We start from the raw sequence: 121,896 nt of genomic DNA, 5'->3' as shown, positions 1-121,896 counted from the left end.
TAAGGGAAATCTCAAATATAAGCACGCTTGGAGACACTATATATGAAATAACGTAACAGGACAAACTGAAGAGTCATACAACCTAGAAGATCAGAGATAGACGATTCCATCTCAGTCCAGTAGAACCTAAAAATAATAAAACCACCACCACCAACACTATCCACTGCCACCTTTTCCTGTGCACTTATTACGTACCAGGTACTATCTTAAGTACTTTACATGCATTATCTCATTTATGCCTCAGTGCAAACACAGGTTGTCTTTCAAGTTTGTTCGAAAGGGTCAGGTAAAATAATATATAAACAATTATTGAGCTCTCACTATGTGCTAGGCACTAAGTATTGTATATCTACTATCTCAACTCAGCACTAGAAAATGGGCTCAGCCTTCCCAGTTCATCCTTCAAGGATCAATTCAGGCATCACCACTTGGTCAATCAACAAATATTTATGGAGCATCTACCATGTCCAAGCACTGTGCTAAGAAAATCTGTGGCTGGGAACCCAACCCTGGCTGTCTATGAGAATCACCTGGGGACCTTTTAAAATTATAGATCCCTGGTCCCCACGCCGGAACTACTGAATCTGAATCCTTACAATTGGGATCTGTTGTGGGTGATATTATGTTCCTCCTCAAAATCCCTATGTTGAAATCCTAATCCCCCCTATACCTCAGATTGTGACTATATTTGGAGACGGGATCTTTAAAGAGGTAATTAAGTTAAAACAAGGTCATTATGGTGAGCCTTAATTCAATATGACTGGTATCCTTATAAAAGGAGGATGTTTGGGGCTTCCCTGGTGGCACAGTTGTGGAGAGTCCGCCTGCCGATGCGGGGGACACGGGTTCATGCCCCGGTCCGGGAGGATCCCATGTGCTGCGGAGCGGGTGGGCCCGTGAGCCATGGCCGCTGAGCCTGCGCGTCTGGAGCCTGTGCTCCACAACGGGAGGGGCCGCAGCGGTGAGAGGCCCGCGTACCGCCAAAAAAAAAAAAAAAAAAGGAGGATGTTTGGATATAGACATGTACAGAGGGATGACCACGTGAAGACCAGGGGAGAAGATAGCCATCTACAAGGCAAAGAGAGAGGCCTCGGAAGAAAACAACCCCGCCAACACCTTGATTTCAGACTTCTAGTTTCCAGAACTGTGAGAAAGTAAATTTCTGTCGTTCTCTTCCACTTGCCAGCTGTGTAACCTTGGAAAATTAATTCCATCTCTCGGAGAGCTGTAAAACAAGGCTACCTCATAGGCTTGCTAGGAAGAATAAATGGAAAATGGTTGTAAAGCCCTTAGCACCGTGCCTTGCATATAGTAAAGGCTCATTCATGTTAGCTGTTGTTATTAATATTATAAGGTGGTTGGTCTAGAACAGGAACTCTTAAAAAATCAGGGGATAAATGAACTTCAAGGGAAAAATATTACATCTGTATTTTCACCAACCTCTAACTGAAATTTAGATTTCCTTCCATTATAAATGCAGAGAACAGATCACAGTAGTATTAGCAGTACCTGTGACTTTGTCATCAGTAGAAATCACAGTTTTATGTCACATTACTGTTATTACCGATGTCTTTAAATATTTTTACACTCATCATTACTTTGAAGTTACCATGGTTATCAGAGCTGCATCCATATCTTGCTACTTACATTAATAACAAGCACTTATATAACTGTATGACAATTTTCCATTTTTAGTATTTTGATAAGTACATTTCAATATAATTTACTTCCTTTGTAATCCTACGTATTGTATTCTGTGTATCTAAAAACATTGTTCTGAGAAGACATCCATGGGCTTTATTATATATTGTCAAAGGGATCCTTGGCGCAAAAAAAGGTTAAGAAGCCCTGATCTACAATGGAACAAGATAGAAAGCCCAGAGATAAACCCACGCACCTATGGTCAGCTAATCTATGACAAAGGAGGCAAAGATATACAGTGGAGAAAAGACAGTCTCTTCAATAAGTGGTGCTGGGAAAACTGGACAGCTACATGTAAAAGAATGAAATTAGAACACTCCCTAACACCACACACAAAAATAAACTCAAAATGGATTAATGACCTAAATGTAAGACCGGACACTCTAAAACTCTTAGAGGAAAACATAAGAAGAACACTCTTTGACATAAATCACATCAAAATCTTTTTTGATCCACCTCCTAGAGTAATGGAAATAAAAACAAAAATAAACAAATGGGACCTAATGAAACTTCAAAGCTTCTGCACAGCAAAGGAAACCATAAACAAGATGAAAAGACAACCCTCAGAATGGGAGAAAGTATTTGCAAATGAATCAACGGACAAAGGATTAATCTCCAAAATATATAAAGAGCTCATGCAGCTCAATATTAAAGAAACAAACAACCCAATCCAAAAATGGGCAGAAGACCTAAATAGACACTTCTCCAAAGAAGACATACAGATGGCCAAGAAGCACATGAAAAGCTGCTCAACATCAACTAATTATTAGAGAAATGCAAATCAAAACGACAATGAGGTATCACCTCACACCAGTTAGAATGGGCATCATCAAAACATCTACAAACAACAAATGCTGGAGAGGGTGTGGAGAAAAGGGAACCCTCTTGCACTGTTGGTGGGAATGTAAATTGATACAGCCACTATGGAGAACAGTATGGAGGTTCCTTAAAAAACTAAAAATAGAATTACCATATGACCCAGCAATCCCACTACTGGACATATACCCAAAGAAAAGCATAATTCAAAAAGACACATGCACCCCAATGTTCATTGCAGCACTATTTACAATAGCCAAGTCATGGAAGCAACCTAAATGCCCATCGACAGATGAATGGATAAAGAAGATGTGGTACATATATACAATGGAATATTACTCAGCCATAAAAAGGAATGGAATTGAGTCATTTGTTGAGACGTGGATGAACCTAGAGACTGTCGTACAGAGTGAAGTAAGTCAGAAAGAGAAAAACAAACATCACATATTAACGCATGTATGTGGAACCTAGAAAAATGGTACAGATGAACCAGTTTGCAGGGCAGAGGTAGAGACACAGATGTAGAGAACAAACGTATGGACACCAAGGGGGGAAAACTGCGGTGGGGTGGGGATGGTGGTGTGCTGAATTGGGCGATTGGGATTGACATGTATACACTGATGTGTATAAAATTGATGATTAATAAGAACCTGCAGTATAAAAAAACAAACAAAAAAACAACTAAACTTTCTTTGGGTTATTTGTATGGAAATATGTTAATATAAATGTTTCAGACATTACATGAAATTTCTAAAAATCTTATATGTTCTGGTATAATGTTATAAGTCATAATTCTAGTTATTATTTTAAAATATATATCTCAGAAATAACTACATTTCCTTGTCAATTGCATTATTATGAATTTTCATCAAATCTTTAACCGTGGTCATTTTTAAGTCTTTTGTCATTTACAGACAGTTCTGGGTGTACTCTGATGCCTTTGCAAAAATGTTCCTATAAAAGCGTTTCATCTTCAAGGAATTCATGGAAAAGACTCTGACAAGTACAGGTTTCTGGAAACTGACTATACTGCTGAACTGAATGAATAAGCATTTTCAGAACTCTAATGGAAAACTGATGAATTCATAAATGTGCTAACAAAGATCAAGATAAAAAAAATGAATTACATGGGACTGAGTGAACTGATGAGGATGATTATAATTTTTGTGACTTTCTGTTTGAATAAAAAAAATACTACAAGGACTCAGAGGCAAAAAATATACAAATCAATTTTCACTGCAAAGTAAAGGAGCTCTTACAGTGGAGGATTACTGGACTGAATGTCAATATTATGACATAGTATGAGTGTGTTTCGTGTTTGGTAATTGCAATCATTGTTGCTTTTGTTGTGGTCATGCATTTACAATGCTTGGTGTCAGTTTATTTATCTCTTGTAAAAATAAAATACAATGTGTGTGTGTGAAAAAAAGAATTTAAAAAAAGAGTTGTGTAAATGATGCTGGCAGGTAGAAAATAATAAAGCTAATATGAACATGCAAAAAAAAGAATATATTATATAGCCATTTAAAATTATAATTATGAACTGTATAAAACTATATAAAAATGTTTATATTAAGTGAAAAACTGTGTACCAAATTAGATCTTTGTTTTAACCATAATTATGCAAAAAATGTGTATAAATGCATAGAGACAAATAGGAAAAAAAATCAACACAATTTTCTAGAAGGTGAAATAATTGCTAATTTATTTCCTCTTATTTTATGTATATTATACTTACATATTATATACGTATATTGTATATTATGTTTATATTTATTCTTTGTACTTCCAAAGAAATTTTAAATGAAAAGAAAGAAAAAACATTACATTAAAAAATAGTAAGTCCAAAAAAAAATCTTTACAGAAACATATTTTGAATGTGTACTGCTTACCGTTTCATAATATGTTTTTTAAAAAAAAAAAAACTGATTCAGAGATTGCATGCATGATACTGAGATTATTTGGTTTTTTGTCTGTATAATTGGTTCTTCCCAATGTAAATTGATTTAATCCTTCACGGGACAATTCTTAAATGGTTTAACTATAGGTCCAGATCAACTAAATAAAGATATAACCTTATCTTTTAATCATCAAAAAAAAAATAGAAGCCCTGATCTAGAAGGTTTTAAACCCTTACCAAATATAGCAGTCTACAAATCTGTGAACAATTGTGAAAGTTTCAGGAAAGATAATCTGCTTTGTCCCACTAAGAAAGTTTAACAAAATTAAATATTGATGGTAGGGAAATGGACTTATCTAAAAACTACTGTATGCCTTGACTTGAACTTAATTAGACTGTAAGTGCTTAGACGGCAGCTTCCTATTCTCTAGATATGCTATATAACCTCTCAGTGCCTTGGTTTCTTCATCTTTTAAGTGGAGATGATGATAGTATCTCACAGGGTTGTTGTGATAATTACATTGGATAATGCCATGTAAAGCACTTGGCACAGTGCCTGGCACATGGTAGTAATAAAAAATTCAGCTATTATAATATTTTTAAAATATTTATTTATTTATTTTTGGCTGCACTGGGTCTTCATTGCTGTGCACGGGCTTTCTCTAGTTTTGTTGCAGTGTGCGGGCCTGTTATTGCGATGGCTTCTCCTGTTGTGGAGCACCGGCTCTAGGCATGTGGACTTCAGTAGTTGTGGCACATGGGCTCATTAGCTGTGGCTCGCGGGCTCAAGAGCGCGGGCTCAAGACCGCAGGCTCAGTAGCTGTGGCGCACGGGCCCAGGTGCTCTGCGGCATGTGGGATCTTCCCGGACCAGGGATCAAACCCGTGTCCCTTGCACTGGCAGGCGCATTCTTAACCACTGCGCCACCAGGGAAGTCCATCAGCTATTATAATATTAATTATTATACCAGACTTATCAATTTCCTTCCTGGCTCTCCACAGTACAAATAAAAGTCTTTAAATATATTGGTCAGGGCAGAAGACCCATATAGACATTTTTCCAAAGAGGAAATGGAAATGGCCAACAGGTACATGAAAAGATGTTAAACATCACTAATCATCAGGGAAATGCAAATCAAAACTATGATGAGAGATCACCTCACACCTGTCAGAATGGCTAGCATCAAAAAGAACACAAATAACCAATGTTGCCGAGGATGTGGAGAAAAGGAAACCCTTGTACACTGTTCATGGGAATGTAAATTGGTGCAGTCGCTGTGGAGAACAGTATGGAGGTTTCTCAACAAACTAAAAATAGATACCGTATGATTCAGCAATTTCACTCCCCGGTATACATCTGAGAAAAACAAAAACACTAATTCGAAAGGATACATGCACCCCAATGTTCATAGCAGTATTATTTACAATTGCCAAGATATGGAAGCAAACTAAATCTCCTTCAACAGATGAATGCATAAAGAAGATGTGGTATATATACATATATACACACATATGTATGTGTGTATATATGTGTATACATACACACACACAATGGACTACTACTCAGCCGTTAAAAAGAACGAAATTTTGCTATTTGCAGCAACGTGGTTGGACTTGGAGGGCATTGCGCTAAGTGAAATAAGTCAGACAGAGAAAGACAAACACTGGTTGATATCACTTATTTGTGGAATCTAAAAAATACGACAGACTAGTGAATATAACAGAAAAGAAGCAGACTCACAGGTATAGAGAACAAACTAGTGGTTACCAGTGAGGGGAAGGGGCAATATAGGGGTGGGGAGTGTGAGGTACAAACTACTAGGTGTAAGATAGGCTCAAGGATGTATTGTACAACACAGGGAATATAGCCAATATTTTGTAATAACTGTAAATGGAAAGTAACTTTTTAAATTGTATAAAATTTTTGAAAAATTAAAAAAAGAAGATTGTGGTCATATATATATATATATTTGTTAATAAATCATTGATTGCACTTTTTTTGCAGTATGCAATCTTCTTAAAACAGATGTTATACTTTGTAAATGTATAATAAACCATCACTAAAAAGTCACCTAATGGTTAAAGGCATAAGCTTTGAAGTCGGAAAGGGGTAGGTTCAAATTCAAATGCCACTACTTACTACTTATGTGACATGAGAGCTTCTTTAACTTTCCCAAGCCCAGCTCATCACTGGAATCATAGTACCTACTTCATAGGATTGTTGTGGGGATTAAATGAGATGATATATGTAAAGTGCCCAGCACATAGCATGACCTCAATAAGTAATATCTATTCCTTTTCTTAATAATTGCTAAATGTGTGGCAAACTTGTGAAGCGGGAGGATTTCCTTAATGCTTCACACAAGGTCCCCTGAGACCTGGTCCTGAAATCCCTTTCTAGCCTTGACTCTCATTGTTCCATCTCTCACATCTTACTCTCCAGTAACACCAACTTTCTTTGTAATCCACAGGCAGCCCCCAACATACACCCTGCTCTCACCTCCAGGCCTCTGTTCTCTCCTCTTTCCATGTAGATTGCCCTTCCCTCCTTCCAGAGCTGACCCCTCCTTCACACTCCCACAGCAGTGCTCCCCACACACACACCAGGCCTCCATCATCACTTCCCGTTTGTGCTGTTTTTGTCTGTTTACGTATCTGTTTTGCCAACTAGACCATGAGTTCTTTGGGGGCTTGGGCTGTGTCTTCTCTACCTCTGAATCCCCACTAACCCCATACTTGGCACAGGGCAAGTGGAGGGTATGTGACTGTTGATGACTCCATCTGGGAAGGAGGTGTCCCTTTTCTCCCCTTTCTACTCCACCCAGAAAGCCACCAGCTCTGTCTGCAAGTGGGGTCCCCTTCTGCTTGCTGGGTTTATGTAAGAACGTTTTGCTACTTGGAGTCTCTCCATCCAACACAATATATGTGAGCAAAGCAAGGCTTCACAGAGAGGAGTCAAGGAGGCCCTGCCCAGTCAGCCTTCCCGCGGAGGTATGCTATATGTCAATACAAGCTGGACTTGTATGCAAACACACAACAGCTTTCTGAACTCTATATCTGAACTATCTAGATTTTCCTCTTTCTAAGTTATATTTGCTCTTGATCAGCCTGGATATAGTATGCGAAGCTGTACTGAATTATTAACAATACTGCTTGCGAGCAAAGACTACAACAAGAGAAATGTCAAGGGGACAAAATCTGGAGTTTAATGGTGCCAAATGCCAAGAAGGAAATACTTCCACCAGGGCCTCGTCCCAAGGTTATGCACAAAGATAAGAGGACTCAGGCAAGTGTAGAAGCAAAAGGCCCCAGCAGGTCTCAAAACACAACTTAAATAAACATTTACGGAGCTAATATATTTTTTTATAATGTTTAACATAAAATAATCATAAACAAGAGGGAAAATCATAAACACTGTAATTAAAAAACAATTTAGTAGGCTGTAAGTCTACACAATGCATATGAAATTTCATATTCTACTACCTCTTCTGGCTTTTACCCAAGAACATTAAAAAAAAAAAAAGCGAAGAAGAAGAAAAGGGGAAATTAACGCATCTAAAGGATTGGGTTTTGAGAGAACAAACAATCTTCAGTAGTCTGTGAGAACACAGCATACACTCAGCTTTGCTGGACTGGTCAGTGACCTCCCAATGCCTCTTTCATGTCTTATCTTGGGATCCTGTCAGGAAGCAGGGGTACAGCTTGAGTTTGGTTTTCTGGGTCCTACAGCAGAGAGAGTATGGCCCTCCTTCCATTTCCGGAAATTGCTGGGCCCCATATAAGACCCAAGAGCCTTGGAAACAGGAGTTTATTGGCTGTCCTTTGCTCCTAATCATGGGGGTGATCCTCGTGGCATACAGAGGGAATGTCAAATCTATGAAAGCCCAAGCTACAGGGACTCAGGCAAGTGGAGCGCCACTAGAAGAGGGTGGCTCTGCCCCGACTGGTGTCAGTCTGGCCATGAAGCCCTTTTAGTGTACAGGAACCACCTCCTCTTTCCTCTGGCTCTCAGGACCAGTGCAGTGTGAATTCCACTAGCAGGCAAATGGAATTCCACTAGTGGAATTCAGTGTCTCTGCAAGACCTGAATCAGGCAGGAAATGTTTGAAGTCTTGAACACAAGATGGCAGTATATACTGCTCCATTGCAAGGGCCATGGGCTTGTGAAAGAAGGGGGGTGGGGAGTGCTGACTGAAACTGAAATCCATTTGAGTTTTGAGTGAAAACTGAACATCATGAATATTTTAAATATTTTTCAGGAACCAATGATTATTGAATCCTATGCATTCAAAGTATTCCAAGTCTCCAAGTTCGGAGACACCCCAGAACCCTACCACTTACCCACCCAGCGCATCCCTACATCTCACAAAGCTGGGGTTTGACCCAGGGCATCAGCCTGCCATGCTCAAGTCTGCCCTTTCACCTCAGCTCAGCTCTAGAGGCACCTTCTCCTCAGGGTCAAGAACCCCTCAGGTCAAAGTTTCATGAGATGCCCCCCTCCCCCACGCCCAGTGCCCATGAACATCCAATCACTGCACCTCTTTTTTATTTTTAGTTATTCATTTACATTGTTATAATAAAGCTGCACCAGTTGTTAAAATGTTGAGATATATCCATAATGGTTGGTGAATAGCGGCTGCCTGGAGCCACCTGCCTCCTCCCCTACCCACCCCCCCACCAACCTCTGCAAAGCTCCCAGCTACCGTGGCCATCCTGGCTTCTACCCCTGCCCTCCACCTTCCCTCTTAAGAGACCTCCTTGCAACTGAAGCATTAATTGACTGTTAGCTGCCACAGGGGCCACCAGGACATTGCTGGAGCATTATGGCCTGTTCTTATTCTAATTGGTGATATTTTGAAAAGAGGAAGTTCAAGGGAAAACTGCCCATGGTCAGCTAGCCAAAGCTGGAGGTGGGATCTACCCAAGACAGGCTAACCGCTATGCTATTCTTCCTCTACTTTCTAGAATTTTTTGATCTTTTCTCTGTAGTCTTATACAACTTAATTTTAGTAAAAGTCCTCTGAGTAACTGAAAAGAAAGTATATTCTCTCTGTTATCAAAATTTAGAGTTTGATACAGGGCTATTAGATTGATGTTTTTCAATTACATTATTCAAACATTATTAAAATTAACTTTAAAAATATGGCTATACAAAAATTAAAATTTATGTATGTGATTCTCATATTTCTATTGGACACAATTGCCCTATACTCTTTTTTAAATTTTTTATACAGCAGGTTCTTATTAGTTATCCATTTTATACATATTAGTGTATATATGTCAATCCCAATCTACCAATTCATCCTCCCCCCACCAACACCTCCCTGCTACTTTCCCCCCTTGGTGTCCATACGTTTGTTCTCTGCATCTGTGTCTCTATATCGGCCCTGAAAACCGGTTCATCTGTACCATTTTTCTAGGTTCCACCTATATGCGTTAATATACGATATTTTCTTTTCTCTCTCTGACTTACTTCACTCTGTATGACAGTCTCTAGATTCATCCACATCTCTACAAATGACGCAATTGTGTTTTTTATGGCTGAGTAATATTCCATTGTATATATGTGCCACATCTTGTTTATCTATTCAGCTGTCGATGGACATTTAGGTTGCTTACATGTCCTGGCTATTGTAAATACAGCTGCAATGAACATTGTGGTACATGACTCTTTTTGAATTATGGTTTTCTCAGGGTATATGCCCAGTAGTGGGATTGCTGGGTCATAAGGTAGTTCTATTTTTAGTTTCTTAAGGAACCTCCAAACCATAGTGGTATGTACCAATTTATTGGTATGTATCAATTTCTCCATAGTGGCGGTATCAATTTACATGCACACCTTGAAAGGGTAAGGACAGAGATCACCTAAGGTGGCAGGTGGGGATCGGAAAAAGGAGGGGAGACGAAGTTTGGAAAAATCGGGGAAATTAAGTGAAGAGAGGAGGATGGGACAAAACTAGGGAGAAGGAGGAGGTGCAGAGATGAGGGAAGCAAGGGGGAAATAAAATGAGGGAAAGGAAGGGGAAGAAAGAAACCAAGGCGAGAGAAAGAGGAATCGGGGAGGAAAGGGGTGAAATGAGGAAATAAAGAAAATGAATCCAGAAAAGGAATAAAAAAAGGGGGCGGGCTTCCCTGGTGGCGCAGTGGTTGAGAGTCCGCCTGCCGATGCAGGGGACATGGGTTCGTGTCCCGGTCCGGGAAGAACCCACATGCCGCGGAGCGGCTGGGACCGTTAGCCATGGCCCCTGAGCCTGCGCGTCCGGAGCCTGTGCTCCGCAACGGGAGAGGCCACAACAGTGAGAGGCCCGCGTACCGCAAAAAAAAAAAAAAAAAAAAGCGGCGAGAAAGAAAGGAAAGAGCAGAAAGGAGTAAATAAAGAGGAAAACTGAGAGAAAGAATGGGAGAAGGGCCAAGAGAAGGCAGGCTGGGGGATGGGGGATTGAGAGAGCGAGGGAACAGGGGCGGCGGGAAGCCCGCTGAGGGGCTGGCACTCCCTGAAGCGAGCTCAGAGACCGCCTCCGCTGGGGCTCAGGGGAGACAGGAGAGAGCAAGTGGGAGGAAAGGGGAAGATGAGTGAAGGGATAAGAAAGGGACCGAGACCAAGGAGCAGTTGAGTGTGCTTCTGTGAGTTTTGTTCCAGGCCCGTCTTGGGTCCTCCCGAGGCGTGCCCGGCGCCCTCAGGCTCTCCTCAGGGGCCACCGCTCTCTCTGCACCCCACCCCCACCACCGCCACCCCGCTTCTCGAAGGCGGCGCCTCTCCTGTAGGGGCACCCGTCCGCGGTGGGACCAGGCACATTGGCCGGCCCGCCGAGCTCGAGACCGGGGTGGCGAGGCCGCCCCGCGCGGCGGCTCTCGGAGATTTCTGGCCGAAGATGCGCCAGAAGCGGCGAGGGAGCCCGAGCTTGGGCGCCACGGAGCGCGCTCAGGGAGGGAGAGCTGGGCCGGGATCCCGGCGGCTCGGGCGAGGGTGCGGGCAGCCGTGCGGGTGCGGGGGGTGGGGCGGGGCTGGGGGCGGGGGCAGGACCGCGCCGGCTCCTGGGAGCACGCGGGGGGCAGCGGCGGCCCCTCGTGGGCCGCCGGCGTCTCACGGGTCATTTGCGTGCAGTCACGGCCCCGCGCCGACTCCCGGACGCGCGGCTCGCTCGCTGGCTCACACGCGCTGGACTCCTGATGCCGCTCCGCCGGCGCAGCCCCGGGGAGCCCGAGATCTGGCGAGTCCGCGAGCCGGGGAGGGAGGGAGGGAACCCAGGAGGGAGGGAGCGAGGGCGCGCCCCGGCTCTCCCTCTACCCCGCCGCCCGCCCTTCCTGCTACCACAGGTCCGCCCCGGGCCCCCGCTTACACTTGGGAAACTTGGGACGGCTCTGGGGCCGCGTGTGGCACCTCAGGGGGGCGGCCCTGGCCCGGAGAGGAGGACGGGGTGGGAGAGGAGGAGGACGGGGTGGGAGAGGAGGAGGAAGAGGAGGAAGTGAGCCCGAAGGATCCGCTCAGAGCTGTTTGTCCAGCTGTTTCTATTCGCACCCCGAGCGGCGCAGCCAGAAGGGGGCCGAGCCGAGGGTGGCCGGCTCTCGGCGCTCATTTCCAACTCTTCTCCTCACAGCTTGTCTTTCCCAGACACCCTGGAGTCCCCTCAGGCCGGCCCGGCGGGCGCGCACCTGCCGGCCGCCCCTGACCTCGCGGGCCAGGCGTCCCCCGAGGCGGAGAATATGGCCCAGCCCAAGCCCGACTGCCGCTCACCTGTCGGCCTCGACTGCTGCAACTGCTGCCTGGCCCTGGCCCACCGGAGCAGGCTCCAGCGCGACAGCAGCGGGGACAACAACAACCCGGGCAGCCCCACCGTGAGCAACTTTCGGAAGCTGCAGGAGAAGCTGATCTTTGAGAACCTCAACACCGACAAGCTCAACAGCATAATGCGGCAGGATTCGCTAGAGCCCGTGCTGCGGGACCCCTGCTACCTGATCAACGAGGGCATCTGCAACCGCAACATCGACCAAACCATGCTCTCCATCCTGCTCTTCTTCCACAGGTGGGTGGCAGGGCACGCGGGTGGGCACACGGGCCCGGCTCGCAGCCGCCTCGGCTGGACCCGCCCCTCTGACAGAAAGGGGCAACCGAGAAGGCCAAGAGGGGCACTGGGGGGGCTGTTGGGCTCCGGGGCTGCCACAACTAGACCCTGAGACTACCTGGATTCCTGTACGGCTGAGGGGAAGCCTGGCTGGTGGGAGCCCTGTTTTGAAAGGTGCCTGCAGAGTCTTTCCTAGGGAGATGCTGGAGCCCAGAAGGTGGACAGAGTCCTAGATGGTTTGGGTGTAGCTGGAGGCACTTTCTCCCCAAATGCCCACCTTTCTACAGCCACTTTGGAGAATGTGCCATGGGATGCTCTTGGGATCTGTGTCCCACCCTTATCAAAAAGCCCATTTCCAAATATGCAAACTCAGATGGAAACTGCAAGGGCTTTTAAATTACTGAGTGGCCCTGACTGAGGATGAGGGCAAGCAAAATGTCGAGACAAATTAAGCTGCTGCTGGTGTGGGGGAGAGCGGGGGATAGGCAAAATTAGAGACTTACGAGAATTTCTTGAAACTCCGGATGGGGCGGGACCCCGCACTTCTCCATGGATCACAGCCTTCAATTTCCAATGACGGCTAAAAGCAGCCCCAAAGAGCATCCTAAGGACAGGAGGGTGGATGATCCATGTCATAGCAGGCGTGTGTTGGAGTGCGGGTCAGGCTTTCTAGAAATCTTGCTGAAGGGCAAGGAAGAGAGAGGGAAGGAGAGAAACACAATGGGAAGACCAAAGGTGACTGCAGTCCTCCAGTCTGAGACACTCTGGTAAGAGCCGGTCTTGGGGGGACAACTGAGGCAATTTTGAGGCAGGGGAGGCAACTTCAGGAACCCCCATGGTGGATTTGGTGTTCTTAGAGCCATAGGAACAGGGCACTGGTGTGTGTGGGGGGGGTGGGGGGTGGGGGGGTGTGCGCGCGCGCACGTGTGCATGTGTGCGTGCACGCGTGCGAGCGGGCGGATTTTTTCTTTCTCAACATCACAGGTTATGTAAGAGAAAGAGAAACCCCACTGTGGGAGACCTGGGTTGCAGTACAAATTATGGCTCTACTTCCCTGTGTGAACCTGAGCAAGTCGCCTGACCTCTCTGGTCTCTAAGGTTCCTTCTAGTTCTGAGATGCCAGGTTGTGGGCAGGTAATGTGCTCAGACAAGGTAATAAGAAATTTTGAGCTCCCACAGAATACTTGAATAATTGAATGGCTTTTCAGTGAGGCACAAATAAGAAAGTTTAAAAGCCATGGAGCTAGGCAAGAACTACCCTCACTTAGTGCTCAGCCCAGGTTTGTGTCCTCAGATCCAGAAGTTCCAGGAGGGGACAAGCAACTTAATTAGCATTATTATAACAGGTTATATTTTCAGGCATTTCCCACGCCATCGAAGCCCTTTCTCATCTATTATTTTACTTTACGCATCAATTTATCTCATTGTCTCCAAGAAACCACACTATGTATGGAAAAGGTTTCGAGGGAATCTTCATTTCTGGTGAAAGATTACTACAAGCGTATTCAGACCACAGCAGCTGCAACCCTGCTGAGCGAAAGCCCTAACAGGCTCCTAACAATCTGCTGGGACCTGGGCTCCTAGGCAGCGGGGGAGGGGTGGCAAGACACCTGGAAAGCGCGCCTGTAGCACTTACACTCTTTCAGCTGGGAGAGAAACGGCTCCAAGGTGGCTTGATGACACATAAGAGGGGACGCTTCCTCGGCTCTGGTTCCTAAGTTGGAGGCCTGGGAGGGTCAGACCTAAGCGAGTGAGGGGTGAGACTGAAAGCCTGAAATCCAAGTGTTCACTTGTGCCACACCTTGGGAGGCTTTCTGGTGGCCTGGGTTTCTTGAGTGGCAAGACCTCCTTGTCACCTACTCCACTGACACTTGCTTGTTGACGTTTGGTCCTTGGCAAAGCCTGGAAATGCCACCAGGTTGGGTGGGGGGCTGAGAGCATTGGTGGAGGGAGCATCTCAAGCCCTCAGGTTTCCATGAGGCTGGGGAGTGACAGGGTCCTGTGGTAACGGGCCTTAACGGTTCTAGCGGGACAATAGCAGGACAAAGCATTCTCTCATTTGCCGGGACAACTGGGACCTTAGAGATTGGAGATTCTCAGTTTGGTTGAGGTTTTGCCTAGAATGACATGCTCATTAGCAAAGTAGGAGGCCATTATTACTGGTCACGGGGTTTCTCCAAAATCTGAGCTGGGCAGTCTTCTCCCGAGTGAAAATTTCCTCTTCTCACTTCATTTATTCCCTGGTTTTCTATCTTCATACCACAGCCACCATTCTTCCTTCAGTACCATTTAATGATTTGATATTTCAGATTCTTGCCTGGGTGTCTTTTTCTTCTAATTTGTCTACCTCCAAGGCCGTCTCTTCTGGAGAAGCGACTCCTCCTGCCCCTCCTCCCACAGCCCACCCCCCTGCGGCAAGGGCTCCTATATTCTTGGGAGAAAGGGTGGGGCAAGTTCTTGATTTCTATCTGGTGTGTCTGCTTTGACCTGTCCCGGGCTCCTAGCTTAGCTCTTGGTTTCCTTGGAACACAAGAGTGTAAGCAATTTGAGGGTAGGGCATGTTTTCCACTTACTTGGCTTTCCCTTGGCTTTTAGTTATACATGCAGTACTCAATAAAGGTTTTTTTTTTGGCTAGATGACTGCTTAATTGTTGGTGTGGTCCTCTGTAAAGATTTTACAACTTTAGTCTTGGGAAATTCTTATTAAGGTTTAAATGTGATTTTTTTTTTCGGTATGAACCTCATGCAGGAATTCTAATAGCCTGGTAGAAGTCCTGATGAACAGTGCTGTGTATATACATGTGAATCAGTGGTAATGGCCATGTAGCTCGTTGGTATGTAAATGGTGCCTCTAAACTCCTGGGGTGGGGGGGAGATGATGTGGTTTACACACCATCCCTTCAATCTTGTGTTAGGTAACTAATAACTATAATAGATTAATAGATAACATCTATTGAGTGTTTACAGTATGTACTAAGCACTATAGCTGCATAACGTCATTTAATATTTACACCAACCCAATGAAATGGGTACTGTTATCACCATTCTTCATTTTTTAATGAAGGAAACTGAGGCTCGGGAAAATCAAATAACTTGCCCGATGCCTTACAATGAAGAGCAGAGCCAAGACTCCACCTAAGGTCAGTAAGACACTAAAGAATTGTCTATGAAGAAAGAATTGTTAAGCAGAGGTAAATATTAGCCCAGAAACTAACCAAATGGTTAAAATGTCCTTCTTAGGTCGGGTGACCAACCATCCCAGGACTTTCAACCAACACAGGAGCTTCAATGGTCAAACTGGGACAGTCCCAGGGAAACTGGGATGGTTGGTCACCCTATTATTAGGGGACTATACCGTATCATTTGAAAATGCTTCTAAAACTGGAAAGCTTAAGAGGCAGATGTAATATGCTGGACAAAGAGCTAAAATTTCCAATTGAAATACAGCCTATTAAAAAACTTGCAAAGTTGAAATTTGAGGGGCCTTAATTCTCCGATCAGTAAGGTGTAGCAAGCTGGAATGGGAGCTTTTGCCATACTCTGTTGTTGTCATTGTTGTTGTAACCTCAAATTTATTTCTGAGATTTTATCCAAAACTACTTAATCAGCTCTATTCTGCCTTAGGCCCCCAAGCACATCAGCCAATGTGATCTGAGCTGCTCTGAATCTGAGTTCCCTTCCAGCTCGGAGAGCCCCCAGGAGTCTACCTTTAAGCTTCTGAGCTGGCAACAACTGGTCCCCACACTTAGATGCTCAGAAAATAATAATAGCAAAGATTTCTAATTGTTTTATGTGTGCTAATTCATTTAACCTTCCCTATTGATGTAATATATAACAGTAAAGGGAAAGATGTAGATTCAGAGATCAGGCTTCCGACAAAAAATTACATAAAAATTATGTGCGCTTCTCTGAATCTTCAGATTAATGATTTCATAAATGTATATTCCTGGACCTGATTTCTGAGGACGTAGCCACTTACATGATGTGATTTGAGGGACAAAACTCTCCTGCCTGCCTGCTGTAGTGCCTAAATTCATAGTCTAAGATCAGTTTTCTGTCCTTGTACCATCTAAAACTCCTATCCCATAGCACAGTGGTATTTGGACCACACCATAAGAAATCCTGAATTAGAGACTGCAACCCTTTGTCAACTAATTTGCCATTTGATTTTGAGGATGGCGTACTTTGCCGTAGAGAGGTTTTGGGTTTCTGTGTGGTTAAGTCTGTCATTCTTGGCCTTCGTGATTTTTGCCTTTGGTATCAAGCTTTGAAAGTCCTTCCCTAGCCCGAGTTAATTTAAAATAACTATTTCCTGAGGGCCTAGTGGTCTGACAAATAGGCACTCTTGGATTAAGGCATATTCTCTGTTTAAAACACAAATGCATTTGCAAAGTTAACATTCATGGTTTGTATACCTCATTTGAGAACCTCAATATGTAAGAAATCGCCTTTTTGCTGAGGCACAGATGTGAATTCCATGTGCTAAGAGGCTTTGGGTAGTGACCGAACCTACTGCTCTACCGGCAGCTACTCTATATATTACACAGGTGTGTGTTTTATATATGTATATAAAGTGTATATATATATATATATATATATATATATATTAGTATGTACATATATACCAGTAAAATATAACATAAAATTTGTCATTTTAACCATTTTAAGCGTACAATTCAGTAGCATTAGGTATATTCACAATGGTGCAGTCATCACCATTATCCATTTCCAGAACTTTGTCATCGTCCCGAACAGAAACTCTGTACCTATTAAATAACTCCCTATTCTCCCCTGCCCCCCCAGTCCCTTGTAACCTCTATTCTACTTTCTGTCTCTACGAATTTGCCTATTCTAGGTATTTCGTATAAGTGGAATCATACAATATGTGGCCTTTTGTGTCTGGCTTCGTTCACTTAGTGTAATGTTTTCAAGGTCCATCCATGTATCAGTACTTCATTGCTTTTTATGACTGAATCATATTCCATTGTGTGGACACACCACATTTTGTTTAATCCATTCATCTGTCCGCGGACACTTGGCTTCTTTCCACCTGTTGGTTCTGCTGAAGAACGCTGCTTTGGACATTGGTATACACGTATCTTTTTGAGTCCCTTCTTTCAGTTCTTTTGGGTCTCTACCTAGGAGTGGAGTTGCCCAGCACCTACTTTTCAACTCAGTTGTTTGGTCCTCTACTCTTAGTCAATCCATTCAAGTGTAGTAATGCCCATGAAGTGAGTGAATGTCTACTTCTTTGGGGAGAACACCCCCTCCCTGAGTCAACTGCTAGTGCTAGCGATCACAATGAAAAGAAAGCTAAGAAGTTTAACAAAACAACAGAAATAGTAGAAGTCATATGAGGGAAATGATGTGATTTCAGGATGCTCATGAATTAGGAACTGGCAAAAGTTTTGAGCGTGTCTCTCTAATGAATGGCCAGGGTCTACGGGGGTTTACTACCCGAAGGTGTCCTTTTTAAAAGAGTAACATGTAACAGCTTTGCTTGTCATTAACTACTATGTGTGGATTTGTTTATCAGAATTTTCCCTGGTGTGACAGCTCACTGGGAGTAGGGTTCTATGGGCATGGAACATGGGAAAGCCAAGTTTGAAGAAGAGAAGCAGAGAGACGGGACCAGAGTCCTTGAAAGGCCTGCATCAGTGTGGAGCTCTGGGCAGCATGGAGCTCGAGAGGTCCGGATGGAATGCTCGTGCTCTTCAAGAAAGGTGGCAAGAACAGAACACAGATTTCACCTCCTGCACCTCTGGCTTGTCAGGAATGGACCCATGTGAGCCCACACCTCAGAAAATAACTCTTTCCAGGGTGACCTTATTTTCCCTCCCAGCCTGAAGAGAAGGTTAACAATCCTGCTTATATTTGCACTTCCAGATAAACTAACAAGCTTTCAATTCCAGGTAGAGCTTTGGCTCCTTTCCATAACAGGTCCTGAAGGCCAGGAAGTCTGGGAAAATGGAGATGGATGTGTTTGGCCACAGCTGCAGGGTCTCCAGGTCCCCTGGGTGATGGAGCCCAGCAGAGCATTGCCCACACCTTGTGGGCTGGTCAAGAGGAATAAGGTCGGCCATGTCTGCACCTGGTGGTGGCCATTGCATGGTGTTTGCTCATCGCGATTCTGCTCCTACCTGAACTTTCTCCTCTTATGTAAGGCACCCCTCAAGATAACTACAAAGACATAATCTGCCATGGCTGGCTGGGTTTACATAACAAATTGGTTGGTGTCATGCAATAGTCTCTCTACCCCTGGAGAAGCCAACGTGCTGAGTGGGCCTGAAGCTTGGACCCATTTGGTGGGGCATCTGTGTGCTCAGTGCACTCAAGGGAGAGCATTCCTTGACCACAGGGGTCAAAAAAGATGAAATTTCCCTTTTAGACGAAGAAGGCAATAATGGCCCAGGACATGTGCTGTCCCAATGCTTGCAGTAATGGGACAAGGGTTAGGGCTTCGTGGTCGGGCCGCAGCTTTGGCAGAGCAGGACACTGTGGGCTAATGGGATCTCTGTGAACGCCTGAAGGATAGATCCCAGCCTCAAAGCAGGTTTGATGAGGAGTCAAGGCAAGGAAATGGCTTATGGAAGCTACCATGTACCATACTGAAATCCAGCTTAGCGAAGGAGTCAGAGCGGTGATAAGAAGGGATCTTGGAGAACAGAAAACAAGCTTTTTCAAATGCTAATCCAGGCAGGAGGGAATCTTCCCTACAGACAAGTCTAATTCACTTGTACCTTCTAGCTGGAAATCCCTGCCCCAAAGTAGCTACTGCTCTTTTGGAAATAGTTTAAGAGGTGTGAGATCCCAGCCAGCATGGAGACTGACTGGGAAGCTTCCCAATGTGCAGACACTAGCCCAGGGGGAAACAAGAGCTAGAAGCATGCTTGGTCAGTGATGCCCCAGGCACGCTATCAGCCTTCCTCCCCTGGGAGTCACTTTCCTCAAATAGACCCAGCCTGAAATCAGGCCCCTGCCTGTGGACAAAGTCCCACAGGGACCTTCCCCATCCTTCCTCGAAGGAAGAATTTACTCACGAAACAGCCTTGGGTATTCAACCTACTTCCTCTTGTCTTCTCTTCAGGGGAGATGGAGAGCAGCTGCTCACAGCTTAGGGTCTGGCCAGGATTCCCTCTCCGAGCTCTCTAGGCCAGTGATTGGCTACAGCTATCCCTGAGGAAGAAGGGGGTGAGAAGTGAGAGGAAGGGAAGTGGTTCCAGCGGCTCCTTCCTGGCTTACACCACACACACACACACACACACACACACCCTTTTACACACACACCCTTTTACACACACACACACACACACACACACACACACACACACACACACACACACACACACACACACACACACACACACACACACACACACACACACACACACACCCTTTTACCCTCACTCCCAGACTAGGCTGGGCCTGGGCCAGCCTGAGGTCCCTGACTCATATCTCGCGTAGTGCCTTATGTAACAGAGCCAGGTTACTGAGGCATCAAGCTTCTGCTTGCTCAGTGGCAGGCTTCCCTGGGGCCAGGCATTCAGAAGCCTGATGGGGGTCTAAGTAGAGCTCACTACACTTCCAAAGGAACAGCCTGCTCTCCCTAGTGTCAGGCCAGCATCTGCTCAGAGCCAAGTGCCAGGCTGTGAAGGTGATTCCCTCTTGAGCCCCCATACTCAGCAGCAAATGTAACCAGGCAGGCGAGCTGCTGTGGGCTTAGTGTGGTTTGGGGTGTTTTTTGGGGGGCGGGTGGCATCTCCTGCTATCACCTGATGGTACGGTGCTAAAGAGTCAGCCTGGTGCATCTGGAGGGGCCCCAAAACAGGTATCAGAAGTTCTTCTTCCTTTTGTACCTGCTTGTTGGTTCAAGTACTGTTCTGGAGACTTTAGGGAGAAGGGTTTAGTGGAAGCTGGAGGAACTTTTTAAAGGAAGGCCTAAGCCAATTCCCAATCCATTCTCCACAAAGTCTAAAAGTCCCCAGGCTGGCCTGAATTCACAGTGATACTTAGCTCTCTTCCTAGCCTATTCAGAAAATTGCATTACCGGTTTGGTGCAACTGAGCCCCCAGTGAACTGGGGCTTGCTGAATTCTATGACGTATTTCTCTAATAAGCTTACTCGAATATCTACATTACAGAATAGCCCTATCAATCTAATAGTGCATTGGCTCAAAGTTTGTGACTAAACCAATAAGTCCTCTTCTTCTCTTTCCTCGTCTTTGCCCAGCCTGTCACACTGTGTTGCCAGGGGGTAAATGGCTCACAGGTTGAGGGTAGCTGGGGACACTGCTGTCCTGTCTGAGAAAAAGAGGAAGAAACAGGGAGATAGTCAAAAAGGTGGCATTGGGAATTACTAGCAGGTATGATTTGTATCCAAATCTCAGAGTCATGAATCCTCAGACAAGCTGAAGACTACCATCTCAGGGCTCAGGAGAGCTAGGGACCCCAGGTTCCCTGAATCCAGTGAAAACTGGGGGCAGGGGTTGAGGTGGAGGTGCAGAATCTCCCTTCCTTGGGGCCCCTCCCAGGCCTCCAGCCCTTCACTTCTCCCTGTCTCCTCACCCTTTCAGTTCATAGTCAGTTGCAGTAAAATAAAGAAACAAAGAAAAAAGAATAAGAAAAACCCTGCCCAGTTTTAAGGCAATATACTCTGCCTTCCCAAGGTACACAGGGAAATGAACGAACTCAGGCCCTGCACTGAGTGACCAAGCACTTCAGTTAATCAATCCATCATTTATCGACCAGGGGCCTGCTATTTATCTAGCGCCTACTGCGGATTTATTGAATGTCTACCCCGCTAAGCACTGTAGAGGACACAGAAGAGAGGCAGCAGAGGCACGGGCTGGGCTGCGGGGAGCTGAGAGTGACAGAGCTGCATCCCAAGGCCTGCGGGGAACAAAGCAGTTCCACCGGAGCCACCGCAGGCCACACTGGGGCTTCTGCTCCTTGAGGGAAAGGCCTTGAGCTTGCTGTTCCCTGGATCCGCAAGTCCGGAGCTTAGGCAATGCCAAAGCAGACTAGGAAAGGAGAGTCTCTTTCTGGCTGTGGCTTCCAGCAGGGCCTTAAAGAATGGATTGGTTGTGGCCCGGTGGGAAGAGTTGTAGGGCTCTCTAGTTGGGAGTGGGAAAGGGAACCTTGCCAGTCCCGCGGGGCTCAGGGGTCAGAACGAGCTGGCTGCGGTGGGGACAGTGAGGAACACTTTCCATTCTTCCTGGGCTGAAGCCCAGAGTCACCCGGCTTCAGGAAGGAGAGGCCTACTCTGGCGCTCCTCTCATGGCCGCTCTCTGACTCGGGGCAAGCTGGCCCCTAGTAGCCTCCCCTCAGAGACCTAACTAGGCTTGGATAGGTGGAGGCCTTCAGGGCCCAGGAGCAGGAAGGCACCTCTCGTGGATGCTTGTGGAAAGCTCATCAGAACCAGCAGCGTTGAGCTTGGGAGTGCAGTTGAGGGTGGGCACCCGAGGAGCCTGGGGGTATGGCTTCACATTTGAGCACCTCTGGCCTCAGTCTCCACCAGGCCCCTTCTAAGGGGGGTGACAGAAGCAGGGGCGTGCCAAGGTGCTGCCCTGATAATATGTATGCCTTTTGCCCAAATCTCTCTGCAAGAAAGCCGCTGGATGCCCCACAGGGTGTCATTTTAGCCTCGCTTCTACTTCGGTCAAACGCTTCTTTCCCAGGTGCCCTATAAATGAAGGTCCTGGGGTTGGGCTGAGGAAGGAGAGAAGCCTCGAGCTGACGGGAAAGGAGAGGGAGCTGGAGTAGCAAAAAGGAACCAGCCCCAGATCATCTGGGGAAGGAGGATGCTGCTTGTGGTCAGCACCTTACTTTCTGGGGCCCTGTCCCCGAGCTAGTGTCCTGGGCATCCACGCCCACACCCTTTCCCATCAGTGCTCTGGAGAATTCACATTTAAGTTCATGAACAGATTCAGTCAACAACAAATTCTTGTGTGCCTTCCATGTAACAGGCTCACCGTTAGGCACTGGGAATAGAGTGGGAAACTCACAAAAGGCATGGTCACAGCCATCATGGGATACTCCATAGAGTGGGGGAGATGAACACTAACCAGAAGAGCCACTCTAGTAAAAGTATAATTACAAATATGTGCCAAGGGGGAAAGGGAATAAGCTTCTCTCAAGAGAGTATAACAAAGGATCAGACAAGGCTTCCTGAGGAAGTGATATTGAGCTAAAGAAATTAATCTCTATTGCTGAAATTCTAATCATCAGACCCAAGCCAAAGGAGACGTGTTTAGACAGAGGCTTTCTCAGGAACCCCTGAAGTTATATAACATTAGGTAGCTGCTCACACTCTTGGAAATATTTCTAGGCCATGAGTGGCCAGCAGGTCCAAAAGAGGAGGACTGACAGCATTCTGACAAGAGGAAGAGATGAGTTTGAAGCCCACAGGGCAGCTAGTACTTAACGTCATCCTTCGCTAAAAATAGTCCATGACAGTATGGAAATGCGTAAAGGCTGGCCCTGGGGACCAGTGATAAAGTGGGTATAGCATATGGGGAGGAAAATTTGTTTTTGTAAATTATTTACTGTAAAGAAAAAGAATGGGGAGGGTCGTCCGGATTTTCTTTTCCCTTTGCGGGCCTCCTTGTGAGTTATGAATGCTTCTCATTGTACAGAGGCAGTGGGGCACAGAGCTTCAGGCTGCACTCCTTTTTGGGGCCTGGGGTGTAAATTTTCTGGGCTGCAAATGTCAGATAATTTGTCCAGGCTGAAAAACAGCCTGAATGCAGAAGGGAAGAGAGGCTTGTTTAGCCAACAGGCTAAAGCTTGGGGCTTCAGGGAGCTGTGTGTCCAGGCTAAAGGAACTAAGATGATTGATCAGAGAGGAACGTTAAGGGTGGGCCTGAGGGTTGTGGAGAGAGAGAAGAGGGGTTGATCTTCAAATATAAGAAAAGTTACAACTCAGAGATGGTGACTAGCTGTTTCCAAACCACACTAGGAGCAGAACAAGAGGAAATAGGCCTCTACTGTAGCATGAAGAATTGCGATTAGATATCAGAAAGAACTTCCTGCCTACCAACATTCAGAGAAGCTAGACAAAATTACCAAGGGATGTTATATTACAAATATGGGGAAGGTGGTAACAATAGCAATAAAGAACTGGATAAAAGTGTGAGAGGGCTGGTTATAAGGACCATGGACAGAAGGGGATACACAGGTGGGGAAAGCGAAGGAGTCAGAAGTAGGTGCTTATAAGGAAAAGGAAAGTGCCTGTGTGAGAGATGAAAATGTTTTTAGGAAGATACTTTCATAATAGAAATGTGTATGAAATTTCCATTGGAGAACAGTCATGAAAGCTAGCATATACTCTCCTCGGACTGGAATCATGTTGGGGAATAGACTCGGGAGCTGTTAGGTCCCCTCCGCATCCTTCAGCCTTATCTCCTGGCCAAATTAGCTTCAATGGGACACCCATCCTCCACAGTCTAACAATTTGGGGGAGCATCTCAGTGTGGGGGGCATTGGGATAAGACTGCCCACCCCAGGTGCATGGGGAAGAGGAGGATTTCTCCTTCCACACACAAATGAAAATCAGACACAGGGGAGAAAGTGGCAGCCAACAAGCCAGGCAGGATCCCCGCGGCAGGAAATTTACAATCTAGTGGTGGAGACGGACATCAAATAATAATTACACAAATAACCATATCATTACAATTGATCATAATGAAGAAAAGGTGCAGGAAGTCGTGAGAACACAGGCTAAGGGGGCTTCCCCCAGGATTAGAAAATCCGCAAAAAGAAAAGTCACCTTGTTAAAACCTTGGGCACTGTTTGTGTCCCTCTGTGAGGGATTCTTGCCCCAAATCAGTAGCAAGGAAAGTTAAAATGAACCCAGTCACTGCTAATACCCTAAGATGTGGATTTTGAAGTTCCTCTGGCTCACTGGGGCCCTCAGATAGGAGCAAACCCCTGAGGTAATTTTCTCATTGCCAAGATCAAGCAGCCATGATTTAGGCAGAGTGATTCTCTAAGGGCCGTAATAGCCTATCAGCTGAAACTCGGGATCAGAAAGGCTTTGAAGAGCTCATCACCTGCCAGATGAACAGGATGAAGGTCAGTGAAGAGAAAAAAGAACGAATGTGCTGAAAGTTACACTCGAAACTGGCCCCCCGAAATGACCATGTCTCCAAAGCGCTGTATCTTCAGTCTCCTATTCAAACGTGGGAGGCTTTGCTGGTATATTCTAGTATTGGCTGCAGGGTGTGCCCAGGGCTTTAGAGACCGGGGGAGCAAGGATTGTAGAGAGGCAGGGCCCCCGCTCTGCTTTCCCCGGTTCCTCTCCCAGGGAGGTGGGAGGTGCTGGCCCTTGTGGGGAGCTGGGTTGGGCTTCTTCACCCTTGAAAGTTCCTGGAGGAGCCGCTGAGGAGTAGACAAGGACATCAGCCACTGTGTGCTCCTGAAGAGTCTGATAAGACTACCATTGACAGACTCTGTGGCTTTGGCAAGTGACTTCTCTGGACCTCAGTTTCCTCGTGTAGAAAAGGGTGGAAGTGTGGTTGGGAAGGTTAAGTGAGAGGACGCTCCCAGGAAGCACTCAGTAAAGGGAAGCCTTCGTTATCATTAGGCAAGTCATATGTGGAACCAGAAGAAAACCTCTTCAGACTTGCCTCATCTCCCTCTCTCACCAGTCCCCTCACCGACCCCTCCCCTTGCTCCGTCAATCACACACCCCATCCTGCCCAAAGCCAGCTAACACCTGCAACCCAGTCTGTCAAGCGTTCTCCCTGTCAAGGTTTGCTCTCTGAACCGTCTTCATTCACAGTCAGGTGGAAATGACTGAGAAGGCTTCCAGTCTTCCTCCTGTTGGGGGGACGAGCTGCTGGGAGCTTTGAAATTTTTAACAGATCAAAACCTACAGAAGCACCAGGGCACCCTACTGGCACTGCTGGCAAATAGAGAAGGATTTCAGAGGGCAGTGGAGCTGGGGACTGCCTCTTCGAGACCTTGAGCTTCCCCCTCCTGAGGGTTGGTGGCTGCCACATGCGTCTTAGCCGGAGACACAAAAGCTCAGAACTGGTAGGGCTTCCGTAGCCATTCAGTCTGACGCCCACCCCTTACAGATGAGGAAACTGAGGCCCAGGGATGGGTGGGTACCTGCCACAAAGCAAACAGCCAATTAGTGACCAGCTGAAAAAAGAAACCATGTCTCCTGATTCTCTTGATCCAATGGCTTCATGACTTCTTGTCTCTAGACGGCTGTGGACATCCCATCCCAGTAGGTACACAACACCTCCATGCCAGGAGACCAGCTTTGGGTCTACCTGATGCCAAAAACGGTGTTTTTTAATTTGATTTCATTTAACGGGATTGACCAGTGGCTTGGGTGTTAACGGAGTCCCAGCCCTGGAATCTTGCTTCTGCTCAGGCTGGGGCTGCATGCCACAGCCACAGTCATGCAAGGGGGACAGAAAGGCCTGCTGTTCGGGTTGGAAAAGAAATCAGTTACTGAAACATTGGTCTTTTTGAAAGTTCCAACCACAGGGGCTGGCTGGCAGAGCCGACGTCTGGGCTCCCCCGGAGGATCCGGCCCTCCCCTTCAGTCTGGGAGTTAGTTTAGGAAGCTGGCCCGGCCTCGGCAGAAGATCTGGAGGGCAGCGCTTGCCCCAGGAGCTCCAGCCTTCCCTCAGAGCCTGGGAGCCCCCGAAGGCACTCGGGGCCGGGGCTGGGGCCGGGAACTTCCTCCCACCTCCACAGCTGAGCCAGCCCAGGCTGGCCCCAAGGCTCCTGAGCACTTTTTCTTCTGAGCCTGGGAAAGAGTTTCCAGTTGCTCCCGCCTAGCCAGGCAGCTACAGAGGGAGAGCTAGAGAGCGAGAGGGAGGCACAGAGAGAGAGAGAGAGACAGGAGCCAACCCCAGCCAGGCAATCAAGGTTTCCCTGGGCAACAGTGAGATGAAGGGGGAAAGGCTGGAGGAGCCCCAGCTCGTGGAAGACCCCCAGCTTGTAGAGGACCCTGAACTCGTGGAGGAGGCACAATTCCTGGAGGAGCTACAGCTCGAAGTGGTGGAAAGTGGGTCAGATTTGGATCCAGAAGATCTGGGTTCGAATCCTGATTTTGCCACCAATCTGATGCTTGAGCTTGAGTAAGTAACTCCCTGCCCTTCTGTGGGCTGCTTTCCCTACTTAAAAAATGGGGGAGGGGGGAGACAAGGTGGTCTGTAGGGTCTCTTCCAATTCAGATATTCTGGAAGGCTGCACCTCTAAAATCTTGATGTGTGTAGATGGGATGCATGGACAGTTGAATATGTCATTGAACCCCTGAATGTTAGAATGGTGGGAGTGACAAAGAGGGGGTTCATATGAGCAAAAAAAGGAAGGAGAAGATGGTAAATGTGTAGAGCCGTGACTCCAAGAGAGGGTCTAGGCTGAATAGAACATTAGGGTCCATTTTCAAAACCCAAGGATGATGGGCTCGGAATGAGTTAGTAACGAGAACCAGGGTGTTTGGGGGTGTGGTCAGTGTGTAGTTGCCAATGAGCCCCCCACCAAATGTCTCCCAGTGGCGCCTTCACCCCCACAGCTCAGATCCTCAATCCAGAATGCGTTTCTTGAGTTCTTCATGTGTGTCTTTGTGGAAATTCTCATTCGAATTAGGGGGATTTTCAGGTCTTGGATGTTCACATCCAGACCTAAAAGACTGCCTAAGAAGAAAGACTAGAATTTGACGGCTGCTATGTATAGCTACTCTTCCCCCCAAATAATGCACGGATGAGCTACCAGAAACCAGTCTGCTTGGTGAATGTTGGTGTTTGGTACATTTCACTGCATTCAGATTCCTTCATAGTGGGTCATCTCTCCCTGGGTTATATGGTGAGGGTCCAGAGCCACAGTAGGTGCCATTTCACCTTGAGAAATGGCTTGAGAGCTCAGGGTTCCCTACATGGTAGATCATCTCCAGTGTCTTCTGCCAGCCGTGTACCCACCAGCCTCTCCACTGCTGGGGAGACTGTGGTGGGGAGGGTGAGTAGAAGAGGAACCGCCCCCACCTGTCCTGACACCTGCCCACTGCCCTAGCGCCCTCACCCTCAACACCACACACTCTGCTTCCTTGCCGCTAGCCCTCCTTCTTCTTGGCTCAGTTTGTTCAACAATCATTTCTTGTGCCTCAGTTAATCAGTCATAGATTCCTATGGTTGCAAGGGATCTTACAATTCCCACAGGGAATGGTGCTGCACTATATAGAGCCCTATGATCCTCCTTAGTGCCTTAGGGACTGCTGAAAGGAAAGAAGAAGGGAGAAAGGGAGGAGAGCGTTGGGGGCAGGGGAGGAGAGGCCAGGGAGAAGGTGAATTTGAGGGAGGAAAGGAGAAGAGGAGAGAGTTTAGAGGGGGACAGAAAGAAAGACGGGAGGTTGATTGTGCCACCGCCCTCACCAAATAGAGGTTACGCTTCCAAATAAACAAGGTCACAAAGAAGAATCTGCATATGTCTTTTAAAGTTGGAGGGGTTTGGGTCCTCACCTGGCTTAATTTTCCTCACCAGAGGATTTTCGAGCTGGGCTGCCCTGAACTACAAGGCATTTCCTGGTGGGTGGTGGAAGTTAGGGGGCTCTGGGCCGAGTGGGCGGAACTCCCTGCCTCAGCCCCGCCTCCCTCAGAGCAGTTCTGCTCGTCTGAAGACTTTGTATCCAGGGGCCCTGAGAGCGTCCAGGTCAGATTTGGGGAGATGGGGATGGGGAATGACTATCTGTTTAACAACAACAACAAAAAAGGCCGTAAGCCACTGAAGGGCCTTAACTCTCCAGGCCAAACAAGAATGTCTTGTAAAGCATCCCCAGGGGGTGGACACACTGCTTCAGCTTGAAGGCATCTACCCACAAGCCGGTTCCCTTGTTGGTCAGTCCTGATTGTTATACGGTCCTTGTGTTTAGCCAACACTGGCACAGTCTTTCTGGCCTGCAGGATGCTTTAGCCCCACTGCTCATGTTCTTGCTGCGGGCCTCCTTTGTCTCCTGACCACCCGGGGAGCAGGCTCAGAGGGGGGTTGCTGGCTTCCCAGGGAAGACGGTGTTCCCAGCTAAGGGCACCACGTGCTCCGAGCTTCCCAGCCGGAGGTTGCTGGGGCCCATGTGAGCGCTGGGCTGGACAGGCAGGCGACTGATGTGGGCTTAGGGCACTCCAGCCAAAGCAGCCCCTGGGGCCAAGGCTGAGGAAGTCCACTCCACAGAGGGCACTGTCCGAGTTAAGTGAGGTCTAGTGAGGAATTCTCAGCAGGGGAAATGGCTCGAGGGAAGGAGCACTTGACCGAGAATAAGGGCCCTGTGTTCTGCTGCAAACTCCAGCCTTGGCTGGGGCTGGCACCTGAAAGGAGGAAAATAATAAAAGCCAGGGCTCTAGCCCTGAGAGGAAGGCGTGAGGGAGGCATCCCGGCCATTCGGCCCTCTAAAGCCCTGCTGGCTTTACATCGCAGGAGGAAATAAAGCCGTGCTTGTTGGCGGTGGGGACCATCTGCGTGCACTATACAGAGGGCACTGTTCCCCCAAGTGCGGTAAACATACGCTGGTGGTGTGCAAGATGATTTTAGGTGGTACGTAGACTAACTTTGTTCTTCTATTTTTATAGCTATTTATTTATTTAACATGTATGAGGGGAAAGTGTGTACACTGTATGATTTCAAAAATATTTCTGAGGTGGAGGCATTTTTGAAAAGTTAATCTGCTTTAAGTCACTTTAGAGAAAGTAGTAAATAAATAACAATACTGGTGGTCCTCAAATATGGTCCAGCTCTTGAGAGTGGTAGGCAAATTATTGGATTTGGGGCCATCCTACCACACTGTGTTAGCAGAGCGGGCAATAGGAGCCATGCAGTATGATTTGACATCGTCTTGTCCATGTACACCTAGCTTGAAGGCCCCCTCTGACAGCCCGATTCCAAGTGTAAGAACACCCTGCTATTTTTATATCTCTGGTGTCCTGCTCTGCCCCGTGACACTCAACACTCCAGATCAGCAGCAGTCCTTTCCCTGGCTCCAGGGCATGGTCTCTACCATGCTCAGGCACACACGGGGACACAGCACTGAGAAGCTGTCCTCACCAGCTTCCACTGACTACTTCTCAGCATTGTTCATGGACATATTCAGCTCCAACCTAAGGAGTATATCCAGGAAGCAAGTCAAAGAGGTTCCAATCTTTCTCTGAACGCACAAAGCCACAGTAGAAGGACAGGAAATATGTCACTGTGGCAATTTCGCATGAACCGGTGCCGATTTCCGGACAGGTTTGGGCAAGATTCGGTGGGAAATTTATATAAAATCAAACTGTACAAGAGGGTTCCCACTTCTGCCAGGAATTTGTGATGGGCTCTGTGTAAATAAGCTTGGGCCACTTCCTCCTTCCATTGCCCTGAGATAGGGAACATGATTTGTAGTCCTGCTTCCTCCCAGGGCTCACCTTGCGGATTGCGAGGTGAGCCCTGGAAGGAAGTGGAAAGGTGATAAAGGTTTTGGGTCAGGTCTCCTGCTTTCCACCTGGATTGTACCTCAGGAGCCTTGAATGTCTTTCCTGTGATGTCCCTGGAACTGTCTTTAGCCAAAGGCTCAAGGAGAGACAGCTGATCTTCCAACACCTCTAAGAAAGGAAATACCACAATGTCCTTTGGTCATACACTCCAGTGTTCAACAACCTCTGCTCTCTGAAACTGTTCCTCCTAAATTCTGTCCTCCTGCTTTCAGATATACCCCCTTAATATGATTAAATGGTAGTTATTATGTCCTTTGTCAGCTCTCTTTTCCAAATTAGCAAAATCGATTAAAAAATACTTCGGGGCTTCCCTGGTGGCGCAGTGGTTGAGAATCTGCCTGCCAATGCAGGGGATACGGGTTCGTGCCCCGGTCCGGGAAGATCCCACATGCCGCGGAGCGGCTAGGCCCGTGAGCCATGGCCGCTGAGCCTGCGCGTCCAGAGACTGTGCTCCGCAACGGGAGAGGCCACAACAGTGAGAGGCCCGCGAACCGCAAAAAAAAAAAAATAAAATAAAATATAATAAAAAATACTTCGAACCAGCTTGTATTTCTCCATCCCTTAGACAGTCTCCAAATTCTCCACCAGAAACTTCATTCTGTCCTCCGTAACAGCTGAGAGTATAGCAGGCACGCCTCTGCCCTTAGCCAATCGCCCCAATCTCTCCTTTGACCAGTGACACACATTTGCAAGAATGCAGGTTAGGAAAGGAGCAAAATTAACTGGACCTCGGAGGACCCAATCACCTGCCCTAACCCCCGGAGCTGGCTGTCCCACGGGAGACTGGAACAGTGTAGGGTTTCATTAGTGGCCAGTGGCCATAGAATAGAGAAGGAAGATGACCTCAGAGTTCCTACATGCTTCTTCCTTATTTAGAGCATCCAGGATCATGCTTTTTCCTTAATGATACTAAATTGTGTGCTTATAATTCATTGCAACCTCTGTCTTTTGCTGCCCTACCCACATAGCCCCATTCTCGTATCTGGGTAGAGTCATATTTTGATTATTCTTGTATTCATTATCCACATCGGGGATTATCCATAGAAGTCACTGAATCTCAGGTTGCCAGCACACCCCACCCCTTGAGCTGCTCTCTGGGTGTTCAGGCATGCAGGGTCACTTTGACACCAGTCCAAGTCAAGCATAAATAAAGAAGATTCTTGCAAAAATAAATTATCTGCTCACACACAGATTCCAAATACAATCATAGTTGAATTTTATGTGGCTGAGGTAACATTGGACCTGTGGCACAGATAATCAAAAGTAAAAGTTACACAAAAAAATCATGTATAGCTAGCTTTCGAACTGCACTGTGGGTCTAGTTTTTTTTTTTTTTTCAGTAGTTCTGCCTTCCTAATTATTTGGACCCATATGAAAGTGAGCTTGCATCCCTGGAGTATACAGAAACTAGGAGGAGAACCTGGGTGTAGGGAGAAGCTAAGCTGAGACCAGGCGTTGCCACAGACATTGCACAAAGTGGAAAAGCCACCAGAAATACTTGGGAGTTGGCTTTCAGAAATCTTCTCTGTGTGTCTTTGGAATGTGTCATATAGTTGTTTAAGCCATGGATTTGTCCAGGAAGGTCTCAGGGGTCTGCCTACCAGTACCTAGTTTGACTTGGGGAGGCACAGGGCCAGGGAGTTGACCGGAAATCATCGTTCCCTTCTCCCTCTTCTCCATAGCCTGATGGCTGTTGCACTGTGCCTAGTCTGGTCACCTGACCTGTGCAAGTCTGAAGGAGGTGGTGCAATTCATCTGAGGAAAATCACGTCTGAGACAGGAAGGGGCATGGCAGCCTCTTCAGCCAAGGATTTATGTATCTGTCACAGGAGGGAAGTGTGAGCTGAGAAATGACTCCCAGAAGTGCTAGAATTGGAAGAGGCAGCACTGCTACCTTTCACAGTCAGTAGTGTATTCATGCGGAATCCGGGCTACCTCAGGAGGCCAGCATCCTGGCCCTTCCTCCCTTCCTCAAGTCCATCCTCCCTCCTCGCCCCCTTCCTCCCTCCCTCGCTCCTCTCTGGCTCCTCACACACTTAAGAAAACAGCAGAGCTGGCCAGGTGCATCCCGCCAGGGGCCAAGCTGTAGGTGAAGGAAGGAGGCTTGTTGCTGCTTTTTGCCTGGCAGTTAGAGGCCAAGGGGACGGACCCCAGACCCTTGAGCCAGTCACAGCAGCTTGCAGTGGATGCCATGTTGCCATGACGGGCATTGTGGCAACCTGGTGGATGGGGTTCCTCAGGTCCCTGCAGCCCACAGAGGCCAGGGGGCTCTATCTAGACTTAATTCTTTGCAGTCTTTGTTAATTGATGTTTGCATTTTTGCCTGCCAGGCGCATTTTGGCTATGGGCCCTCTGCTGAGCCTGGGACTGCATCTTTGCTCCACGTCCCTTCCCCTGAAGCGTGGCTGCCAGAATTGCTCCCTTGGCAATGTCATTAGGCTTCCGTGGTGTCTCTGGGGAATATAAGCTGGGCAGCAGGGCTCCATCTTTCGGTCTCTAGTTGTCCAGATGACTTCTAGCCTCTCCAATGCCAAGGGACCCCAGCTGCAAAGTCCAACCCAGTGTCTTTAGGAGCACCCACTCCACTCAGGTCTGTTCCCAGCACCAATGGAAACAGACTCCTGGCCTCCAGGTGCAGCTCTTTCTGTGTTCCTTTCCTATTCTTTGTCTCCAGGGCAGGGGCTTGGCCAAGGGAGCAGATTCCCCGCCATGACAAAGAACTAGTGACTCAAATACCATATATTAATGCATATATGTGGAATCTGAAAAAATTGGTATAGATGATCTTATTTACAAAGCAGAAATAGAGACACAGATGTAGAGAGAACAAATGTACGGATACCAAGGGGGAAGGGGGGTGTGTGGGATGAATTGGGAGATTGGGATTGACATATATACACTATTCATACTATGTATAGGATAGATAATTAATGAGAACATACACAGGGAACTCTACTCAGTGCCCTGTGGTGACCTAAATGGGAAGGAAATCCAAAAAAGAGGGGATATATGTATACGTGTAGCTGATTCACTTTGCTGTACAGTAGAAACTAACACAACATTGTAAAGCAACTATACTCCAATAAAAATTTTAAAAATAAAGAACTAAATAAGCAAAAACAAGAAAGAAAGAAAAAAAAAAAACTAGTGACTGTTGTCATGCTCCTCTTCTCAGGAAGCAAGGGGTGGGCCATGCCAGGCCTTGAAGCCCAGTAGGGGGGGTGGTGAATGACACTCCTGGCTCCAGATCTCATCCCTCCTCACCAGCACATGGTCCCTACGTTATGTGGGAGGCAATGAGTCTGAATTCTGGGGAAATGCGTCTGTCTGGAGAGGTGATTTTATCTCTCTTGCTGTAAACCTAATTGCCAAATCTGAAACATTCTCAGCCTGGATAGAGGAAGCAGGCACATTCTACAGAAAATGGCAAACTGGGTAGAAGTTGGGTTTGACCCTCTCTTTTCTCCCACATTCTCCTTTCTAGCACAGGTTCCCTCAAACTACCCCCAGCTGCTTAGGGCTCTCAGCTACAGGGTGGTAGATAGCTCGTGTTCCAGAACTTTCCTGATTACCCTGCCTCTTAACCATGCCCCTGGGGGAGGCTTACTTTCTGCTACTGCTAATATGGTACAGTGAATCCAGCCAAGGTGTAAACAGCTGGTAGTAACTGAATGTGCTTCCCCTGCCCAAGTCACAATTCTGTTTAGACCTAGACCTTTGATGGAAGTGAAGTGAAAACTGCAGGCTCAGCTGGGGGCTAGCAGAGCTGACCTTTTTGGGCAAGGTTCCTCTGACCTTTAGCCCCTTAAATCATACCAAGCAGGCAGCTACCCTCTCCATCTATGTGCAAAGCCATCCCAGGGGATGCGGTTGACTTTAGCAGAGGCGACTGGGAGAGTCCTGGCTGTGCCCTGCCCCCATCCCCATAGAAGCCCATACACAGGGGTAAGGCTCCAGCTGAGCCTAAATTCAGCCTTGGCCTCTGCCCTCCCCCCACCAGCCAGGCAGGCACTTTTCGATGATGCTGGGAAGAAACTGGAAATCCTCGCTCGTGTGTGTGTGTGTGTGTGTGTGTGTGTGTGTGTGTGTGTGTGTACCTAACTCAGTTGACTTTTTCAATATCTGAGAAAGCAAGAGTGAGGCAATTACTTGTAATAGCAAAACCATTCTCGTTTGAAGGGAGGAGCTCTAACCACTTACAGAGCAAGGGTTACAGTCCTTCCGAGGGGTCTGTTGCTAAGCTATTTTTGGCTCACTTGCTCTTCTTTCCTCCTTGAGTTCTGTTCCTCCCCAGGCCCCTCAGGAGCCCCCCCTCTCTACCTCCTTCCTGGTGTCTGTGCTCACACAGGCTTATGCAGGGGAAGTAACCTCTAGCCAAGTGATTCTCTCATCCAACACATTTTTCGAGATGGTCCCACTGCTCCTTTCCAGGAGAGCAGGGACAAAGACTGTCTGGGCCCGTGTAACGACCTCTTCCCCTCCGCCCAAGCACACCGGAATTCCAAATGCTCTCGTTTCCCTCGAGCGCAAATGGCTTTTGCCGCTGATCCTCTGCTCTGGGTTACCCATTTCCTGCTCAGCCCTGGCACAGCAAACGTGTCTCTGTAGCAGCTACCTCAGGGTAATTTGAGAAGGAGCTCTAGGCCACCACATGTGCAAAAGGAATCAGGGGAAGACACATGTGGAATAAGAATCTCTACAGAGAGAAGGATGCTGGGCTTTTGCAAACGGCCTGAATAATATAGAAATACCAGCGCCGGATGTTTCTCGGATGCCAGCATCATTTAGTCTAAGGTGACTTTTTTTATTATTATTATATCCTCCCAGTCACAGCGACTCAAACAAAATCCCTGACACTGTTCCATCTGCCTTAGGGAGTCAGCAACAACCCATGTCCTGGCTGTGTGAAAGTCTTGGACACACATACCCCTATCTGGCCTGGAACCCTCAGCCTGTACCTGCAGTATCTGATCGGTTTCTGCCTAGTCAGTCAGCTGTGCCCTGTCACTGAGCCTGTTTGGGTGGGGAGGGTGGGAAAATGGAGCAAGCGCTCCAGGAGGGAGCGTACTCTTTCCCCACCCCCCAACTCCCCAGCTCTCTCTCCTTGTTCTATGTCTCAGGCTTCTGGATTCCAATCCTGACCAGGCCCAACACCCCCTGCCCCTCAAAGCAAAATAAGAAAGCAGGAGCCCTGCTCACGTTCATTTGGTCCCATCCTTTGTTTTACCATTTCTAGGCCCATGCTTTTCGGTAGGCCTTCCGGCACTGATTCACAAAACTGCAGCCCCATTCTAGGGTAACCCGAGAATGTTGGCCTGGGACCCTAGACAAAGCTGCTGAGTAAACAAAAGGTGTTGCCCCCAACTCTGTCTGCCTTTCTATAGCATTCTCTCACCCCCCTTCTCTATGTCGTGTACCCCCATCACTCCAGTGCCCAGGCTGTGGCTGCCCCCTGGATGTCTGGAGCACTGGGTGCCAGGCAAGAGCTCCTGCTCTACACTGATGGTTTTCCAATGTGCTCCTTTTGGAGCCCTGGGGAGCCACCAGAGCGATCTCGAGGGCAAGCAGAGAGCCCAGCCAGTGGGACTCCATGGGCGTCATCTCAACTTCAACTAGTGTAGCTCTGCTTTCATCTGTTTTATAAACTGGGTTTTCCATGTGAGACTCTGTTTGAAAGAAAGGATTCGCTTTTTTAAGAAAACAATATCACTACCCTAGGCCTTACTCTCTCTATTTCCAGATCAACCTACTCCTTCCTTGTCCTCTTTCCTCTGGTTCTGAACTCTACTAGGGGACAATGGGGGGTAACGCTAATCAAAGAACCACCCCTACTGATGTGTTAGTCGGCTACAGGCTGGCTGACAACACCAGTGCCTTCACCCAGCGAAGATGGTGAGGAGAGCAGGCAAGTTGACACTCCGCTCCCCCTTACATCACGTGGCTGCCTTCCCACCCGTCATTACTAATAATCCCTCGCATTTGCATAGCACTTGACAATTTCCAAAGCACTTTCACAAACTTTATCTTATTTGATCCTCTGGAAAGCCTGTGAAGGCCGCCAGGGCAGGGACTGTTATTTACATTTTACAGACTCAGGAGACTCTCAAGACCATTTAATCATCCGTCTCTCTGAAGAGCTTGCTAAAGGGAACTAGTCAGGATGAGCTGAAAGGCTGGTTAAAAGGAACGAGAGTTGGAAAAAGGGTTAAAAAAGATGATGGGGGAGGGAGATGAGGCTGAAGGGAGCAACAGAGCCCACAGTGCCACCAGACCCCCCAGCCTGGTTTGTGAAACTTTTCAGAAGTAGAATGGAACTTTGGGAGGGACCAACCTAAGGAGATATCCCCTTCTCCATGATGGTGACTGCTTGAGCCGACCACTGCCCCCATCTTGTCTCATCCCCATTTTACAAACCTGACCTGGTCACACAGCTCTCTTAGGGCTCAGGAAGTAGAATGTCAAGTGCTAGAACCGGAAAGGCCCACAGAGATCATCTAGTCCCACCCCTCACGTTATAGGACAGGAAACAGAAGCCCAGAGACAGAAAAAGTCTTGTCCAAGATCACACAGAGAAGCAGAGGCAGAGCTGGGTTGATACCAAGATCTTCTGACTTGCAGTCCAGAGTGCTTTCCGCTATAACCCACTGCTGCCGCAGTGTGTGTGTGTGTGTGTGTGTGTGTGTGTGTGTGTGTGTGTAGAGGTGTGAAGGAGGTTCGTGTGCAGTGCCGGAATGCCTGTCTGGTGAACCACCGTGGCCTGAACTTTGTACCCATGTGCAGTGGCTGGGGGTTAAAGCCATTTGTAGGGCCTGGCGTATGATAGGATGTGAGAAAGACGGAGTTCAGGGTTTCTCTCCCAAGGGGATTCACCCATATAAACTGCTCCAGGTAATTAAGATCCCAGAAGAATTGGCAGCTGCTTGCTGAACAAATTAGACTCTGCCTTTATGGGCATGTTCTGTGCTGGAGATCAGAGGGCCCTCCCTGATGTTTGGTTCATTAGTCATTGTTCCCTGTCAGAGCAAGCACTCAGAAAATTGGATGTCTGGCAACAGCCTGTATTCAGAAATTAAATAGCAGAAGCAGCAATGGCAAGAGCGAGTGTCTGGGACAGTGCTCCATGCACAGTAGGTGCTTGGAAAATGCTTGTTAGCTAACTAATGAACTAAGTAAAGAAAGCCTTTAGTCCTCCGTGCTATTCAGAATGAAACAGTGTCAATAACAGATCTGATTGCTTTTCAGCCTAGCCACATTTCAACTTTTTAATGGGCAGGCTGGTGGGACTTGGATAGAAACTAACTGGACCGTAGACTTCCTATGCAGATGGCACTGCATAGATCACAGTGCCCACCACCTGGCTCTTAGATCTAATAGACTAACGGCACACTCTCAGCTTGCCCATGACTTCCTTTTGGTCGAATCCAAAAGCCTTTTCCCAGTTCTAGTCTTCTTTGGCCAGAACAGAGGCAGCCTGGTGGGGGACAATGAGATTCCAGAGCATGTATGGGGAGGGGGATGGGGACAGTCTCCAAGAGGACATCCAGGGCTGATGGGCTTTAAAATCAACTTTTCCTTCTTTGCCATCTTGCCACAGGCCAAGCCTGCCAGGTGAGTTTGCACAGACACCTTAGTATTGTTCTTAAATGTCAGGGAAAGATTTTTATTTTTGTTTTGTTTTGTTTTGTTTCTTATACTAAATGTTCTTGGTTCAAAATACCCAGGATTCCTTGCAAAGGTCAGCTAGCATAGCAGGACTAAGAGAGTCTTAGATGCTTTTGGCAGCTGCTAAAGGTTACCACTGGTGTCTTGTCTATAGGCCAAGGGAGTGAACTCTGTGAGGGATTTCAAATGTCCTTGATGGACTTTTCCACCATGCTAAGAACCATGCTAGGAAAAGTACTTCTCTAGTTCACCTAGCTATCCAGCCACTCCTTCAAATCCCACCCACCAAGGAAGAAAGCACTAGAATTTATTGGGCACAGACTTTTTTGGCCTTTGATGGGAAGGAAGATGTGTATGAGTGTGCATATGTGTGTAGCTGTGTACATATGTGAGGACTTGGTTGTGTGGAGGGAGTTTGGGTAGTAATGTGGAATGTACATAAAAATATGTTCAAATCGTATGCAAAAAAAGGTATGGAAAATGTATGGTAAATATATTTATGTGTAGATGGGGAGGGACACTTGTGTTCGTGAAGGGACAGCTGGAAAGATGGCATCTGGGAGGGTTGGTGTTCTTGTGTGTATGACATATGTGTGTAACTCCATCTGAGCCTATTCCTGTATTTGGGACTTGAGAGTTAGGGTGAGGAAGGTATACGTAAAAGAGGCATGTGTGCCTCTCTGTATGTGTATGTGTGTGTGTGGTGAGGGTTTGTGAGGGTGTATATGTCTGGACTATCCTCAAGTCCTAGGCTTGCCTGGGAGAACCATCTTGGCCCCTATTCCCTTTTCTCCACTCACAGACCTCTTTAAGCTCTCTGCCTCTGCATTCCCCCCCTTTCTCTGTTTCATGATCTCTATCATCCCTCCCCACTGCCCCCCCTCTCCAAGGCCACCTGCAGTCTCTATCAACAAAGTGGGGGTGACTCCACCATTGAGAAGGGCAGTGCTGAATGATCGGGAAACAATCTCCGAGCCAATAAAATGTCTGCCTAGAGATTGTTCTTGGATCAATGGGAATCCTGTGGGTCACCCTTGGACAGATTAACATCATTAAGAAATGTAATATAGATATTCAATCCGAGAATTTTGGTGACTTAATTAAAGCCTTGTTTTTAGTTCTATTGAGAAGGAAAATCATTTATTATCTTAAGTCTGACCCTGTGCCTTCAAGAGAACTCTTATTCTGTGAAAATAAGGGCTGAGGTAGGCAATTCACACATACTTGTGAAATCTAAGCAGATTATCTCACCAGTGGCTATAACTGTAATAAACTGAAGTGACCTCGGTTTAAACAAACAGATGTTTGGGGCTGACAATTGAAGTGCAAACATGACCTTAATTAATGACTGGGTTAATAGTAAGTAGCTCACTCGTTAGAGATATTAGCTAAATTCTCAATCTCAGCTATAACATAGGTCTCCAGGCTACCTCTGTATTCTTCCTGTTAGAAATGAAAGATTTCTAGCTACTCAGTTTGTGAGGCCACTTATGAAACAGGAGAGAAGGAAAACCTAGAGACAGTTCTGATTGGAATGAGTGTTTTAGGAAAAGTATTCCTAAATACTCAAGGTTCCCATCCATAAATGTATATCCACCATCAAAGCCAGTCCTCTTTTATCTTCACCTAGGTAAACCCATAAACAAGGTATACATTAATAACCATTAATGAACAAACATGATCTCTAGTTCCAAATAATTTCCTATCAATAACTCACTCTGGGTCCACTGTCGTCCCACAGCTAGATGCAGGGAGACTGTCACTTGTGGAAACAAGCCTAGAAAGAAGCCTAACACCCTGATGCCAAAGAGATGGATGAAACAGAATAAAGGATGTTGGGAAACGGAATGTCCAGCTCCTCGGCCTAATGGCCGCTTGGTGTGAGGCACCCCACCCTTGTCCCAACTGCCTAGTTGTTGTTTCATCAAGATGGGACAGGGAGCGGGTAGTTAAGTCAACTGACATGCTGGCTTTGGGTGACCCTCCCTTCAAGAATAGCTCTTTCTTTACGGCAGCGGATACATCCAGCTGCAGATTTCCGTCATCACTGGATGCGCTTGCCGATGAATTCAGAAATTATGCTGGCCTCCCCAATTGTTGTTACTGAGTTGAACAAGCACTATTGAGACCATCCTCTCGGCCACACCACTGTCCTGAGTGCTACAGGGAGAGGGAGGAGGGGAGAAAAAGCCACCAAAGGCCCGCTTCCCACCCATCAGGAGCTTTGGGTCAAGCTGGGGAGATAGACTACACACAGAGAAATCACTCCAGAACAATTATAGAGCTAGTCCACAGATGTAAAATAACACATAGCAAAATGTCTTATAAAATGATGGTCTCTATAAAATGATGGGTGGAATTAAGTGGTAAATGCAACTGTCTGGAATCTCGGTGCAGAACTTGATGAGTGGGATCAAGAAGGACCTTGTTCTGTCACTTGAATACCACAGCCCTCAGCAAGAACAAGGGGGAATGGAAGTGGTTGAAGTAGGTTCTAAAGCATGTGTTTAAGTATTGAAAGTTTTGGGCATGATTGTCTTCTATGCTGAACTCTTTATGTTAATGGAGCTTCTTGCAGATATCCAGGTCACCGTGTCTCAGAAAACAGCACGTGCTGTTTCCACACTGGCCATAGTGAAGGGTTAGTGGTTTCTAGTAGCGGAGGGTTGGCTATGTCAGAGGGGGTGGGGTCAACTCAGCTTCAGCCCCAGCGCATGGCTTGAAGACAGACCCAGTCGATATAATTTCAGCCTGAGCATGCCAGGCTCAGCCTTGCGGGCCTTGCCATCTGCTTACAATCTGGCCCCAGAGCTTGCTCAAAGTTAAGAAAGCTATCTAGGGCTTATTACCTTCTTGAAGCTGATAGGCACTCCTGCCTACCCACTTCTTCTTCCCTGTTCACAACTGGAGGATTATACCTGGGCTGTGAAGGAACAAGGTGGGCTCTGAATCCCAAAGAGGTGGCAAAAGCCACATACCTAGGCTTGCCCCATACTGCCCTCCCCAACCGGTGGAGAAACTATGGCTGAGTTTCTTCCCCCTCCAGAGCTTGAGCCCTGGTAGGAAGAATACTCTAGAAAAGGTGAAGGCAAGAAAGAGCGGGTGTCCCCAACCCAACTCTGACTTGACATCGAGCCCCAGGTGTGATAGCCACCTGGCGCCATAACATCAACTGGCATATCCCTTGACAGGTGAAAGGGATCTAAAGTGCTCACAGACCCACACCAGCCTCATGGCCACATTCAGCTCACCGGGCTACCCTGCCCATGTCAACTCAGAGCTTCTGGATCCCAGAATTCTTGCTTGGGCCTTGGGTTGATATATCGTCTTCCAACCATGGCCAGGACCCAGAACTCGTTGGGCTAGTGCCCTGACTTCTAGAGCCAGCTCTTCTGCTAACGAGCAGAAGTCTCCACCTCACTCTGTGCCTCAGTTTCCCCATACGTAAGATGAAATGGTTGGACGACATGATCCCCCGAGGTGCTCTGGCTCTGCCATCCCGCAGTCTAGGTGCTTAGGTTTTCTCATGAGGCAAGTGCTTTTCTTGCGAGGGGGCGGCCAAGGTATATTTGAGGACTTTCAGTTTGGAAGCTGGTCCAAAGTTCCCAGGTTGTGTTTGTTTCCGTGTTTGCTTCTTCCCAACTGGCTTCTCCCATCGCTAAGGGCCGGCGGCCCCTCGGTTTGGGCCGTGAACGCGGTGGGGCGGCGGGTCGGTGGTTCAGGGCCGCCCCGGGCCTCCCCCTCTGGCTGCGGAGGAAGTTGCGTGTCTCCTCCGGGCCAATCCTCCTCCCCTGGGAGGCAGCCTTGCGAAGAGAGCCAAGCGGCCCCCTGGGAGACCCGGCCCCCGGGTGCCTGGGGCGGACTGAGTGTGGGAGTGGGTGCTGGCTCGGGGCCCTCGGGGAGTGGGGTCTTCTGGGGACCCCGCGAGGAGCCCATGCCACTCCGGGGTGGGCAGGCTGGCGATGAGCTTCCCCTCAGGGATCTGGGACACTGGGGCCTGGGGGCGGCTTGTCATTAGGCTGTCGATGAGCCTGGGGGAGACGAGGGGGCAGGGGCTCTGCTACAGCGCCTGCTCTGCTTCCTCCAAGGGACCTGGGAGGCCTTCAAGCCCGGCCCCTCATTTCACGTGGGCTGGAGGAGACTGGCTTCCACAAAGCCACAGGACCAGGGGTTTGAGGGAGGGTGTGTTGTTCTGTGTGATCACGTGACGCTGGGACTCCTATTTCCCAGTGCTTTCTGGGGAAACATTAGTGGCCTGGAAGGATGCTAGGTGGGGAGAACAGTGATGGTGTGCCACACAGAAGGCAGTGTCAGCCACAACAAACAAGCAGAGCCTCTCAGACAAACAGACTCTCTCTCTCTCTCTCTCTCTCACTCTCTCTCGCTCTCTCGCTCTCTCACACATACACACACACACAAACACACACACACACACACACGCCTAGGCCTCACTGCACACCCCTGTGCCTCTGTGGTACTGACTTTCTATGACAACCAGCTGGCAGCCCAACCCACATCACCTGTTGGTGCAACTTCACTTTGTCTAGGTGTGGGGGAGGGATGAGGTTCCTTGAAAGGGGAGGGGCATCTTCTAAAGCTTAAAAAAATGAAAGAAAGAAAGAAAGAAAGAAAGAAAACAAAGCAAGGCTGAAGTCCTCCCACAGGCAGGCTTGTGCTCCGGGTGTGCTTTCGCAGGCCAGAAACTACAGAACTGGGAGTACTGCCAAGTGCTTTATCAAAGGAAACAGCCCGCCCAACAGCTGGAGATGGGCTCCTGCCAGCTGTGTGTGCCTCTTGGTTGCTCCTTCTGCTTTTCTCTCCCCTTCTCCTATCTCCATCCATCCATCTCCTGCAGCCTTGCACTTTGCATTGGGAGAGTCCGCAGGCGGACTTCCTTGGACCACAGAGAGTACCCCTGACACTGAATAACCGAGCAGATCGCAGCCCCAGCTGGAGTGGGGTGGTGGTGGCTGTCATTGCCAGGGGATGTGCCGTCCAGAGGCAGGTCTCCTGGCATCGGGCGAGGGGGTGCTGGGTGGCGGGTGCTTCTGATGCAGCTGGAGCCTTGGGGAGATACAGTCGAGTAGTCACTCGGAGCCTCCTTCTCACCCATGCTGGGATGCGGGTGCCTGGCTGGGCTGTGTGTGTTGGCGGCAACAGGGTGTTTTCCAGCAACCTCAGCAACTTTCCCATCCATATTCATTAATTAGTTAATTACTTGGACTCATTTCTCTAAGCCTTGGGCTTCCCAGGAAGGGAGGAGACGATGGGCTGGTGGGGGAGAACTCTGAAGAAGAGTGTTCTCCCCTTGCTGGAGGTGGGAGGCCCACTGGCAGAAGCTAAGGAACGAAAGGGCGAAGGTATCCTCCTGTGGCTTCACCACTTCTCCCAGCCCTCACCCATTTCAGGCTCCCTGTGTGTCAGCTAAAGTGTCCCAGCACAGCCCTGAAAGGCTGCTCCGAGCTACGTTTGTAGAAGCAACCCAGTGGAGAATGGTGCCAGCTGGGCTGCCTAGCTCTGTGAGTGGAGCTAAAGGCAGCAGCCCCGTCTCTGGGGAGACCCAGGGGCTTCGTTCTGTTCCCTGACTGTGCACAGCCCGCACCGTTAGCCCCAGTTAACCCCTGGGGGTGGCTCAAGGCCAATCTAACATCTCCTCTGCCAGCCTGCCACATCTCAAGGGCAGGGTGCCTGTTGGGTTTGTCTCTATCCCCCCAGTGCCTGCCACGTGCTGGGGGCTTAAGTAATGTCTGGTGACCTGGCCTCTGAGGAAACCACTTTTAAGCTTGGGTCTTACCAAGAGGGAGGCAGCAACTTGGTCTGTGTGTATTCCCCACGGTTGCTCCTTAGCAGTTTTACTGAGTGAGTACTGGTGTGAGGGCAAGCACCATGATGGGGGACCTTGGGGGTTCCCAAGGGTGTGAGGTTGCAAACTTAGATAATCTTAGCTTCTGGCATCTGGTGGGCATTCTGCTGCCCATCCTCCCTCTTTCACACCATGGCCCACCATCTCCTCCACCACTGTGGTTCTTCCCCAAGGCCCAGCTCTCCAATCTTCCCTTTTACCCCTCTCTTCCTTCCTTCCCTGAGGCTTTTTGTATAAATGGGCACATTCATATGCTTAGTCACAAGGGCCCTGTAGTTTAATGAGCACAGGCTTTGCAGTCAGCCAGACCTCTATTGAATCCCTATTCAGCCACTCTACCTGGTGGGACTTTGAGTAAGTTATTTCGTCTCTCTGGACCTCCGATTCCCCTTCTGTAAACTGGGGAGGGTTAATTGAGATAAAATACGTACTGTATATGAAGTGCTTTGAACTATGTTTGGTGCAAAGTAGGCACTCAATGAATGTTAACTGCTGGTGTTCATTACTGCTACCGTGTGTGTGTGTGTGTGTGTGTGTGTGTGTGTGTGTCTGTGTGTGTATTGAAGGCATCTATCATGCACAGCTGAGCTGATAAGACTATGTGCTAAACCATAGACAAACTGGAGGCCCTGACTAAGGCACTCAGAAGGCACTCTGGCAGTTCCATTTGTCCAGCCCTGGCAGCCACAGTCTTGGGTGGAACAAGGTATGGAGGTCAAGAGCCTGAGGCAGAGTTCAACCGCTTATCCCTGATTCTGTCCCTCCCAAGTACGACTTCTCCTCAGGCCATAGGCTGGACTAGACTCCCGGGCGTGGATAGGGTCAAATGTCTTCTGGGAAACTCTACCTTTCCTACAACTTCTCTGGACTCTGGCTTCTCAGCTTCCCTCATTTGGGGTCTCCTATGTCTCATCTGTCAACCCACCCTATGCTCTAATACACATGCCCTTGCTGCATGTTCCCCAGCGTGTTGTCAACCCTGAGTGTAACTTAAAAAACCAGGCTAAGACTCGAAATGACCATTTCTGTCATGGCCTGTTGATAACCATCTCGCTGAAGATGATGTGTGTGCGTGTGCGCATGTGTGTTTCTGTGTGTGTGTGTGTGTGTCAAGAACCTGCAGCCTTGGGGTACCAGTTCTTCTGCGTGTTTAAACTTTGTGACATCAAGATTTCTCATTCCTAGTATTTTCTGACTGCTCAACCTTCCCTCAGCAGCAGCCTCTGAGAGCTGGGCAGTCGGAAGGATGCTGATGTGGGCATGTACACGATTTGCAATGTAGGTCTTCACGAATGGAGGTTTGTGGGGATTGCCCCCTCCGGTACCCTCACAGGGGCACTTCCGATGGTTGGCACCAGCACCATGTCAGCTGCAGGGAGCAAATGGTGTGAGGAAAGAGATTCCAGGTCTTCTTTGGCTACGGCTGTCTCCTTATTTCCTCTCCTTTCCCAGTTTGGGAGCATTTGTTGCTGTCTGAAGGGCCGGGCAGTGCCAAGACCACAATAAACAGCTTGTCCAGTACACACAAGCTCTTTGGACCCTGAAATGTCAGCTGGCCAACTGGCTCACAGCTAGACCCTGCTGCATGCCGTTTGCATCCGGCCCCGGCAGTGCCACTCAGCACTTGTAGAACCCTGTATCGTAGCAACAGCCCTGGGAGTGGGGACCCACGGTGACCTAGCCCTAGCCCTGGGATGCCAAGCTTAGGGGCCCCACTTAGGGCCCCTGGAAAAAAATGACTGCATTAGGGCTGCAGCTCTGCGGATACCAGACCAGCAGAGGGACCCGCCCTCCCCCTCCCCCACCTGGGCCTGGGCCTGGCCCTGCGGGCAGCAGACAGCCAGACTCCCCATGCCCCATATGGTTGAACTGCTGACTGGTGTCGGACAGAAATATCTCATGCAGTGAAAGCTAGTGGGGTGCAGGGCACGTGCCTCCAGGCAGTGCAGACAGAGCACAAAGGGCAAGAGAAGAGAGGGAGAGGCAGTGGGATCTGGTGGCAAGAGTGCCAGGCCAGGATCCAGGAAACCTGGGCTCTGCTCCCAGCCCCTGCCACCAACTCCCTTGGCATCCTTGAGCAAGATCACCCAGAGGGCAGGGTTGGGGGACCAGGCACGGGACCAAGACCTTGCCTAGGAGAAGATGAGCTGCAAAGTAGAGTTCATGCACTTGGGAGGTGGAGGTGGGTGTTTAACCAGGAACACTGTCCCCTGAAGAAATACCTAGTTGATGCCTTGGATACCTCTTGACCAGCAAGGGAACCAAACTCAGGGGCCCGGGGGACATATCAGAAAAGAGAGCACCGCTCCTTCCAGAATGTCCTGTCCTTTGCCTTGCTTGCGAGGTCAACAGGCAAGGACTGAGGATGGAGTGCACAGCTGTCCCTTAGCCGTGGAAGGCCCTGTGATTGTCCTCACCTCTGCCTCTTGCGGCTACCCAGGACAACTTCTCTGGTGTGTGAGGTTTGTCCCTGGTCCTAGGAGTCTGTGTAGAAGTGGCATCTCCTAGCTCACCACCCTAGGCACCCATGCCTCAGTATCCCCGATGTGCAGAGACCCACACTATGGTACACGCTTACTCTCAGGACCTGCCTTCACAGCTTACCCCCGAGCTTCCTCTGCCTGGTAGCAACAAATCTGCTCCTTCATCTGACCCTACATGCTCGTTAGGAACTCGTGAGGTACGGCAGTCTTCAACTGCACAAACACAGTTGATAGAAGCTACCAGTGTCTGATACAGAGTAGGCGCTCAGTAAATATTTGTGAAATGAATCCAGGTTGGAATAAATTCACAGTACTTTCATATAAAGGGCAGCATTTAATAGAAGAAATGTCAGGCTCAGGCTCTGTGGTCTGGTTTCAGGACCAGTTTCGGGGCAGGAGGAAGAAGCCTGTTTGTGACCATGCAAATAACAGCATGAGGGCAGCCACTCTCTGTGTGCATGGAGGGAAGGTAGTATACAGCCACTGGGGCTGGGGGAAGGATGTCTGGGAAAAGGGCCAACATCCACTCCAGTCTGAGGGCCTCAGACACTTCCCAGTGCAGGAAGGCCCCATGGTGTTGTCTAATTGGCTTTCTAGTTATTCTCTTCCTTAGTGAAGGCCCAGTGTGGCAAAGCTGGGGCAGGGCCGAGCTTCCAGAATCACTACTGGAGCTCAGGACAGCTTCTGATTATTCCCAACCAGGTGCCAGTTACCAAGGAGGGCCTAGGATCTGATTAGCATTGCCCGAGGGTTAGCCAGGAGGGCCTTGGCCAGGGTCTTCACAAGTCACTCATACCTTGACGTGCACCCACCCCTCCCCATTCGGTTCAGGGGCTCTGGGAGCTATGGTCTGGCCTTTGCAGCTTCGCTTGCCAGATTCCTGTGTTGTCTGTGCCTTCACAGCAGGGTGGGTGAGAAAGAGCGGCTCAGAAGGAAAAAATAAACAGGAAAGGTCTCCGGGTCTGTTGACGTTATAAGTGCTATTGATTTTACAAGATTTTTCCATTGGGAGGACAGTGAACTGACCTCATTTTGCAGCCGGCTCGGGCTTTGACGCCACCGTCTAGGCCATGAACTGAGAATCCGAGAGGCTATTGCTTTATCTCAACACATACTTGGTAGTCACCACTCTCGGCAAGGCCAGGCTGGGGCCTCCCAGGGTGGGAGGTGGGAGGATATGGGCAGTTCCAGGCCTCTGCTCCTTCTACCTTTCCCCAGTGATGCTCTATGACCCTGGGCCCAAGCACTCTCAGATCTTGCGGGACCTGGAGGGCAGAGGAGGGGGGATTTCCAAACAAGAAGGACTCTTGGCAAAGAGTGCAGACAGGAAGAGGGTGGTTGAAAGAGCACTGAACTAAGAGTTGGTGACTTGGACTTGGCTCCCAGCTGGGCTACTAATTAGCTCTCTGATTTCGAGCAGATGACTTCCCCTCTCCTGGTCTCAGTTTCCTCATCTGTGCAGTGATAGGTGAAACTAATGATCCCCGAGGTCCCTTCCAGCTCTAAAATCCAGCAGGTTTGTGAAAAATGCAGAAGTTAAGAAGGAGGATAAGAATATAAAGAAGAAGCAAGAATGAAACACCCCAGTACAGTACAGAACGGGAAAAATGGGATAAAAAGAGAGGTGCACCACATCGTGGTATAGTGGGAAGAGGCCCCAAGTGGAGACTCAGAGACCTAGATCCGGTTCCCAGTTCTACCACTGAAGAGCTGCATGACCTTAGGCAGCTCAGTTCCCCTTTTTGTGCCTCATTCAAGTGGGAGGAATGAGTTAGCTCCCGCCCCCGTAGACTACTTTCTCGTTGGGAAACCTAGATACACACATGGGAAACAATTAGGGAATAGAATCAGTGCTCAGCGGTGTGACATGGGCAATAGGTGCATTTGGAGAAAGAGAGGGGAATGGCAGCTGGTGGGCTAAGGCCTTACCTGAAGGGTAAGGGAGCAGAGTAAAGGAGCAGAAGCCCCAGAATCAGGTAGACCTGGATGGAGTTTTGGCTTTGCCCCTGCCTGGCTGTGTGACCCTGGGCAAGTCATTTGCTGTATTCAAATTTGTTTCCTCGCCTATAAAAGGAGGGGTTGGACCTAGTTGATCCTCAAGTTTCCTTCCATCTCTCTGAATATGTGGGAAAGCAAAACACAACAAAAAGAGGTCTGATAATGCCAAGTAGGCCAAAGGGGAGAATTGCCCGTTTAAGGAGGAAGCCAGCCAGTGTGGATCAGACATATTTGCCAGGAGAAAAGAAGGATGGTGTTCCCAGAGCAATAGTGAGCTGGGGGGAAAGGAGGGCAAGGAGAATTGGGAGGAAGAGGCAGGGCGAGGTCATCTCAAAGGAGTGATTGGAAGGGACATGGATGCATGTTCAGTGAGAGGGGCCTTGGTTGGAGGGCATGCCAGTTAAGGAGCCACCGCCTGGCACAGAGGTCTTGAGTGGGTCCTGGACCAGATGTTAAGGGTGGTGACTGCTACAGTGGACTCACCAAAGGGTAAGCTCCAAGTGGAGTGTGGGGAATGGAAACACTTTCAAATTGGCAGGGCTTCCTCCACAGAGGACAGAGGCTTCAGGGGCCCATCACTAAGCATTTGACACCCTTGGATTTTATACATCGCTGATCCCTGCCCAGGACCAGAGATAGGGTCTGGACAGGTGGGGAAACTGAGGGCCTGAGAGGGAATTCAACCAGCTTGCGGCCACAGAACAATGTTACGGCAGGGCCAGGAGCAAACGTTGGTCTCTGTCCTGATTCAGAGCCCAGTACTCTTGTGTGACCCTTGCCCCATTCATTGGATGCTCTTAAACAAATCCCTGATTGGAATTGTTAGCCTCTTAGGGGAAAAACTGGAGTGAAGAAAAACCAATTCCAGGTGACTGAGGCTCTCACTACAAGACCAGATTCCCCAGGTGGCCTCTCCAGAGAGTTCCACCTCCCCTCCACCTGCCTGCCAACATGCGGCCCCAGCAGCAGGCGGAGGGAGGGAGACAGGTGGCAGGGGCCAACAAAATAAGGCCATGTGTTGCCGCCCTGTCACCAGTTTTCTGCCAAGGCCTAGCAAGGTCACCTTTTGCTTCTAATTTCCTCCTTTGGGGAGAGGAGGGTTGAAACGAAGCCCTGAAGGATAAAAGTAAAGGCTTTGCCCCCGCCATTTAGAAGAAACCCTCTCTAGTATTTGCTAGACCAAGAGACATTCCAGCCAAGGGGACTGCTGTCAACCTAGTATAGGAGCAGAGCTATTAGATCCATGCTGAACTGTGGTAAACATCGTTCTCCAACCCCTAGGAAAAGCCCAGGAGCCCCTAATTCTGCAGAGGGAATCCCAGGTTTCCTCAGGTCAGAAGATTCCTGGGTGCGGCCTTCAGAGAGAGCTGATTGCTTATGCTGGGAAATTCAGAGGGTGCCCCAAACTGCTCTCAGTCTCTTGTCCCTGGGGGAAAGGTGGGGTCACCAGAGAAACTCAGTGGCGCTAGGCCAGGGAGGCCCAAAATCGTATTCTAGCATGCAGGTTCTGGAGATAAGAGCCCAGCACATTCTCTGGGTTGAGAGGTGAAGGGGAAGATGGGTGGGAAGACCAGGCGGGCAGGGCCTGGCGGATCTAGAGGTGGAGCAGTTGCCTATCTGGCGCGATGTCAGGAGCCCCAAAGCAGGTTCCACCCCCAGGTCTCCCCCAGCACACACAACCAAACAATGATGTGTTTCTGGAGCGCATGCTGGGTGTCCCACATTGTGCTCAGCCTCTGCAGCAAATCATCAAGTTCAGTCATTACCCCTGCCCCAGAGTCCTTCCTCTTCAAAGCTTTGATGGGGATGGGCTGAGGTCCGGGCTGGGAGAGCAGGGTCACTCGGCGCACACGGATGGCCCTGGGCCCTGGGCTGCGAGAGAGGGAGAGAGTGTGGCAAGAGGCCCTTGGGTGGTGAAGGAAGGCCTGAGGGCGACAGGATGGGTGGTGAGGGGGTGGGGGAGGGGGAGGGGCGGGAGATGTTCTCAAAGCTGGGCAGACTTACACAGGAGATCAGATTTGTCTAAGGCCCAAGCCCTTGAGGAGAAACAGAGGAAGGGGGCAGGCCAAAGGCACACTGGCATTTTTGTAAAAAGGGCTGTACCAAGTAACCTGAATGAGTAATCCCTGATATTTGTCCCAGGCCTTGAAGTTAGTGGTCTCCCTCCCTCTCTCTCTCTCTCTCCCTCTCTCTGTCTCTCTCTGTCTCCCTCTCTCTGTCTCTCTCTCTCTCTCTCTCTCTCACACACACACACACACAAACAACACACACACACAACACACACACATCTCCTTTAATTTTCAAAACACCCCTGTTGAGGTGGGTAAGGCAAGGGTAATTACTCCCATTTGAGACTCAGAGACTCAGTGAGATTACATGACTTACCCAAGGTCACACAGACAGTTTTAATGGCAGAGATGGGACCAGAACTTTGATCTCCCAAATCCCAGGGCAGCAAAAGACAGAATTGGTCTAACGAGCATCCAGAGTATGGAGGTAACCACCTCCACAGCGTTATATCAGGAATTCTGGGAAAGACCCCTGCCCTGTAAATCTCTCTCTCTCCACTCACTAATACCTGAAATTGCACTCTTAAAGATTCATTCTCCTGGATTGAAACTGTGGCTCCTGTTGAAACGTGAAAGGGTGCTAGAGGAAAGAGCGGGGACACGCGAGAATATCTCAGCGCCTTAGAATTTTGTCTGGGAGTATTCCTAGGAGAGTGCCCTGGCCACGGAGTGGGGCGGGGGTGGGGAGGGCAGGGGGGCAGGCCAGGAGGGGAGGGGAGGAGAGGGGAGGGAGGCAGCCTTTTGCGTAAGAAGGTGAGGAGTTGCGTCAGAGTCTGAATGCGGGCGATGCTGAGAAGGGGGCGGGCGAGTCTGCTTCCAGAGGTCTAATGGGTGACTGCACGGGAGTCTAGGAGGGAGGTTGGGGGAGGACTTCACATCTCAGTGGGGGAGGGGGAGGGGACAGCCAAGGCATCAGCTGGACAGGGAAGCAGGTTGGCGTAAGCAGCTGGAATTGTGGACGGCTGAGTGGGGGAGGGGAGCTATTCAGGGAGCTGGCCTGGAGCCAGGGGCCAGTCCCAAGGGGGTGAGCAGAGGCTTGAGAGCTCTGGGCCCCATTCCAGCTCCTGACCTTGAGTCACCATGCAACTCGGCACTTTTCCTACCTCAGCCCAGACACCCATCAAGTCTCTCTTATCTCAGCTTCCCGTTTTACAGAAAACTGTGTAAAAGTTACTCTCGTAGCTCCTCCTGACCGACCCTTCCCTTCCTACATTCCTTACCACCCCCCACCCCATCCAGCATCCTGCAAGCCTCCTGGGCCTCCCAGAAGCTCTCGCCTACTGGCTTCGGTCCCAGAGCCTGCCCCTCTGCAGTGCAGGCTGCCCCTGTACCTTCTGGTCCTGAGGGCAAGGGCCTGAAGGCCTCACCCAGCCTTTGGCCTGGGCCTCTCCACTCAGAGGCACAGCTGTAAAGAGCTGCATCTGAGGACATCAAGGCTGTGACTGTTGGAACTGGCAGCAACCTTAGAAGTCACTTTTGCCATTCCTTCCTTCCTTCCTTCATTCAATTATTCCATTCGTTGAGCACTTACTATGTGCCATACACTGTTATAGGCCCTTGGTATATGGCTTCATGGAGCTCCCAGTCTAAATGGGGGTATCATTCATCAAATAAGCACCCAAATAACTATAAATTCGCAGCCTTGATCCTCTCATTTTACATTTAGGGGAAACTGGGACTCACAGTGGTTATGAGACTTTTCCAAGGTTGTTCCGGTAGCCAGAGGCAAAACCAGGCCAGACTCCTGTCTCCTATTATCCCAGTGCCCTGTCCACCATGCTCTGGAAACAATACAGCATGAGTGTAAGGGTGGAGCGTTTATCCCTCCATGCAGACCCAGACTTGACCTATAGTCAGAGGAGCACATGGCCTACTTGGCAAGATTTGAAGGTCACTGACGAGCAGTCTCCCCCCACCCCCACTGTTGCCCCCACCCAGCTTGTTCTCTGCCCACCTCCACACCCCCCGCTCATGCTTAAAATTGTACCACTGACTGAAATCTAAGGGTTAGAGCCCCATGATCTGGGGAAAACCTGTTAAGCTACTACCTACCACTTACACAAACATATCTCCCCAATTTGTCCTTTAGGATGGGCTGGGTACTTATGATTTGGGGGAGGGAGACTAAGAGTCCCCCTTAAAGGGGGCATTGCTAGGGAAGACAGGCAGCTGCAAACAGTAGTGAGGGGCCCCATGGAACCCTAGGCAGCAGGAGGGCACAGGTCACCTGCAGGGACAGTCAGGAGGAAGGTACCTGAAAAGGAAGCAGGAAGGTCCTGAAGACACACTCCTACTTCACAGTTTAGCCTGGGGGCCAGCCCTGCACCAACATTGTGATCGGTGACATTTTTTTTTTCAAAATACGTGTTTACATTTGGTCTTTCCTTATACTGGATTATACTGAGTCTTTTGTCCCTACCCCAGCCTGGTGTTGAGTAGTTTGTACTTATTTGCAATTAGGAGGGGCCTTCCCTGTGTCTGGTCAAGCAGTTGCCCTTAAACAGTCTGCCAGGCCTGAAATGAAATGCAGATCCATCCCATCCTGGCATGCTAGGGGGGGCCCCCCTTATGGGAATCCTTTAGTCAGTGGAAAGAACCAGCCCCCACCTGGGGGGCTTCCCCACCCTAACCCTGATAAAGGCCTGTTAATCATTCCCCTGCAAACTGTGATGAAGGGGGTTCAGCACGAATGGACATTCATGCCAAGAATGCAGCCCTGCCTAGAAATCTCAAGACAAAGCTAAATGCCCAGATCGAGACAGCCTGGAGCTTTAGAATCACACCCCAGAGGTTCACATCTCTCCTCTGCCACTACAAGCTAGGTAACTCTAGGCAAGTCACTTAACCTGTCTGAGCCTCAGTTTCCTCATCCACAAAATGGGCATGATGATAATACAATACCCAATTCCTACTGTCAGTTATCCATAACTCTTGACAACGTTCAAAAGGCTAATGGATATGCTCTTAGCACAGTGCCTGCTAAGTAATCAGTACATGGGAGCTACTGAAGTTATTATTTGGACCAGATGTGGCTTTGAGATCTCTCAGTGATAGGTCAAGACCTAACAGCGGTGCATCCCTGCCTTCTTGTTGAATTAAGGTTTTCATATGTCAGGTTTGCTTAAAGCAAGGTCTACCTGCAGGGCATTCCCTGAGCTGGTGATTCATGGGTGGGATGCATTCCACCCACCTATTTTAAGCCGTTCTACATTTTCTTCCCCTTGACATGGACGTGTTTACACAGAGGAGGACAGTCCCAGTCAAAACAAGATGAAAATACACTGCTGGCTGGGAGCCCCAGGCTAACTGGTTTCAGGTCCTCTCTCAGCTGTCAGCACCTCACAACAGAGCCACGGGGGTGGGGGAACCTGCCCAGCCCTACTCCCCTGCCTCCCTCCATCGGCCCAGCTCTGCCTGGTATGAAGCAGTTGGCCATCACCTGGTCAAGCTAGAGTGGGGTTCTGGGGCTGAGGTTTTGCCAGTTTTACAAGGGCAAGAAGGAGGGGTGCTGAGGGGCAGGGGCTGCCCTGGCCAGCTCTGGTGAGAGTATTGTGTCTGCCGCCAGGGTCGCCTGCTACACAGGCAGAGAAGGCAACTGCCAACAGAGAGTGGTGGAAAATGGCCAAAGAATGCTCCCCCCAGCAACCTGACCTCCTGCCTGGCATTTCCCCCATTGGACTCATTCCTTTGGGTCAGCAGGAGGCTCTTGGTAAAAAGAAATTACCATGGGGAAGGAGAACCCATCAACCCCTTATCAGTCACAGAGCCTTCAATTTCTCACCTATGCCAACTTAGCAGTGAATCAGTAGGACTTGAGGAGGAGATTTCCAGGGAGGATGCTTTGATGAGCATGCAAACAAGATCCTTGGGACGGGAAAGCACTGAAGATAGATACCCCCAGTCGGGCTTGGACATCTATAGATTACTGCTCCTTGCGGCCTCTTCAGAACAGTTTGCTTGTGTTTACCAAGAAGAGCAGGAGAAAACAATCTCCTCTGTCATAAACTCTGCTACTCAAAGCTGCCCACTCAGGGAGTTTGGTTTCTTTACACTGAGTCCAGGAATATTTGGGCACATTTTCCTGTCCCTGAAAGCCTAAGGCCACCAGTTAGCCAGGACCCATTGTATGGCCCACCCCAGGCAGTATCCCCCTAGTCTATATACTTAGTCAGCCTGGGTCACTCCTCACAGAAGCCCCCGAACTATTCGGACCACAGTGAGCAGGTCATCATGTTCCTTCCCAGAGAAAAACTGAATAGTTCCCCTTCTGAGAAGGACCTCTCATTTTAACAGGGATCCTCAAGAATTCAAACCCAAGGATGACATTAATGGTGAGAATTTCCTTTATGTTGGCAGTCATCAGGGTATTTTTAGTCAGGATGGATTTTTTATCTGCAACCGCTCCCCCCTCCACCGCATCGTTCCAGTTATATGGCTGTCACTTGCTCAGAATCAGGCTTGCTAGCCTGAAATCCCTCTTTGATGTTACTGCCAGCTGAGACTTGGCTGCCCTCCTCCTGGGCTTCATCACCCTCTACTGCTCCCTGTGGGTGCCCTGTTCCCAACTGACCCAGCCCCTCCAGCTAAAGGTGGAAACTGACCGAAGTCCCAGCATTAGTGCAGAACCAGGAGCACACACACGGGTGAATTATCCCTTTTATTGAAGAGGTCGGGCCTTGGTTCCAGGTCATTAGTGGCCACTTACTCAATTAAATTGTGTTTGGGTTGGGTTTTCCAAGTATGTTTGATTTTCACCAGTCTTCCGTGATTTTAACTGCAGAGTTGCTCTCGTACAATGATTGTCCCCAAATTAACATGTTAACAGGAGGCAAACTCATGAATTTGCCTATAGTTCTTCCCTGTGGAGGCCATTAGCCAAGTTCTAATACTTATCTAAACCTTCTCTTTAATTATTAAGCACCTGTTTATGGCATTGAGACTGTGGGCCAGGCACTAGTCCAGACTCTGGGTGTACCGTGATGAATAAGATAAGCCCCTGCCCTCGAAGAGCTTGTATTCTAGTCTAGAAAGCCAGTCACTGCTCACTTGAGACCATTTGCACTGTCCACTTCCAGTGGTCATGATCTTATCTCGCTGTGCCTTCAGTCCTGCTTGAAAGACTGGGGGTCCTGCTGATTACTGACTGTGCCATTGGAGAAGCTCTCAAGGCCAAAACTTTATGCAAGTTACAAGTCCTCTGTGAGGAAAGGATTGCTAAGACCTTCAAGACGCAAAATTTATTTTTTTAATAACATCACTTTTTTAAATTGAAGTTAAGGACAAAAGCTGGTCACATTCAGAGATTAACAGGCCTCATCCAGATGGTTAAAACCATCTTCTCTTTCTTGGTTAACCATCTCCTAATTTCAGGTGATTTCCACAAGTTCTCTGGAACCATCTGAAATTGTTCTTTGAGGAGATCTGCCACACCACCGCGTGGCAAAGCTTGAGCAAATGCACCGCGGGACACACCTCACTGGATATCATCATCATCAAAGAGATTTTCAAAATCATTTAAAAAGTCTGCATGAGGGGGCTTCCCTGGTGGCGCAGTGGTTGAGAGTCTGCCTGCTAATGCAGGGGACACGGGTTCGAGCCCTGGTCTGGGAGGATCCCACGTGCCGCGGAGCAACTGGGCCCATGAGCCACAACTACTGAGCCTGCGCGTCTGGAGCCTGTGCTCCACAACAAGAGAGGCCGCAATAGTGGGAGGCCTGCGCACCGCGATGAAGAGTGGCCCCCTCTCGCCGCAACTAGAGAAAGCCCTTGCACAGAAACCAAGACCCAACACAGCAAAAATAAATTAATTAATTAATAATTTAAAAAAAAAAAGTCTGCATGAACTGCCTTTTCATTGACTGCCAAGTCCATCAGGAGCCCTGTGCTGCCTCCTGCCTCATCCAGATCCACGTAGGGCCCGGCACCCTCGGGAAACATCTCGTCCACCGCCTGCTTCACCTCCGCCTGTCAAGACACTAAATTTTGAATGTTGATTCCATCTGAACATCAGTCTCTCAAACTATGCCCCTCCCCATAGGCAGTATCCATAAGTTGTGAAATCATGGAAACAACAAACTGGAACTGGACAGGAAGTTAGAAATGCTGGACTTTGAAACAGCATTGATAGGACTGCTCATTTGGTGAGCCATTTTGCCAACAGCATTTGAGGACCAAGGCCCTTACTCATCATGGCACATATCGCATTCACGTGGCCCTTTTTACTACCTGAAGAACTCAGCTATGCCGCCTACAGGATATCCACCATGTCTGGAAACATAGGCACATATATATATATACATTGTTGTCAAGGACATCATCAGTGTGCAAAAACGATGCAATATTATCTCCATTTCCAGACTTTGGGGAGTCCATAAACATATACACCTTGTGTGTTGTTTATGTGGGGCAGGGGGGCATCATTCCCATTTCATGAACAAGGAGCTAGCAGCATAGGGGGTTTAGAAGCCTTCTAAGCAGTTCTGGGGGCCTGGTGGTAACGTAGAAAAGGAACTCTGGCCTTCTGACGTATTTTCTTCCCACTTGACCTAGTTCATTTAGAATGGGTGCCAGAGCTGCGTTTCTCAGGGAGCACCTACCCTGGCATACGCACTAGGAGAGTCCCTCTCAATTCTTCTTGTCATTACTCTCTGTCTGAGGACTCAGCTCCATGGGCCAAGGCCATTATTGCAGCAGCCTATTGTTAGAGAGAAGTCACCTGGTGACAAGACAGATGCCTCTGGATTGTCTCCCAACTGTGTTCAGGCCCCACTGCCCCCAGATGTCCAAGGAGTGTCTGTGAAACTCCCTTTTTCTCAACTGCTGAGCTAGTAACTGACTATACTTGGCCTTTCCTCAGTTTCCATGTTTACTTTAGCTCTTCTGCAACTCTGTCAACAAACGCCACAGTATTATTAGTTTTAGCAAATAACAGGATGTCAGAACTGTTGACCAGGATTTGTTACTTTGCTGTTAGAGCTCTATCTTAGGACACAGGGGCCAGTGTTCCTCTTATTTTTTAAGGTGTATGAGCTTTGGCAGGAAGCCTTTCCCAGGCAGGCCCACCGAGCTCTGCTCAGTCTATAGGCCCTTAAGGCTGCTCGCTGCCAAGGCTCCACCCACCAAGACCTGGGCCCTTCTGTCTTTGCTCGGTGGTACAAAGACATCTGTAAGTAGATTTTTCAAATAATCAATGCGAATACTTTGAATTTTCCGTTTTTGTGCCTTAACCCTTACAGTCTTGCAGTGGCCTTTGAAGGAAGTCTGTACTTGCTAAGGCAGCTTCGGGGCTTAACATTCATGTGGAGAAGAACGAGGGGGTGGTATTTTAGGCTGGCACTAAGAATTTCCAGGCTTTTGACCCAAAGTATCTTTCTCTTCCAATCCCACCCCCAACACTGCCTGTCTCAAGGGGCAAGAAAAGAGGTTAAAAGGGTCACTCTGTTGCTGACAGGCAACCAGGAAGTCCAGGCCTTGGGGGAAACATAGCCTTTGTTTATTTAAGCCCCAAACCTAGCAGGCAGTGTAAATTAAACATAAAAGTAAATTAAAATACCGAAACACAGGCCGGATTCGTACCACAGAGAGAAGTGAATTCCCTTGGGAGAGTGGAGTCAGTGAGCCGGGGAGGCGCCCTCCTTGCCCCGGAGGCGCTTGCAAGCCATGGGATGGGACGCGGACGGTAGGGGCAGGGGAGCGCAAGGCTTGGCCCAGGGTCGGGATGGGCACGTTTGCAGAGATCCTGGCAAGTCTTTGTAGTCAGCCCCGGCAAGCTCCTGAGGGGGGAGTGAGTCACAGCCCTCTAGCCAACCTCGGAATGGATCCACGTTTGACCAGGCAGGGACAGCCACAGGGCGGGTAGGGCAGGTTAACTGACCAGACTGTGCTGTTGGAGAAAAATCAGCCCCTCCCTCTCTCCGGGGTTCTTCTCCCTTCCCGCCCTGTGATGCCTGCCCCCCACGCCTCCAACCTCCCAGGCCAAGAGTTCCCACGGACAGCTGTGAAGTGTCTTAGAAGCAATCTGTTCCTCATAACAGAGAAGCCAAATTTGCCAAAGGTTGATTTATAAATCAGAGCAAGTTTGGGTTATCTTTCTAATAGCAGCTCTCATTCACGTTCTGATCAAGTTTTCAGGAGTGAAGAGGGAAAGAGGTAGCCAAACATGACAGGGAAGGAGATGACTGAACAGATGTTAGGCTCAGAAGACGCTGAGCCCCATCATCGTGTGTCATACAGAGTGGGTCATGGTGGCCGTGGCGCTTTGGGAAGTCTTCGGGTAGATCCTGTCTTGGCTCTCACCTGTAGGCCAGTGGTTCCCAAAAGCAGTTCCATGGACTGGGGCCAGAAGAGCTGCATCCACGTCTCTTGAAAGTACCCTTCTCAAGCCACCGATGTATTCCACTAGATTTTCTAGGGCTGGAGCACAGGACATCCATACTCTCGTCACCTGGACCCATGTCTTTCCCTCCGCAGCCCACCAGCAAGGTGTACCTGCTGTGTGTTTAGTCATCTTCTCATGCTGATCCGCCACTTACTACTGTGTTGAAAGTCATACAGAAATTTAGTTTATCCCTATTTAAGTATTTGTAGCTGATAGTGGCAGAATGGGGTACTTTCCCAGGGCTTTTGCACTGGAAGAAAAAACTTTCCTAATTCCTCAAAGTGTAAAGAATTCCATTATAACTCAAAGGTATGACTCCGAGGGTGACGTTTGTAGGCACTGCAGTAGTCCGGTCAGGCAAACAGCTTGGACTGAGAGGAATTTTTCTCAGTGCCGTTCAAATCACACTTCTCAGGTCGTCAGCCACGTGTGACATCTATGCCAGGACTGGCTCTCTTTAGAACTGTCCTCGTGAGGAGCCTATGGGAATCATTTCCTAGGCATTCACATGATTGACTGTACACAAATGGTGCTTGTTTTTATTTCTCGTTCATTTGAATGTGTGATTGACATCTTTGAAAACTGTGGACCTGGCAGCACCAGCACTTCCTGTGCCCGGTGTACAGTGTGAAGCTTCACGCTAGTTCCCCCATGCCCACCTGACTTCCACTCCAAGCTTCCCCCAAGAGCCTGTCACCTATGACCCTTGCACAGCACGCAGCCAGCTCTGGATGTCAGAGAGAGCAGAGGCCACGGCTTCTGACACTCTGACTGGATCTACAGTGTCCTGCCTTGCCACTTTGCCATGTCCTATTGCTTTGCTACCCCTTTGGGGGTCATGAAGCTGGCATCAGGTGAGAGAGAGAGACAGAGATGGAATGATGCCCTCTGCGTGCCTAGCTCTGTGAATTAGACTTTGTCAAAGGCTGAACGGGTGTTTGCATAAACGTGTGTGTGTGTGTGTGTGTGTGTGTGTGCTTGTGTGCTGCCCTTTCTTCCTGATAAGGTGTGTGTATTCCTTGTCAGCAATTCTCAAACCAGGCAGGAGGCCTTCCTTAACCCCTCCCCGCATGCCTTTGAGCTGCCTGGCTCTGTTCCCATGGCTGGGGCTGGGTGGGGGGCCCCCAGGGAGAAGCTTGCCTTGTTTCTCTCCTTTCTTTCTCTTCTCGGACTAGTGTGTCCCCTGCCCCTTCCTGCCACCGCCCCCCACCTCAGCTGGGCTGCCTTCTTTCCATCCAGGAAACCCAAGGGAGGGGGGAGGCGGCTGGAGAGCCAGAGGCCCTTTGCAATTACACAGCCTTCCCTCACAAGTCACAGAGTCCAACAACAGAGGATCAAGGAGCTACCTCAAGTGAGCCCACGGTGAATAGCTGCGCTGTGAGTTAAACAAGGGCCTCGGGCGTACAATGTGAGAGCCTTGGGAGGCTCATAATGCTTACCCATCCTGGCCCAGGAGCCCCCGCGCCTGAAGAGGCCGGCGTTATTACCGTCGTTTTGTTCCCCAGGGAACCTGGACCACTTCAGAGGTCACCCATTCTATAGCGGGGCCCACAGGGGAGTCAGGTGCTGCACTTCAGAGCCCCTGGCCTCTTCACAGGCCCCTTGTCTGCTGGCTCAGCGTCCCCAGCAAGATCCTCCTGGTTCTCGTCTTCCAAGCATTGCCAATAGTCCCAAGTCCTTCACATACCACTCAGAGTAACCCCGGCAACTGCCAGAAAAAAAAAAAAAAAAAAAAAAAAAGGCTTGGAATTTCGGCTCTTGGGACTGCTCCATAAAGCAAAAGGACTGGGAGAGGCCCTGCCAGTGTCTCCCTGGCCCGGAGAAGCTGGTGGAGGGCTGGTGCAGACAAACAAACACGGAGAGTGGCCATGTTCTTGCTGCTTCCTTTCCCAGCCCCTGAGAAGGCTGTCGAGGGCCAGGATTCCCAGAAGGTAGGTCGTGATGAGGGAGTTTATTTGCCCACGTGAAGATGCTCGCTGGTCTGGGAGGGCACTATAGAACAAGGATAAGACCACGAGGAGGTTGACAGATAGAGGTGACCCCCTCCGCATGCTAAACATAGACCCCCTTCTCAGAAGGAAGGGACTGGCAACTCAGAGACCCTTAAGGACCTGTGTTTTGTTCCCCTGGTTTACAAAGGAAGGGAATCAGAGTGAGGGACCCTGACACTGTTGGCCACCATGTCAGAGGAGCCTTGGGTCCCACAGAAATTCCAAGTTTTGTGGCTGCTATGTTAATCCCCATCTAGATGGGCACGGACCAAACGACAGGGTGGAGAGAAAAAAGGCGGGCCCGATTCTGAGGACTGAAGTGATGCCCAGGGTGATGGCGGTGGTGTGGCCCTCCCAAACCCCAGGCTACCCTCCTGAGCACCCCCAAGCCCTAGGCTTTTTCCTGAAGTAAACATTTCACTGAGATCGACCTTCTCTTTTTTCAGGAATATCTGTTTCATACTTGTAGATGGGTAATGGGGACGGTGGAAAATGAGAAGAGAGCTTAGAAAAATGACGGAGGTAAATTTTCCCAGCTGCAAGGCAAAAAAGAGAAGGGAGACAAGCATAAATATTGATACAAGGTTCATGAAATTTAAGATCCACTGAGCTAAATTGCATTCATTCCTGGATAACGTTGCCAGTACTTCCAGTCTTGCGGAGATGCCAGGAGAGACTGCCTACCCTTTGTTAGCCACCAAAGTTAGGGTAACAAAGGTGATTTGACAAGAGCCCCTTTTGACTTTTTTGAACGAGGTTGAGTGGAGTGGAGTGCCTTGTCCAAATGGGGTTTGGTTCTGCCTGTCAGCCCTCGTGTCACTGGGAGATTGTTTGTGAAGCTCACATTGGATCCTGTCTGGGGAGGGAGCTGAAAGGCACAATTCATTGCTCCTGCCATCATTCAGTGTCAGGGTTTGGCCCAAATCAGTTGCTAGAGCCACTTTTCCAAGACAGTGCCCCTCTCCAGCACGATTCCTCTTGGGCTCCCTGCCACCCGCCACTGCCTTCTGCATCTGCGTGCGCATCCTCCTCCCTGTTTTCCTGCCCCCCAAAGTCGACGTTCTGGGCCCTGGCCATGCAGGGCAGTTCACGTGACCCACAGAGGACAAGGCACTTTGTCTGTCTCCGTCTTTCCTTCTTGCTTCCCTCCTTCTGGACTTTGGGGATTTTCCATGTGGCCAAAGTAAAGATTAAGTGGCAGCATCCTTCCTGTCTATAGTCTCCCACACTGGAGTGGAACCGAGGGGAAGAGAGAAGAGTGAAGCCAGCACAAATTAAATGATGGCATTTCAGCCTCCCTATTCCCCCAGCCTCTTCAGAAAAAGGGACAAGTCAGTAATTAGAAGTAGACAGAGCTTCAGGCAGAAGGGGGCCGCCGTGGAGGGGTAAATGGGGAGGGTTGTTTTGCAGCTGCCCTGTCAACTGTGCTAACACTCCGGTGCTCAGTATCCTTTTTGATTTCCTTGTCCAGCTCCTAACGCAGAGTTTGCTTGGTGGCTTGTCCCGCACCTCTCCCATCATGTCTTTTTCCGCTTCTCCTGCCACAACACCCTGTGTTTCGCCGGCAACATTGCGGAGCCTTGGGGGTGGAACATTCCCTGTAGAAAATAAGGAAGACTTGCCTATAAAGAGTTTCCTTTGGGCTGTGTGGTACACAATGCTTCAAGTGTGACAAAAAGGGAAGTGAGATGTTCCCCCTCCTCGCCGCCCCCTACCTACCGCACCCACCCTGAGTCTGCCTCCCACCCCTCGGCAGCGTGCTGAGATCCTGCCCACAGGTTCCGAGGCCCAGACTGCCCAGTGTCCGCCTTCCTGCACCGTGGGAACCCGAAATAGGAAGGGCTGTTGTCCTAGAGAGTCTGGCTTTTGAAGTGGAACAGAACGGTGACAATGTTGAGACACTTCTTCCACTTCAAAGGGAACAAGTTGGCTTCCAGGGCCCCCTGAAATGGTGGGAGTTGACCCCATCCTCCTCATGCCACCCTCCACCTAGAAGGTCACCCTGAGAGAGGGAGGGTCAGCTGTGTCTGTTTAATCACAGAATCCCATAGCTGTAGGCCTAGAACCGAGAGCCAGCAAAGGACCTGGCTCATCAGCTGGGCGCTGTGACTGCGGTGGCTCTGGGTCCAGCCTACCATGTAACTCACAGGATGGAAGAAGGGAAATTTGGAAACACACATGTTGGAGTTGCTATGCTGTTGAATCCTTAGGCCACTGTTTCCTGCCTGGGGCCCACCTCCAGAGACACAAGGACGCTGAGAGCCTCATGGATCAGCACTTTAGGCAGAAAAGTTAGATCAGATCACAGATACCCTATACAGCACAAGCTTCCACTCACTGCAACATTTGGCTCAGCTATTCTGGGCAGAGGAATTTTCCGGTGTGCCGAGGGTTACACAGAAAGCCTTTTGGGTTCCTGCAACTTCTCCCTCTTCCCCTCCTATCTGCCCCTGTCTCCCCTACCCCTGCTGTTTGAAAATCTTTCTGCAGGGACATTTAGGTTGGTGGTCTTCCTTTAGCAAAGCCTGTGATCCAGGGATCCAGCCATTATTTGCGAACTGAGAATCATAAGGCCTCAGGGTGAGCTCTTCTCACTATTGGTGAACTAGAGGTGCAGAGGGGATGAGAGAATGGCTGAGTGTGGGCTGAACCTGGGACATCCTTTCAAAGTTGTTTTTCTGAAACGAAATCCCTGTTATGAGCTTGTTTGCTTGTTGGCTTCATTCTCCTAAAAGCTGAGCACAGCAGGAATGGGGGGGGAGAAAAAGTTAATTAAGGGTGCGCCAGTTACAAACTGGAGATTGACTGGACTGTGATTATTATTACGAGACTCCATACCTAATTTGGGACGCCGTGTAGTCCATTCTGGGAGCCACCTGGCTGGATTCATAGTTCCTATTTCCTAGGCAGAGAGGGCTTTCTTTGAGGACTGCATGGCTGCCTTCTGAAATAATGCAGATGAGCAAAGTCCTGTTATGAAGCTCATTTGGACACTTTGGATATTCTTCCGGTCCCCCATGCTGCTGGAGTCCTAGGAGTACTTCCCCTGCCCCCCCACCTTTTCTTCCTCTGCACCACTTTCCTGGCACCTCCAACCCATCCCCCAACTGCCTTGACTCACTCATTCAACAAACCTACTCCCTGCCCCCACTAGTAAGTGTAGTAAGAGCAAACTTGGTCTCTACGTCAGGAAGACCTGAGCTGGAGTCCCAGTTCTATAATTTAGCAGCTGTGTCACCACCTTGGGCAAGGTAGCCTCTCAGACCCTCGGTTTCTTCATCTGTTAAATGATGGTGACAGCGCCTACACCACAGGGTTTGTGACTCAGCCAACACAGCGCCTGGCCCATAGCCGTTGCTCAGTTAATGGTAGCTGTTATTGTCAGTGGGTCTCAAACCGAGCTTATTCCTAATTGAAGTATAATTAATGTACAATTCAAACACAGCCTTACTAGCAAACTTCACCTGTTTTTTTTTTTCCCTCCCCAAACTACCTGGATTTCTATGCCTCTGTCTCCATATAAGGGAGTCCCCATTGAAGGAGCTGGTTTTTCTTCTGTCCTATGCCCTGTTTTCCTGGTGGTGTTTCTTCCCTGCCGACCCGGCTTATTTATCTCTCTTTTTTTCTTTTCATCATCTCCCTTGGAATCTTGGGGTAGGTAGCAATAGTGAGTTGAGGAAAGATTTACAAGCCAATGAAAGGTCAACTCAGACTCTTCCTGGACCAAGAAAGCTCTATGTGACACAGAGGGCAGATTAATGTATCAGGGAATTCCAGTATCAGTTAAGCTCCGGATCTAAGAAGGTTTGTTTTTTTTTTATTTTTGCTCAGATAATGTTCTTGATGACCTAGAAATGTGATCTGCACTTTGTTCTGTCTACCACACGCAGCTTAGCGTGAACACCTTGTTCAGGGAGTTTGTGACCTGAAGATAACATGATATCCTGAGATTGGGATTGTCTCCCAGCTAAACTGGGGTGAAGGAAATCGCCATCCTGGGCTAGTGCAGTAGGTTTGCTTGGGTAGATCTCTTTGTCGGTCCTTTGCAAATAGAATGGCCCTTGTGCACGTATTACCACCAGTGGGATCCAATGGGAGCTCCACATCATAGTGAAAAATGTTGGCTGTTCGGTGGCATGACTGCACGGGCAGCCTGAAGAAAACTAAGGCCTTCAGACTGGGCTTAACCGGGGCCTTGGCCAGGGTGTCTGTGCCAGGTACCTGGTTAGGTGAAATATCCTGAAGCAAATAATAATTACCTTTTTTGCTGATAAGAGGCCCCAGTACTTTTCCAATAGCTTGATTGCACTAGGGTATTTCTTTGGACCATAGCCTGAATTACCGACTGATTCATGGGTACTGGCCCTAACTTCATCCAAACTATCGTATGTGTGGTGAAACCCAATGTTCTCCTAATGGCCCTGAGTTGGTGTAAATAACACTCCCAGTTGCATCACCTGTCCCTTGTTTGGTCTAGGTTGCTCCATCTGGCTGCAATTCTGCTTCTGACCACCAGGTGGCCTCACTTAGGAAAGAGCAGGATAAAAGGACCTCAAGCCTCTGATGGCTTTTTTTTTTTTTAAGCTTGACGCTTAAAAGAATGAAAATATATTTTGATGGAAACATGTGTAACTCTTAGTAGGCAACAATCACCTCATTTTCCCTGTGACTTGGAATCTGTTTGTTTGTGAAGTACCCTGTAACCCCGTGTGTGGCTGGACCCATCACAGGGCGGGTGTTCTCCTGGGATGGTTTATATTTAGCCTTGGTTTGTAGTTTTGCTGTCATTTGCTGTTCATAGGACAGTAACAATATCTTGTTTTTAAAAATAGGAACATGAGATCCTGGATGATGTTGAATAGGGTGTTGAGACGAAAGAGAAAAGGGCTGGCATCTTGCGGTCACTGCAGTGCCCACTCCCCTACTGTCTCCTCCCCACCTCCTCTGTCACCCACCTGGCCCCCAGCTGCCCCCTTGTACATGTTCCCCCACTCATCTGAGTTCCTGGACACTCACGCTCTCCTCCGTACATGCACACTGGCATGTACAGATTAGCTAGTCCGTACATGCCACAGATCTGTGCATGTGTCAGTACGTGGACAGGTACATCTGTAGGAGGAGGTGAGTGGATAGATGCTGGGGATGGGGGCAAGCCAGTGGGCAAGCTGGCTGGGTGAGGGGACATGCAACTGACAAAGTCTGTGTGCAGGAGAGAGGCCGAGAAGGCAGGCGCCAGGAAGGAATGAGGGTCCTGATGGTGAGGGCCGGTGTCCAGGGAGGGCGGCCTGCGATAGCACTGCAAAGACACGGGAGGTATGCTGGCTGACATGCGAAGAAGAGCTTTTAAAACCAGCGCTGCCCTCTACTGAACGCTTCCTACCTCCTGTAATGGCATTTGTACTTCTCATTTCTCTAAGAAATCAGCTCCATTTGGTTTTTACCAATCTCCAGAGCCCTCTTTAGAGATGCCAGTTGGCACAAGAAAGTGCTGAACTGTTTACAGTCCCAGACTAAGGTTCAGGGAGGGGATGTGGTTTAACTGAGCCACAAAGCCCGGTACAGGGCTCATTTGCATGCCGCTGACGCCATGTGACGCAGCCGGCTCCTCCTATATAAAGAAGAAGGAGCCGAAATATCTCCGAGTCTGGGTTGGACTGGCGGCCGTGGGGTTTGTGGCACACCAGGTGACACCCCTCGAGTCACTTCCCTTCAACTCTGGAACGCCCGCCCGGCTTTGGGTTCGCTCGGCAGCCTTCGCCCCCCTCCTAGCCCCAGGGCCCAACGCGCAGAGCCCAGCCCCGTCCAGCGCGCCAGCAGCCGGCGGCCGCCCAGCCCGCCCAGCTCAGCCCAGCCCGCAGCCCGGCCAGAGCTCCCCGGCAGCCCGAGCCATGAATACCGAAATGTATCAGACCCCCATGGAGGTGGCGGTCTACCAGCTGCACAATTTCAACATTTCCTTCTTCTCTTCCCTGCTTGGAGGGGATGTGGTTTCCGTTAAGCTGGATAACAGGTAACCCCTGGCCACAGCTCCCGAGCCCGGGCGCCGGCGGGGGCTGGGCTGAGAGCGGGATCTCCGAGCGAGCCGTGCGCCGCTGGTCCCCGTTCCCAGCGGTGCAGCATCCTGGGAAGGGGCGGGGGTAGGGGACGCAGGGAAGGGGGGTGGGTCACCGCCGCGCTTGGATCCGCCGTCGGAGCGTCCCTGTGGCCGCTGCGCCATAAGAACGAGCTGCTGCAGCCGGGGGCGGAGGCAGAGGGGGCAGTGGGCCTGGGCTGGGCTGGGCTGGGCTGGGCAGGGGGGCTGGCCGCGCGCCGTGCGCCGCTGGGGAGTAGGCCGGAAGCTGCCGAGCCGAGGAGGAATTCCTAGCTAGCTTCGGAGCTCGGTAGGTTTGCCCGGGACCTTCTGGGCTGGCGCCGGAATGGGCTGGCGGCAGGGGACTCCCTGGGCCGCGCGCCCCCATTGTTTGCATGTCGCCGAGCAGGCCTCGCTGGCCCGTGCGCCCCCGGACCCGCGCGCTGCTCCACGCGGAGCTCTGGGCGGCGGCAGCGCGGAGCTGGTCTGGGTGGGGAGGTGCAGCTTCCTGCAGGGGCCAGAGAGGGACCTAGGGGCAAAGTGCCCGGAACTTCGGGCCAGCGAGGCGATAGAGAGGAAGAGCTGGGGCAGATGGAGGACTTTGTGGCCACCGCTGCCAGGTACTCAGACTGGAACCAAGTGGGTAACGCGGTCGCTTTCCTTTTTGTCTTGGCAGTGCCTCCGGAGCCAGCGTGGTGGCCCTAGACAACAAGATCGAGCAGGCCATGGTGAGTGGCATCACTGCGTCATCCCCAGACCTGGCTACTGCTTATGTAACTCAGGGTGGCAGTGAGCGGGTGGGTGCAAAAGCCAAGAGCCTGAAGAAGCTGACAGCCTGCCTCCTATCCCCTTGGAGGCCTTAAGTAGAGTCCCATCAGAGTGGCACCTTTTCGGGCATTTCCAGTCCACCCTTGCTGGACCCCCTCCTTTCCTCCTCCTTCTCCCATCCCAGGGCTTTGCAGCAGCCTCTGGCTCCCTCCTGGGCCCGTGGCAGGGCAGGGAGCTCAGACCCTTGGATTTGTCTGCATCCCACAGTTGGCAGGGGCCAGAGCTCGTTGGATGCCACCGCACTGCAGTGCCGCTGCAGAGCCTGGGCTGGGGTCAGGAGTTGGGAGGAAACAGGAAGCAAAGCACCCCACCCCTTCTCCCTCCTTCACCAGGTAGAGGTCGTACTCCACCAAGCAGCCAAAATGGCTGCAGGGGATTGGGGCCTCCAGCAGTTTTAGCAAACACTTTATTGTGCCCCGGAGCCTAATGACACAGCTCCCCGCCCCCAGTGCAGTCATCTGAATTCAGAGAGGATGAAGCCATCCGGGTACCTTCCCCCAGGGCCAGTGTCCTTTCGGGCCAGGCTGCAGGACAGCTGCAGCTCAGTATGCTGGGTCTTGTGGACAGGAGGAGACTCCAGAAGAGCCCATTATATTCTCCTGGTGGAGATGGGTAAAGCAGACCAACAGTACGGGGTGCATTGCAGGTGTTCCCTGGGATCTGGGCCAGCCGCGGGACCTTATATGAAAATGGGGATATAGCATACCACCGCCAACCAGCAGAAGTCTCACCCAAAAGTCTCTCAGGAGGCCAGCTTTGAACGTCATCAGAAACTTACAGAGGGGAATTCCTATGTAGTTCAAAGCTGGGCTCCCAACTCAGGTGTGGCCCCGATCACGCAGCTCTCCTGAGTGAGGGTTTAGATGCTTCGGAGAAAGGGGCAGGAGGACCAGCGCTGCGGGGCCAGCGTGCTGAGGGCCTACTGAGGGAAGGCTGGAGGTTGGCAGCATGAGGGACAGCGCAGGCGCCCCAACGGCCAGGAGAAGGTGCCGCAGAGGGGCCGCCGCGGCTAACGGATAGCTTTGTCGTGATCTCCTCCGGGACAGGATCTGGTGAAGAATCATCTGATGTATGCTGTGAGAGAGGAGGTGGAGATCCTGAAGGAGCAGATCCGGCAGCTGGTGGAGAAGAACTCCCAGCTGGAGCATGAGAACACTCTCTTGAAGACCTTGGCGAGCCCAGAGCAGCTGGAGAAGTTCCAGTCCCGTCTGAGCCCCGAGGAGCCAGCTCCCGAAACCCCAGAAGCACCCGAGGCCCCCGGTGGTTCTGCGGTGTAAGTGGCTCTGTCCTCAGGGTGGGCAGAGCCACTAAACTTGTTCTACCTAGTTCTTTCCAGTTTGTTTTTGGCTCCCCAAGCGTCATCTCACGTGGAGAACTTTACACCTAGCATAGCTGGTGCCAAGAGATGTCCCAAGGACATGGCCACCTGGGTCCACTCCAGTGACAGACCCCTGACAAAGAGCAGGTCTCTGAAAGCTGAGTTGCATGGGGCCTCGTCACCCCAAGCCAGCAAGCTTCTAAAGCCACCGTGCCCTGGGGGCTCCCAGGGCCTGGGCAACTTAGCTGCAACTGGCAGAGGAGAAAGGTAGTTTGAGACAGGCCGCCAGTTTGCTCTGGAAAGTCTAAGGGGTCTGTTTTTTCATTTCCGTGGACATCTTCAACAGCTTCACCTGACAACGACTGTCCTATGAAGAAGCCAGTTGTGGTTTAAGCAGAGGCAGCCTCTCTCTCCTCCCCTGCCTCACCAAGGCAGGGCCACAGTTGGGAGAGATTGAGCCAAGTCAGCCTTCTGTTGGTTAATATGGTGTAATGCATGGCTTTGTGCACAGCCCAGTGTGGGATTACGGCTTTGGGATGACCGCTTACAAAGTTCTGTTTGGTTAGTATTGGCATAGTTTTTCTATATAGCCATACGTGCGTATATATACCCATAGGGCTAGATCTGTATCTTAGTGTAGCGATGTATACATATACACATACACCTACGTGTTGAAGGGCCTAACCAGCTTTGGGAGTATTGACTGGTCCCTTATCTCTTAAGGCTAATTCTTTGACTGTGTTCATTTACCAGGTTGATCCAGTTTGTCCTTTAGGTTAAGGACAAAGAGTAGGTTAAAACTAAAGAGTAAAGGCGGGGAGGGGGGCCACCCTCTGAATGCCTTGCTGCTGCAACCTTTGCCCCATCTGTCCCCTGAATACATGTGAGGTCCTCTTTTGAATGCCAAACCCACCATTCACTGGTGCTGACTACATAGAATGGGGTTGAGAGAAGATCAGCTGGAACTCCACATTGTCATTCGAAAACTTTTTTTTGTGTGTGTGTGGAAAACTTGCAAGTGAACAGGATGATTAGCTTGCCCGTGTCTTCTTGTGGACAAGGGATAGACAAGGGAATGGCTTTGACCCGACGGTGCCTGGGTGATGTGCTCAGGGAGCTTGTCTCTAGGGAGTTCTGTGGCAGTGAACACTTTCCACTTTCTGACACCGTATCCTGATGTTATGTCTCCAGGATTTGGAGTTTGATGTTTCAAATGTAGCTTGAAATTTCAATAAACGTTGCTCTTGTTTTTGTTTTCTAAAAATAAACCTGGTGTCTTACTGAGTTTAAAATGGAGTGGGCGGTAGGGGCCCCACAGGTGGTCAGGGGCACTGGTTTTCTGACTCGCTGTCCATTCACGGGCACCCCATGAGTATCAGGCCTGTGCTACAGCCATGATCTTGTGTAACTGTCACAACACCCCCATTGTACAGGTGAGGAGGCTGAGGCTCAGCCCGTTTAAGTGACTTGCACAAAGTCCAGCTATTATAGCGAGTCGGGACCCAATCTTCCATCCATCCCTCTGTCCTGCTCCTGCTTTCATATAACAGCTTCGGAGTGAGTGGCGAGGTGACTACTAACACAACTTCAGCTCGAGGGAGTGATTTGGGAGGAAGGGTACCCCAAGAAGGTCCAAAAGGAAAGGACAGGGGGTCCATGTGAGGGAGCATGAAGTGAGGAACTGAATAAACATGAGTGGGCCCCTTCCCTCCTTTGAAACATCATCCGGATTACTTGGTGCATTCTCTTTAATACCAATCCACAGGAGACCCCTGACATGGGCAAAGGAGCTAAGAGGGCCTTAGTGAGGAAAGGACACAATGTATGTGGTGGCCCAAACCCCATCCCTCTCCCCCAAGGAAAGATGCTCTCAAGCCCTGCTGCCCCACGTGTCACTGCTGAAAGTTCACTCACAAAACCCACCAGCCTCGTGGGCACGGCCAAGTCTAAGGATCCCGACTCCACTTCCCTCCTCTGCCTCTCTTGGAAGGTCATCCTCACCCATCACCCTTTCCCTGGCCCCATGTCTCTGGCATCTGGAGTCCTGCCCTTTCTGATTCTGGGCATTCATTGTCTCTTCCACCACGCCCTAACCTGGAGCCACTGTGGGCCCTGAGCTGTGTTCCAAGCCCCCTGGTTTCCCAGGGGAGGCTATCACACCAAATGTGAGTGACTCCGTTCAATCTCAGCTTCCTATAACATATGCACCTCCAGCTTTGTCACTTGAAATTTAAAAGAACTCCTTGATTTTCCTGAGCCATAAACCTCAAGGACCAAGAGGTCTTGGCTCCCTTTCTTGCACCGTCGCTGCCTAAATACTTCCCAAACGTCAGGCTTCCTTCACCATACAGGTCGTATATGTTGGCCTGTTCATTCCGGATCACTAAACCTCTTCTTAGAACGTTACAAACGCCTGCTTGCTGGCCTCTCAAATCCCAACTTCCCTCCCTGCTTCTCACCTCCCTATTCATGATGCCAAGTTCATTGTCTGCACCTGCCCATTTGATTGATTTTGGGGCTGTGCAGATTTCACAGTTGCTGGGATGGACACAAACTGAATCAGGCAGCTACTCCCCTGGCTTCCCCCACCCCTTGCCCCAACCGGGCCCTCCCCAGTTCCCACTTACTCCCATCCCCTCCCCCTCTCAAGAAGAACTAAGAGACTTCTCGACTCTTGGGCTCATCTGCAGACTTCCCACGCCCTGATTTCCAGCCAAACAAGAACCAACAGAGAAAAAAGGAATCTCCAAAGATGCCCCAGCAAGCGTACAGCCCTCTCTGGTCATCTAGCCCTTCCCTACGAGAAAGGGGAAAAAACATACCCACAGTCACACAGTGGGAAAGAGAGAACAACTTCACTTCCTAGGCAACCGTGACTAAACAAAGACAAACACTGCAACTTCTAAGGCCACAGCGGTTGCTAGAGTAGATAAGAGGAACTTTGTGGCTGTTTGTTAGTCACATAGGGGAGCAGCTCTTGTTGTTCCACAGAAAACCAAGCAGGGGTGCGGAGAGGCAAAAGAACACATTGCTCCTGGAAAGACCTTCACAGGCTTTAGGGTTCTGGGCTCAGCTGGTCCAGCTGGACCCAGAACAAGGAAAAGAACCAGAAGAGCAGCAGCCGTAATGGTCCCCTGCCTGGACATGCCCCCTCTCCCAGGACCCTCCTATCTATCATCTCATCTAATCCTCATGCAGCCGGCCCTTAGAAAAAGAGGCACTTAAGATTCACCTCCATTTCACAGATAAGAAAACTGAGAGCCAGAGAGCTCCATGCTACTCCCACAGCTCCCCCTGATACCATGGGGCAGTGGTTCCCACAGCCTTGTCAACAAGGGCGCCTTTTAAATGTCGAAAGATCTCAGATCTCCCCCAACCTGAGGGTGGTTGAACTCTTAGTATAGCCATACCTCACTTTATTGTGCTTCGCGGCTACTGCATTTTGTTGTTTTCTTTTTTACGAATTAAAGGTTTCTGGCCACTGTGCGTCGAACAAATCTATCAGTGCCATTTTTCGAACAGCATTTGCTCACTTTCTGTCCCCGTGTCACATTTTGGTAATTCTCGCCATATTTTAAACTTTTTCACTATTCTTATATTTGTTATGGTGATCTGTGATCAGTGATCTTTGATGTTACTGTGACTCACTGAAGGATCAGTTGATGGTTAGCATTTTTCAGCAATAAAGTATTTTTTAATTAAGGTAGGCACATTGTTTTTTAAGCCACAATGCTGTCGCACACTTAATAGACTACAGTATAGTGTAAACATAACTTTGATATGCACTGAGAAACTAAAAACTTCATGTGACTCACTTAATTATGATATTTGCTTTATGGCCATGGTCTGGGACTGAACCCGCAGTATCTCCAAGGTATGACTGTATTCTCTGAGAAAGAGAGAGAACACGTAATGACAAGCAGTGACTGTGAATTCCATGCGGCTTTTAAAGGAACTTAACTGTATTCGCTACAAAAGCATAGAGGTGGATTTGAAAAGTAGAACAGAAATGTGGGTGGTAGATTATTTACAGACAAAGACCTCAGGGGTGCAAGGTGCAGGGCTCCCAGGCTGGAAACCACCACAGAAGAGGATGTTTCTGGTTAGGCTCCAAGAAGGAACCCAGGGAGTGAGCAGATGAGGAATCGGGGCCACTGGGACATGGCGTGTAGGGAGAAGGATTCTAGAAAGACCATAGTAAATAACGTGCACAACCCAATATCTCTTAGGGTATTTTGAAGTGTCCTAACGTAATCCTACTTATCCTGGAAAAATCTTGATTTCAAATCTCACCTCCTCTCCTCCTAGTTGGTTAGAAATTGATGGACATAATTATTGCTTTGTAGACAGCCTAGTTCCTCAGGTTGTCTCATGCAGAGCTGCTCACTGGAACCCAAATACTTAACAATTAACTACCTCCGCTAGATCAGGCAAAGTTTGACAGAGAACGCCACCAGTTAGCTATTCCAAGCAGAAGTGGTTTCCAGGGAAGAGCTTGCTGGAAGGGGCCATAATAACAATGATTAAGTAATAATAGCTGACACTTACATGGCACTTACTTTGTGTCAGACAATGTTCTAGGCCCTTTTACTTCTATTGCCTCTTTTAATCTTCTCCGCAAACCTATGAGGATGTACCATTAAGATCTCCATTTTACAGATGAGAGAATGAAAAGACGAAGGCACAGAGAGGTGAAACAACTTGCCCGAAGTCCTATAGCAAGTGAATGGCCAGGCCACGACGGAGGGGACGGGAGATGGATGCACTGAGAAACTGGCTGGAAAATCTCAACAGTTTTCATACTTACCCCTAAGTCACCAGAGGTGTTCTGGGGGTGGGGCGGGGGGAGGTAGAAAGGAGACCACCCCCAACTAGCAGAGGGACTAACATGAGATTAAAAATGACCAATGAAGCTGGCTGGATGGAGTGAATAGAAAAGGAGGAAAGATTAAGAATGGGAGGCCAACTTGGCTGGCTCCCAGCCAGTTGAATCGAGCTAGGACCTAACGGGTCTGAGGGAGCCATGGTAAGCTTCTGAGCAGGGAAGTGATGTGATGCCAAAGATATTTGCAGAAGATGGGTCCTGGCAGCTGGGGAGGCTGGAGCAGAGAAAGGCTAGCCGAAGGCAAGCCAGCTGCTGCGGTAATCCAGGTGTGAGGTGATGAAGGCCAGCCGGGGCAGGGAGGGGGTCATGGAAAAGAGACAAAGGGACAAAGCCAAGAGGCAATGTAGGGCAGTGTTTCTCCAAGTGTGGTCTGCAGTCCACTCACCTCAGGTTTGTTGGGAAGTTGGTTTAAAATGCAGATTCCAGGCCCTACCCCCAGACTAAAGAGGGGAGCGGGAGGGGCTTGGGATTGATAACGCTATCAAGCTCCCCTGGTCATGCTGGAGGATGTGAAAGTTTGAGGAACCACCACTAAGTGAAAAAATTATCAGCATGACCTGTTAACAAAGTGAGTTGGGATGAGAAAGCAAAGTAGCCACAGGTCAAGGATGACTTGAAAGTTTTGTGTTTTCTCTTCTTTTTAACTGTGATAATATATATATAGCATAAAACGTACCATTGCAACCATTTTTTTTAAGATGTTGGGGGTAGGAGTTTATTAATTAATTTATTTATTTTTGCTGTGTTGGGTCTTCGTTTCTGTGTGAGGACTTTCTCAAGTTGTGGCAAGTGGGGGACACTATTCATCGCGGTGCATGGGCCTCTCACTATCGCGGCCTCTTGTTGCGGAGCACAGGCTCCAGACGCGCAGGCTCAGTAGTTGTGGCTCACGGGCCTAGTTGCTCCGCGACATGTGGGATCCTCCCAGACCAGGGCTAGAACCCGTGTCCCCTGCATTAGCAGGCAGATTCTCAACGACTGCGCCACCAGGGAAGCCCTGCAACCATTTTTAAGTGTGTAGTCCAGTGGCATTAAGTACATTCACATTGTTGTGCAACCATCGTCACCATCCATCTCCAGAACTTTCTCCTCCTCCCAAACTGAAACTCTGGACCCATTAAACACCAACTCCCCTTTTCCCCCTCCTTGCAGCCTCAGGTGACCTGAAAGTTTGGAGTCCGGAGGATTGGGAGACAATGGAAGCACCGAAGAGGCAGGGGTGTAGGAAAAGGCTGCAGAGTTGCCAAGGGAAGATGAATTCCAATTTTGATCTCTGGCTGAGCTAAGCATATTTCCATATGGAAATATCCCAGAACCAGCCATGGAAAGAAATGTGAGGTCCGAGGCTGGAGCACCAGATGCGGGTGTGTCTTGCGTGTCACAGGGCCTGGAGTGATGCGAGTGGACGTGCGCCCCAGGAAGTGGGTGCAGAGGAGGCCAAGCAGAAAGCCCAGAGCCACGCTTCAGAGGCCACCCACAGTGAGGAGGAAGGGCCGGCTGGGAGGTGTCAGAGAAAGACAAGAAAAGCCCCAAGGGAACACTGAGGTTTTCTGATCTCCTCCCCATCTTTATCTTTTGGTCTATTCTTTTTGACATTTCCTCTCCAGAGTCCTTAGCCCAAACCCCACCAGCATATTAAATTAAACTAATCCTTAAAGGTCATTTTGGGGTAGAATGAGGCAGCTGAGATAGTCTAGGAAGAGGAGTCAGGAGTCCTGGGCTGTTGTCCTGGTCTTTGGCTAACAAGCTATAGGACCTTGGGCACGTCATTGGTGTCCTCGCCAGCCGTGAGCTTCCCAATCTGCAAAACAAAGAAGTTACCCAGGATCGATTCTCAGCCACGTGCCTAGGAAGGACCCGGGCCAGGAAGAGCCCTCTAGGCATGAGATTTGTACAGCTACCTCCTGGCTCTAGGCCTCAGTTTTCCTTCCAGTCCCCAGATTCTATTCATCCTCATATCGAGTTCTTATCAAGTTGCTGAAGGAAAAGCCACTTTTAAAGACAGATACATCGCTCAGCACCCCGACACTCCACGTGATTTTGTAGAGGAAGGAATCACCTACAGCCTTACTTCCCAGCCTTTCTCATTGCATGAGTCACTTCTGGTTGCCTCTATTGTGACAACACACTTACGAGCTCTGGGTCAACGAACTCACATGGGAGGGAGGTGGGCGGGTGGCAGGTCATCTTGGGTAGGCAGAGGGAATCGGTTCGCCTAGGAAACACTTGTGACTGATGCAGATAAAGAGAGAGGGCAGGAAAGGAATGAAAAAGAGGTGACTTCGGAGAGAGTGTGCAGGATAGGACAGGAACTAGAAGAGGAGGAATGTGGGCCCCAGGGGCAGCCCCAGCCCCTTAGACCTTCCTCAGCATGGCTCCTCTGCCATGAACTTCCTGCTACCACTGCCTAAGAACAAACAGGACAAATTCTCCACCAAAGATTGACTCTGTGCGTCCCGAACTGTCCCAAACATCTCTTCTTTGCCATCCTTTGCCATCCAGAACCCAGACATCTCAAGGACAAAGCTAGCCCAACCGTCGTGCAGAAGCATCTCAAGGAACAGGCAATGTCCCAGCGAGTTAAGTCACACCTGGGATCAGAGGACAGAGTAATACGCCATCAGTGCTGGGCGGGGCCCTTGAGATCAACTGTCCCAACCTCCTCATTTCCCAGAGGAGGACATGGACACCCGGACAGAGAAACAGGCTTGTCCCAGCCACTCATGCAGTAGGCAGCAGGGCCAGGACGAGCCCACGAGTTACAGTTGACCCTCTTGCTCTAGGCCTCAGGGTCCCCATCAGTAAAGGGAGGAACTGGGCCAGAGAAATGGTTATTAACTTCGGCTGCACATTGGAATGACCTGGCAAGAGTTGAATGGAATGCTGGTGTCTTGAACTCCATCCCCAGAAATGTTGATAAAATCGATATGGGATTGTAACCTGGGCACCGGCACTGGTCAGCTCCCCAGGTGATTCCTGGATGATCTGTGAGGATGGTTTCAATCTTGACATCCATTTGTGCCACACACATCGGCACCTGCTTGGTGCCCGGCCCTCTGATAGGCACGGGCCAGGGCAAACCCGGGCCCTGTGATCCTGGTGCTGGTTTCCCGTCTCCATGTGGAGAGGGCAGATGAGACAGGCTGCTCATATTAGCAGGCCTGTTCACAGGCGGTTCTACTCTTTCTCCAGGCAGCTTTATCATTAATAAAGGAGATATTCTTAGCTCCTGTCTGACTCATATGTATGTCTCTCTTGATCAATTCTGATTTCAGGCAGAAGAAAAAAGATGCTATTTATCAGCCTCCTCAAACTCTAAAACATTCTGCTGGGGATGACGAGCAGTATACAAATAACCCTATGGCCCCTTGTCAGCCTCGTTTGCAGGCTTCTCCTCCTCTAAATGTTGGAGCGCCTCTGGGCTCGGCTCTACCCTACTTTCTCGCTCTGGTTGGTTCCATCTATTCCCAGGGTCCTAAGTAGCATCCCCTCATTAATGACTCCCAAATTTATATTGCCAGTCCTAAGCATTCCCCTGAACTCCAGGCTCAAATATTCGACTGTCTCCTTGACAGCCCCATATGTATGTTTCACAAGTACATCAATATCTACCTGATCAAAGTCAAAGTCTTGACTCCCAACTCCCCCAGTGTATGCAACCAGTGTAAGGCACCACCATCTACACAGCTGCTCATAGCGGACGCTTGATTCCTCCCTCCCCCTCAGCTCCCACATGTAATCCATCGCCCGGCGTGAGCCACTCCGCCTCCAAAAACACACCCCGAATCCCTCTACTTCTTACCAGCCCCATCACGGCTCCCTGGTCTAAGCCACCCTCATCTCTCACATGGAGGCAAAAGCCTCACACATTGGTCTCCCTGCTTGCACACTGGCCCTTGTCCACTTCCACACAGCAGCCAGAGTGACTTTCTTAATGCAAAACTAGATCCTAGTATTCCTTTACTTTAAGCTTATCAGAGGCTTATCATTGCGCTTACAATAAAGTCCAAACTCCTTCGCATGGCCTACAAGTGCTTATGTGATCTGGCCTCTGCTGACCTCTCCAGCCTTTAAGTGTTCTTCCCTCGTTCTTACCAAGCTCCAACACCCCTGAGTGTCTTTTATTCCTGAAACACACCTCAGAGCCTTTGTGCACGTGGTTCCCTCAGTCCAGATGCTCCCACCAGCTCTGCCACCCGACTCTCTGCATGGCTGTTTGTTCCTGTCCTTTGGCTGTCTCCCTTCCTCTGACAGGTCTCACCCCTAACCCTATCTACAGAAGTTTCCCACATTATTGTTTCTTTCCTTGCACTTATCCCAAATGGGAATGACTAGTTCACGTATTTTTGTTTGTTGTTTCTCCCTCACTGCACAGGAAGCTCCCTGAGGGCAGGACCCATACCTGTTTTGCTCACCACTACATCCTCGGAGCTGAATCCAGGACCTGACACAGGCTGATCAGCAAAAAAAAAAAAAAAAAAAAATTATGTGAGGTTCAGACGTTGTAGCAGGTGATGGTAGGTTAGGGAAGAAATTTTGGATGGGGACACGGAGGGAGCTTTCCCAGTCTTTCAAATCACACATGTAAATTGGTCTGTTGATCATGTCAATTATGAAAGCAACAAACTATTTATTCTTTCAACAATTTTCAGTTGAGCCTCTCCTATGTGTCAGACACTGGCCTAGGCACTGAGGATACTGTGACAAATCTGAGAGTGTGATGTGGGTTCTCTTGGGGCTTACTGTGAAGGGAAACTGCATACAGCCTAGTGGTAGTCCCATACCTCTTGCCTAGGGAAATCCCCTCTGTTATCCCTTAAGACAGTCTAAATGCTCACTTTTCTCCACATTTTAACCTATAAAACTTCACCCCATTACCTGGAGCCACTTGTCAAGCTCCAGTCTCATTTTAGGGAGAGTGTATAGTATTAGTTACGATTAGCTCTGGTTGCAATAACAGAAAAAAAATAATAGTTGCGTAAAGAGGATAGATGTTCATTTATCTCTCCCATAAGAAAAGTCTGCAGGTAGGCAGTCCAGGGTTGATAGGGTGACTCTATAAAGTCACCAGAGACCCAAATTTCTTCCAAGTTGCTGCTCCACCAGACTTATAGCATGTTGCCTCATTGTCCATAATGGCTGCTCAAGCTCCAGCCATTGTATCCACATCTAGACAACAAAAAGGAGGAAGGGGAAGAAAAAATCACTGCTTCCTTTTGAGGGAGTTTGCCAGAAACACGGTACAACACTTCTGCTTACATCTCATTGGCCAGCTCTTAGTCTGGCCACTCCTCCTAAGGGAGGCTTTCTTTAACTGCATACATGGCCACCCCCAAAGAAATTTAAGTTTCTGTTTTGTGAGGTTTTTTTTTTTAAGCTGCATCTGTTATCTATTGCCACGATAACACTGCATAGCAAACAACCATCGGAATCAGTAACATAAAACAATAAATATTTATTTAGCTCATGAGTCTGTAGGATTCAGCCTATTTGGACTGGGCTCAATTCCTTTCAACCAAGCTCACTCACGTGCCCTGATCTTTTCCTAGAACCAGCTTTTGGTTTTGTTGACTTTTTTCTACTTTTCTGTACTTTCTATTTTATTAATTTCCATGTTTGCCTTTATAATTTTCTTTTTCTCTGCTTACACTGACTTTCACTTGCTGTTTTTCTAGTTCTTAAGATGAAAGATTAGGGTATTGATTTGAAACCTTTACTTAAATATAGATAGATATTTACAGCTATGCATTTCCTACTTAGCACCACTTAAGCTGTATACTGTAAGCTTGGTACATAGTGGATTCTTTTTACTCATCTCAAAGTTTTGCTTGTGATTTATTTATTTATTTATTCATTCATTCATTTATTTATTTATTTTGCGGTACGCGGGCATCTCACTGTTATGGCCTCTCCCGTTGCGGAGCACAGGCTCCGGACGCGCAGGCTCAGTGGCCATGGCTCACGGGCCCAGCCGCTCCGCGGCATGTGGGATCTTCCCGGACCGGGGCAGGAACCTGTGTCCCCTGCATCGGCAGGCGGACTCTCAACCACTGCGCCACCAGGGAAGCACAATGATTTATTTTTTGATCCAGTGTTTAACTTGGTGTTGTGAAATTTGCACATATTTTTGCATTTTTGTGGGGGTTTTTTAATTGAAGTATAGTTGAGTAACAATATTATATTAGTTTCAGGTATAAAACAAAGTGATTCAATATTTTTATAGATTATACTCCATTTAAAGTTATAAAATAATGGCTATATTTCCCTATGCTGTGCAATATATCCTTTTTGCTTATCTAATTTATACGTAGTAGCTTGTGTCTCTTAATCTTGTAACCCTGTCTTGCCCCGTCTCCCTTCCCTCTTCCAACTGGTAATAAGGAAGAGAAGAATACATGTTGGAGTAAACAACCAGAAGTTTCTTCTCTGGGTTTTTGGATATACTGAAAGATGAGAAAGAGAGAGAAGAAGAAAAGAGGAAGAAGGCATAAAAAAGTGCATCATAAAAGGGTCTGTGGCCATTGACTTCCACCTAAGGGGATGTGCCAGAGCTGGCTGGCAGGTGTGGTCTATGCCCTGGGAACAGAGCAAGTCCGGCCTCACCCCACCAGCCATCACTGTCTTCCACCCTCCAACGTCACGCTCAAGACACGAAATTCCCTGGCTGTCCAGTGGTTAGGGCTCTGTGCTTTCACGGCAGGGGTCATAGGTTCGATCCCTAGTCAGGGAGCTAAGATTCTGCATGCTGCACGGCCCAGCCAAAAAGAAAGAAAGAAAGAAAGAAAGGCAGACAGACAGGCTGCGTGGAGAAGATGCTCATTTGAGGGGATTATTTTCTATGGGAATGTAGCTTTTTGCAGAGCTAAAAGATTTTTGTGGGTGAAAATTACCCAATCACACCTAGTTCCCCAAACCTAGGAATACAGGATCTGTTTCAACAGCCTTCAAACTTGCTGAAGAGCAGTTGCCAACCTTATTGAGAATGACATAAACAATTCAGTGTCCCCTAAAGACAGACTGCTCCCTCAATTCCCTTCTCCTTCTAACTCCAAAGGCCTCCATGTCATATCGGCAGTGGCTGCCTTGCAGGGGGTCAAAGAATGGGTTTATTTTGCTTTTAGCAAAAAGCAAGGGACTCTTTAGAACTTTGGTCATTGGGGCTCCCAATTGAATTCTTCTACAAGAGTTTCCTTTGAAGGTCCACAGTTTAATGACTTTCGATTTCCCCCATCAAGCCTGTGAAATGGGACACCAGGGCATGATTGGGGAATGCTGAGGAAACTAGGACCTAAAGAAAATATTTTTCCCGCCTCTGGGCAGAGCCCATTCTGGTGCCAGGCTGAGCTGTGGAAGTTTGTCACCTGACCCTGCCCATCCAGCGAGGAAGAATTCCTCAGGCAAAACATAAGTCCTGCCCCTGCCACGAATGCTGAACATTCTGGTTTTTGCCCTTAGGAAAAAACCGGTAAATAACTGCATTCTCTTCTCCCGGTTGCATACCCCCTTCCTTGCAAAACCAAAGAATTGGGTCACATTATCTAAGTCTATGTGGTTTAGAAGGGCTCAACATCAAGCTTCAAATTGTTGTCGGATACACACATGTCGGAGCACAGCCTGCGTTCTCCTGGGCGACACGAAGGGAAGCTGCTGAGTTCCAAATTTCGGCAAGTTGTTTTTCCATACACTTCTGATCATCTTAACCCATGAGACCTATTTCCGTTCCTCTACTAGTGAGGCTTTAAGCTCTCTTAGGAGTACGTAAAACTAGCCCAGACAGGCACACCATTAGGGTATGGAAAAGGGAAAGTTCCCAGAAATCTCTGCCATCAAATTACCAAAGCTACCCCCGCCCTTTGTAGATTCAGTCATTCAGTCACCCATTTGTTTGTTCAATAAATATTAATAGAGAACATATTGTGTGCCAGGCTCTCTGACAGATGAGGTTCCTGATCTCCTGGAGCCTACATTCTAGTGGAGGGAGACAGACAATCAAGAAACAAACAAGAGCAACATCAGGTAGAGAGGAAGCTGAGGCTGTGAGAGAGGAAGGGACTTGCCCAAGATCACACGGTCCATGTCTTCTGACTCCTGTTCCCTTATTTTTTCATTGAACGTACATTGAGTGTTGAGGACCTACCATGTGCCAGGCATAATGCTAGGCACTGAGGATATAAGACAAATAAGACAGGCAAGGTTCCTGTCCTTACAGAGCCTATAGTATAGTCAGGGAAACCAACCATAAATAAACACACAGAAAACCATAGAAACTTACTGTTTCTAGTCCAGTATGTAAGGAGCTTAGAAGTCACCACTCCATCCAACAACAAGTAAAAAGCTTGGATTCATAAGACAAGTCAGGTCACTGGGTAAACTGCTGCCCCCGAAACTGGAGATACAGGCAAGGAGATACAGACTCACAACTTAGAGCAGAAACCTCCATGGGAACCAGTACTGGGGTAGGAAAACCTGAAGTGTAATTGATGAATTGCCAGTGGCTCAGTGTGGACAAGCCTGAGATTTTAAAACTCCAGGGGACCCAGTCATAGGGAAGCCATCATACTTTCGTGAACTTTATCTCCAGGAGCTCAACCAGGTCCTTAGAGTGAATGTTGGAAAAAAGGAAAAAACAAAACTCCCTGTGCTCAGGCAGGGGGGAGGCAAAAAGTAATCATTTTGAAATACACCAGAGCGTTCTGTCCTTCTTAAAAAGATCTGCCTTCTGGAGAAGCCAATTAACCAGTGCCTAACCTTCTGGGGTTTTACCAGAGCCTAGCTGACCTTGGGGGAAGGAAGTACTCAACTCCAGCCGACTCTAACCAAAGTTGGGGAAAAACCTGAGACACAGTGGTGATGTTCATAGTTGAGGGGCACAGCATCATGAAGGACTGAGATCTAATCAAAGGACTGTGGAATGCTTCCCCTCCCCCATGCCTTACCACCATGTCACTAAAGGACTACTTACCCTGCTTCCTTTTACCCGGTGCATCATGTACCCCTTTCAACAACAACAAAAAAACACAAAGCATATTAAAAGGCAAAAAAAACACAGTTTGAAGACAAGCATCAGAGACCAGACTCAGATATGGCAGGAATGTTGGAATTATCAGACCAGGAATTTTTAAAAAGTATGAATAACATGCTAAGGGCTTTAATGGATAAAGTAGACAACATACAAGATCAGATGGATGATGCAGGCAGAGGGATGGAAAGTCTAAGAAAGAATCAAAAAGAAACACTAGAGATCAAACACACTGTAACAGAAACGAGGCATGCCTCTGATGTGTTCATTAGTAGACTGGACACAGCTGAGGAAGGAATCTCTGAGCTTGAGGATATGACAAAAGAAACTTCTAAAACTGAAAAGCAAAGAGAAAAAAGAGTGAAAAAACAACAGAATATCCAAGAACTGTGGAACAACTACAAAAGGTGTGACGTACATGAAGTGGTAATACCAGAAGGAAAACAAAGAGAGAAAAAAAGAAATGTTTAAAGCAATAATTAATGTCAGACACCAAACTACAGATCCAGGAAGCTCAGAGAACACCAAGTGGACAAATGCTGACGAAACTACACAAGGACAAATCATATTCAAACTGCCAAAAATCGTATACAAACAAAAAGATCTTGAAGAAAGCCAGAGGAAAAAACACCTTCCCCATAGAGGAGCAAAGATAAGGATTACATCTGACTTCTCCCCAGATACCATGCATGCAAGAAGAGAATGGAGTGAAATATTTAAAGTATTATGAGAAAAAAGACACCAACATAGAATTCTGTACCCTGTAAAATTATCCTTCAAAAGTGAAGGAGAAATACTTTCTCAGACAAATGAAAATTGAGGTAATTTGTTGCCAGTAGACCTATTTTGCAAGACACGTTAAAAGAAGTTCTTCAGTGACAAGGAAAATAATACAGGTCAGAAACTCAGATCTACATGACAGAGGGAAGAGCATCAGAGAATGAAGAAATAAAGTAAAATAAATATTTTTTCTTATTCTTAATTGATCTTACAATAACAATTTTTTTTCAAAATAATAATAGTAATAATGTATTTGATTATGTGTGTTTATGTATAAGTGAAATGATTGATAGTAATAATACAAGGGACGGGAGGGAGGATTAGGATGTTTTGTTATTATAAGATATTGGGTTGGCCAAAAAGCTCTTTTGGGTTTTTCCCTAAGATGTTATGGAAAAACCCAAACAAACTTTTTGGCCAAGCCAGTACCTGCACTGCCCATGGGATGGTGTGGCATTATTTGAAAGTTGACTTGGATTAGTTGTAAATGTATATTGCCAACTCTAGGGCAACTCAAGATGGAAGAAGAACAAAGTCAGAGGACTGACGCTATCTGACTTTCAGACCTTCTATTGATATAATGCTAAAGTAATCAAGGCAGTATGGTATTGGTGAAAGAATACACAAAGAGATCAGTGGAACAGAAAAGAGAGCCCTATAAATAGACCCAAATAAATATACTCAACTGATCTTTGACAAAGGAGCAAAGGCAACACAGCAGAGCAAAGGTATTCTCTTCAACAAATGGTACTCAAACAACTGGACATCCACATACAAAAGAAAATGAATCTAGACAAAGATTTTGATTACTGTCGCTTCATAGTTAAGTCTTCAAGTCAGATAGTGTCAGTCCTCTGACTTTACATGTAAATGTAAAACGTAAAACTATGACAATATTGAGTTCTAGAAGCTAACACAGGAGAAAATCTAGATGACCCTGGGTTTAGCAATCACTTTTTAGAAATAAAATAACTAATTTTATTAGTGAAATAACTAATTGATACACTGGACTTCATTAAAATTAAAACTTCTGCTCTGTGAAAGACACTGCCACGAGAACGAGAAGACAAGCCACAGACTGGGAGAAAATATTTGCAAAATACACATCTCATAAAGGATCATTATCCAAAATAGGCAAATAACTCCTTAAAACTTAATGATAAGAAAATGAGTCCACTCTCGCCACTCTTATTCAACATAGTTTTGGAAGTCCTAGCCACAGCAGCCAGAGAAGAAAAAGAAATAAAAGGAATACAAATTGGAAAGGAAGAGGTAAAACAAAACTGTCACTGTTTGCAGATGACATGATACTCTACATAGAAAATCCTAAAAATGCCACCAGAAAACTACTAGAACTAATCAATGAATGTGGTAAGGTTGCAGGATACAAAATTAATGCACAGAAGTCTCTGGCATTCCTATACACTAACAATCAAAAATCAGAAAGAGAAATTAAGGAAACAATCCCATTTACCATCACAACAAAAAGAATAAAATACCTAGGAATAAACCTACCTAAGGGGGTGAAAGACTTGCACTCAGAAAATTATAAAACACTGATGAAAGAAATCAAAGATGACATAAACAGATGGAGAAATATACCATGTTCTTGGATTGGAATAATCAATATTGTGAAAATGACTACACTTCCCAAAGCAATCTACAGATTCAATGCAATCCTTACCAAACTACCAATGGCATTCTTCACAGAATTAGAACAAAAAATTTTACAATTTGTATGGAAACACAAAAGACTCCAATAGCCAAAGCAATCTTGAGAAAGAAAAACGGAGCTGGAGGAATCAGGCTCCCCAACTTCAGACTATACTACAAAGTTACAGTCATCAAGACAGTATGGTACTGGCACAAAAACAGAAATATAGATCAATGGTAGAGGATAGAAAGCCCAGAGATAAACTCATGCACATATAGTCACCTAATTTATGACAAAGGAGGCAAGAACATACAATGGAGAAAAGACAGCCTCTTCAATAAGTGGTGCTGGTAAAACTGGACAGCTACGTGTAAAAGAATGAAATTAGAACACTCCCTAACTCCATACACAAAAATAAACTCCAAATGGATTAAAGACCTAAATGTAAGACTGGACACTATAAAACTCTTAGAGGAAAATGTAGGAAAAACACTCTTTGACATAAACCACAGCAAGATCTTTTTTGACCCACCTCCTAGAGTAATGAAAATAAAAATAAACAAATGGGACCTAATGAAACTTAAAAGCTTTTGCACAGCAAAGGAAACCATAAACAAGATGAAAAGACAACCCACAGAATGGAAGAAAATATCTGCAAATGAAGCAACGGACAAAGGATTAATCTCCAAAATATACAAACAGCTCATGGAGCTCAATATCAAAAAAAAAAAAACCAATTAAAAAATGGGCAGAAGACCTAAATAGACATTTGTCCAAAGAAGATATACAGATGCCCAAGAGGCACATGAAAAGATGCTCAACATCACTAATTATTAGAGAAATGCAAATCAAAACTACAAAGAGGTACCACCTCTCACCAGTCAGAATGGCCATCATCAAACAATCTACAAACAATAAATGCTGGAGAGGGTGTGGAGAAAAGGGAACCCTCTTGCACGGTTGGTAGGAATGCAAATTGATACAGCCACTATGGAGAACAGTATGGAGGTTCCTTAAAAAACTGAAAATAGGGCTTCCCTGGTGGTGCAGTGGTTGAGAGTCCTCCTGCCGATGCAGCGGACGTGGGTTCATGCCCCGGTCCGGGAAGATCCCACATGCCGCGGAGTGGCTGGGCCCGTGAGCCATGGCCGCTGAGCCTGCGCGTCCAGAGCCTGTGCTCTGCAGCGGGAGAGGCCACAACAGTGAGAGGCCCGCATACTGCCAAAAAAAGAAAAAAAACCTGAAAATAGAATTACCATATGACCCAGCATTCCCACTACTGGGCATATACCCTGAGAAAACCGTAATTCAAAAAGAGTCATGGGGCTTCCCTGGTGGCGCAGTGGTTGAGAGTCCGCCTGCCGATGCAGGGGACACGGGTTCGTGCCCCGGTCTGGGAAGATCCCACATGCCGCAGAGCGGCTAGGCCCGTGAGCCATGGCTGCTGGGCCTGCATGTCCAGAGCCTGTGCTCCGCAACGGGAGAGGCCACAGCAGTGAGAAGCCCACGTAATGCAAAAAAAAAAAAAAAAAAAAAAAAAAAAAAAAAGAGTCATGTATCCCAATGTTCATTGCAGCTCTATTTACAATAGGCAGGACATGGAAGCAACCTAATTGTCCATCGACAGACGAATGGATAAAGAATATGTGATGCATATATACAGTGGAATATTACTCAGCCATAAAAAGAGACGAAAATGAGTTATTTGTAGTGAAGTGGATGGACCTAGAGTCTGTCATAAAGAGTGAAGTAAGTCAGAAAGAGAAAAACAAATACCGTATGCTAACACATATATATGGAATCTAAAAAAAGATGGTTCTGAAGAGCCTAGGGGCAGGACAGGAATACAGGCACAGATGTAGAGAATGGACTTGAGGACACAGGGAGGGGGAATGGTAAGCCGGGACGAAGTGAGAGAGTGGCATTGACATATATACACTACCAAATGTACAATAGATAGCTAGTGGGAAGCAGCTGCATAGCACAGGGAGGTCAGCTCGGTGCTTTGTGACCATCTAGAGGGGTGGGATAGGGAGGGTGGGAGGGAGGGAGACACAAGAGGGAGGAGATATGGGGATATATGTATATGTATAGCTGATTCGCTTTGTTATAAAGCAGAAACTAACACACCATTGTAAAGCAATTATACTCCAATGAAGATGTTAAAAAAAAAAAGATGTGGTACATATATACTGAATATTACTCAGCCATAAAAAGGAACAAAATTGGGTCATTTGTGGATGTGGATGGACCTAGAGACTGTCATACAGAGTGAAGTAAGCCAGAAAGAGAAAAACAAATATCATATATTAACGCATATATGTAGAATCTACAAAAATGGTACAGATGAACCTATTTGTAGGGCAGGAATAGAGACATAGACATGTGTACATGTAGAGAATGAACATGTGGACACAGGGTGGGGAGAGGAGGGTGGGGCGAATTGGGAGATTAAGTTTGACACAAATATACTACCATGTGTAAAATAGGTAGCTAGTGGGAACCTGCTGTGTAGAACAGGGAGCTCAGCTCGGTGCTCTGTGACGACCTAGATGGGTGGGATGGGGGTGGCGGAGGGGAGAGGGAGGTCCAAGAGAGAGGTGATATAGGTATACATATTGCTGATTCACTTCATTGTACAGAAGAAACTAACACAACATTGTAAAGCAGTTTTACTCCAGTAAGTAAAAAAAGAAGAAGAAAATGAACAACACCATTTAAAAATTGACAAAAGACCGGGAATTCCCTGGCAGTCCCGTGGTTAGGGCTCCGCACTTTCACAGCCGAGGGCCCAGGTTCGATCCCTAGTCGGGGAACTAGGACCCCACAATGTGCGCGGTGCAGCCAAAATTTTTTTTTAAATAAAATAATAAAAATGGGGGCTTCCCTGGTGGCGCAGTGGTTGAGGGCCTGCCTGCCGATGCAGGGGACGCGGGTTCGTGCCCTGGTCCGGGAAGATCCCACATGCCGCGGAGCAGCTGGGCCCGTGAGCCATGGCTGCTGAGCCTGCGCGTCCGGAGCCTGTGCTCCGCAACGGGAGAGGCCACAACAGTGAGAGGCCCGCGTACCGCAAAAAAAATAAATAAAATAAATAAATATAAAAATAAATACAATAAAAATGGACAAAAGACCTGAAGCGACATCTCACCTGAACAGACACCATACAGATGGGAAGTAAGCATATGAAAAGATGTTCAACATCATATACCATCCGGAAAATGCAAATCAAAACAACAACGGGATACCACTACACACCTTTTAGAATGGCCAAAATCCAAAACACTGACAACATCAAATGCTAGAGAGGATGTGGAGAAAACAGGAACTCTCATTCCTCGCTGGTAGGAATGCAAAATGGGACAGCCACTTTGAAAGACAGTTTCTTATAAAACTAAACACACACAGTCATGCTCCTTGGTATTTACCCAAATGAGTTGAAAACTTATGTCCACACAAAAATCTGCACATGGATGTTTATAGCAGCTTTATTCATAATTCTCAAAACTGGGAAGCAACCAAGATGTCCTTCAGTAGGTGAATGGATAAACTGAGGTACATCCAGACAATGGGATATTATTCAGCGCTAAAAATAAATGAGCTATCAAGCCATGAAAAGACATGGAAGAATCTAAATGCTTATTCCTAAGTGAAAGAAGCCAATCTGAAAAAGCTACATACTGTGTGATTTCAATTATATGATATTCTGGAAAAGGCGAAACTAGGGAGACAGGAAAAAGGTCAGTGGTTGCTAGGGATTGAGGGGAGGGAGGGACAAATTCTTGGGGTATAGAGGATTTTTAGGGCAGTGAAACGATTCTATGATGGTGGATACATCTGTCAGAACCCATAAGATGTGCAACACGAACATGGACTTTAAGTGATAATGACGTGTCAATGTAGGTTTATCAATTGTAACAAATGTACCCCTCTGATGGGGGATGTCCATAGTGGGGGAGACCGTGCATATGGGGGGACCGGGGGTATATGGGAACTCTCCTTACTCTCCCATCAGTTGTGCTGTGAGTCTAAAGCTGCTCTAAAAAATAGTCTATTAATTAAAAAACAAACAAACGAACAAACCAGAATGTTGGCGTGGCAGTTCCCTTAGCAGATGCTGCAGCTGAGGCCCAGAGAGCAGAAGGTACTTGCCTAAAGTCACACAGCAAGCTTGTAACGGAGCCTGGGCCAAAACCAAATGTTTTGCTTCTCTGTCCAATCCATATCACGCCATGTGGCAAGGGTCAGCACATTTTTTTTTTTTTTTTTTTTTAGTTAGACAGTGATTTGCATGAGCACCTCTGAAATAGCTTAGCAGCTCCATTGTCTGCAAAGGGACAGAATGTCTTAGCCCTTAGTTCTTCACCCTTGGAGAGCAAACCCTCTGCTTCGCAAAAGATGAGTGCCACACCCAGGCCTCACTTCTGCTGAACCTTCAGGGCTCGGGGTGGCCCCGGAGGCGAGAGCCAAGAAAGGAGCCTGGGGCCTTTCTCTCTGTCCTGTTCTCAGCCCTCCAGCTTCTGGCCAAAGTCCAAAGCAGGAAAGAACAATTGGCAAACCCACTCATTAGGTCCTATTTATTCATTGTAAAGTCTCATAATTTGTTTTAAGGGAGACTTTTCACCTTGATTAATATCCGAGGCTCTCAAGCGTACATGAAGCTGCGTTTGAGTCTGTACAAATGCACCTGAAGTGTGCACTGTCTGCAGCTTCCAGAGGGCGACTAGTGCCTCTGTCAACACCATCCTCTGCGGATGCTTGTGACCCCGGCGCAGGGTCTTATTTGGACTAACACACGACTACACCCGCACTCTCCGAGTTTGCAAAGAGCCCCAAGTCACGCGTGGATAATTTGATCTTCGCTGCTTCCTTCGCGCTGAAAATGAGTTCATGAGAAGTAACTCTTCAGAGAGAGGTCTGCCTTTTCCTGCTCAACCCTAACCCCAGTCTGCGGGCTCTCTGTGCCACCTAGGCCCTCACCCATCCCTACCCAACTCCGCTGGTGAAGTTCTTCCTCTTCTGGGTTTTCAGTATTATGTGCCTACTAACCCTGGAGCTAAAATGAGCTCCCTTGTTTCTTCCTTATAATAATGACCTTCCTCCAACCTTTTACCCCCACCCCCAGCTGCCATCCCACCTCACTCCTTCCCTTCACAGTGAGAGGTTCTTGAAGAAGAGCCCCCCTCACTGAGCCCTTCCTCTCACTCCACAGTCCTTGTAGTTTGGCTTCACCTAACCCACCCACCCCCATTCCCATCTGCTCAAAGATCAGAAGTGACTGCCAGACCCAATAGACCCTTTGCAACTCCTGTCTTGGGGGTCCCCCTGCAGCCCTGGGCACTGCTGAGCATGTTCCCCTTGCAACTCCCTGCTCCTGGGCCTCCATGGCCCTCTTCTGTTCCTCCTGCTGTTTCTACTACGATTTCTCTTTAGCCACCTTCATGAGGTTTTCATCTTCTGCCCCTGTTTCCTGTTAGTGTTCCCCAGGACTCTGCCCTCGGACCTCTTCTCCTCACTGTGATACACACACTCTCCCATTTCGGCCTCATCTTTTCAACCTCCATCTATATGGTCCCATATCTATGGCCCCAGCCGAGATGTCTCCCCTGAGCCCCAGACCCATACTTCCAACTGACCCAATCCACTGACACTTCACACTTGACACATCCAAGGTGACTCATGACCTTTCCCCACACATTCTGCTCCTTCTACCGTGTTCCGCATCTTGCCGAATGGCTCCATCAGACACCCAGTCACTGAAGCCAGATATCCAGGAGTTATCCCAGACTCCTCTTTCTTCTTCGTCCTCCCCTACACGCAGTCTATCAATTTGTCCCACCAGCTGCACCTTCAAATATGTCCAGAACAGGACCACTCCTTTCCTGCTCTGCTACTACCTTCCTGGTCCAAGTCACCGTCCCCTCTCACCTGGCTGGTTGCAGTAGCCTCCAAACTGGCCCCCTGCTTCTACTCTCTCCCGCTTCCGTCCACACCCTACATCATAGCCAGAGGGATCGATGCAGCAGAAACTGACCCATATCATTCCTCTGCTCAAAATATTCCAATGGCTTCTCATGTTACATAGAATAAAATTCAAACTCACTACCATTACATAAAGGAAAGTCCACATTCTGGTTCCCGCCTGCCCTATCCAGCCTTTCTCACAATAGTCCCCCCTCCCACCCAATGTCCCAGCCACATTCCACAACGGGCTATCTCCCCTGTCTGGATCTTTGCTCATAAGTTTTCTCTCTGCCTGGAACAGTCTCCCATAATGGCCAGCCAACCAGGTGACTACATACTCATGTTTCAAGACAGCAATAGAAACTCTTCCTGATACTCCAGGCTGAATCTACCTTTCCTCCACAGTGTCCTCTATAGCACCTGTCAGTCATTATCAGGAAATGCCTATGAAGCACCTACTATGTGCTGTTCCCATCCACTCTGTAGGTAACAAATTCTATTATGCTTCTTGCGTTTCTGTACGAATGAGCAGATGCATCTATATTTTCTTACTTTCTCTTCTTTTTACACAAAAGGAAGCATATTACAGATATATATATTTTTTGCTTTTTGCTCTTTTTACTTACCAACATATCCTAGAAATCACTCCCTATCAGTTCATAGAGACGGTCCTCCTCCTTTTTTACAGCAGCATGGTACTCCATTCTTTGGCTATACCAAAGTCTATACAACCACTCTCCTATGTATGGACACTTAGGTAATTTCAAATATTTTGCAATTACAAACAATGCTGTAATGAATAACCTCATGCATATGCATTTCTATACTGTTGGAGGTGTATTGTCAGGGTAAATCCCTGGAAATGCGATTGGTGAGTCAAAAGGTAAATGCATCTATAGTTTTGTGAGATATTGTCAAATTCTCCCCCAAAGGATTGTATCCATTTTCTTTTCCACCAGTAATGTATGAGAGTCACCTCAGGCATTTTTGGAAGAGAGTTTCCTCAGGACGTTAGCTACGTTTCCTAGCTGCCCTTTGTGACCGATCCATCCGATGCACACGAAGGCTGCTCAGCCACTCAGCACACAATTCTGCCCTTTGAGATTTCTCCTCCTGGGTGGAGCAACTGACAAAGCCACGTCCTGCATTGCTGGGTAATGCTCCTGCATCTTCTGCGATTCACATTCTCTGTGAAGGAGAAACAATCAGCAAATTACACTGGCTCCACATGCGCAAGGCTCCAGGCCTATCAGAACGTTCTTAAGTGTCAATTAGCTTGAGGAACGCGGGAGGAAATACAAGGAAAGTTTAGTACTTTTCCAGGCTCAACGAGTACCAACTTGGTTTGTTTATAGGCGCCTAATGAAGACAGGCATGCATCTTGTAAATAAATAAACCATCCTATTGAGAAAAATAATAATAAATGTAGTTTACTGTGCTTCCAGGATCACAAAGTGCTTTCTCACACACGCACATGCACACGCACACACACGCGCGCGCGCACACACACACAGACACATTATCTCATTTGATCTTTACAATAAAAGCATCCATGCTGGAACAATTGCTTCCTTGGCCAATCTTTGATGCACATGAAGTGGTTCGTGGAATTCAATTGTGATTTATCCACCCAGACTTCAAAGGGTTAATGAGAGCTGAACTCCCAGCGACCTGAACTTGTCAGAGGAACAGGGTTGGAGGGAGCCTGGGAGCAGGAAGTGGTCAGGAAGCCCAGTCAGCCCCAGGCTCGAACCTCCCTGACTGAGAGCCTCAGATGAATTATGATGGAAAACCCCCAACTGCACTGTATCCTCTCCCTTTAATTGAGGCATTTAATAAACCGATTGCATCGTTCTCCAGAAATGAGGAAGGTTAATAATTTCCTTGGACGAAGACTTCCAAGCAGCCCTTGCGGCTTTGTGCAGACCTTCAAAAGAACTTCTGCAGACAGAGTCTGTGAAACTTTTTACACTTGTCTATTGAATTTTCACTAGGCTCCCCTGCCCTCATTAATATCATTAGGGTATAGACCTGAGAACCTGGCCAGTATTTGTCAGACATCCCAGAACCCAGGGGAGGGATCCAAAGCTATAAATCGGGTGATGCCCTCATGAGGCATTCCTCCTGCCAACTTTCCCAGCTGGCAGTGTCCTCCTGCTTCTCCCTGGGCGCCCAGGACACCCCACCATTGCACCATTGCCAGGAACTAATTGAAAGAGGCCTTCTCTTGACCCCTCAGCTCATGGCAGCAAAGTGTCCACCTGCTTCTACCAACCTGTCAGGCTGGCACACAAAATGTAAAATGACGAGGCAAGGTCATTTTGTCTCTTGGGCCTTCCCAGCTTCTCAGGGCTTCAAGGGCAGTTTGGTGCCCTTGGTGTAGAGCCTGTAAAGTCACTGCTTAAGGAAGCAGTTACGAGTGTGGGGTGTGGGATCGGACAGACCTGAACTCAGATCCCGGCTCTGCCCTTTGCTAGCTGTGTGTTATTGAGTAAGTTGCTTAACCTCTCTGAGCCTCATTTTCTTTATCTGTAAAGTCGGGGGAGGTGGGGCATAATAGTATCTGTGTCACAGGAGTTGCTGTGAGGATTAAATGAGTTGAGGAATGTAAAATGCTTGGCCTGGTATCTGGTGCACAGCAGCTACTAGACTCCTAGTATGTCCCCACTGGAAGGGAACTTGGAGAGCATTTACTTGGACCTCTTATTTTCTACATGGTGAAATGGACTTAGGGAAAGGTTATCCACCCTGCTAATGAAAGAACAGGATTAAAGAGAAGCAGACTCACAGGTATAGAGAACAAACTAGTGGTTACCAGTGGGGAGAGGGAAGGGAGGAGGGGCAAGATAGGGGTAGGGGGTTAAGAGGTACAAACTACTATGTATAAAACAAATAAGCTACAAGGATATATTGTATAGCACAGGGCATATTGGTTATAAAATAACCAATTTTTTATAATAACTATAAATGGAGTATAATCTATAAAAATATTGAATCACCATGTTGTATTCCTGAAACTTATATAATATTGTAAATCAACACTAATTCAATTGAAAAAAGAAAAGATTCCCTGACCCTTTTCAATCCACTTTTTCAGTGCTTCTCTTGCCCAAGGAAGGGAACTCCCAAAGCAAATGGGTAGGTACTGAGGAGAGGCCTGACCTGCTGGAGCCCAGGGAAGGCAGATGACAAATGCCACTTTGGCTGGTGCAGTGTATGTGGGCACCCATGCTGACTAGCAAGGGATGACTTGTGAAAATTCTCCTGTCTAGGGTTCATGATTATCTACACCCAAGGCTATTTCAGCAAAGCCTTGGTTGACCATCCATTTGCTGTCATTTCTCCCTAATTGGTCTTCAACAGAGTTCCCCCCAAAGAGCAAACATTTTGCTTTGGGAAGCAAAGCATTCATCCTCCTTGGGCTGTGAGCAGGGTGCCTCTCCCCAAGGCCTTTTGGGCCTGGCGTGGGGCAGTGGAGAAAAGGGACTTCTCTCCCCAGCTCACTTTGTGGTGGGAAGTTCTGTGGCTTTCACAAGGACAAGTGCAGAGGGAAAAAAAAGAGCAAGGATGCTGTGGCTCTTGTGATTGGCCGTCCACACAAGTGGTGTGTCAACGAACAGCCAATTCCACGCAAGCTCAGGAGTGTAGGCCCCTCCCCCTGACCTCACATAGCCCTTCATGAGGTTGCTGCTTGCTTGCTCCCAGACCCAGGAGCTCTGGGAGTTCTGCCCAGCTCAGCACTTCGTTATGCTATGGAGGCAGGAAGGAACTGGCCAGTAAGTACTTAGCTCCTGGCTGGGCAATGGCCAGACTACACAGAGTTGGGATATGTGACTGAGAGCTGGTGCTGTCTTCACTGCACCCCCAGGCAGTAGAACTACAGAGCGCCCAAAATAATGGATACCAGAGACACTTCATTTCCTTCCCGCTCCAAGCATCTGCATCGGCTTCCAGAGCCCCAGATGTGCCACGAGGCATCCATGAATTCATCCTACCAGAATCCACTTAGCCTTCTCTGCTTGGTTCTCTGATAACCTCCCTCTTGTGGGACAATACGACCGGGGGCGGGGTGACCATGGGCAAGTCATTCCCCTTCTCGGGGCCTCAGTTTCCTCATCTGTAAAATGTGTGGGCTGAACTGCTTCACTGAGGTCTCCATAGCCACTATCCCTGGCCAGGTCACCATCATAACCTCCTGATTTGTCTCTCTGCTTCCACTCCCATCCCCCTTCAATCCATTACGAACACAGCAGCCAGGGGACCCTCTGGAAACTACAGATTAGACTGTACCTCTCCCCAGCTTAAAACCCTCCATCCCGCTTTAAGTAAAATTTGAAGACCCACAAGGCCCTACGTGATCTGGCCTAGTCTCATCTCCTGCACCCCGAGCCTGTCACTCCCTCTGTTCCAGCCACACCAGCCTTCCTGCATGTTCCACAAACACACCAAGCTTGTAACTGCCTCAGGTCCTCACGTGGCTGTACCCTCTGCCTGAGATGCCCTTCCCCAGTGTTTTGCCTGTTTACCTCATGGTCTTGCTTATGATCTTGGTTCAAGGTCACCTCCTTGGGTAAACTCTCCTTGAACAGTGCTGCCCCTCCACTCCCAACAGGCTAATTCAAGTCATCCTGTCATATACGCTTTTACTGGACACTGTTTTTTGCCTTCATAGCCCTCTCCCAGCTATAATTCTTTCTGCAATTATTGAACATCTGTCTTCCCCACTAAACTGTAAGCTCTGTGAGGGCAGGAACCTTGTCTGTCCTGTCGCCCATTTTATCTTTGGTACCTTGTGCACTGCCTGACACATAGGAGGAGCTCACTAAAAATTGATTCAATGAATGAATGAATGAATGAAGCTCCTTGCAGCCCACGGTATCACCCCCCTAGCTCCTTAGCTTGGTCACTAGGTCCCCACCCTCTCTGGGGCTCTAACGCAGAGGTGTTGACCTATTGACCTCACTGTCAGGCAAACGTGGTCATTCCTAAAGCCAAATGCGAAAGACTTTGGTTTATGTCATTCAGTCCTCTTGCTCCTTTCCTTAGTGATTCAAGCCCTCCTAGTATCTATCAGGCACCTACTCTATGCCCGGCTGTGTCCTTGAGGCTGCTGGTCTAAATGTATTAGTCTTCCCCTACTTGGTCTGGGCTCTTCAAGAGCTCCCATGTAAACAAACAATTCTCACGCATGGCAGACTGTGCTGAGTGCCAGGAGTACAGAGGAGAGAGCCACTGAGCACTGACTGTCCTGTGGAAACTTAGTGGAGGAAGGAGGAGGGCAGAAGATTGTGCAAGAGGGTGACCTGATTAGCGGCGGGGCACGAGTGCTTTTCCTGATAGAAAGGTGAACATCAGGAGAAGGACACCCATTTCCGGGGGAGGGAGCATTTGGGGAGGACTCTCTGTCCAGCGGGTGGCCGCCAGGGGTTGCTTGCTGGGGCGGCACGGCCACAAGCACCCCCAATCCACGCTCACACATTATTGGGTCTCACAGCCATCCAGGGAGAAATATGCAGAACGCATTCCTTCCTCCTACTCAGCCCTGTAGATTCTTTTTTGTTTTTTAATCTTTTTGGCTGCACCGCGTGGCATGTGGGATCTTAGTTCCCCAGTCAGGGATTGAACCCTCGCCCCCTGCATTGGAAGCACAGAGTCCTAACCACTGGACCGCCAGGGAAGTCCCTAACCAAAGTAGCCCTGCAGATTCTGATAGAATGGGTCAAGTGTGGGGTCCAGCTATCTGTGTGTTTAATAAACACCCCCCAAGTCATTTTTTTTATATAAAGGAAGCAAGTAGTAATGGATAGACCAAGGACTTTGCTGTCAATTTTTTATTTTTTTATTTAATTTAATTTATTAATTAATTTACTTATTTATTTTGGGCTGTGTTGGGTCTTTATTGCTACATGCAGGCTTTCTCTAGTTGCAGTGAGCGGGGGCTACTCCTCACTGTGGTGCGCAGGCTTCTCATTGCGGTGTTTTCTCTTGTTGCAGAGCACGGGCTCTAGGCGCGTGGGCTTCAGTAGTTGCGGCACACGGGCTCAGTAGTTGTGGCACGCGGGCTCAGTAGTTGTGGCTCGCGGGCTCTAGAGCGCAGGCTCAGTAGTTGTGGCACGCAGGCTTAGTTGCTCCTGCGGCATGTGGGATCTTCCCAGACCAGGGCTCGAACCCATGTCCCCTGCATTGGCAGGCGGATTCTTAACCACTGCGCCACCAGGGAAGTCGCCCCCCCGCCACATCATTTTGAGGCAGGTGGTCCAAACAGAACACTTAGAGGAACACTGGTCCATTGGTCTGGCAGGTGACTGATGCGAGTGGGAACTTAAGTGGAAGCCTAAGAACGCAGTGCTCCCTGAGCACTTGGGATGCATCGCTGATTGATGGGAGAGGGAGTGGGTTTGCAGATAAGTGAGAGGGTCTGGTTGAGGGTGGGGCTTAAGGGTGTAAGAGTCCTGAGCCCATGACAAGAGTCCTCAGGGCCTAGGTGGCCATCCATTCCCAGGTGCCTCCCACCCCAGACCAGGGATCCCTTGTGTGCTTGGGTGGTTTCTGGGCTGGAAGGGAAGAAGTAAGATGCGGGTTTCCTAGAGGTAAATCGGGGACAACGGAATCTCCAGGCTGTTCCATGCCTCCAAATAGATAGTGATGGAAACAAGTACACCGGGGTCCAAAGGCCTAGCCTATGGCTGAGAGGGAGCAATAGAGCAGGAGGAGGTGATACGAATGCACTTCATTCATTCATCCAATCATTTATTCATTCCACAGACCTGTGCTGAGGGCCAGGCACTATACTAAGCGCTGTGAGGCTTGATGGTGCCACCACCTGCCCACCATCAAAGCCAGAAACCAGAGTGTCATCCTAGACCCCTCCATCACTCTTACTTATCCCCTCCACGCAATCTGTTTACCAAATCTCATTGATTCCACCTCCTAAATATCTACCAATTCCAGCCCTCCTTCCCCAGCCCCTCTGCCACTGCCTTAGCACCAGAGCTCACTAACTCTTTCCCAGACCTTTGCAGAAGTTTCTTCACTGCTCTCGCCCCACACAGGCTTGCGTCCCTCCGATCCATTTCCCACACTGTGGCCAGACTGATGGTCTCTTATTTTGAAACAGATTTATCGAGATACAGTTTACATACCATACAATTCACCTGTTTTAAGCGTACAATTCAGTGATCTTTGTATATTTAGAGTTGTGTAACCATCACCACAATCCAATTTTAGAACCTTTCCATCACCCCAAAAAGGTCCCTCGTGCCCATTAGCAGTCACTTCCTGTTCCCACCCCGAGCCTCAGACAATCACTAATCTACTTTCTGTCTCCACGGACTTGCCTTTTTTGGGCATTTCATATAAATGGCATCATGCAGTATGTGGTGTTTTGTGTTGGGCTTTGATTGCCTCTCTTAATACACAAATCTGCCCAATGAGATGAAATGAATGAGATGAAAACTAGGTGATGAATGTGTTAACTAATCTTACTGTGGTAATTATTTCGCAATATAAGCGTGTATTAAATCAGCACATACACCTTAAGTTTATACAATATTATATATCAATTATATCTCAATAAAGCTGGGGGTAAAACCCTTGAACAGCTCCTCATCGTTCACCATCCAAACACCTCATGTTACTGTTCCAGGTCCTTCACACCGGACCCTATGGTTCCCTAACACACACCATATGCTCTTTCCTGCCTCCAAGCTTTTGTGCTTTCACACAAAGTTCCCCTGCCTGGAATGCTCTTACCCTCCCTCTAAAGAGGCACAACCTCTGCTATAATGTGTCCGACGTCCCATTTCCCAAATTCTGTTCATCACTTCCACCTCTGTAAGCACTTTACACCTTGTATATGCTTTATTCATTGCACAATTCACATTGCCTTGTAAGTAACCATACATATCAGAACTCCCTAGACAGACCGTGAGTTCCCTGAGGGCAGCAGCACTGTGCCCCCTGTATGCCATCTCTGTACCCTCACGTTGGGAACAGATCCTGGCTCAGAAGACACACTCAAGAAACGTTTGTTAAACCAAACAGAACTGCACGAAGACTCAGTCCAGAGACCGCCCTTGAGGAGCTCACAGTCTTGTGAGAAAGCAAAGAAAGCATTGATCCACCGACCTACAGTGACTGAGACCCCACTCTGCGATGGTGGGAGGAGGGAGAGAATACAAAGGATGAGGCGTGATGCTGGCCATCATGATGTGGAGAAGATACACTCTCCACAGATCAACGCATTGCAACGGAATCAATGACATAACCAAATGTTAGGTGGTAGAGTAGGGTGTGTCAAGAGCCCAGAAGAGAGGGGAGTGACCGTTGTTGGGACACTGTGACAGAGCATAATGGAGGAAGAACTCGAATGTGGAGAAAGATTTGGACAGGAGTGGGAAATGCAAAGAGCATTCTTGGATGGCAGTGAGAGAATGGCCTGAGCAACGTCTTGGGGCGGACGGGAGGATGGTTTGGAAGAGGGAGAGCCCAGGGGTGAAGGAATCAGTCTGGATGCTGGCGACTTCATCCAAGAGAGTGATGCTAAGGGTCTGAAGTAGGGCTATATCAGTAGGAATGGCTATGTGGCTGGAGTAGGGTTTCCAGATTTAACAAATAAAATTACCGGACACAATGCCAGGGACATACTTAAACTAAAAAAATTATTTTTTGTGTATTTGAAATTCACATTTAACTGAGCACCCTTGCATTTATCTGGCATCCCTACACTGGTGGAGAGCATGATTGGGCCAAACCTGGAAAACCTTGAATGCCACGTCAAAACGTTTACCCTGTGCCCTGGGGGTTGATGAGGAACCGCTGAAGGGTTTCAACCACAGGACTGACAGATACCTTTCAGAACAATGGTTCAGGTAGTGGCAAGGGGAATGGGCTGAGGGAGTGGTGGTGGTAGCTTGAGGCTTTGACGGTAATTCAGGAGACAGACGCTCAAGGCCTGAGTCATGGCAGAAATGGTGGGCAGAGAGAAGGGGTGGAGTCCAGGAGAACCCAGCTCAAATCAGGTGACGCTCCACTAATGCTAAATACACACTGCGGGAGTAAGTTATGGGGATTGTGACTCAACACCCAGGGCCAGCGGGGGAGCTGCCTCCAAGTGCGGGCATCGAGTGACTTCTCCCACTACCTCCTGAAGCTTAGTGGGAGGAGCCTGAGCAGCTGCCAGAGCAGAAGCCCCTCCCAGTCTTTCCTGGTCCGCTCAGTCCTGCACACTTCCCTTTCCCCTCGGGCTCCGGCACCGGTCCAGAGCACACAGTGTTCTCCCAAGCAGATGCATGAATTCTGGTCTGGGTGATTCACTGTCCCTGGCCAGAAGGGCCTGCCTGCTGGTCAAGGACCAGGCAACCCCGAAGAACATTCGCAGGGTCTCCACTGCCAACCCTTACAGGAAGGTTCGAATCGAGGAAAACAACAGGTGTCTAAACAGTGCTGGCCTTTTCTGGGGCGATTTTTAGCACAGCTGATGAAAGAGATGCCCCATCTTAGCCCCGCTGGCCAGGAACATCTAGAACACTCTCCTAGCTCAAGCCTAGCACTCCCTGGGGACGCAAGAGCCAAGAAGGCAGAGCCTGCTTTTGCGTGTTGATTTGTTTAGCACTAGCCCAGAAACTTGCACCGCCCTCTGATCCTGCCCCATCTCAGGCTCCTCCCACCGCACATGGATCTACACAGGCTAGGGCAGGGACCTACTGCTGACATAAGGGAAGGGATCCTCACAGGCTGCAAAGCTGGGCACAGAGGGTGGGCTGAGATTTTTCCCACAAGCCCCGCTGTATTTCCTCAGGATCTGTGGGACGCAGTGGTCCCTCAAGGCCTGGGCTGGAGTGGCCAGCACCTTCCTTGGTAAGCTCTGAGGCCATTATGTCGTCAGTGAAGCGGCTCTCTAGCTAAGGGCAGTGGCTCTAAACTCAGATGGAGCCGAGGTCTAGGCCTCACTCTCCCTTTACTAGCTGTGGACCTTGGACAAGTTACTTAACCTCTCTGAGCCAGAATTGCTACTACCCAGGTGTAAAATGGTGGCAATTAGGATAGTTGAGAGGATTAAATGAGATTATCCATGTAAAGCATTTAGCCCTATACCTGGCACTTAGTAAGCATTCAATAAATCTTAAGAAGTATAATTACCCCCCTTTGACTTTACGCCCATCTCCCCCCCGTTCAGATTTTTTTCCCAGGGTCACAGCTCAGAAAAGTCCCCCTCAGGCCACTTTTGCCTGGCCTCAGAGCCCTCCTCAAGGACCCTTCTCTGAGAAACTTTTAGTCCTTGCTCCACAGATGGTGGTCCTCCCAGGGCCTCTCATCCTAATTCAGAGCCACTTGACTCTACAGCTCAACCTTTTGTCTTTTACCTCTTGTGCCATTGTGGGAGAAGAAGCCAGAGAAAGAGGGCAAAGGGCAGGGGCAGAGAGCAAGATGGCTACGCCGGGCAGGGCCGAGGAGATGCTAAGGGACTGTCTGGTCAGAACTTTTTCAGTGCGGGAGAGCAGCTGCCGCCACGGAGTGAGCTTTGTGAGAACGTCCAACCCTGCTCTTGCCCAAAGCAGGCCTGTGTGCGGGGGTGGGGGTGGGGTCCCCTCACAGCCCCGATCTCTGATCTCCTGGGTGGAAGGAAGGAACAAGGAGCTCAAAGAACTCAAAAGATCACCTCCTACATAGCCCTCCCGGTGGCCCCTCAGCTATCATCCTCCAGTGCAGGCACCCATATGCCCCGATTCACACCACACACCGAAAGCCCAAGGGGCAAAGCTAGTCTTGAAAAGAGAGGGGGTCCTGGAGGGCCAGGCAGTGACCCACCACTGGAGGTGTTTGTTTGCTTTCCAAACTGCACACCAGGCCTCTAAAGGCACCTCCTTGTCCCTGCACCTCCCAGGAGTTATCAAGAGCAAGTGTGAAAATGTCCCCGGTGCTAAATCAATTCGGATCGCTATAGCAATCTAGCCTTTGATTTAACACCAGCTTTTTCCCAACTTTCACTGCACCTTCTAGGTAGAATCTAATTAAATCCTTTCCAATCTCTAGGAAAAGAGACAAGCACTTGAGAGAAAGAGGACACAAATAGCTGTATTCAAGCCGACTGCACAGAGAAAATAAGTAGTCAGTGGGGGAAAAAATACAGATGTTATGCTTAAAACATCTGGGAAATGGTATCAGTCCTGTAAAAGCAAGGCTGGCTGGAGGCGGGGTGGGGGGGCTTTCCATTGGCCTTGCCCAGCTGTCTTCCTCCCACTCAGAACGAAATGTTCTGCCTTTTTGTGGTTATAACCTCTTTTCACTTGGAATGACTTGCCCATGCCTGGACCTTGCTCGGGGCTGCCGCTCTAAGACGCTCTCACGCAATCGTCAATTACCCAGTAAACCTCCGTGGACGGTCTCGCCCCAGCCCCCGCCCTCTCTCCTCCTCTCCTGCTGTCCTTGCCCCACTGGAAGAGTCCCTGTGGTTGGTTGTTAGGGGGCATCAAGGCTAATCGGCATCTCTTGCCTCTCGCTCACCCTCCCCTTCAAGCACATGGCTTCCCTGCGGCCGCCACCGGGAAGCGGGAGGGCGCGTGGGCCCTGCGGAAGCCAGACGAGGGCGTGGCGGGGAGGCCGGGCGGCCGCGGAGCCCTGCCTGGGTCCAGGCGGCGAGTCCTGGCTTAGTTACCAAAGGCACCTGGGAAGATCGGAGTTCTTTTGATTTTCCAAAAGCCTCTGATAGACGTCCTCACCCAAAGCTGCCCAAGAAAACCAAACAACCTACACTAACAAGGGACTTGGGAGGGGTGGGGGGAGGAAATGTTTGGCTTCAGAAGCCCAGAACTAGGGTGGGATGAGGGGAGTGGGCAGGGCCAGACTGGCCTCCAGGGGCTTGGAGCAAAGCAGGGGTCAAATGCCTCAGGGCGCCCCCGAGTAAGGAAATGGGAAAGGGGAAAGCGGCCAGGGGGTGTCAGTGGTTCTCAAAGTTGGCTGCAAAGTAGAATCAAGTGAGGGGCTTTAAAAAAAAATCCTGATGCCCGGGCTTCACCCCAGACCAAAGTTATTAGAATCCCTGGGGGTGGGGCCCGGGCGTGAGTAGTTTTTAAAACTCCCCACATGGTTCCAGTGTGCAGCACAGGTTGAAACCCGCGGTGTAAAGAGCTGCGCAGAGCTGGTCTCCAGACCAGCGGCGCTGACCACGCTTGGGAGCTTGTTTAAACTGCAGACTCTCCAGCCCCAGCTCGGCCCTACTGAATCAGCATCTGCATTTTTAAAGTAACCGCTTTATTAAGATATGATTCACATACCACAGAATTCACCCTCTGAAAGAGGACAACTCAGTTGTTTCTACAATTAGATTCACAATCTTGTGCAACCACCGCCTCTTTTTTTTTTTTAAATAAACTTATTTATTTATTTTGTTTTGGGCTGCGTTGGGTCTTCATTGCTGCGCGGGCTTTCTCTAGTTGTGATGAGAGGGGGCTACTCTTCGTTGCCCTGCGCGGGCTTCTCATTGCGGTGGCTTCTCTTGTTGTGGAGCACAGGCTCTAGGCACGTGGCTTCAGTAGTTGTGGCTCGCGGGCTCTAGAGCGCAGGCTCAGTAGTTGTGGCGCACGGGCTATGTTGCTCCGCGGCATGTGGGATCTTCCCCGACCAGGCTCGAACCCGTGTCCCCTGCATTGGCAGGCAGGTTCTTAACCACTGCACCACCTGGGAAGTCCCAACCACCACCCCTTACCTGGTTTAATTTTCATCACCCCCAAAAGAAATCTGGTACTCATTAGCGATCACCCCATTCCACCCCCCACCTCCCCTCCCCCCATTCCCTCCTCCCTCCCAGCCATGGGCAACCACTCTTATACCTTCTGTCTCTATGGATTTGCCTATGCTGGGTATTAGCATGTGCATTTTAACAGAACTCCCAGGTGATTACTCCGAGAATTACAGTTTGAGAAACAGTGGTGTGAGAGACCTTCTAGAAGCAGCCCTCGCTCGCTCCCCTCCCACAATCGCTGTCATGCAGACATGTGGGTCCAGAGTTGCTAGATTTTCTTTTTCAAGAGAAGCCAGAAATATGGGTTTTTATGTGAAATCTTCCACTTTTTAAATGGTTGGCAACTAATTCAAATTTTTGGAAAATACTGTTTGAGCCAAACAAAACATGCCCGAGGGCTGGATTCAGCCTGTCAGCTGCCAGTTTGCAACTTCTGATGGTCACCAGGTTCTTACCTACCCACACTCAGCAAAGTCCTTGCTACTCCAGTTATCTTCCATTTCTCCTTGTTCCATGGATGTGGGAGAACAACTAATTCGTAGCCCCCTCATAAAATCCTCTGGTATCTTATTCTTCCCTTCTCCAAACCAACAGCTATGCATTTATTGAGGACCTACTGTGTGTTTTGTGCTTTACATCTCTTGAATCCCTTAAATCTTCACAAAAATCTGTATGGCAGATATTATGATTCCACTTTTAAAGACAAGGAAACGAGCTCAGAGAGGTTAAGTAACTTTCCTGATGTTGCACAGTAGCTAAGAGTCCAGCTCCTGGACATGGGTGCCTGGGTTCTTTCCACCCCATCACGCTGCCTCTCCTTTGCTCATTTTTGCCCAGAGGTCCCATTTTTCACCTTTTTCTTCTTCTGAACCTTCTTCATTTCCCCCAGATTCTGGACATATCTCTCTGATGAAGACTAGACTGTTACTGAGCATGGTCTCAGGGAGCCTAGGACCTAGGTTTCCTGCGGAGAGAGCCTCAGTTCCAAACACTGAAGCTTGTTTAGCCTACATACACTCATCCTTGTCAAATATGCATCCTGATCTTTAGTTTGGAAAACGGGGCCAACATAAGTGAGCCACACTCTATTTTGAGGCTGATTCATCTTCAACTTGTGGTCAACTCCCTCCTTCACTCAGTGTTTTCTTGTTTATTTGTGTTGAGCCAAATTATGTTGTTAGGTTTTGTCGCTAATGATCCCCTTGCACTTGTCCCACGGAATTTCATCTGGTTTCAAAGGACCTTCTCTCTCCAACCCGTCCGACCAGAAGTCCTTTCCTCATCTTTTGTGGGTTTGGCCTCCTCCCAATTGTCTTTCAGTTTCAAGTCACTTCAGGCTTTGGGAAACTGTCTCCACCCTCCCCAAATGTCCCATCTGTCTCCTTCCTTCCACTGCTCTGGGAACCCTAGTGAGGCCTCCTGGGGATGGTGCAGACAGGTGGAGAGAGGCAGAATCTGTTCCCCTAAATGGGTTGGGTTGTGAGGAGGGTCTGGCTGTGGCTGGGAATGTTCCCTCATGGTGGCCTTAGGCTGGAAGCTCTCCTAGGCCAGCTCCAGACCTAGTTTGGCCCAGGAGGGTGCCAAGGGTCCATGGACCTCTATTCAGATCAGAGGCACCCTCAATCCCGGAAGACACTTTGACAGGAGGTCCCTTAACTCAGTTCTGGCCCCCTTAGGACATCCCATTGTCTGAAGGCTGTGGAATCCCAGGCCGGTTGCTAGGCACAGGGCTCTCAAACAATGTAGTGTGACAGCTCTCCAGCCCACCCCAGGGGCCTCCCCAAGCCACAAGGGTGTGGTTTGCAGTCTGGGTACATTCTGTACCCTCACTCCGGGGGCGTGTTTGTGGTTCTTGGTGCTGTGCAGCAGAGCCCCGCCCATGCCTTTCCTCTCCAGACACAAAAACAAGCTTAGACACCAAGAGGGGAGGAATTGAAACAGAGGCTGTTACTGTACAGCTGGCCCCTGGAGACTCCGAGATGGACCCGCCCCCTTCCCCTTCCCTGAAGGCATCCCAGGCGCGGAAGGCCAGCAGTGTCACCAGCTCTCTACGGCTGGTTCTTCGCTTCCCTCCCCCACGCCTTTCCAGATGGCCTCCTGAGATTCACCCAGCACCCGCCTAGGGGGATGCAAGGCAGTGGTCTTTGGAGACTGGCTGTCACTGTCTTCCCCAGACACCACGAACCATAGTTTTCCTCACTACGTGCAGGCACTGCTGTAAGCACTTGACATATCTCATTTAATCCTCACAACTGAAGAGAAGTCCCTGAGCTATTAGCAATCACATTGTACAGACAAGGAAACTGAGGCACAGAGAGGTTTGAACACTGTGCCCAAGGTCATACACTGCCAAGTGGCAGAATCAGGATTTGAACCCAAGTCTGAATCCCTGATCTTTCCACTTGGACTGGACTGCCTCCTTTTCCCCCAGAATGATCCTGAGGACTGGACAGGTAGCACCTCCTAGCAATCTTTTCACTGGAGAATAAACTGGCTTGGGCCTTGGAGGGGAGGACACACTCCCTGGAGAAGTTGAGACAAGCAGGCACGACATTTGCCCAGTTATAGGGATTCCCCAGGACTCCCTGGGAGTCAGGCCACACCCCACGCTGCTTCTGCTGGCTTGGCAGGCAATGTCTTCTCTGCTGAGGGTAGGTGAGTGCGTGTGTGTGTGTGTGTGTGTGTGTGTGTGTGTGTATGTATACAGGCGCAGACTGGGGGTGCGGAGGGGGAAGGAGGTGGCTGAGGAAACGCGTCATCCCAGAGCTCTCTGGCACCCTCTTTAGGTGATGCACACTCACTGCCGCTCCTCTCTGACGAGCTTCTGCCATCTGAGGCTCTGTCCCTGGACCTCAAAAACCATCACCATTCCTTGTGGGCTGCAAGCTCAGAGGACCAGGCCGCTGCTGGGCCTGTTTAGTTTTTATTTATTTTATTTCTTTATTTTTTAACCATTTTAAGTGTAAAATTCAGTGACATCAAGTACATTCACCTATTGTACAACCGTCACCACTATCCATCTCCAGACTTTTTTTTTTTTTTTTTTTTTTTTTTGCGGTACGCGGGCCTCTCACTGCTGCGGCCTCTCCCGCTGCGGAGCACAGGCTCCGGACGCGCAGGCTCAGCGGCCATGGCTCACGGGCCCAGCCGCTCTGTGGCATGTGGGATCCTCCCGGATCGGGGCACGAACCCGTGTCCCCTGCAGTGGCAGGCGGACTCTCAACCACTGCGCCACCAGGGAAGCCCCATCTCCAGACTTTTTCATCATCCCAAACTGAAACTCTGTACCCATTAAACAATAAATAACTTCCCACTCCTCCCTCTCCTCGGCCCCTAGCAACCACTATGATACTTTCTGTCTCAATGAATATGACTATTCTAGGTACCTCATATAGGTGGAATCATACAGCAGTTGTCCTTTTGTGACTGACTTCCTTTACTTAGCATAGTATCATCAGTGTTCATCCAGTTGTAGCATGTGTTGGCATTTCGTTCTTTTTTAAGGCTGAGCAATATTCCACTGGATGTATAGAGCACATTTTGTTTACCTACTCATCCGTTGATAGACATTTGGGTTTCCACCTTTAGGCTATTGTGAAAAGTACTGTGAACATGGGTGTTCAAGAATCTGTTTGAGTCTCTGCTTTCACTTTGGGAAATCTGCCTAGGAGTGGATGTTGGGGTATTAGCGCATTCCCCGCAGCAGGCTAGTGGCCTGGCCCTCCTTGGAGGAAGCTTGCCATCACAGATTTCTGCCCTGACTCTGCTTTGTCTCAGCACACCTGTCAGCCCCTCTAGGAAAATCTCCTCACTTTGCTCCATCCTACCGCCACGCTGCTGCCAAAGATCCCCAGCACCAACTCTGACTGGTGAGCCTCTCTGGCTTTCATTTACTGTTTCTGCCCTGTGCACTTATGGTCATATTCTCTCCCCTTGAAGACCATGTCAGTTTCGGTTGCCCTCTTTGTCAGCTCCCTAGGACCACGACCACAGCTGCCGTGGCCTTTGTACAACCAGTGGGAGGCAGTGTGGTGCAATGGTAAAGGGCGTGGGCTCTGGGGGCAGACTGCAGGGGTCTGAATCCTGGCTCACTCCTAATGTAACTTGGGGCAAGCTACTTGGCCTTGCCACGCCTCAGTTTCTCCATCTGTAAAATGGGGACAATAAGGATAGTGTCTATCTCAAGGGGTTATGAGGAACTAAATGATCTAATAGACACAAAACCATCACTGCAGTGCCTGGTGCCTAGTAAACTTTAAATAAATGGGAGCTGTTATTTTGAGTCCCCTTTCTCCCCGAGTGCCTCCTTGACTAAAAAAAAAAAAAAAAAAAAAAAAAAAGAAAACCCAAAAACAAAGCAAAACAAAAGCAAGCGCCAGTAACAAAGAAACCATCAGAAGATGGCGGGAGCCACCTCAGTCTGTTTTTCAGGGAGGGTTGGTGTTGAATTTTTAGGCTCCACGCTCCACCATCCCCCACCCCCTTCCCTGTGGCTTCTCAGGCTGGTGCCCCTCCACCTGTGCGCAGTGCTTTTGTTAAGTTAGTGTAAATAATATAGAGACTAGAGAGACTGTTCTCTTCACCCGCAGCCCAGCACATAGTGGCCATTGTGTGCTCATTAACCTGGAGTTGCTGTTGGGCTCTCACACAGGCAGATATGGTTCAGGAAAGTGGCCAAGGCAGCTGGCTTGAAGAAACCTCTCTCTCCCCTCAGGAACCTGAGACAGTGGGGATACAGTGTTTACGGCTTCCAGGCTGGGAGAGAAGAAACCAAGCTCCCGGCTTCATTCTTATCGTAGAGATAGCCCTATCTAGGTAGTCCTGTTGGTCACAGTGACATACTAATAGGGTCTATTAATAGGGTCAAGACCATCACTTCTGTCTCCTCGGCCATTCTCCAAACACTGATCAGGCACCTGTTACAAAGCAGGCGCCGTGGTACACACAGATAAGCAGAGGAAGATGCCTGCCCTCGAGGCACCCAGGCCAAGAAAGTGCAACGCTCCGGGAGCTCTGAGACTGAAGCAGGCCACCCCCCGCAAGTCCTCCTGGAGGAGTGAGGCAAGACTTCGCAGAGGCAGTGCTGACTTTTGTGTTGACTCTTGAAAGAGAAGTTTGTTGGACTGAAGCAAAGCAGGCAAGATGGGGGACTCTCCCAGGGGACAGGACGTTTGTGCACTGAGGGCTGAAGCTGCTGGGGGTGGCCCATGCAGAAGGAATGCTGTAGGGTGGCAAGACGGGCAGGGGAGCGGGACCCAGAGCGTAGAGGAGTACTTTCTTATTGCTGCTGTTTGTTTTGTTAGAGTTTGGACTTTTTATCATGCAGATTTTCCCACTGTGTTCCGTGGAGTGCTAAGCTTCCACAGAGAGGCCTCCGTGGAGCCTCTGGGGAGTGAGAGGGAGGAAGGGACGAGGATGGACACTGAGTGAAAGGGGCTGTAGGACTTTGCCCCTCTCCAGCTAGAAGAGCTCCACGTTGACCTGTGTTAACAAGTTTCACTTGTTTCCGTAGAAACCTTTTTTTCCCCAAAGTTCCACTGCTTAAAAAAAAACACCACCCACACACTAGTTTGCAAACCATTGCTGTGGACAATGGGCAGATGTCAAAGGATTTGACATAGAGGACTTGTTATATATGCTTTCTCACATATATACACATAAGTATGATCAATCAAAGATTATGACAAATCTAATATATATGTAAGTCAAATATATCACTTGCCTACTCCAGATCCTTTAGTATCTGCCCATTGTCCACAGCAACAGTTTTTAAATATCAAAATTTATACAGATAAATAGAGATGGAGATAGAGGTATAGATATATCCGCTATATGTATGGAGAATGGATTACAGGAGGACAAGAGCAGAGGCAGAGAAAACAATTACAAGTCCAAGAAAGAGAATATGGTGGCCCAGTCTGGGGTGAAAGCTATAGAGGTGTTGAGACGTGGTGGGGATAGGGCTAGGTTTAGGAAGCAGAATTGACAGGACCTGGCAATGGATAGGACATGGGAGGTCAGGTAGAAGATGTCAAGTGTGACTTCTAGGTTTCTGCTTAGGGCCATTTCCTGACGTGTGGAAATCTGATTTGGGCAGTGACTTGAGCTCAGCTTTGACCACACTCGCTGGGGCTGTGAGACCTCCGAAACACCTTGTAAGTGCTTGGCTATATGAGTCTGGAGTTCAGAGAGGAGGTGTGGAGTGTGGCTGCAGATTTGGGGTTCATCAGTAATGAGACTGAATGAGCTCCCCGTCAGACTGAAAGCAGGGAGAGAGGAGGAGGGCCCTGAGGGCTGAGCTCTGGGCACCCCAATGTTTAGCGAGCAGAAAGATGAGAGGGGCCTGGCAAAGCAGATCGAGAAGGAGCAACCAGTGAGGTAGGAAAACCAGGAAAGTGTGGAGGGGCCCCCAAAACGACGTGAAGAAAGAATATCAACAAGGAGTAAGTGATCAGTGGGACAACTGGTGCTGAGAGGCCTAATAAGTTGAGGACAGACAATTGATCACTGGGGTTGGTAACTTGGAGAGAACCAGGAACCTTGAAAAGAATGGTTTTGGTGAAGTGGTAGGGCTGGAAGCTAGATGGGAAAGGGTTGAAGAATGAATGGATTCAAAAAGAAGAGCGAATGGGAAGCAAGACATTGAACCCATGTGTGCGGACAATTCTTTCAAGAGTTGTGTTTTGTTTTAGAGAGGAGGGTGGAATTAAGTTCACCTTGAGGCAAGTTGAATTGGAGGTGCCTTTAAGACATCCAGACAGAGTGTCCAGTTCAGCAGATGGAGATATAGGCCTGGAGATTGGGAGAAAAGTCTGGGCTGTATACAGTTTTGTGAGTCAGTCATTCAATGGGTAATCACTGAAGCTCTGGGGATTGGTGAAATTGGATGAAGAAAGTTAAGGTGGCGAATAAAGATCCAGAGGATTTGGTAGGGGGGCAGCTTGGAAGTTGAGGAAATTCCTGGCTGGCGGCCTGATAGGAGACAGTTAGCTTGGCTCTATTGGAAAGGACATAAAGCTGGTCCAGGGAAGGCTGATGGGAAGACCTCTTGAAGCCCAAGGCTGTGAGGGAATTGGGAGCTCTCTGTTAAGGCAGATCTAGATGGGCCCTAACTCTTGACATTTTATGATCTGGAAACTGCTTGAATGAGGCCATTCACTAGAGCAAGATACAAAATTAACCACTCAAGTTTCAAAAGGAAATGTACATCATGACTCCACTTATGTAAAATAATAAAAACAGGAATCAATACTACAGAATGTTTATAGATATACACCATGTAGTAAAACTGTAAAACACAGCTAGCAAAGACCCTACCTCACCAACCACCAACTTCAGAATAATGGTTGTCAATGGGGAGGGTAGAAGAGGAACAGGGTAGGGAGAATGTTAACTGTTCTGCCATGTTGTATTTCTTTTTTGTTTGCTTGTTTAAAGGATTTTAGGTAAGTATGGAAAAAAGTGAACATTTGTTAAATCTGGCTTGTGGCTGCAGTACCACCTTCACTGGGTTGTTGTGAAGAATGGGTTAATGCACCAAAAGTACTTTGAACAGGCCTAGTACATTACTGCACTCAAGAATGAACTATTCAAATCAGCTATTATTGTTCCTGTATTTTTCTGTGCGTTTGAAGGATTTCTAAATTTAATAAATATGTATTTCTACTCCATGGAAAAAGTAACGATTAACTTCTGAGCACTTTGAGCTCCGATGGGAATGATCACTGTGCTAATTAATACCATTCATTATGATCCAGACCATCTACCCGCCGCAGCACTGCAGTGTGAAACGGACAATACTGCAGAGGCATAGAAAGAAAAACACAACTAGCTAAGCAGTGGACCCATCAGACCTTCTAGCTGCGTCTCCCTTGAACTTATTACACTTTTCAGTTTGAATTCAGACTATTATGGTCTATAGGAGCATCTCTGTCAGTTTAGATGATTGGCAATTGCCGGAACCGCTTTTCTGTGGCCGAGGAGTAGAAGTGTCTCAGTAGCAAGGCCAGGACAGGCAGACCTGCAGCAGACGAGTGGAGTGAGTACACCCTCCAGCGGGAGCAGAATCAGCCAAACTGCTTAGATCTGTGGAGTGGCTAACAGAGGCTGGGAAACGCCCCGGGGGAAGGAGGCGTGTGTAGAGGCCCTAAAAAGAGCAGTACCAAGCATGAAACTATGAACTGTTAAAGCTGGAAGGGACCTTAGAGATCATCTAATCTTTCTATCTTTATGAATTCAAAGACCAGGGTCCAGGGAGGAGACAGGACTTGTCCGACGTTGCCTAGCCACTCAGAGGCAGGTGTGGGAACAGAACTCAAGACTCCTAATATTTCTGGACGATCTTCGTGGTCTTTTCCAGAGACCACTCTGCCTTCCTGGCCTTGCAAATCCTTTACCTGGGAAACAAGGATGCAGCGCCCTTCAAAATGAATTCTTCTCTTCTATGGAACCCTCCCTCAAAGCTTTGACCAAGTTGGTCCCGAGACGTAACCTGAGCCCGTGATGGCTCTGTTCTTGTAGCACACACCACTGACATCATCCAACACAGGCCCGCTGCCAAGGGTGCAAGCTGGAACCTGGAGTGGATGGAGAATTGTTCGGATGTGTGGCCAGGCGCCACAGTCTTCAGTCCTAGAATGATCAAATCAAGCATGGAAAGGCTGCCCACAACGTATATGGAGGTGGGGACAATGGTGAGGGATGGGGGTGGGGGGGACCATGACAAGCAAGAGAGGCTCCCCAAGGCCAAGTGCAATGAAAGCCAGCTTAAATAAAAGGTTGGAGGGGAGAGTAAGAGCCAAGCAGGCCAGAGGGGAGCGCCAGAAGCCACTGAAAGGATATGATGGGGGTTAAGGCGGGTGTGGGGTGGGGACCGGAGTGAGTGAGCGAGCGAATAAAGTCAGGCGGTCGTTTAATTATTCCAACTTCGCCTTTTCTCAGAAAAGATTTCCAGCAGCTTACAAGGGCACACAAGATAAGTCAAGGCAGCATAAATTAAAGATGGAAAGAAAAACAAGAGTGGGCAGGACGTGGAGCCAAGAATTAGGGTAGGAATGCATACCATCAAAACCTCTGCTCCCACGAAGGGTGGGCCCGAAAGTTGGCTCTAAGCTTTCTAGCAGCCAACAGGAAAGGGGAAACCTTGTTACACAATTCACAATGTCCAGGAGATAAAAACAAAGTCGTTGCTCAGAAGGGCAACCGTTCCCAGTACTCAGATCAGACAGGAATTCCTCCCGGGGGTCCTCAGAGAGGATGTTGTGGGATACAATGAACGACATCCTTGACGACATCCTTACAACAGCGGTAGCAACAAGTTTCAAAGGGCTGTTTTTCATAAGGACCCTCACGATCGGCTGCCTGTATCCCACTGCAGCCAGGCAATTAGATGCTAAAAATAGCGTGTGAAGGTGCAGAACAGTGCGGCTAGTATGTTCACACTGGTGGGAAAAAAGAGGGTTATATATAGGCATACATATGCATAGAGCTCATCTGGAAGCATAAATTGGTAACAGCGGTTGCCTCTAGGGAGAGGAAGTGGAGGACTGTGGCTGGGATAGGAGAGACTTCCTTTTCATCGTATACCATTTTGTACTGCCTGGATTTTTGTTAACCATGTCTTATCTTTTCAATAAAAACATTCGTTACTAAAATAATAATGACATTCAGAGTTCAGAGGGTCAGCTGGGTTTTATCTCTGAGCCACAGACAGGCCCAGGATTTTGGGAAGTTCTCCTTGATGTTTAGGGAAAGAAGTTAACAATATTTATTGAGCAACTCCTGGGTGCTAAGGGCTTTCATTTCCATTAGCTCGCTGTAATCCACACAATAATCTTGTGAGAGAATCTACCTCATAGACAATCAACGCGGTTTCCTTGGAGAAGAGACCTGAGTTAAACTGCTTAGTTTTCTTCGGACTATTGATTTTTGTAGGAGAGGTGAGCAAACTGGGAAGAAAACAAGCAGCTCTGGGGAACTTAAAATAGCAGTTGCCTGGGACATACTTACACTACAAAAATGATTCATTTCTATCTGAAATTCAAATTTAGCTGGCCATCCAGTATTTTTTTAACCTTTTAAAAATGCAGATACAATTGACAGATAATATTATATTAGTTTCAGGTAAGCAATATGATTCACTACATGTATATATTTCAGAATGATCACCACAATAAATCTAGTTAACATCCATCCAGTATTCTTTTCATGTTTTTTAATCTACTGTGTAACTCTATGACTTTTATTTGGTGTATTTAAACCATATACATCAAATGGGATTATTTGCTATACATTCTGCAGATCGAGACCACCATTTTATTGTTTGTTTCCTGTTTGTTCTGTTTTTTTGTTTCGTTGCTTTCTTTTTCCAACTTCCTGTGGGTTACTTGTACCATTTTTAGAATTCTATTCTAATTATCTATAGTGCTTTGGGGTGTATCTCTTTGCATAACTTTTCTAGTGGTTGCTCTAAGCATTATATAATATGCACGTAACTTATCACAGCCTACTGCATCGACATTTTTCCAGTCTGAGTGAAGTATAGAAATCTTATCTCCTTTTACACTCCATCATTTATAATATAGTGGGCTGTTTTCTTATTTTCTTACATTTTTTTCCAGCTTTATCAAAGTATAATTTATAAGCATATAATTGTCTTAAATATCACTTCTGCATACATTGAGAACCACATCAGACAGGGTTACCAGTTTTGCTTCAACCATCAAACATAATTTAGAAAACTCAAGGGGAGAAAGAAAGCCTATTCTATTTACCCATGTTTTTGCTTACCATGTTCTTTCCTTTTTTCTGATGTTCTATGATTCTGTTCCTTCTTTAATCAACTCCTTTCTATTTAGAGAACTTCCTTTAGTCATTCATTCTTTCAGAGTAGGTCTACTGGTGACAAATTGTCCTTAATTTTCCTTCATCTAAGAACGTCTTGATTCTTCACCTTGATTCCTGAAGGGTATTTGTGCTGGATTCTGGGTTGACATTCCTTTTCTTTCAGCACTGCTTCCTGGCCCCCATGGCTTCTGATGAGAAATCTGCTGTCATTTGAATTGTTTTCCCTCTATGGGTAAGGTGTTGTTTCTCCCTCCCTGTGTTTTATTTTTTTAAATTAATTTTTATACGTATATGTATACCCTCTCTTTTTTGTATTTTCTTCCCATTTAAGTCACCACAGAGTACTGAGTAGAGTTCCTTGTGCTATACAGTAGGTTCTCATTAGTTATCTATTTTATACATAGTATTAATAGTGTATATATGTCAATCCCAATTCTCCCTCCCTGTCTTTAAAACTTTTTCTGTCTTTGGTTTTTAGAAGTGTGACTATGATGTGTTTGGGTGTGGATTATATTGGGGTTTATCCTGATTGGGGTTCACCCAGCTTCTTGAATCTGTGGGTTTGTGTTTTCTGCCAAATTTAGGAAGTTTACAGCCATTATTTCTTCTAGTACCTTTTTAGCCCCATCCTCTTCCTCCTTTCCTTCCAGAACTCCAATGTCATGAATGTTAGATTTTCATTATTATAGTCGCACAAGTTCTCAAGGTTCTGTTCTTTTTTTTTTCCATTTCCATCTACTTTCTCTCTGATGTTCAGAATGGGTCATGTCTATTGTTCTATCTTGGAGTGCGCTGACACTTTTGCTCTGGCCCCTGCACTCTGCTGTTGAGCCCATCCTTTGAGGTTTTGGTATTTTTCAGTTCTGAAATTTCCAATTGTCTCTTTATGTCTCTATTTCTTTGCTGAGACTTACTATTTTTTAATTTGTTTCGAGCGTGTTCATATTTGCTCATAGAAGCACTTTTATGATGGCTGCTTTAAAATCCTTATCAGATAATTCTAACGTCTCCATCATCCTGGTGTTGGCGTCTCTTGACGGTCACTTTTCAATCAGTTTGAGATCTTCCTGGCTCTTGGAAAGATGAGTCATATTTTATTGCACTTTGCACATTTGGGGTATTAGGAGATTCTGGATGTCATGTAAACCTTCTGTTTTAGTCAACCTGCTCAGACACCATCTTGCTGGGAGAAGGAGGACAAGGTCCCCACTCAGGCTCCACTGACATCCAGAGGCCAGGTAGGAGTGGGAGGTCAGGCTCCCCACTAGGCCTGCACTGGGAGGGGAGGGGGTATCTCCATTGGCACCATGGGGTGAAGGACCTCCTTATGGTCTGGTGGCAGTGAAAGTCCCGGCCCCATGCTAGGTCTTTCGTGAAACCACCCTGGTGGGTGTGTGTGTGTGTGTGTGTGTGGGCGTGTTGGGGCACCTCCTTATGGCCTGCAATTGTGGTGTCTCACTAGGTCTTCCCTTTTCTTTGTGGTGTTTGGTTGCTGTAGAGCAGTTTTTATCTGAAAGTTTTCTGTCTCAGGCTCTCTCTTTCCTGTTCCTTTGCCTAGAGAGAGCTGGGTTTTGTAAGGGCTTTTTTTGTCTGTGCCCACTGGCACTTCTGGATTGCCTTCCTCCCCAGCACCAAGTCCAGCATATATGAGACGAAAAGGAAACCCAATGAATTGTTGGGAATAAAAAAAAAAAAGGAAACCCAGGAACTCACCACTCTGCTTTTCCTCAGGTCCTGGGCTCCCTAGCTGCCCTGCCTTCCTCTCTCCATCTTTCAGAGTCTTATTTAAAAAAGAAACAACGAAATGTCAAGGGCTGTTATTTGACATCCTGTATTTTTACTTTCTAAATCTGGCAACCCTACCCAGGATCCCTGTTCCAAATTGAGGCAGTGAAGACAACTTGTGAATTTTGGATGAATTTTCAACCACATGGAGTGGAACAATAAGAAGGTTCTCCTTAACCCCTATTAACTCAGAAAATCCTTTTTTTTTAAGGGAATTAAGCCGAACAGCCAATTTTCTTGCACGTTTCTGTTAAAGTTTTACTTTGCTTCAAGAACCTTGGCACACATCCCTTCCCATATATTTGTCAGTGACATTGAGTTTGTGCTAATGAGGCCCTCTGCTGTCTGCAGAGAGAAGGGCAACGCCATAAATCCAGAGGCTGTAGCAAATCTCTGAACTGGAACAAGGCAGAACAGGAGTTCATAAATTACATTCAGGTATTACAGTAGCTGATCCCCAAACTTTGGGGAGTTGTAATGCCCTAGCTCCGTGCAACTTCAAGATACTCCTTCCTTCTCTCCTAACAGAAATGTGTAGTGACATAGTTTGAAAAGGAAGGTTATGTCAGACTACCTTTTGGTTATTTATTGACAAGCTCTCTCCTTAACCCCCAGATTGGGGTGCTGAGAGACACCTTGGGACTTCACCGAGGCAGGCCTGGGCATGGCAGCCAGTACCATTTGCCAGAGAAAGGAAAGGACTCACAGGGACCAAGCTAGGACATGGAGTTGTACTGGCCCGGAACCCTCCAGGGCCTTTACTCTGCCATATTAAGAAGGAAGTACAATAGTGTCAGAGTTCGGGGGCCAGGCAGACCTCAACCTGTGGAGAGGGGGCTGGCTTTCCCACGAGCATTACCTTCTGCTCCATCCAGGCCTTCACTGAGAAGAGTGCGGAGTCGGGGCATGAAGGGAGGCACTGGGACCTGACCTTGCTCCCAAGCAGGGGAAGGAAGTCTGTCACAAGGGAGCCCAATGCATATTCCCAGGAGGCCCTGGAAGCACATCACAGCACAGCCACTGTGTGTGCTGAAAACCCTGGAGAGTATGTATGAAACAACCACAGGATCTTCCCCACTGAAGCTTTTCCCTCTCTTCCTCTGACCCATGAGAACAAAATTACAACAGGTACCAACTCTTTAGTGTGCCCCTGCAGGCAGGAAGGAGGAGAGCTAACACTTACCGAGTGTCAGGAACTGTATCGGGCACTTGACATAATTGATATCCCTTAAGATTCACACAAGTGCTAATACTAACCGTGGTAATACCTACATTGATTGAGGGTTGGCTTGTGTGTCAAGTGCTTTTCTAAGCACTTCACATGAGTTGTTTCATTTAATCCTCACAGCACCACATAAGGGCCTACTGTTATTACCCTTTTCTGGACCACACAGCCGACAAATGGGAGAGCTGGGATTTGAACTCAGGTTTGACTCCAATGCTCATGTTCTTAGTCACTACACTGAACTTTGGGTAAGTAGTGGAACTCAAATTTGAACTCGAGTCTGTGAAGAACTTGCAAACCTAAGGTGCCTACGCGAGGAGGTCAGATGGATAGAATTGTGTGCAAAACCCCACCAGCCTGCATGTGAGGAGGCATACGCACACACACGCACACACACAGGAGAGAGCTACAGGCCAGAGTGGATCTCCAGCTGTTGCTGCCCTTGTGCTGGGCTAGCCAGGTAAGAGCCACAGAGGCAGTAGCTACTCCAGTGTGGAAAGTGTGGCCAAGAAGGGCCATGAGGGGACTCATGAAGTGCTGGTAATGTTCTGTTGCTTTGATCTAGGTGTTAGGTGTGTCCAGTGTGTGCAAATTCATTGTTATGTTATTCATCAATACAAAGTTGTGTTTTTTTCAAAAGCAAAAGGAGGTCTGGGAAGATGGAGTAGACGTACTTTTGCCGATTCCTTCTGCTAAGTACATCTGAAAACTCTGGAGAGTATGTATGAAACAACCACAGGAGATTCTGAAAGGTGGAGAAGGCAGGCAGGCTAGGGTTTTTTGGACTCAAGGAACGACATGGTGGTTAGTTCCCTGAGTTTTCTTCTTGCCTCATTTTCCCAGACTTTGGGCTGAAGAAGCTGACAACCTGGAAAGGCTAATGGTTGCAGATTAAAAAGCCCCAGCAAAAGTCGTCTCTCTCTAGGAAAGGGGCAGCCTAGGAAGACAGAACATTTTAGATATGAATCTCTCTACTGTTGCTAAACACCACAGGAAAAACTGTGGCCCCATCGCCACCAGCAAAGGCCGAGGGGGGAGCAGAGACTTCAGCTTCAGGTCCCCAAGCTCCCACCTGAGTCCCCTGCCAGATGGGGAGGGAGAGGAGGCAGAGGAGGGAGCTGGACTTTCATCCTCACTGGGTGGTAATGTGGTCCCTCCTCAGGCATCAGTGGAGACCATGTGGGGACCGAGGACTTCCACACCCACAAGGCGGTAATGCGACTACCCTTCCCTTCCTGGCTGGGTGGTGTCAGAAGCTCTAGTAGGACTTCCCTGGTGACACAGTAGTTAAGAATCCACCTGCCAATGCGGGGGACATGGGTTCAAGCCCTGGTCCAGGAAGATCCCACATGCCGGGAAGCAACTAAGCCCGTGCGCCACAACTACCGAGCCTGCGCTCTAGAGCCCGCGAGCAACTACTGAGCCCACGTGCCACAACTACTGAAGCCCGTGCGCCTAGAGCCCGTGCTCCGCAACAAGAGAAGCCACGACAATGAGAAGCCCGCCGCACCGCAACAAAGACACAATGCAGCCAAAAATAAATTTAAAAAAAAAAAGCTCTAGTAGAGAGCTAAGACTTTCTCTGTCACCCAGCAGTAATGGAGACACACCCTTCCCACCCTGTGATGTCAGTGGAGGCCATGTGGGGAGCAGTAATGAGGAACTCCTACCCCTCCCAGCCAGGAGGTATCAGTGGAGGCTGGAACTCCCAATCCTGACCACCAGTAACGGGGAGGCTCCCTACTTGGTTGTCAGTGGAGGCGACCTGTATTTCGGCCCCCAGCTGGCATTCCTGCGGTGGCACCCTATCCCCCCCTTTCTGTGCTGGAGCCATGTCAGAGGGAGCCAGCTGAAACAGAAGGCTTAGAAAAGATCCAAAAAGATTTGATCAGACACTACAGCAAAGAGGATCTAAGGATGGCAAATAAGCACAAGAAAAGATAGTCAATATCATCAGCCATTAGGGAAACGCAAATGAAAACCAGGAGACATCACTACACACCTCTCAGAGGTGTGTAAACAAAAGTCAAAAACCAAACGGTGATACCACCAAAGGCTGGTGAGGATGAGGAGAAACTGGACCATTCGTACACTGCTGCTGGGAATGCGAAATGATGCAGCCACTGTGGAAACCAGTTTGGCAGTTTCTAAAAAAAGCTAAACATGCAACCACCATACGACTCAGCAACTGTGTTTCTGGGCATTTATCCCAGAGAAATAAAAACTTGTGTTCACACAAAAACCTGTACATGAATGTTCATAGCAGTTTTATTCTTAACAGCCCCAAACTGGAAATACATATGTCCTTCGATGGGTGAATGGTTGAACTGTACATATATACCATGGAACAAACTATTGATAACTATCCCAAAAGGTGACGTGCTGTATGATTCTACTTATATAACATTCCTGAAATGACAAAATTATGGAAATGAAGAACAGATTAGTAGTTGCCAGGGATTAAGGAGGGGGCAGGGGTGGGAGGGAAGTGGCTGTGAGAGCTCCTGGTGGTGATGGCACTGTTTGTATGTTGCTTGTATCAATATATTGATTCTGGTTGCATATTACACTCTAGTTTGCAAGATGTGCCTACTGGGAGAAAGTGGGCAAAGGGCATATGGGATCTCTTTGAATTATTTTTCACAACTGCATGTGAATCTATAATCATCTCAAAATAGACATTTTAATTAAGAAGAAAAACATAAGGATTCCGTTCAGTGTGGACACAAGGCTCTGAAGCCCTTGCCCCCCCGCTTTCAGTGAGTCCCTGATTGCCATTCCCTAGCTGGGTTGCTGATGTAGCCTTCTAAATCTGGCCTTGGACCCTGTTAAACTGTTACCATAGATTTTCTTTAGTTAACCTGCTGTTGCTGCTCTTGCTTCACTCATGCATACCTCCCAAATACACCAAAATAATCATCACTGTCATGGGGCGGCAGATTACAGGTTAAGGCTTTTCACACACGTCTCCCTAACTGTCTATAATGCTGTTGTAAACTGTCTGTAATTTTTTTTTTTTTTTTTTTTTTTTTTTTTTTGCGGTACGCGGGCCTCTCACTGCTGTGGCCTCTCCCGTCGCGGAGCACAGGCTCCGGACGCGCAGGCTCAGCGGCCATGGCTCACGGGCCCAGCCGCTCCGCGGCATGTGGGATCCTCCCGTACCGGGGCACGAACCCGTGTCGCCTGCATCGGCAGGCGGACTCTGAACCACTGCACCACCAGGGAAGCCCTGTAATTTTTAAAATATCCACATTTCTTTCGTTTAGAGGCTTCTTTGTTGGCTTCTATTTATCGTTCTCCTTAAGATAATCTATAATCCAGATTTTTATCTTGTGCGTTTAAAACACTTTTTACCTTTCTTCATTGTTCCCTATCTTTCCTCCCATTCCACAACTTCTCCCCACTTTTCCTTATCCTTTGGATTCAAACACCCAGCTTCCTTAAGGCTGGCCCGGTTTACAGCCCCACTGCCTCATGGCTATCTGGAGAGGGCATTTGGGCAGAAATGTATTGATGACCACAACCTCTCCGCTGGCAGCAACGGCTGCCCGTTGGGCCCTCCCCCAGGCACCTTAAACTTAGCAGTTCCTCAGCTGAACTTCAGCATCAGGCCCCATCCTCCAGTGTACCAGCATCCACCAGGCACTCAAGCCAGAAAAATGGAAGTTGTCCTGGACCTCCCCCCTCCCTCAACCCATGCATCAAAACGTCACCAAGTTCTGCTGCACTTTCCTGCCAAATATATTGCAGATTGGTCTCTCTACGAGCACTTCTCTCACCCTGGCTGCCCTCATCTCTCCCTTGGACAACTGCAAGGCCCTGTAAACTGATCTCCTTCCTCCACACTCACCCTCACCTGATCCATTCTTCACATGCTGCCAGTCTATTTTAACTGTGTGGATCTTATCCTGTCAGTACCCTGCTTAAAACTTTCAGTGGCTTCTCTCTGCTCCTAGGATAAAGTTCACACTCCTAAGCATGTCTTACAAGTAGGGTACCGTATGATAGGGTCCTCAGTTAACCACACCAGGACAGTGTGTAAGGGCGTGCTATTAATAAGCACCCTGGGACAGTAGGCGCCCGGCCATTCTACTTATAAGATCCTTCATGGTCTGGTCTCATCAGCCCCGTTCCTCATTGCGGCTCCCCATCTTACCCCTACACACATACACACACACACACACACGTACACACACACACATACACACACACACACACACACACACACACACCAGCTGCATTCTTTTGGATGTCCAGGTAAGCACATGCTATTCTGTGCACCTGAAACACCCTTCTCCCCAGTCCTCCTTTGGCCAACTTGTAATCAACTGCTTTGAGTCAAAATAATTTTCACGAGGAAGCCTTCCCTGACTTCCACCACTGGCTCAG

At 48.4% G+C, this 121,896-nt stretch overlaps 2 protein-coding genes across 4 annotated transcripts; one reads left to right on the top strand and one right to left on the bottom strand.

Moving 5' to 3' along the window:
• Window positions 1-12,120: 12,120 nt before the first annotated feature.
• On the top strand, window positions 12,121-69,027 carry TSC22D3 (TSC22 domain family member 3; the record flags this gene model as incomplete). 3 transcript variants are annotated; one of them, XM_079728206.1, is made up of 3 exons in its annotated part: window positions 12,121-12,440; window positions 67,142-67,193; window positions 68,340-69,027. In XM_079728206.1, the coding sequence occupies 3 exons, from the start codon at window positions 12,121-12,123 to the stop codon at window positions 68,568-68,570; spliced, it is 603 nt and encodes a 200-aa protein (XP_079584332.1). In that variant the 3' UTR covers window positions 68,571-69,027. The 3 variants fall into 3 exon arrangements, with proteins under 3 accessions (XP_079584332.1, XP_079584333.1, XP_079584334.1); XM_079728207.1 differs by lacking the exon at window positions 12,121-12,440 and adding an exon at window positions 66,284-66,405; XM_079728208.1 differs by lacking the exon at window positions 12,121-12,440 and adding an exon at window positions 66,755-66,775.
• Window positions 55,501-65,377, bottom strand: LOC307069062 (COP9 signalosome complex subunit 9-like; the record flags this gene model as incomplete). Its single annotated transcript, XM_079727199.1, has 3 exons — window positions 55,501-55,563; window positions 55,875-55,991; window positions 65,351-65,377. The coding sequence occupies 3 exons, from the start codon at window positions 65,375-65,377 to the stop codon at window positions 55,501-55,503; spliced, it is 207 nt and encodes a 68-aa protein (XP_079583325.1).
• Window positions 69,028-121,896: the final 52,869 nt, after the last annotated feature.

This window comes from Hyperoodon ampullatus, assembly GCF_949752795.1.
Source record: "Hyperoodon ampullatus genome assembly, chromosome: X".
Lineage (NCBI taxonomy): Eukaryota > Metazoa > Chordata > Mammalia > Artiodactyla > Ziphiidae > Hyperoodon > Hyperoodon ampullatus.
This window is presented reverse-complemented; position numbering and strand designations above follow the sequence as displayed.